Here is a 126,488-nt window from a genome sequence, read left to right on the forward strand (position 1 = left end):
AAGGATAAGGACAGTAACAGTAAAACTGTTCTTGATGTTGAAAGTGTTGTGATTATTTAATATACATTCTAAAAAATTTTACTTTGTCTTTTGGATGAAACCTTTGGTGAAGATGAAGCTCTATTCTTTATCTGAGATAATCTGTTCTCATTGGGTTTGGTAAAATGAGCATGGAAGTGTCAATTTTAGTTGTGCAAACTTTGCCAGTTCTCCTACCCAAAGCTTATATTAACCACACTTGTGCACTAAACAGACTTCAACTAAAAAAATTAATAAGGTGAACTGTGATTAATCAGATTTTCACCACGAAGAAATATGACATTGCGTCATGTTAATTGTTGCCACCAACTTTGGCACAAGCAGTCATTAGCTTTACTTTTTCAAATACAACCATGTTGTTTTGAATACGTTTTTTTTCCTTCTTGACAAATGAATTTGCAAACTGCATTTTGTATTACCTTAGCTCATCTTGAAATTTATTCTAACGTTTGTTTGACGATCTGAAACGTGCAAAAATGCTTTACAAGCAAAACAAGAATGAGAAATCTTTAAAAGAAGCAAAAGTCATTTTACAGCACTCTAGGCATAAAACGTTAGGGAACTAACTTGGGTGTTGGGTAAAACGTGAGATTTCTGCAAGAGATATACTTTAGGGCATGTTTGGTGACATGATTGAGATGAGTCAAGCTGAATGTTTTTTCTCATTGACTTTGCTTTCACTGTGCCTTCTTGATTTGTGGTACTTAAATCAATCTTTATTACTTAGACGAGCATGCAGCAGTGCTGACAGATGGAATGCCTCCAAACGCTCCAAAATACTAACTTCCAGACACGTCGGCTCTCCCTAAACAAACGTGAAGGCTTTTGCATTCGGGCGGCCTTGTGTCATGCACAGCTAGAACTCGTCAATGTCATGCCAAACCGCCTCTCCTCTCCTCCTCTCTCTTCTTGTCTCCTCTTAAGGACCTAATTACAAGCCACATATCAAGGCATAACTTTGATCCGGAGACACTTTCCATGCCAAACCGGCATATTGAGCCCACTAATCCCTGACATGCTAAATGAGTACCTGCTGTGCTAACCTTTGATCTGCTGGGGTCAGGACACGCACCGGTCCAATTACACTGAAACTTTTATGAGAGGGCAACAACGTGCTCTTTCAGAACCACTCGGACTTAAGCTTTTCTTATTACAATGTAAGACTTCTTTCTCAGACAGCTCACTAAAGTTTTGGGGATTAGGCTTTACAAGTGAAAATTGAGTCGCTCAGTTTTTATTAATGTAAAGACACATTTTGGCTTGTTACGGGGTTTAATTCTAACCCCTGGTCCTTGTGGACCCTGAAAAGAACTCACCACAGCCCTATGCTCATATTTCCGACATGCTGTTACAGTATTGCTTGAGAAGTTATTGAAGGTAATTTCCATATAGTGTCTGTAATACCTGGTGAGCTAAAAATCCTTGCCTATTTTTCATGTTACACTACTTAAATAATCAAAAGTTCAAAAGCTCTAGATTTTTTTTTTTATAAAGTAATGCTTTATGCCTTTCAAAAGTATTCACATTCCAGATGTTCCTCACATTACAGACACAAATCTCAATGCTTTTTGATGGGATATTATGTGAAAGACCAACATAAAGTGATGCATAAATGATCCCATAAGTCAAAACCGTAGTGGGAATAGACCGAAAACTGATAGAAGGTGTGTGTGTGTGTGTGGTAGTGGTGGTGGAAGGGAAGAGGAGGAATAAGGGCAGCATATGCATGATGGTTCATTATAGAATGTCAAAAATAGAGACAAACCAATTCTACAAAGAAATCTCCTCATCTTCTCTGTTCACTGAATTAAGCCACAACTGGCCAAACTAAAAGTGATAAAAAAGGAAGCTGAGAAGATCCAAGAAACCAATTTCATTTTAAAACTCAATCCAGCACTGTGTGGGATTTGCATAGCTAATTAGATGCTGTCTTGTCTTCTTTTTTTTTCCTTCCTCTTCTCCTCTGTCTCCTCCTCTGAGCTCATCTTTGTAATGACAGCACAGGGAGGCTGAGCCCCATCGCAAAGACCTCTGAACGGAGCTTTTCAGGCTAAATCAAACACCATGTTTCTAATGTAAACCATTTTGTAGCTCATCACCAAACCTCAGTGTCAGCTCAGGCTCTGGTGGTTTTATGTTTTTTACTTCAGAGCTGTCACAGCTGGCCTACTTTACAGCTAAGAGATGCTGTTGTCCTTTCGGTTGTATCCCACTTCTGCGTTGGCCGCCATAAGAATTAGTGGCATAAATTACTCTGGATTAAGCTATTTAATTTTCACTTCAGTTCCAGAGGACGACTGGAAAAACATCACAAATTGGATATTAGATTTCAATTGAACAAGGTGTGTTTCTAGAAGCATTTACTCTTGTTTTTTAAATGCCACTTTCAGTTTTATTATTTTGTGTTTTTCTTTTCATGTTTGTCTGTTTTACTCTGACGTGTTTTGTCTTCTAAATTTTTTCAAAACCATTGTTTTTTTTTATGTGTGTGTGTGTGTGCGTGTGCGTGTGTGTGTGTGTGTGACAAGCTTTCAAGATTGCAATGTTACAAAGATGTGGACCACAGAACCGTCCTGGGGGATCTGATCACACTAAGTACAGATATAAACACTTTCAGGATGATTTACTCAGACCAAGTTCAGAGGTGGTCTGGGATGCTTTTATCCACTTCTGTTTATTAGTCTCAATGCAAACTGTCCTGGGTTACTTTTAAAGAACACCTAATTACCCCACAGGTTTCCACATGTTCTAATAAGCTACTAATGAAAATCTTTGCCTACAAAAAACAACGTTTTTTTTGGGATTTACACGAATAAATCGTTTATTATTTTGTCTGGCAGAGTTTTTCTGCAGTGTATCCATTTTGATTATTTTGGTACTGACTGTATTTTCTGTGGTAGCGGCAACATAAAATATCTTGTTTTAATCACATAACAACAATTAACTTTTAATGGACAGCTAGAGGCAACCCACAGATCTTCAAGTAATCTTAAAGAGATACAATGTATGACCTGAAATGAGGGTAGAATTTGAACAGGGTAGAATTACAAAATATAGCCCATGCCTTCTAAATACCCGTCTTGAACTCCCACATTGCTATTTTGAGCACAAAGTAACCTGTAAGTTTAAGGAATGTCACCTGCAAATCCCAACAAAACATGCAAGTTCCTAAAAAAAATCACCAGTATGTTCTGGAAAGTAACTTTTTAAACTCAGAAAAACAAATCTGTTCATTCCAGAGGAGTAACCTGTAAGTCCTAGAAATGCAGTCTCTACATTTTTGGAACGTTACCTACACATTCTGGGTACGTTCCTGTTTCTAATCAGAGTGGCAACAGAAAAAAGGGCCAGGCAGCAGATGATAAAACCACACTGCCCTGCAATCATGTCTGAGACGGAGAAGTCAAATGGGCACCACTCCATGTCTGGCATTTTACTTCTGCAAAGCTTTACACCTAATTACCCCTAAATGCTCTTTGGAGCGACTCTCATAATCATAATAGAAATAATAACAGTCTGATGCATAATGTAAATGATGACAGGGAAAAAACAATATTTGGGACTGAGCAGAAACGGGTAATGGGAGTTCAGGAGTTCACTGGGAGCATTAGAAAATAAAAATGTCTGCGTGCTTACGCTGCAACTGCAACTGCCATTCCACATGAGCAATGGCTTCCCTATTGATTCCCAATACTGTATGCTGGTGTAATGATATTTTAATGATTCCCCAATCGGATAAAGACAAATGTTTACCCTAATCTGGCCCCCCATGTTCACTAAAGTCAAACTCATGGCTCCTTCGTCTGGAGTTAATGCAAACTGAATCTGAAATATTCTTTTCTTCCATTGCGGTGTGGCTTTGTTGTCTCCATGTCTGCCTCTGATCTCCATCTCCCAATCTATTTTCACTGCCAATCTTTCCCATGCTTTTTAACTCCCCCTATGATCCTCTTGTATCTCTCACACTTTGCACTGTGTGTTTTCTTAATTATCTGTAAATTAGTCCCCTGTCGGCGATAAAATCCTCAAATCCCTTCTGCTTCCATCGAATGGGGCCTGAGTAAGTGCCGCTGGAAAACTGGGACTTTGACACTGTAATTTATTTTCCCTGCGCGAGAGGAAAATATACTTGGTTTCTGTTTGTGGATGTGTTAAAGGCCTGCAATGCAGAGGTTGTAAACCCCCTGTTAATTTCAAGTTCAACAAGGCCTCTTGTAGCTGACTGCGTGTCTGTTTTGCTGCGTGCGCATGAACTTTGTGGAGTGGCTCCATGCTGCTCGCTCGTGTCTGTGTGGGCCTCCCTGGTTCTCACTCTCACATATCATCCACTGGTTGTTCCACAAGGCAGGAGTGAATCACTGGTGCTTTTAATCAGAGTGAAGCAGCACAGGCTAACCCTTATAAATGATGGCCCAAACTTTGCTCAACTCTTCTCACCTTTCCTCTCCATCTGTCTCCTTCCTCTGCTCTCTCACTCTCCTTTAAAAGACTCTTTATCTTCACTGCTTTCCCACTATCACTTTTCCTCCTCCTCCTCTGCTATCTTACTTTTTCTCACTTATTATCTCTCAGTGTCCTTGACTGCTGTAAACAAGTCAGGGAATCACATTTTGGCATTCTCGAAACAGCACTGGATTTGATTTTTACAACCCAATTAAAATGGAGCCAAAAATTTATGTGTCCGGAGAACATTTCTTCTTCTCCTTTTTACTCAGTGGGCACCTCTGACAAGGGTTAGCCCTCCCATGAGTCATGAACTAATACGAGAGTAGGGATGATTTAAAAGAAGTAAAGCTAAAAGCAAGAGACCTCTTTGGAGTGTTTATAGAGAGGAGACGCCACTCTGGGTGTCCTATCTCTGTTTGGAATGCCAGCACACACACACGCACGCACGCACCTACACCCCCCCAAGCACACGCACACACACACATGCTAATCATTCATCCCCACTGCAGCCGCTCTCCTGCTTTCACGCACACTAGCACACAAACACAAAAAATGACAGACCTGAGTGGATATTATGCTAAACCTGTCTCTAAATCGGCAATATTTGATTAATCAGGGAAAAGAATCAATAGTGGAATATTATCCATTCCACTGGTGTCCCATTAATCTGAAAGTAGATTAAAATGTCACACAAAGTGCCGGGCGGGAGGCTCGACGGAGCTGTTTTTCATTCATCTCGGACAGTAATTGCACATGCTAATCAATCAAAAGTACGTACACAAGTGTCATTTTTTCATTACAAAGACAACAGGCTGTTAGATTTACGGGGAAAATATGTGGTAATGACTTATCAATGACTGTATGCAGATGTTTGGAAGTGTTGGTAGTCAGTGTGTAGAAAGCTTTACATTTAACAAAACTGAATTTCATGGGGGCGGGGTTCACAAGCTCCACCTACAGTATTTCAAGCATATTTTGAAGTATCTGCATCCACCATGTTGGTAGATTTCAAATACAGTAAAAACATGCTATATATATATATATATATATATATATATAGATATATATATATATATATATATATTTATATTTATATATATATATATATATATATATATATATATAAGATGCATCACAAATGAAACATTAATCAACAATCTGGTGTGTAATGATGGCCTTTGACAAAATGTAATGCTTCAGTTCTTGACTGTGTGTTCTATGACTTTGTATTTTTGCGTTTTTATGATGTAAAGGATTTTGATCTACCTTGTTGCTGAAATGTGCTATAAAAATATACTTAATTGGTCAGTTGAAATACGGTGGGGATCCGCAGAGTACAGAGTTAAATGTCACTAGCCAGAACCAGGACTGCAGAATCAAGAAATCCCCCAAACAGAACCAGCTCGTCAATATCAAGTGGGCAAAAAGATATTAAAATTTGCTTAAAAATCTGACGCAAAAAGAGAAGGAATCTGTAAGAAGTGGAAGGCTTTTTTTTCACAGAACATTTAAAAGTAGGTGCAAACAAAGAAAAATAAATTTCTCTTTTATAACCACAGGGCCTCGGTTTTAAACACCGGCTGGCAATGTTTTCTACTGTTAGGAGTTTATATTGAAACGGGGATTTTTCATTGTGGTTTCACACAGGCTACATAAATGAATGTGATGGTGCTCATTCCCGCAGGCGGTCTGTTTCTGTACAGCAAAAACACACAACTGCTCCTAGTCTAAATAGTGCTAAAGTTCCCACATTGGAACATTTTTGGCTGTTTTATCGGTGATGGAGCAACAGTAAGTGAAAAACGCTGAATGTCAGTGCTGCTCTGGCCCCGGCCAATACTTTATGTCCATGATGTTCCATATATTTCAGCCTTTGCCTAACAAAGGCAGCATTATGGTGTGGTAAGACATTGTTCATCCACAAAGCTGCTTTCTATGATGGCTCCCATATATTATTAACCCTCTGGAAATGCCTGCAGTAAAGTTGAGGCCATCACACATACAGGTATAAACGAATCAAAATCCAACGCAGCTCATGGTGCCAAACGTCTGCCGTGGCTCCCTGACAAGTACGGGAGCCTGGAAAAGTCTGTGTGAGCAGCTGCAGTTTCTGTAGCCTTACTTCACCTGGTAAGAAAAATTAGAAACGACGATGAGCTAAATAGAGCAAACGTAGCTAGCCATTCATCATAGTTCCTAAAAATGACCTCAAATACCATATAATGTGTCTCACTAGGCAAAGAAATTCTCCACCAAGGTCAATTTTACATGCACATCAAAACCATTGTTCCCAGACGGACGGCTCTTCGCTGGCCGCCCTCTGTGGAGAGGATGATGGGGCTCAGGTCAAAAGGCAAGAGGCGCCAGAGAAGCTCATGATTACGCAGGTATCCCAACAATGTCCCGCTTTGTCTACAGCAACAGCAGTCAAAAGCAAGGAGTCAAAAAAAGGTCACTTCGCTGGCATAATTTATTTGATAGATGTCTGTCAAAGCAGGTTTGCTTTCTAAAACTGTCAGGGAATGCTTCTACTTTTCTTGATTACTCATAATATACAAGTCAAAAGGTATTTTGTGTGCTTTCCTAATCCGTTGCTGTCAAACATCAGTTAGGCACTCCATCGATCTGCTCTTTGATTTGTTTTTTCAGCTGCAGCTGCAGAAAATTAGCAGAACGTAAACTATGGGAGAAGAATCCCACCTGTGAGCCTGAGAGTGAGAGGATTATTGAATGGCTAACTTTAGAAAAAAAATGTTCAATGTAGGTATAGGTGCACCAGCTGTGTGAGAATGGGCGAAGATATGAGCAATAATTAATTTTAGACAGGAGATTATCTGATTTTTGGGGGATTTTACTGAACATCACCAAGCTTTGGATCACTGCTGAATAGTTAGAAAGTTGTATTTAGTTTAGCGAAAACCTAAAAAAAAAAATAATTTTTTGTTAATTTGATAAGTAGGGCTTGCAGTTTATTCAAACTAAATGAAATAAATTCTCAGAGATTTACAAGAGATAAATCAATGGTTTGTTTTTGTGTCATTCCCTGACTTTTTTTTTTTTAGGGGATCTTGTAGGTCAATATTTTTACACTTTTTGGGGCGTGCCTAAAATCTATATTTAACTACCATCATGTTAGGAACCTAACCAGAGCGAGTTAAGGCAGTACCTTGTTAAATCAATACTCCAGCCTCCGGTATTCTGTCTTTCATGGCTGGAAAGTGCAACATCCTCATACTCTACTCTGTGTTGGTTTTCACATACAATCTAAAAGAAATGCACTAAAATGTGAGGCTACAAGGTGACAACAGCAGAGAAGGTTTAAATGATTGTGTTAAGGTTCGTGTTCAGTAAAGGTCATGCATCGTTTTTAATTCTGCACATTTTGCATGTTTTTCTAGAGAGGACACACAACCCTTGCAAAACACATAGCCGCACTTAAAGTATGCCAAATCCTTCGGGTGTGGCAGTTCTTGATGAAAAAGAAGAAAAAAAAAGATGAAAAAAACCCTCTATTTTTAACACCACACCCCAGTGAGAACAATTTCCACATTGACATGTCCTCTACGAAGGCAAAAGAGAATTGATCTGCACTTCTTCTGCTCACTTCCTTCTGTCCCTTTTGTCGCAGCCCCTCCCTGTGCTGTTTTGCTCAGAAATGCAGCAAAATGATGATTAATGTCTTTACTCTAATTAATATACAGCTGTGGAGTGGAAACAACAGACTAATCCCTACAGAGGGATCTGAAAGTTAGGCTGCGTGTCCGTGCATGTGCGTGCGTGTGTGTGTGTGTGTGGACGTGGACGGGGCATTCGGGTGTAGTTGTGTGAGGCAGACAGGTGGTGCTGATAGGGCTTCGCGATTCACTTTGCTCCTTATTTGCATACATATGACAACCATCTGTGCTAATAGGCCTCTGTGATGTCTCTATTAGGCTCAATGCCACACCGTTTTGCCTGAGGACCAAAGCGTTTTACCAACGCTGTGCTCGTGTCCATCGGCTGGATGCAGCACAGCAGCTGATGCCATCTCATCAGTGGCAGTGGGCTGGGAATATTCTAATTAGGTACAACACAACTGTCCTTGTGGAAAGGAAATGAGAGAAATGGTTGCTTACAGCAAATTGCTAATAAAACAAAACAAAACAAAAAAAACAAAACAAGAAAATGTAGGCAAAGTTGTGAATACCTATTGAAATTGCTTTTCAACATAATATAATGTAATATAATATAATATAATTAATATAATATAATCATTGTATTATTAGCCCTTTAGCTCTTTATATTCTAAAGCTTTGAGTATTTTTGAGGTGAAGAATGCATTTTCTTACTTTAGGACAACAGGCATTTCATTATTTCATATTTTACTTTACAGAGAAAAATAAAATGAGTGACATGATGATTTTTTTTCATCCAACTCAATCTATCATATCAAATAAAGCAGAAGTTTAAAGTTTATTTTACATATTTGAGGTTGATTCCTCAATTAGATAACAATAGGAATCGTTTTTGCATTATGCTTAGGTTTTTGTTTGTTTGTTTTTTAATGTTAAACATCATTAAAACTATTCTGTTGTTGGTCAACAGCATATCTCTCCAGATCAAACCACATAGTTTTCAAACTTGACTGTATGAGGTTTACATTCTTGTCTGTGCTTTTCTTTGCTTGTAGGATTTTGTCCCTCTCCTTCCAATGTGGAGTCTCACTTTCACCCATTTTGAGTCTGAAATTTTTACCCTTTAATTCCTAAACTATGGCTCAAGTTAATTCAGATTAGATGCCATGTTCAGGGTAACTAAGTGTTATTAACAGAGTAATTCTAAAAAAATTTCAAAAGGGAAAATTTCATTCTTTCTGACTTTTATTTTAGTACAAGAAAACTTGCTATAAATCATAATTATCCACTACTTTCTGTTGTGATGAAAGAATTTCAATATTTTTGCAAGGCTCCATTGTTTCAAGCAACTGCTTTAGCATCTTTCAAATTTCTTCAAAAACATTTCTAGCTACTTAAATTCTTCATGAAACAAAACTTTTCAGAAAAACTTTTGGAGCAGTCAAACTGGTTTCTCTGCCTATTGTTGATACCATGAAATAATTTATTTTTGTTATTATTATTACTGAACGTCCCATGCAGAAAGCCTTCAATGGGGAAAAAAAATAAATCAATCAATTTGTGTAAGTTTAGAGAGGCGAATCAAAATGCTGCATGTGTTGTAGAATCCACAATATTCAAAACCATTACAGGCTGCATATTTGTAAAACCTTGAACTAGATGCATCCTATATGACAGACAAACTCTGACAGCAGTGGAAGGTATTTACCCACAGGAGAATGACCCAAACATACCATAAAGTTGAGGAAATAAACAGTGCCAAAGCTTTCAACCGAGTAGAAAGACCAGAGGAACAATTGGCCAAGTGATCCTCTTACAGGGAAACCTAATCAGGTTGACAGAAAACATATTACACACTGAACAAGATTAGTGGGGAAGGAGGACCAGCAGACCGGGAGAGAAAAAGAAGAACAGAGTGCCCCATAAGAGAAGAGTGCCAACATCAGCAATGTGTTTCAAAGAAGAATCTAAGCTATTTCTTCACTCAAGAAGCCTGCAAAGTGGAAATAACTGAGAGGTGAATCTGCTGGTTCCACAAAAACTTGCTTAAGTTTTTGAGCTGCAAAGTTTTTAAGTTTCACACTTTTCTTTGTCCTTGTATTTAACCCAAAGAAGAGGAAGAGAAGATAATTTCAAACATTTATGTCATATTAATTATTTATTGTTTATTTTTTATTCTTATTTAATTACTTTGTGATAGCATCTGCATCCAGGGACTGAAATAATGACAAATATCAGGTTTTGAAATAATCCCTCTTTTAAAACATAGACGTTAGCTGATATCTTTGACATATTTTTCTCATCTACGTGAGCCTGAGAAATTACTAACTCAAAATGTTCAAGTTTCACCAAAACATATAAAAGTTTTAGAGCTGTGTAATTATTGATGCAGACATGATTACACGAGTAAAACTGTTTTCCAATCCAATCCAGAGTTTTTCACACAGATTTTTATTTTCAATTTTACTTTTAGTTTCAGAGTGTTGTTTTGGTTTTAATTCATTTCGGCACTTGAAGGTGAAGTTTAGGTCAATGGAAGAATTACCCTCATTATTTTCTATTGTTTGATTAAAAGGCAGCTCCAGCTAATAGGAAGGTTAAATGGCTTCCAAAATCAGTTCATCAAAAACATCTAGTGGTTTTGGGTCTATTTCATATAATAGAGACACAACCTACGGTTTTGGAGTACAACCTGGACAGGTTGAAAGTTTATCCAAATGGAGAACTACACATCTATACACGCCTTCATTCGCACACACTGAGTTGCTAAAGAAAACTGACGAAGAAATTCACCTAACAAGCATATTTTTGACTTAGAGGATCTAAAATTAAACCACACATCCATACAGTGAAATGCTTGCATGTCACTGGTTTTTCAATTTATGAATCCTTGTTGCTGACTAGTTTACCAAAACATGCTAATCTTGGCCATACCCAGCAAATTTATTGGAGGTTCAGTATATGAGATTCAACATTTAGACTTCAAGTGATTTTTAAGAGTCTCAGTGATAACATAAAGGCGGGAAGCACTGTGATAAATACCAAAGACAATTTCCTTTTCTGCTTCTTTCTTTTTATCTCCTCTCCCCCTCTCCAGCTATTAAGCTCTTCCTCTTTTTGATTAGCAAAAGTCGGCGTGGGTGTGATGAGTTCAGCACAATGGAGCCGTTCCCTCTTGTAATGTTCTTTCTCACAGATTCTTCTTCTTCTTCTTACTTCCTCTGCTATTTGTTTTCCCACCCCGCTGCTTGACTCTGACACTTTCCTTTTACCTTCCTCCTCCTCTCTACCTGCTGGCATATTATGTGGGTGTGATTGGTTGGCGAATCTGTTTTCTGGATTCTGTTTGGCACTTTCGCTCTCCTTTTCTCCGCTCTTATTCCTTCTCCTCCTCCGGATTAAGGTGGTGGGATGAGCTTTGTCTGCAGCTGCTCCTTTAGCCCCCTCCGTTCGTAATTTTCTCCAGACAGCAGACTCCCAAGGCAGTAATGACCTCTGAACAGATGATGATAATAGCAGCCAGACTAAAGACATCTCATGGCTCATCCTCTTCTCATCATTTCCCTCCCCTCTCTTTCTACCCTCATGCAAAAAATCTAAAGTGTTTGAGACTCTCAGGTGCAAAGAGCAAACGCCGCTTCTCCTGGCACACATTCCTCTTGTAAAATATCAATACGTGACAAAAATAAAGCTAGAAAACCGTTCACCCACTTTTGCCTAGAAGTGTTTTAATCAAACGTTGGTCCAACTTCATCTGCAACTCCTCCTGAGTTCCTATTGTTTTAAACTTGTTGAATAATGTGTTCTGGACATTTTGTGCCCGACGTCAAATCAATTAGCGGCCGCCTGCAATCGCAGAATGCAGGCGGCTTCCTGGATACCATCCAAGTCTGTTAACATGCTCCTGAATAAATAAGAATTATGCTTTCTGCTTTTTGTCTATTGCACGGAGCCTTTATTCCCGGCATCATGCACTGAACAGATACAATTTTCATAGCAAATCATTTCACCAATCCTTATTTCACTGCATTCATTTATTGGCGGGTAATTCCACATAAATATTTGTTAATTAAATGAATTTAATTGCTTAATTTCTGGCACTGTTGTTCTCCTCTTATTAAGACGGTTCTGAGTTTGAATCTGGAGTCTCTCTGTCACCGTTTCATTTGCGTAAGTGGGGAATATCAGAGTAAATAACATATTTCTGTGATGGCAAGATTGAAAAGGCTTTTTGTTGACATACCTCAAACACAACTCACTGGTTTTTAGACATAGGATCTGAATGACTGCTATGGAGACTTGGGGTCCTTAAGATCTCACAACATGCTGCAGATTTCCAACAGCAAACTATTGAGATTTTATTTTATTTTTTTTTACTTTTCATGGTGGCAAGATAAACATAGGTCCTTGCTGCTTTGTCTGTCATATATCCAGCTTTGTTAGACTTTTAAATTCTTGTTGTGACTGCTGATATACGTACCTTTAGGTCAGTAGCTCTTTACTGTAGGTTTACTTATGTAGAGCTATGTTCTCTTTTTCAGTTTAAAGAGTGGCTAAGAACTGATAGATCACGGTTTTATACCATAGTGAACAAGGACACAGCAACGGGTGACCAATCGAGCGTTTATAAATGTACTTAATAGAAATTTGCGACTCCGATCTTTCAAATCTTCCACAAGTTGAAGTTGTCATCCGAGTGATTTTAAATCACAAAAAAGGTTTTAATTTTAAAGGTATTTCATCGCGAGATTATGCTTTTGGACAAAGATTATTTATTCTTTGCACATCTTTACTAATAATCATATATGGTGCTGTAAAAATAAGCTAGTGAGCATTGTGTATTCATTTTAAATAAGCTTTCTATAGACGGATGAACAAGCTCACACAGCTACACTCTTGTCGCTGGTAATATAAATGACCCCTCCTACGTGCTAAAGACTTCTCTTAGTAGCATCAGTACTATGAGAGTGAAGATGTGGCCCATAATAAACACAACTGCCTGTGTCTGGTAACACCCACGGCCAGCTCGGCAGAGCGAGGGCAGCCGGGTGCAGGAACTAACAGGGTCATCATCCTGCAGGAGGATGGCGGCCTCAAACAGCAGGCTAACGGCTGTAATAACGTCTGCTATCAGACGCACAACCAGCTGCTCAGTTTTCACAGCTGTTCTCTGACTCAGTCTCCACAGCAACAACATTTGCATCTAAGACCTGAGAACTGTTTGGTAATATGCTGCACAATCTGGACTGTATGCATTTGGTCACAAGAAATGTAGAGATGGTGTCAAACGTGGAAGACGTTTCTCAGATGACACTCGAATTTAACTTTTTGATCTGTGAGGGAAAAAAAATGTAGGTGGTAAATGTGCTTTTCAGCTTGGACAGAGAAGCTACGTGAAGTTTGAGCTTTTCGTGAGCTTTTTACTTGCAGAAACTTTCAAAAGTTCCACAATCGAATGTTTAATGCTTTAGTTCATCACACAAAATCCCAATAAAGTACAATGAAGACTGTGGCGCTCACAGAAATATCCAATTTGAGTCCTAAACAAAACAACATTATGGCTGGTTGGCAGAGTGAAGAAATAAAAAAAACAAAAAAGGAGCTTCTAAGACTGAAAAATTCTCAATGAGTCACTGGCTTTGTTTTAGTTTACACATGAGCTCCCAGAGTGAGTAGCGCCTTCACCAGAAAGAAAACAATTGTGTAGTTGTGGGGGAATAAAACCATCAAGAATACACATGTGGGAAGTAAAGGAGATTGGACAGAAGGAAACTCGGAGAGTTTTAATGGACACTTTGCAGGTTTTAACACTAGAATTACCAGACAAGGGTCATTTGACATTTCTACCATTGGAGCCCAGAGGAGGTCGAAATCCCAGGTAATGCTAGTGTTAAAGCTGTTGATGATTTTTTAGTTCCTGGCTGTTTGGTTTTCAGAAGACGAAAAAACTAACGCAGTACAGATTTTGGCTCTGTTGAGCTCAAGACCTCAAGCTCAAGAATGAGCTCAAGAAATTATCCTTCAGATCAAACATTCGATATTAACTTAACGTTTAGTTTCGCCTTAAAGTTTTATTGCTCCAACAGTATGCAAGTGAAAATGAGAAGGACTGACACATAGTTAGCACGTATTTAACTAATGTTTAGATTAATTAGGGAGTTTTACCCCCTGGAGTCATTCAGGGGGACATACTTTATCATTCCAGCCTGCGTCTGTTTACCGAAAGAGACCAAGCGGTCCAAGCTAAAAAAAAAAAAAATCTACTTCTTCCTTGGCTTTTCAGTAGAATAATTGAGCAATTACGCATGATTGATTGATACAGAGAGGGAGAAGAGGAAAACCTGGCCAGGGTACAATGAAGAAACCCATAAAGTAGCTTTAAATAAGGAGAGAAATGGTCAGAGTTACTGAGGCAGCCAGATGCCTGAATGAAGTGTGACTGGGGACAAGCAGCCGCTTCAGCTCCAAGGAGAGATAAGAAAAAAAAAAGCAAAGTCCATCAAAGACTGTGTGTGGAAGGTCTCTGTGTGTGAATCTGTGCATATAACTTTCCATAAGAGATATGGATGTGTGGGTTGGGAAAGAGAAAGCAAAGAGGAGAAGGAGGAGGAGGACGGGGAAGGGAATTGAAATTTTAATTAGCCTCTGAGTACTGGTAATAGCAAAGTGGTTTCCAGCAACTCCACTGTTTTCCCAGGAACACTACAAGTCCAGCGTGGAATCTTGGAAGCTGATTGTGACTTTACAATCTTAAAGTTATGTGAGATCAGATCAAAAAGACACACAAAAACACACTTTCAGTCCCAACTCCGACAGACTGTAAAGTCGTGTCGGGAAATCCCTCTGTATGGGCCTCAAATGTACACGAGATTATCGTTTAAGATCTCCCCGAACCCGTCCTGCATGCATCGCCCCTTCCTGTCCTTTCTGCAGCCAATTATAAATACATGTGGGTACTAAATGTGACACCTGTGTACAAGACAAATCCCCCACACCGGGTTTTGTCCATTGTTTAACCAGCGGCGGTTTATCTGCTGCTGGTGGCAGCTGCGCTGCGGAGATTTCCAGCAGATCCTCAGCCCACCCAAGCAGAATAATATCTATACACTGGCTGCATCTCCACGGCTGCAGGGTCTCTTGACACACATGTACAGTGACTTACCAGAGTAATCACATCGCTCCAACATCTTTCCGATTTTGTCTTGTTGCAGGCTCAGTGTTCTGTCGGTGTCATTGGGATTTTTTTGTAATAAGACGACAAAAAAACAGTCACTACCTTCGGAAGTCACCTCATTTGTAAACAACCGAGTCCATATCTGTATGACTTAATCTCGGTGTAAATACAGCTTTACTGTGAAAGGTCTCTGATTTGTTAGGAAACAAATCGGAGACGCCTGGAAGACCACGGAATGCAGCAGACAGCAAAGTAGAGGACGTTTTAGAGAAGCTTAAGGCCTGTTTAGGTTTTAAAACCAAAATCACAAGCTTTCCAAAAATGGACACTCAACTGCAGGGAAAGCATTAATCGGAAAAGAAGATGAGAGGCCTGGGCTGATCCTGGAGGAGTAGGGTACGACAAGTAGAACTTATTTATTCCTGTTAAAGATCTTACCTGTAAACCAACCATTGTTTTTTTTGTTTTGTTTTTTTTTTACTTTCAGAGGATTTTACTTACCAGAAACTCATAAAAAAAAAACAAATAAAAAAAAACATGCTTTCATTAAAAACTGGCACTAGCAATTAGTGCAGGTTGTATTAGGCAGTGCTGACAAAGATCTTTGTAAATAATTACACTCTGAGCATGCAGCAGCGCTTCTGCCGCTCTTAAACGAATGATAAAATAGCCAATAAAAGCGACAGGCTCTTGACATAAAGAATGTGTCAACAGCTTTTCTAAGCCTGAATTAAACATGAGAAGAAAGGCTGAGTAATTCATGAGTCGAATGGAACGGCCAGGATGAAACTCACCAGCATGGCGAGCGTTTAAAATCTAAGTGATTGCCTTCGAGGATGATCAATATCTGGCACAGCCACCACTGGGGCAGATGCACACAAAGAGGTTATTTTTTTTTTTTTTTTGTCTATTAACCATTTTCCTCATCTTAAAGAGAAATAATTTCAGTGTATATTTGTTTTCGGTAATGTCATGTTGAGCGATTGCTGCAAAAATATTTTCACATTCAGAATCAAGGTGTAGAGCAGTTGACTTTGTTTCATCTCAAGAAAGCAACGAAACAACAAATTACATAAACAGGTAGAACTTCATACAGGGAAACTATTTGATCTCATTTATACAAGAGCTAATCGTTAAACCTGTACAGTGGTTTGAGATCTAGATGAACTTTTCAAAAGAAAAAAAAAACATTTCTTATTACCGTAATAACCATCCTTCTATTGAATATCATACAGAAGGGTTTTTTTATTTCAAACTGAGTTCAATATTTTTATCAAGGACATTATTTAGCATATTCTGTGACCTAAGAGGTTCCAACTTCTTTATGTTGTGCCAACATAAAAATTTATAGATGAACGATGTGTATTCAAAGATACATATACATAATTGGTTTCTAAAGCAAACTTGATAGTCACACAACATAACTGACACACTTGCATCTTGTTTCTGTGGGGCAGCAAAGCCAATGGAGCCTCTACTCTTCAATTTCCATGACCAGAAAGGTTTTTAGCTCAAGCGCTGTAGCAGAAGATGATATGGAAAAAATAAATCTCACCAGAACATACATCCTCACTTGATATTGTGTATTTTATAAGGTATTTGTCATGTTGACGTCTAAATGACACTTCAGATCCTTGAGAACAAAGCAGGGTGGCATAAATTGTAAATTATACACTGCATTTTCACCCAGCCAAACAAGATAAATAAAATTTCCAAAGGATTTCTAGACACAGCAGGCGTCAGACGAAGGAAATGTTGAATTCAAGACCAAACAGGTGCATGTTTGAATTTTGCAGTTTCCCATTTTTATTGGGCAATGCACTCGTTGACTGTTAGTGGGATTCCAGCTTCTTGACTCGCCCGTCATTCGGTGTTGGAGGAAACTCAATGGTCTGGATCACTTTCAGATGGAGGAGTGGAAAGGTTTAGATGAGGACATGAAGAGCTTGGGAGACAATTCTGTCTTCGAGAGGAATGACAGTCCACTGAGACTTCATCCCACTCCGGTGTCTTGCTCGCATGAAGTCGTGTTGCCTTCAGGGAGGAAGACTACTCTAAAGTAAATTAACGGCTTTGCCAGAAGAGCTTTTAGGAATTCAAATGAACTGTTTACATGCTTCTCTCGTCTGGTTTTCTGCAAATAATTCAAAACTGGGATGATTATTTGGAATTTCTTTCAGTGGAAGAAATAAAAGCAACATAAACAACCAGTTTGACAAAGATCTGATATTTTAGAGAGATCTCCTGTGCTCCGGTGAAGCTGAAGTTGGAGTGTCTGAGAACAGAACTGTGATCGGAGGTGGCAGCATCATGTTGGAAGAAAATATATTTCTTATTTACATTCCTCACACTTAAGAAATATCTTAGAATATACCGACAAAATATTAATGATCAGCATTGGTTTGTTCTTCCATTCCCAAAAAGGATGATGTACCGCTAAAATATCCTAAAGATGAAATTACCCACATCTCGATGAAGCAGGAAAGGAATATGTACGAAACATTCATCTGTCTGTCTTGACAAGGACTTATCTAATTTATTTTGTTAAATGGCCATGGCAGAGTCCACATTTTTATCTGCAAATTTGATTTCGTAGAAGGAAATAAAGGTTTGAAATTAGAATTAAGTCGCTAAATGCAGGTGCTATCAGATTCAGAGGTAATATGTTTAGGCACATTGTAATTTCACAGTGGAGATTATGTTTTCTTAAAGTTATTAAGAAGGTGATGGGGGACTGCTGTGCAGGAGGAATCGCTGTAGATTCATGTCTCCAATTTTAGATAATAGAAGCACAACAGTGGCACTGTCTTTGAATAGTAATCAGCAGCTCATCATTCCTTATGTTTTCAGAGTAAAGATTAAGACAGATGTTTGAGATTATTCTTCTTTAAATCCAAAGGTTGAGATGGTAAAATAGGATTATTTCACCTAGAGGAAAAGGAGGGAGACGAAGCAGGAATCCATTATAAATCAAAGGTCCATTTTTATTCATTAAGATGGCAGCAATGCGACTCGCAGGTGTTCTTCACTGGATGGTAAACTGTTTTTAAACTCTTATTTAAACTCTAGTAACAAAAGCCTGCAGCCTTTAAAGTGTCTGTTTTCTGTTCAAATATGTCCAGCTGGAGTCATACTGTATTCTCAAACGAGAAGGATTTGCCTCTAACCTTTGTTTTTCATAGAGAGGATGAAACCTGCTTTCTATTTAACTTTCTGTCAAATTAGTCCTATAGTAAAAAAAAACAAAAAAAAAAACGCACAAGGTCCTAAAATCTGAATTTTGACATTTTTAATTAATATTTGGGGCTGCACATGCACGGCATATTTGTACTATGTTATCACTTTGCTGGAAATGCACACAGTGGCAATCTTATGCGGAGTCGCATACAGGAGAGGTAATGCAGTTCATTGTTCCTTAATTCTTCTTAATTCTTAACTCTGACCAATGATACTTTCAGCCAAAAAAAGTAGACCAGTGATTAATAGTATTTTCTCTGAACACAACAGACAACTTAATCAAGACGTAATTTCAAGCAAGATTGTCTATTATTAGAGTTGCACCAATCAGGCCTTAACTAGCCCTTACTGATTTTTTTAACCCTTTCACTTTTTTTAAAGGATTATAACAGAATTACTCATTTGTTTATACTATTTTAATAAAACAAAAATACATTGATCACAAAACTGGAAATAGCTTGCTGTGGATTTAATTTAGGGGTACCAAAGCAGGGGTTTTTAAAACAAATATAAGTCACACTTTTCAGATTTTTATTCGCAAAAAAAAGAAAGAAAGAAACCAACAAAAAACTGTAAACCAATTTACAATTTTGTACTACTTAGTTATTGTTTGTCACCTAACATTTCCAAAAAAATTTAAAATAAAATAAATCAAATCTGCTTCAGGTTGTGATTGTGATGTGAAAACGTTACAGGGATATGAAAGCGATGTAGATATACATGTTTTTGTTTTGTGTTTTGGATGCCTAAAGATTTATTAATATCACAACAACCCCTATGTCCTAAACCACTGCAGTAATCTTGAGCATGAAAAGCCTGTCTGCTCGTCCTGCAATCTTCCTATGAAAGTGATGCCAGATAATGACTATTCCACCAGGCACAAATGTTGGGAAAAAAGAAACAGAATGTTGTGCGGACTGAAAGAAATAAATCTATATAATTTGTTATGCAGAAGTTGATTTTGCATGAGCAGAGGGTATTTTCACCTAAAAGCTGCGACTGTTTGGCTGATATGCTTTAACGGACATTCTCCACATCGCTGGGGTTTTTCACTTCTTCACAGCGAGACCTGTTTAATATTCATATGAAGCAGAGTAAACATTTGGGCATAAGGAAACACTTGATTCAAGCAGGACGGTTCAAGTCAGACACCGGATGAGAAAGGGGACATAAAAGAGGCCCTTCATGAATCCAACAGGCCCCCTGGGTCAAGTTTCAAACAACCCTCCCTCATCTTCCTACACTCTCAAACACACATTCTTCACGTGTACTTTCACTCATAACACTTTGCAAGCACAAACAGGCACTTTCACACCAAACAAGTTGCTTTGAGAAACCACCAAAGTGTCTTTATTGTGGCGTTGGGGCCCTCATAATGTCAGGAATTCAACCTCTAAGGCTCAGTTAAAAACACCAGGAACATGACGAGGATAGAAACTTCATCTTTCGCTGAACATCTGCAAAATACAGTACTGCAAATGTCATTGTATTTTATTTGGATTTTATGTGATCAGCACTGCATAACTGCAAAGTAGATGGAACAAAGAGGATTTTACAATTATATATCTAGATAGAATGACATTAATTTATTTTGTGCCTCCTTTTCTGTGATACACCTAAATAAAATCTAGTGCAATTAACTGGCTTCAGTCATTCCCTAAGTGGTAAGTAAAGTCCACTTGTGTATAATTTCATAGCAGTATTATTTAATTCGGTATCCTTTTTTTGTGAAGGCCTCAGAGGTTTGTTAGAGAACGTTAGTGTACAAACAGATTCACGAAGAATGTATGAAGAACGTTAAGACTGTGGTAAGGTTACAAGATAATCTTCCAGAAAACCGTTCTATCCATTATCTGAAAAATAGAACAAATATGGCTGGAAATACATGGCCATCCACTTGAGGTGACAGAAAGAGAGCATTAGTCAATGAAGCAGTCCATGGTAACTCTGGAGGAGCTGTAGAGACCCAGAGCTTACATCCAGAGCTCAGAAAAACTATAGGTCTTTTTTTTTCTTTTTTTGGCAGAGCTGATGAAGTGTGTGAGCAGTGTGACCTACAAACCTGACTCAGTTACACCAGTTCTGCCAGGAGAATTGGGCCTAATTTCTGGCAAACTGTTGCGAAATGCTTTCAGAAGAATAACAGAAATTTTCAAAACAAGTCAAACAATTAAATTCAATTCTACCAAAAAAAAAAAAAAAGTTCATCCATATTTTTGCTGGAATAAAATCCATGTAAAGGCTGACGAGTTGTTAGAGATCTTGTGAGCAAACTTTAGTGCTGCTCTACCAGAACTTAAAGGAAGAGAACAAACAAAAAAGAGAGCATAAAAGCGGTGCAGGTTCTTCCTTGGTGGCCCACAGCCAGTAGATAATTCTATTTATGCAAATGTTTTTGGTTGAAAAGAAATTATTGATCATAGACCAGAAAGCTGTGCTGCCCGGAAATACAGGGGAGCAATGAGGAGGCGAGGGTTGCTATAAATGAGAGAAGCAAAATGAATTATGCAAGTCTCTTTTTCACATCCACCTTTTCCTCATTATGTGGAGCCATCTGAGTGGTAATTAAATTCATGCACTGATAAGATTCCCTAGTTTTCTGCCACCATGCTTTTCTTATATACTTTGTCATTCTGGCACTTTTGAAAAGAGGGAGGGAGAGTCATATTGGTGGGCTGTGGTACATCATATTTTATTTTCCTTTCCTCATTTAGTTTTAAAATGAAAAAAATATTAACAACAACCTTCTTGTTCTGGAGCAACCAGTGTTTTGATACTTCCTTTGCAAATTAGCGTTGTATTAAGATTGACGTCCAGATAAATAATCAATTATATAGCAAGCTGCCCAATTCCTACCTCAGTACAGGCCTGGTGTTGCGTCAGGGGTCAAAAGATAAACGAGGCGCCAAGAAATTGCTTCCATTAGGAAGAATATGCAGTCATTACTTGCTGCAAAAATAAGTGACTATCTTACGACGTAAAAATAAAAACTCAGAATTACAATACAGATTTCAAAAAGGAAATATTTTCTCCAAAAAGACACTTCTAGCATTGGTTAAAATCTCCTAAACACTATCAGAGAATGTTCTAAGATCTGATTAAACCAAAGTTGAATTTTAGGTTTGATACAAAAACAGTGTACCATGGTAACGGCAGTATGATGAGCTGAGGCCACAAAGTGTAGTTGGACCTGGGGTTTCTTTCAGGTTTGATAGTATAGCACTTTTTACCCAAAACTTCAGGGGTCTGATGGAAATTTTGCTTTTCTTAATTGGAAGAAAATTTAAAGTTTGAAATGCTCTAATCAAAATCCAGAACTTAGTCTAACAGAGCATTCTCACACTCCAAAGACAATTGTAGAATTTTTCTAGACAAAGTGGAAAAATGATACCAAGTCAACATTTTGGGTGCTAATAAATGTGTATGAGTACAGTACTAAAATGAAATCCAAAGTTGCTTCACAAATGTATTAGTTGAATGTTAGTGCACTTTCATTAACTTATCAATTTTTCTCCCTAGCAGGTTAGTTTCCTCTTCAGTTGAATTCTGCAGGAAATTTATCACATAGATTGAAAAAGTTTCAAAGATGTATAACATGCATGAACTCATTTCTTAGGTCAATGGCTGAGGTGCGTATGTTTGTGTAACCAATGCACACTGAAGTACACTGACAGATTGCAATTAGGTTATAGGCTTTAATTAACACTCATGTTGGACCAGAAGTAGTTTCCCTTTATAACCTGCTACAGGCAAGACTGTGTTTTCAACTTAAAATCTTTGCTTTTGCTTTAAGACCACAATTTGAAAATAAAATAAACTAAAATAATGCAAGCTCACTTGAACTACCTCCCTCCTGTACTTTCCAATCAGTTCTTATACACCAAGTAATAGAAAGCTGTTAATCTGCATCTGATAAAGAAAAATGCCTTGAAACCCGACATTATTTCTCCAGGGACGAAGAGGCAGTCCATCTTACAAATTGACTTCTTCAGAAGCTTCCTGCCTCTCCCCCTTATCCTCCTCCTCTGTTGGGAGCTACACACAAGGCAGGAAGCTGCCTCTATGAAGACTGTCGTGGATTTATGATGCGGAGGCAAGTGTGACTGAACAAGGTCTTTTTTCCCATCTGGGCTTCGGAGGGTGCTAAAATTTATGACGAGGATGACACAGCTGATTACTCTTAGTTACTGGAGAGAATTGGACGTAGACCAAGATGTTAAGTGTTTGTGTTTATGAAAAAGCAAATAGAGGCCCCATCGCCTGGAATTGACAGTAGTCCAACTTGATTTTCATCGAATTCCCAAGACCATCATCAGCTCTCGTGGACAGACTTGTGGGAAGTTGTTGTAGTAAATGAATAACCAAGACATGTTAGAGAAAAAGGAGTTAGGGAATAATAATAATAAAAAATGAATAAATAACACACCCAGACTGATGGAAAGAACACAAGGAGCATTCCTGCCTATGGATGTGAAGAAATGAGCGAGACTCTGCTCTGACCCCATAAACAGGATGCACTGTGGACTTCCACTTATTCCTCTTGACAAATTTGTGGTATCGGCATTAAATTGTGGACAAAATCCTGCCGGAGAATTGAGCCAAACCAAATAACAGCTACACAAAGGCTGAGGAGCTGTTCTAACCTCTCTGACCCTATCTGCACTGGCCTTCTGTGTTGTTAAGTTACCAAGATAAAGAACATTTCCATGAGTTGAGCCACCGTAAATGTTGTCGGAGTATTTATTTATTGTATTTATTTTTTTTTTTTTACATTCTCTGTATTAAAAAGCATCTTCAACTTAATTTGAAACTTGCCAGACACATCTAATTTTTTGTTAGTTTATTGTTAAGCGGTAGAAGTCCGTATTCATGTCAAGAGAGACAAAAGACAGACCCAGACATTGCTTGACATCAGCTTGAAATAAATGTGGTTTTTCACAAACCACAGGCCTCACCCAAAGCCTACTTTTAGACCTTTGGGAGGCTTAACGTCCATTCCATAGGCCTCAGCTTCCTCTGCTGTTTGGATGAGATTTTTTTTGATTGATGAGCCATGGCCAATTAGGAGCTTAGCCACTGAAGCCCGCAAAGACATGGGTGATCTCAGACATAAACATGGCTGGCTATAGGGGCTTGGCGATACCTGTTGTCTATTGAAATCTTTGTAGCAGCTGGGAGAGTCCAGGTCTTCCCCGGAGCTTTTGAATACATGGACCAACTCAGAATATCTTCAGAAAACAAGTCAGCTTATAGTCAAATACAGAGAAACAAACTATTCCCAGAGCAGAATATCCAAGGGGTGATGTCAGGTTTCCCACACGGTGCCATCCTAGTGGGGGTGGGGAGTGGTGAGCGTCTGCCCCGACTGACACTTTGTGGTTGATGAGCAACAGGGCGCCAGCCAGCAGGCTCGTTAGACGAACTGTGACAACAAGATGTTGGCCTTGAAAATCAATTATAAACAGAAGAGTGTCTTTGCATCTGTTTCTGCTTGGAGTTATGCAGCTCTGTCTGCCCTCGCTCTGTTTTTCCAAGGGTCTGACTCCGCTGCCACTTAGTGGGTCGTCCCTGTGGGATTAGTGATGGCACACAAACCTCTGGTACATGGCTTGTAAATCAGAGCAGATGAAGTGAGGTGATGACAGGTCTAGGAGGCCCCCGTAATTCGCTGACAACATTTATTGGAGATTCCTGAGAGAATATTGTTTTATTATAAGCTCTGAGCACACTCCCCTGTGTGCCAAACATAAAACAAGTTTTCTTTTTAAATAAAAGCTTAAGCTTTTCTTTAACTGATAAAAGAAAAAGAAAGACATATTACTGTCTGAAAAATTACCCCTTTTGCTTTAACAACCTGAGGTCTCTGATACTTTTAAACAAATAAAGGTTCCATCTCAAAATAGTAATTTATTTTGAGATGATACTGGGATTTTTTGTCAAAATGGATAAAGTTGAGTAAACCCTACCATTTCTCTTTTTTTATTTGCCAAGACACACAACATTTATATGTATATCCTATGTGCAGATAAGAAAATTATGACTCAAATGAAGAACTTATTTTACAATTGGTAAAATGTCTTCTGCAAATTATGTTTCACAAACTTTTCTTCAGAAAGACAAGTGTAAGTCAATGGGGCCAAAGTCCCCCCCAAAAAAAGACCTTAAACCATTCCAAAGATCTGAAATCTACTGTTCAAGAGAGTTGTAAGAGATTCCAAAAAAGCACAAGGCTCTGGCCATCTCTTCCTGATCCTGAACCAGAAACTCTCATGCATGTATTGAAAGTCTGAAATAAAGACTATACCAAATGCTCCACAGGACTCTGCTGCACCAAACCAATGTCCAACATCCCTGGCTTACAGTTATGGCAATGTGCTATGCCAGTACTCAACATCTTGAACTCTTTCGCGTTTAATCACTTTACAAACCAAAGCTGTAACTTTTTTTATTGTGACATGTTCTTGTACTCAGTCTCGTCACCCTAATACCATGAAATATGTGTATTTATTTATCAAAATAATTCTGAGAGAAATTGGTCCGAAATAGAAGTGGCATTGGACAAGATCGTGGCACATGAATACAAAATGGTAATGCAAATTTGCAAAAGAACCTAATTGATCCTCAACCTTTCCAAGCAGAAAACAACTTGCCAGTGGCCATAATGTTTTGGCTCATCGCTATTTTTATTTGCATACACTTAACCCCAAAAGCAAAAAAACATGGAGACTTTCTGGGTGTCAAAGAAGCAACATGAATGCTGCATAAGGAGGCAAAGTAGACTAAATGGTCTCCCTATAAAATGCTACTGTCCCCTGGCTGACATCAGCCGGCTTTTACCCAGATAAACTATGTCATCACGCAGACAATACAAGCCTTCATTCCTTTTGTTTCCTTGTTGCTCTCTAGAGAGACTGTTTACAGCCATTTCATTTTTCCTTCAAGATGCAGTGAAAGCAGTGATAAAAGGCCCTCATAGTGAGACCACCACCAGAGGTAGAATAACTATAAAGATCCTTTCAGAGACCCTTTGGGACTGAACAGACCCCCACAAACTTTTTCTTTTGCTTTAAGCTCTTCTAGCCCATCTGTTCTCCAGGTTTTGTCTTTTTACCGACCTTATGGTTGGAGGGCATTGAAGGCACGTTTGGCTTTGTGTTTTGTGCAATTATCAAAACAAGTCAAGCTTCCTGGCTTGACTTGGAAGCTTGAATCCTCTTCACCAGTCCAGTGAAGTGGTTTCATTGTCTTTTTTTTTTTTTCACCTGACGCTCTCAGCAACAAATTCTAAAACTCAAGGTACCGTGTAATTATGCAGTTTCAGGGTATTTGTCCAAAACAGCCAGACTAATAATCAAGCAGTCGGGATACAAGACGGTTTGGAGTTACTCACAGGCCAAAACCAATTCACTCTCCCTGGCAGGGATAAGCTTTTTCTTACAGCAACCAGTAAACATTATTCCACTCTGTTCCAGAGTAGCTTTCTTCTGAAAGTGTATGCTTATTAATGTTAGTCCCAGAAACCAAGCATGAGGTCAATCATCAACAGCAGTAGCCGACAAATTGCTACACAAAAGATTATGGTTTGACTCAGTGCCTTCAGAGCCATTAACTTGGCAGGTCTGACTATTCAGGAACGTCTATCCTGCTTCCATGGAAAATTAGTTGAACATGGAAAACTGTAGTAGTGTAACACTGCCCACAGATAAATAGTATGTTACAAAACCAAACAATAAACCCCCACTTTCAGCCATCAGTAGAAAACTGATGGCTGACCGGGTCAGTGCAGTACGAAATCTTGTAGAACAGAACATAATGGGTATCCCATGCAATAAAGGGCCTCGCTAATCCCAGATCTGGAATGGCCTTGTGTATTGTTGGCATTCATCAGCGACTTTATTCTATTAGTGCATGAGGATTACACTGTGTATTTGTAGCAGGGAAGCAAGGAGGCAAGTGAAAGAACTCAAATAAAACAGGAAAAGCAGCATTATATTGTGTTATTTAAAGAAAAAAAACTATGTTTTGACATGAGTCAAAATGAGAAAAAATATACATAAAATTACAGGCAATGTTGTGCAGTAATATAATTTACAGTCTTCAACTGAAATAAGTACAACTAGACTCCAATGCAGTCATGATGGGCAGTATATTCACTTCTGTTTTTTTGTTTTGTTTTTTTTTGTAATTTAGTTCTAGTAATTTCTAATTTATTCAATAGACTAGAGTAGATTATATGCGTATATATACTGCTACAGACTGGGCGTACCCTGCCTCTCGCCCGGAACGTAGTTGGAGATGGGTACCAGCCTTAGTCCCCATCTCCAGCTGTCTGCCCTCTCTCTCTCTCTCTCTGGAGAGAGAGAGATCCATCCATCCATTTTCTGTTCACCCTTGTCCCTAATGGGGTCGGGAGGGTTGCTGGTGCCTATCTCCAGCTACATTCTGGGTTAGAGGCAGGGTACACCCTGGACAGGTCACCAGTCTGTCGCAGGGCAACACAGAAACAGACATGACAAACAACCATGCACACACACACACTCACACCTAGGGACAATTTAGAGAAACAGTCATGTTTTTGGACTGTGGGAGTACCCAGAGAGAACCCATGCATGCACAGGGAGAACATGCAAACTCCAAGCAGAAAGACCCCAGGCCGGGAGTGGAACCCAGAACCTTCTTGCTGCAAGTGCTATAGTCCGACCACTGTCGGGCTGTATTTTATTTAAATGTGTAAGATCGAACAAGGCAGGCAGAGTCCACTCTTGTGGAAGGTTTTCTTTTTATAAAAACTTTGGAAACCACATTTTATTTTCCTTCAACATTATACAACAACTACATCTTGGCCATTGCAGGGATATAAGCAATGTAGACATACATTGCTTATATCCATATGAACCAAAAATCCAATATCAAAGTGGTCTCCGTTTCGATGACGTCGTAAGCCCGGCTAGCTCAGTCGGTAGAGCATGAGACTCTTAATCTCAGGGTCGTGGGTTCGAGCCCCACGTTGGGCGCAATCTTTTCTTATAGTCCTGGAACATCCCGTTTAAAAGCCTGACAGATTTGGTTAACGTGGTATACAGATTTCAGTGAGTAAACACATTTGTCTCTCCTCTCTTCTTTTGCCCTCGTCACTCATTTGCATCCCGGAAGTGCTTCTACTGCGTAACGGGGTCAAAATGGCGGCTCCCTGCTTGTGAAAGGGTCGAACCAGAAGGCAGCTTTATGATCCCACGACATGTATAAAACGCCATGCAGCAGGCTGACGGGTAAGGGCATGATACAAATGTAATATTCCGTCAACCAACTGTTTACCTTTATAGGCACATTTTCGTCTTGCAGGCTGTTAGCAGGCCGAAAGCTAATGCGGAAGCTAGTTCAGCATGTAGCTTACCGGTTGAGAGTTAACTTATATAGGAGACTACCAGTGACTTTGTCTGGCTGTCTATTATCGGTTTCTATGCAAAAATATGGCTTTCGCTAATGACCACCATTCTGCTTTGAACGACACTGTTGAATATCTAAATAGTTGCAGAAAGGGCGCGTACTGCTATTAGCTATAAGACGTGGCTGGGAGACAACAAACATACCTGCACAGTATAAAGAACTGGAAATCTATCCCCGTACTCATAAAGTCCTAGTAGATGACCAGAAATATGCTTGCTAAGCGTTTATTTACTCTTCCTGATATCACAAAAATGCAAAACTCGTAATATCTGAGTTCTAGATGCACGGCACATTGACACATTACGTCTGCCTAATGTGGTCGTTTTGGACAATTGATGTTTGTGACCGACCATCAATTCGTAATTTCTACGACTAAAATTAAATTGTACCGTATACTCATGGTCTACTATATGCTAATGTGCCAATATGGCGTCTAGAAATTAAATCTAGCAACAGGAGGTTTCTTTGAGATATTTTTAGTTCGCTTACCTGTCATCAAAATTTATCATATTTCATAAGACTTGGGTGGTCCAAACAGGGATAAGATTCCTATGGAACTAATGTGTTGTACAAACTCTCATGGGAATTAATATGCAGTGTTTAATTGTAGTAAAAGTTTGCTGTGCCTATTTCACTGAAAATTAAAAACACTTCAAATTTCTACTTTTGTAACAATTATTTTACTAGATGTGTAATCGCAAACAGTGCAAGTCAATTCCAGCGTGTCACTTAATATATGTTATTTTACTGTGTTTTGGTCATTTATCTATTTTACCGTATTAGTACATTGGTTGTTTCATATCCGGCTTCCAGAAAGGACTTTGAGTCATTTTTCCCACCTTGGAGACATTTTGTGTCTAATTTTGGTGTTGAGGATTTCAAATAATTAATTATAAAACCAGCTCATTCTTTACTGTAAGGAAATGTGTTTAATTTAGTCTGGGACATGTTATCTACCAGGATGCTAAGAGTTATTTTAGGGATGTATAGCTGTCATAATCTATCATATTTCAGAAGAGACAGCTGGACTTAATGACATTAGAACCATTACAAATGAAAGTAGGGTGTGATAATAAAGTGTATATATACAGTTTAACTGTGTTCTTCCTGGGATTTAAGTATTTCCATGATTACCTACAAAATACATCTAGAAAAATAAAAAAATACCAAAATACCCTGAGAAATAAATGTAAATATAGTGGATCAAATGTATGACTTTTGAAAGGTTTGCATGAAATGGAAGTAGGAAGGAAAAAATGTCAAAATGTGACTTCCAACAGGAAGAAGAGTGATAAAGCCAGAGTCTGTTGTTCTTAGTGGTATTTTTATAAGAAATGGAGATTAATTTGATCAAGTTGATTATATATTACATGCAATTTATTTTACGTAAGAGTTTCCTAAAATTTTCTCAATATATTCTATTTATCTTGTTTCTTATGCCTATTTAGGCCAGTTGGCTCTAATGAAATATGACTAATGATGACTTCTGATCAAACCAACCAAACGTCTGAGAGACCTCTTTCAGTTATTAGGTATTGGAGTCATATGACTGTACTTTCTTACATTAGACTATCAGTAGATAATATGAGAATTATTTTAGTTGTCTTAAGAGGCTCAAAACATTCCTCACTTAACAAAAATATATCTGTCAATTCAATGGAGAAAGTAATGAAACAAGTGTGCTGTGGGAATATTTCCTGTTACACTGTGTTAATTGTGTTAATTGTGTTTCCTTTTTTCCGCAGGTTTTCTAGGTGTAAGAATAAAACAGCAATTGGTTCAAATTGCTCCTCGATGTAACCAGACTTCTCGAAGTCTTATTTACCTCCACAAAAGAAATCCCTCAAACTCGCTGACGTATCAGCATCTTAACTTTCTGAAACGACAGGTATCTTCACTTGGGCATTACCCGTCCTATTTTTAACCCAATGTGTTGTGCTGAAATTTATCAACCCAACAATAAATCTGTAAACCATATTGTCCATTTTTGCTCCTGACTTTGTTTTCATAGTATGTAACCAAAACCAGCAGCGAACTTCAGCAGCGAGCGGTCCCCAAGCACGACCTGACCACTGTCGATGAAAGAGATGCCAGCGTTGAAAAACAGATGGAGAGAATACCAGCGATTAATGCTGAGCTCGAACAAGTTGCCACATTGTCGGAAGATGTAGCGCCTAAAACAGAACCTGAAAACTTCCCCGCAAAGCCTGCTACGCAAAGTGTGACAACTCCAAAAGGTTCTGCGTCCCATCTTGCTGCAACCACAGATGAGCCTCCGCACATTCAAGTGGAGACGGAAGAGGCGAGGCAGGCCCGTCTCGACAGACAGTGGAAGCCGCTGAAAGTTGATGTGGGTGACCTACCAGATGTCTACGCTCGACTTGCTAAAATCAAACTTACAGGTAGATTACCTTAAACATCACTGTGTTGATATACACATATACATAAATCTCTGGTTTCATTCAGTGTTATTAGCTGTTTTATAATGCATCAAAAATCTGTATGATTGACAAAATCTTTACTTTTCTCATGTAGTTAATGATGTTTACTGCTATCAACGTATACTGGGGTTTCAATTGGTTGCATTTTCACAACCTCAAAACATATCCTATGCTAGTATAATAAAAATGGTTGTTTTTCTCTGTGATGGAATTCTTATAAGTTTAATTAATTCTGCTCACAGAAAGATTACTCATGATGTTCCACTGGGCTGTGCACTGTGACCATTAAACATAGTGAACTGTAGTTGTCTGTCTGACTGAATCAGCTTGGATAGCTTAATATTTTTGCTTCTAAATTTATACTTGGCAGAAGTAAGCATAGGTCTGCTGTCAGTATCAAGATATAGAGAGTTTTAGAAATGCTAAAATATGTCGATACACTGTTTCCACGGTCTACAGTCCTTTATATGAAAGACCTGAGAAAGTGTGTAGTTATCCATCCTAACCAAATAAATATGCAAAATTAACTGGCTGAATATGTCAATTAAGAAACTGTATGTTCAACCCACACTGTTCCCATCAGAACTACTACTGAATACTTCATCTATGGATATGTAGTTTTTCCTAACAAACTGATTTGCAGTCAAAATTTTCACTCCCATTTTGCACAGCCAATTAATGAAGGTAAGATATAGTTGAATATGTTGGGAGTTTTCAACCTGAAATATAACCACTGTGCACAGTTTACATATTTAATTACTGATCACACTTTTACCATTTTATAATTATCATCGTAAAGTTTCCAACACTTAGCATTATGTCTAACAAATCAAACCTTCCATCTGGAAAAGTTTCCAGTTTTCCAGGTAAAACTGGAAACTGCCCCAATGGCTGCCCCATTTAGCAAATGTAGTAAAGGTTGCAGGTATGAAAAATGTATTGTTACATCTGGTGGTTTTTCTCATTAAATCTGTGGCACATTGATATTTCTGCATAGCCTTTATGGATCAAAGTTTTCATTTAGTGTCAGAAAACAAAATGGAAGTAAATAAATGATTAGCTTGTATTGCTAACAGGAACAGTATAAGTTGCTACAAGTATACTACTAGCGCATCTGGCAGCCCTCAATGAATTAAACTAAGGAATTATTATTAAGTTATTTTGCAGTTAGAATTTTAACTCAAAGGTGTTATTTCTTGTTTTGTCTGTTTTCAGCTCTGGTGGTAACAACTGCAGCAGCTGGTTTTGCAATGGCTCCCGTCCCTTTTGATCCCATCTTGTTTTTTGTGTCTTCTCTGGGAACAGGCCTGGCATCCTGTGCTGCCAATTCCATTAACCAGGTTAGTTGTTTTTATATTGCTACCCAACGTTAGAGCTTCTTATAGACTGTAAGCATCTTTTGAAAGTGGCAACTTTGAGGAAATCTTTTGTGGTCTTACCAACTTTTGTCAGGCGTAGATGGATATTTGTTGACCTCCAACGTTTTTGTGATACAAACACGAGCTAGCTGGACGACATGTTCCTACACACAGCTGTCTTAGATTAATCAATCCTTTTCCAGAAACATCTGAAAGAACAATCATCCTCATTTTTTGTTCTCATCGCTGCACATTTCTATTTAAGCTGCACATCTCAAAAATGCATGGAGTTGACTGATAGAGTTGTCATTATTTCTCTCCTGAAAGGTATTTTTCAGATCTGTAAACAACGGAGCTTTTTTTCTGTAGAGGCGCTTAGAATGCCCTGAGTGAGTAGAGCTTCCCTCCACTGTCTTGTGTTGACGTCTTACATCGGAATTTGCTCTGTGTTTTAAGAATTTTAGCATAATGGGTGAACTCTTTGCTAGCCCTTGATTGAACTGTGTTTAGTTGTGGTTTTAGCCTGTAATTTGGCAGAGACCTTGATTATACTGTGGGTTGGTGCCCTTAAGGCGAACCTCCACCTGAGCCTTCACCATATGTCTCATCTTCTGTTTAGTACCTAAATAGTTGAGTATCTATAGAAAATAATGTAAAGACCTTAGACGAGTCACCTATAATTTTTGGAAATGTTTTGACACAGAGCTGACTGCTTTGCTTTTTTACATATCACACGTAGCAGAAGTGTAAATATTTTTAAGATGTTGGAAAAATGTCCTTATCTTCCCATACTGAAAAGTTAAACCCTGGTAGACATTTGAACAACCCAAAATAAAAGAAAAAATGTAGGTTATGTTATTTAATTGAGATAGCTTCGCATTGAAGGAATTTGGTAAATATTCCCATTTATGCATCAAAGTGTTTCCGGAACCAATCAAACTCATAATCGTGCATCTAAATTCATCCTGGTGCATTTACAGAATTGTAGATGATGAGAGTTTGAGGTTTTTATGAGTTTATAGATGAGGAAAATAAAAATAGAAACTTGTTTTCTGCATTTAACCTGCAGATCATCCATCAGTTCTAATCCATGAAAATTTAGCTGATTCGTGCCGTGTTGATGCACATTTCCAATTTTTAACCAACAAATACCTTTCAAATGAGTACAAGCGTTCAATCTGGAAATGTAGCAATTAGTCATCCAGCTATTAGAATTGGACAATTTTCTAATAATTTACTGTAATAATGGGGATGTAAATAAATAATGAAAAATCAGTTTTTAATCATGATTTAGAATTCTTTAAATGCATCAGCAGCATGCATCTGTTTTGAGTTAAGTGAAATTAAGATAAAAAAAAATGGTACGCTTTTGATAGAGGTAAGAAAAAAACCTTGCAATTTCTATCTGAATTTTTCTAAATTTCTAAGCCTAAAAAGAGTAGAAATTGTGCAACATAGAACCTCCTGTGCATTTCTTTTTCCTGTTATTGTGTTGTAGTCCCGAATAAAGAATTGGAATGAAGTGAAATCATAATTTGCAGTGTATGCCTAAAGAAAAACTGCATTGGCCATAATTATTGTGAGTATTTTTAGGATTTCATGTTTAATTTTACTCTAAATGGTAATTATGGAATTCTCCATTGTTTCTGTGGATAAATATATACTGAAGTGAAAAGAGATTCTTGTGGAACCTTTGTTTAAAATTTCTCTCTTTTGTTTGACAATTGCCTTTTTGAGTCTTGCTTTAAATTCAGCTTATGGTGTGTGATGCCAAGAAGTCTTTTTATGTGGCATTGTTGCTGGTATGTGACCCTGAACCTCCACATGAGAGATAATCTCACAGCTCTTTTCTCCCTTGCTCTCTTTAAGTACAATGTCATCAGAGTCTCAATTGGAAATGGCTGGGGAAGGGATGGGGATCTTGCTTTCAGTCTAAATAGCCACCTGTCTTGACGTGGAGCTAACTTTGATGTTGTTTTTCTTCTGGAATCAGGCAAGACTGAACAATATCTTGTTGGCAGAAAAATGAAATTGCAGTGCCTTGCAAAAGTATTCATATCTCTTAATCATTTTCTCATGACCACCTCAAATTTTTCTCATTTGGATTTGACTTGGCCACTTAATCAGTTGAGTATGTTTTTATTGAAACCCATCTATTGAAACTCTGTCTCTGTCTCTGTCTCTGTTGACACTTTAAGTGTTAGTTTTTGTCAACATGTTATGTTTGTACTCTGACTGTATTGAAAAAAACAAAAAAACAACTAAGCTTGAATGTCTCAATTAAAAATATGTTTATAAAAAGAAAAGTGAGACCGATGTGTTCTTTTCTTTCCACTTTACTGTTATAAGCTACAGTGTGTTGGTTTGTTCCTTTGAAACCCTCTACAACAAATTGAAGGTTGTTGTTGTAATGTGATAATTGTGAAGAAGTCAAGGGGTGTGAATACTTTTGTAATGTGCTTGAAATAAAAAATTTTCTGCACATAGCTATGTATCTGCATAGAACAGTTTGTGTTGATTATCTGTTTTTGTCAGACGTCTCCTCAACTGTCCTCACATAATCTCAACATTGTGCATTTTTCTAAATTGGTAATCCTAAAAGTGTAGAAATTCTGCAACGCTAATTACAGAGCTGCTGCCTTAGGCTTTTTTCCTTTCTCACAAAATGTCAGCTTTTCAGTGTAAGTTTAGTTTGGGGTGATCAAAAGCCGTTTTTTTTTTTTTTTTTTTTTTTTTTTTTCTAATACACACAAAGTCAAACAAAAACCTGACAAATCAGTGCAAAGATCAAGCGAAGATGACTTCCTAAGGATTTGGTGCTCCACGCTAATCCCTTAATGTTCAGCATCCAAAAAGGGAGAGCAGTGTGCGATCTTGTGACCACACAACTGTCAGATTTCCTCGAGGAACAGAGCGAGAGAGAAATTCATAACGATTCTACTGTGGTAGTCAGAATTTGGGATTCGCTGTGAAAAGCTGAGGCTGCCACTTGTCCCACTGGGAAGCGCCCGTAGGCCAAAAGGAAATGTTGTGGTTTCTTTTCCAAACATTCATTTATTTTGGAAACTGACCCAAAGGAGCCAGAGCATAATAGCCATGGTATTTTAACCAGAATTCTTTGGGGTTACAGTCAAATTGATTAATAGTCAGAAAGAAAAGCCATATCCAGCAATAAAGCTCAACCTCAGAATTTATATTTTTGTGAAGAGTAGATATAGTAGGACTTCTAAATTATTTGAAAATAACTAACTGTAGTGTTTTTTTTAGTTTTTTTTTTTAAAGTTCTCTGTGATCCTAATGATTGTTAAAATGTTTTTGGCAAAATCCTCTGCAGGGGTCCCAGCCATTCTCACTTTCGGTCCTGACCTCGACTTCTTCTAACTGGATAATTGGGTCAGATGAAAGTTTGAGACAGGAGCCTGAAAGACCCCAGGGAGGTCTGAGGGTCCTTGGCACTGTAAACAGGACCTAATGAAGCTTTTGAATGCTGGGCAAGGGGGGAGGTGTGTCTTTAGTGTTTTGACAGCATCTGAAGCGTAAGTCACACCATGCTGCTTTGCGTGTTTGTTTAATGAAAATGCAAACAGGCTTGTTTTTGTCTCTGACTTGTGTCATTTCTGCTGTCGTGACGAAGGCAGCTCGTTTCTGTTGTGTCTTTGTCTCATTTGTGGTGAGCTGTCTGAGGCTGGCACGCACAAGCGAGCCCCCACACGACTCCCCCTCCTCCACCCCGCACCTTCAACCCCATCCACTGCTTACCACCTCAAGCTGCACCCTGCTGTCTTGTCCTGTGCAGACATGCATTATTTACCCTCTTGCGTGCTTTTGTGTCAGTGCATCTTGGTCGGTCCTTTTGATTGTGCGGGTGGATGATTGAACATGGACGCAGGTTTTACAGACAGCTGTGTGTTACCAGCATATAATGACGACATGCTTCTTTCACTAATCCTTTTTAAAATATGAAAGTTTGATTAATTTAAATACATTTTCATTTCATCCAGACCAACCTGGACTTATTTTTAGGGGACATTATTCGTATTACTTCTGTTGGAGCAACAGAGGAGCGACTTTTACAGAGAACTAAATTGATCTGTGCAAAATAATTGAGTAAACACCAGGAACCCAATGCTTTCGATTTAAACCCATCAAAGTCTGACAACAACACAGACTATTACTGAATAAACTTTCTACAATGTCAGTTTTTGTTTTCCTTATGGAACTCAAACTGAATATTTTTGTGTGAAAGGACATTAACTCATACGCAATTGTTAACAGAATATGTATTTTTAAACATGCATATAAACCAAGATGACTATTTGAAAAATCACAGATGCAAATTTATGGGACTGAAGATCTTTTTAAAGTCAATGGATACCAAAGCAATCCAAAATCCAATACCACGTTGAAGACAACACCTCTTGAGAATGTCATAAGTTGTAACAAGAGCCTGTAGCTGCTAAAATCCCACCAAATGTGACACTTTTTAAAGACTACACACTCAGCCACCAATAGATTCAGGACGTTTGACTGCTGAAAGGAACAAACAGATAAATACCCCGAAAGGAAAGTTATTTGTCGTCCATTGATGAGTTTTGTTGGATAGCGTCACAATATTTATGATAATTGTAGAATTACTTGGTATCTTAACTATTCTGAACTTCACCTTTTAGCATTTTCGGCACGATGAATGAATTAGAAACTATTCTCAGCCTTACCTTTTTAATTGTCTGCATTTGCACAGATATTCAACAATATTTCATATTAATGATAGATTGTTGCTGTAGTTTGCCTCGTAAAGGCCTTGGAGAATGACTGTGGGGGGGCTTTTTTGAGTTTAAAGGTCAGGCACATCAGAGTGTTCACCAAATGGCCGGTTTTACATGAAAGGAGATCCCTTCCTTGCTGCAGATGCTGCTCTTAAGATCTTGTTTTCCACCAGCTTAGTTAAGACAAAAGACTGAGTTGATCTTTGACTTTGAGGCTTTGTAGATTTCTGTTTAGATGGTCTCCAGCAAGCTGTTAATTCAGCCTGAGAGAAAAGATGGACATTTGTTTTTTAATTGCCCTGAAAACATGGCAAAATGACTCTGTGGGTATCACTCATTCGGATTAGGATTAATATTTAACCAGCCAGCCCTGTTTAATAGTTAATTTCTTCAAAGCCTTTTGTTTTTGACTGTGGGGTGCCGGTCCATTTCCAAATGTACAAATGAATTTCTTGTAGTCTCAGATGGTTGACAGATGGTTTCCTCTGATACTATCATAAAAGGAGTAATGCACCTAATATTGTCCCTAGCAGAACATCATAGAGTTACCCAGGGCAAATATTGCTAGGGAAGTGTTAGGTTTCACTGTAATAGTGTTGTTGACGTGCTAGCTTCTAGATATGTTTTTGTTTCTGGAAAACCAAGCTGAATTGTAGCAGGTTAATAGGCCCACTTCAGATAACAGTTTCAATCTGCAGTCATTACACGAAACATTGGATGAGGGGGTTGAAGTTGACCCACCCCCTGTTACACCTTTGATCATTTTCTGGAGGTAGTCACAGAGCAGTAGTGTCCTTGAGGGTAAGACGGGACTGTGTAACAAGTGTGATTTAGTGATGCAATACAAATCAAAACGAGATAGAAAACAGTGAATTTACTGACATTAATATTGCCAAATTGCAACTTTTAATTATAGCATTGTTTCTGTAGGATTTCCCTATATCACAGAGCCTTACTTTTAACAAGCTTTACCTGTGTTTGCCTTAATTTGTAGTTTATTCATTTTTTATTTTATTTTTACAGAATATTGCATTTAAGCATATTTAGGATAAATTTGTTAATTTAATCTAATAAATAACATATTTTTTAGGTTATGGATGGTTTAACCAAACGGAAAAATCCTGCTACTAAGGAAGACATTTTGTTAAGACATTTACTTGTTAGTGTTATTAGTGAGGTTATTGGTAAGATGTTGCTAAAGCATGTTGTTTTTACTTATAGTAGGTTTTAGGGCTACATGGTATTTTGAAATTGTTACATAGCTACATTTTTGTTGACAGTATTGATATCCTACAATATTTTATCACTCCATTTTTTTCCCATCATCAGGCTGTTCACAACAAACTTGTTGCGGTTTTAGCATCCTAGTAGCTAAAATCAAGACCAGGTGTATGAAAGTCCACCAAATAAGGCAGCCTTTCATAAACATTCACAACAGCAGCGTTACAATTTCTTTATTTTACATATTGTTGTAATAATAATGCTTGACATTCGGGTAACTCTAAGTTGAACCACGCAGCCTTCTTGCTGAGTTCGTTCGTTCTTGCTGACCACAGCGAAACTATGTGAAACAGAATTTATCAATGTTTCTCTACATTATTCTTCATTTTTGAAATCTTTTTTTTTGCCTTTTTAGTTTTCAGAACTTCATGTTAGAATAGTTTAAAACTGAAAGAAGAAAATCTGAGGAAAAGAAAATTAATATATAAAACTATGAAAACACAAGAAAAGCATTTAATTTCAACAGATTAGGGAAAATTTTATATACAATAAATCCAGTTCACATACAATAAACATTGCGATACTTGCATTGGATTCTTTTTATCAGTTGAATTCTTCAGTTGCATTCACAGTTTTTGCATTTATTCAGATGAAACTTCTGGCAGTCTCCTTGTCACATTGATTCTATCGAATTATATAGAATCAAGTGGCATCTTTGTAAGTCGTTATGTTTGTCATGTCAGTTGATTGGATGCAATTTTTTCAAGAATCTTTATTTCTTATTAAATATGATTATGCTGATAATAAATCAATAAACTGCATTAGGCTGTTGGAAGGAAATACATGGTGTATGCGCTTTGTGTTCCGACTTTTTCTCAAGTCTTGACAAATTAACGTAATGTGACCTTACTTCAAAGGAAGATTTGGGCAGAGAAGAAAACAGTAGTTTTCCTGCAGTTGCCAGCAGTATGTCATCATTCTTTTAAGATCGCGCCAAAACGTCCTGCAGTGCTGTCAGGGCCACATCTTGTTGATGCAAACGTACCTCACCACAACAGTCACAACATGAGAGTCATGAAATGGGACAGACTGGTGGAGAACCACATGGAGCAACCTCCCTGATTAACCCTTAGTTGCATGTGTTTTTTGTTTTTTTTGTTTGGTTTTTTTTTGTTTTTTTTTTACAAAACTGTGTGATTATGGGCTTCCTGGCCATGTAGGGAAGTTGCTGACAGCTTCTACAGTAGAGGCGAGTCAGAGAGAAGGAAACTACCCAGCAGAAAGCAGCCTGGCTCCGGTCCTGGTCTCCGGCCAAGTCTGTGTCTGTGTTTTAGTAATCGCTGATCTCCTTCAAACCGAGCAACAGCGAACCCACTCAATCAGACGGATTTCATTTTTCTGTCAACACTGCTGCTCCTGGCAGTATTTAGCAAGACAAAGCACCAAGTGGAAAATAAATCACTACTATAGTACATTTAATAACTTTTCTCTAGAGCTTTCTCATGATCTCAACTAGGTCAGATATTAATTATAAATTCTATCCTTTATTATCTGTTTGTAGACTTGTTTTCTATATATCTAAAAACTATATTTTTCTCCAAAAAAGACAAAAACATTTTCTTTATCTTACTGCTTTTATTTTGGTTTTTTTTTTATTATTATTTTTTACAATAAACTTACATTTTTATGGCATTCCTCAAAATAAAATGCAAGCAAAAATTTCCAAGTGCCTCTTTCATCAAGATAAAAATGAATAAAGTGAAGATGCAAGTTTTGTCAATGATAAAGTTTTCAAAAGTTCAAAAGTAATTCGAGTTAATTAGAAATATATTTTTTTAAGCCTTTAAGATGTGACTTGTATTTATTACCTGAATGTGTTATTCATCTATCTGTCAAGTGTAAACCGGATTTATTTAAATAATATATTTGTACAGTTAAATGCGATCAAATTAGGTCCGTTAAAGATTTATTTGGATAATTTGCATAATAACACATAGAAAGGTTGTAGGTTTAGTATTACAAGAGTTTTATATCTTAAATTAAATATGGTCATTTTGACCACCTAATGCAATGATAGTAATATATTCCACACAACCAGTCTTTAATATTTTCCTGGCACGGATGTGTTCACCCTAATGATCACAGAACCCCTATATTTAAACGAGGGTCCTTTGCCTGACATAAAATCTTTGTGTGGTTACATATTTTTGAAAAGTAGCAAAAGTTTCCTTTTTTTTCTGTCAGCTTTTGTCTGCAAGTATTCAAAATCTGAAGTTGTTTTTGTTTTCCGACAAAGCCCTGTTTCTCCAAATAGCCCATTATGGCATGAATATACTTCAACTATTCTGACAGTAAAATGAAAAGCTTCTGCTGTGATGCAGAAGATCTTTGCTAACGCTCATGTTAGTCAGATGAGTACACGCTGGGCTGTGATGCGTGGGACGGTTACTGCTGTGAAATCTTAGAGAGAAGTAAAGAGCAAATCTTCATGGAATGCCCTGCAGTTTTCTGTCGAACTGAGACGTAATGGTTTTTTTTTCCGTTTTTTTTTTTCTATTCCTGGTTTTCGTTTGTTAAATTTCTTTGGAAATGATCGCATGTGTAGATGTAATAACAGAGCACACACTTTGTATTTAAATCTCTGGTCCCTTCAAAATGATGAAAACAACCAAGTAATGTTGAATCGATTGGGTTTTAAAGAATGTATCTGTTTCCCTTAATGAGGCTTATTAAAGTAAGAGAAGAACATACTTGCAGCATTTTCTTGTGACAATTACAGATTTGTTTACATGGTGAGCTTTTTTTCATGAAGCTCAAGTTTTCACCCTCTATTTGAAGGTAACTTAGCCAGAGGAAAGTAGGAACACTCCTTTGTAATGCTGAGATCCGTGGATAATTAACAAAAGCAGGCCTGTTTATGGTGTGCCCATGAGCCAATACTGCATGCTAATTAAATTCAATCTGAGAAGCTTTTGGGGCAAGGGCATTGTCGCTGGAAAACAGAACAATTACCGCTAAGTCTTCTTTTTTTTTCAAGTTTTGGGTGCGTCATTTATTTTTGTTGTCTGGCTGTGCCTGTTTTTGCTCAAAATCACATTCGGTTGTTTCAAAGGGTTCGACTATTTGTGCAGCTTTAGAGGCATCATCCGAAAATTGAAGTCCAAGCTTTATGGTTTAGTTCCTTTTCCCCCCAGAGTCAATTTGTCGTATAGCCAAGCAGACAAATAAATGATGAAAAATAACACAGCAGTAATACGACACTTGATGTTCAGATGTGGAATTTTGCAGTTACTACTTGCGCAAATCAACCTTATCAAACTGTTGAGACTGATTTGCACCGCGGGGCATTGCAACTAAGAACAGGTAGCAGCAGGATTTCACTTCCATAAAAACATCTGCCTTGTAATTTCCTGAAAGCTGCACAGCATTATCTTACGTCTTTGGCTAATACAATCCACTTTAATTATTTAGATTGACAAGGCTGATGGTTAGATCCACTAATAAAACATAACACTGGGTTCAAAAGAGCAAGTTAACTGTGGCAATACTTTTGGAAGCCCTCTCTTTTTTTTCCGCATGAATAAACAGAGTAACAAGCCCCAAACTGTTCTTTATTCTGGTTTGACTGGTACATTTATTGCAATTTCCGTGTTTTTGTTGTTTTGTTTTGTACCGAAAAGCATTGAAAATGCTCCTTCTATGCGTTTTAACGAAAAGAGAAAAGCTTTTTGAAATCTTGAGATGCATTTTAAATAATCTGTTTTTGGTGTACACTTCTTTAGTTTTGGTTAACTAGTCTAAATAAGTTGTATAATACAAGACTTATTAAAACCGTGAAATAGCCGAGCTCCTTATTTTTGTTGCTTTGAGCTCGTCCAAAATGTAACAGCTTGTTTTCTAACTCTTATCAGGCCGTCAAGCATGCATTACTTCTCTTCTGGCTGCTTTGAATTGTTTGGGATTTTTCAGAAAGTAAAATTTTCTTGTTGAGTCTGCTCCACGTCACATGTTATAAATTGGAGGAATATTCCTTTTGTAAAATCTTCTGTATCAGCTCTGAATTGTGAAAAGATCACATTAACAGCCACGCGCCTCATATTTAGACCACCTCTCTCTGTTTCTGGTTGAGTAATTGTGTCTGTGCTCTCACCATCTGCACATAACTGAAATTTTAAAAGGTCTGGTCTCCAATGATGGTTATTCAGACTGTATTTTTTTTCTGCTCTTTCACCACCATCATTGTCCTCTGTCCTTCATTATGTAACCAACAAAGCCCATCCCGAACAACTGAAAAATGCCACGGCTGATATTTAGCATACGAAAAAGGTCGTGTTTTGTGTGACCACGGATGGCCTTTTAGTTTTACTCATAATGGTCTCACTAAACAGAGAAATATTCTTGAGGCTTCAGTTGTTGTGAGGCCTGTTGCCGTGCCAGACCTGATGAATAGAAAGAACTCAAAAATATGCTCTTGTTCTGAAATTGTTTTTTATTATTTTCAATTAGCACCTATGTTAATATATATTTCTTTAAGCACAAATATTGGGGAAAAGACAAAGCCCTCTGTATTTGAAATAATACAAAGAAATCCAAATTTCCTTAATATTATGTTCCTATTTTCTAATATTTCCATAGTATACATTTTTCTATATACAAACAATACCGGCGGTACTTCAGAGGAATAGATTACTTCATCTTCCGTTTGTTCTTCTCTCTTGGTGTCTCATTAGGCCTATCCTTTCCACGTGTTGATTCACCTGCTCGCGCTCCGCCTCTCATTCGACTTGCTTTAAGAAGGAGCACTGGTTTGCTGGATGAGGATCTCTGTCTGACCGAGATTCGCTGCAGACGCTGATGGTAGTTAAAAGGAGTCTGCCAGGCTCTGTCGTGTAGTAACTACTCATTAGTGCTCAGAGGACAGTTCAAAGTGTGTGTCTCTGGGTGTGTATAACAAGTGCATATATATTTACTCAGGCACTGTGGCCTTTTAACTTGCCCCTTTGTACTGTTTTTTTTTGTCTTTTGATCGACAGTGAAACATAGTTTCTGTGAAATTACAGCTATTTTTACTGTTTATGTCTAAAGCTCAACATTACCTTGCACCTAATAATGTAGTCCTGACTGCACTGGCAACCGCTAACGATATTTCTTTATTTCTTTGTTGTCAGATTTTTTATTCAGTTGTGCTAAGCGGCTTATTTTTCTCAATAAGATGAGAAACATTTAAATTTAAAATTTTTACATGACGTTTTGCATTTATTCCGAACCATGACATAAAGATGTTACCAAAGACTACACACACTTTAAAATATAAAATGCCGTCTCCAGTATGATAAAAAATTGAATCACTATTTAGATAGTAAAAGTAGTAAATAAATGACTATATATTTTGTTTAAAAAAAGATAATAAGGTGTGAATAATTAGTATGTTGTAAATATCAAATAAGATGAGACAGAAGTGGACTTATAAACAACTAGAACTTATTTCTGTTATCAATTGAGCTCCAAAATTAAAAAGATTTGTTTCTCTGAAACAAGTAACAATATGTAGGTTATTTCTTATATATATCAAAAATATACAATTAATCAGAGTTGCATTTCTTTTATATGAAAGGTTATTGGATGAAGTTAGAGATCCAGCAGAAGTTGAGAGAAGAGTCACGCTTGTTGACTTTATTGACCCACAGCAACAGGAGGAGTAGCCTAAGAAGTTAGTGTAATTCCTTGTTCAGCAATAAACTCTCTTATTGCCTCCTTTCAGTCTCAGTGATAACCAGTTGTTTTAAGATGTATAGAAAGGAATTGGACAGGGGATGAAAAATCCTCTGTCCAACTGCAGCCTGACACAATAAACTGAGCAAACTGCTATAAAAGCATTTTTTCTTTATAACTTCTGACAACAAGGTTGCCTACTTTCGAACAAATTTCCCAGTGGTTCTCTCCTGGTTCCTGTCACAATGGATACCGATGTAGTGCCATTTCCAAACAAGCACACGAGGAGATCAAAGAAAATGCCATGAGTTCAGTACATCCTTTTCTTTTGTTCCAGATTCTGTTCACACATGAGTTTCACAGCAGGAGACTCAATGCTGCTCTCACAGTGTGTAGTGGGAGAGACAGAGGAATCTTCTGTCTATTTCATTTAGGTGGTCAAACATGATGGACATGCTAGTGTTGAAATTGCTATTTTAGGTTAAAGCAAATAATGAACGCCTGTTAAGTTTCCCAATATGCGAGTCAGTAAAAACTTTCCTGTATGGATTGCTCCCCAATAAGATATTCCAAAAATATCCTACGATCCTATAATCCTATGATGTTACTGGCATTTCTCATTTTTATTGAACTGTACATACTGCATTTGGTCTGTGTCCACTTTTGTTTTAGTTGGAATTTTTCAGCAGTCCATTTTAACAGTACACTGTCCAGACACAAAGTAAACTAAATGTTTTGTGGCCCAACCTCTAAGAGTGCATCTTCATTATGGGTAAAGCAAGAAACAATATTTAGGGAGAGCAAACTAAACACTCAACTTTAAACAAACTATTCACCACCTGACCTTCCATCTGGATACTATTATATTTAGTTACTCACCCTCAAAAACAACTGGTTCTGTGTTTGGTTCATCAAATGAAGTAACTCAATATGAGCTAGTTCTCTATTTATTCATTTATTTATTTTTTGCTTATTTACATTACGCGTATTGACTGTTGTTGTGAAGTAATATACATCTTTACTCTTCTTTTTTCACACATTGCATGTTAACATGCCCAACTTCCCTAAAAAAGCTGCTCTACCATACACATGTCCCTGTAAAAACACACACACACAAAAAAAGGTTTTGAAAGTTTGACTGAAAGCTGTTTTTAATTCTGACCACCTTAAAGCACGATGAGGATTATTACTAACTAATTAATTAAGTTCAATAGTTAATAAAAATTTTCACTCGCATAAAATCAAGACATTTGATGTTTAGCGTGTTTAGGTAACTGTATTGCAAACTTTAAAAAAAATTAAATAAATGATCAAATGACAAAATTCTTTACCTCGACATTTATTTATTTTATTTTCCGTTTTATTAAAGAAGCATGTTAAAATTAACAGTGACAAATAAACTGCTCACAAAATCCAGATGTCTTTTATCCATAAGTGAAGTTTGCTGTTGAGGGTAAATGAGTGACACACAGACTTTAAGAAATCTGAACTTCTTCCTCTGAAGTCCTCGTCATTTTTGATTTGATTGGCTTGTTGAATGAGCTTGTCCAAACGAAGGAAAGATTTTATTCATGGGTCATTGCTTGGAATACAAATCTACCAGAGGTGCTGACGGCTGCTGTCATGTTTTAGTGAGCAGTGAAGGACTTCGTAGGCATCCTGTCTTTCTTCCAATGTTGAATTTCTTCCAGATCTTCCAGACCAGCCATATCGGAGCACTATTGAGGCTGACTCATACGCATTCCCCTCTGCTTCCAGGCTGCTTGTGGTCAGACACAGCTGCAGATTGAAAATATAAACACTCACATTCTCTCAAACATACACATGGTCATGCTCAGGCCTTTGTTTCAACTGTAGAGAGGCTTTCAAACTTCATGTCATGTCAGTCACACCTTCACAGTTATTTGCAAAATGACCCCCTCATGGCGGAAAGGACTGTTTATTTCTCTTTAAACAAGTGGCCACACACACAAAGAGGGTGCCTAATTCTACTTGCTCAGCTTTTGCAGATATGTTTTCCCTCAGCTTGTGTGATTGAATAGAAAGCGGTCAGCTGTGTGCACAACTAATGGCAATCATAAATGACTAAGAAGTAGCCTCATTAGGCCAGAAATTAACTTATCAGAGTCAGTCTGGAGATACGGAAGGTCATTCCATGGATATTAATGCTGTTTGCACACTTTATATGTTTAATAGAGTTAAAGTGATTATCTGAGCCAACATGATGTAGTGTCTCATTCTGTGGTAAACGATACCCAGTTTTTTCTGCAAACATTTACGTCTTTTTTTTTTTATTCAATTATTTTGAAAAGGAACAGTGTACAGTAATTAACCTACTTAGACCATGTTAATTTGACAGCTTTAGTCACCATGCTTTTAAGGTATTAAACCATAAAAGAATGAAATAAAAGATACGTTATACCAAGAAACCAGCAACCTTCATCCTACTAAAACTGAATCAATAAGAAAAGAAAAGTGCCAAACAAAAGTGAAAGAATATGAAGAACACTGTTAAAGCTGGCGCTAAACTGTAAAATGTAATAGTTTGGATCTGCCTTATGAACAATGAGGTTGAATTCGGAGTAATATCAACATACGAGAATCAGTTGGCTTGAGAACCGATGTGAGAATAAAGATGCTTGTTGGACAACTTTTGCACATGCATCATGAGCATACATTTTGTTTTTAACTTTTGTGCAGACGTCCGATAAAAAAGGTCCTAAAATTAGTGGTCTGGGAACAGAGCCTAGTGGGACCTCTACTGGGCAGTCAGTCGGGACAACCCGACCATGATGACAGTATCAAATGCCTCTCCGAGTCTAAAAAGACAGCACAGACACCACTACCCTTGTGGAGTAAGGTTTGAATTTTTCCCCACATCTTTACTACCTTAAATATAACCAGATGTACCCTCGTTGGTTAATGGCGTGACGTCTCACTTTTATCATTGCCTTCAATGACAGAACTTACTCCACTTCCCAGACAGATGCCTTAAAAGAAAATGTTAATTGAGTGTGATTATCTTAACTGTCAACCTATTTAGCTTTGTACCTTTTCAGTGAATCTATAATTTTGCGGTTTTAACAGAGCTTTTAGAAAAACCCCATCAGATTGTGTTAACGTTGCATCACCTCAATGCAGAGAACAAATGGCTTCAATATCTCGTCAAGCTTTTTTCTTTTGTTTGTAATCTGAGTCTTCCCTCACAGTAGGAGGCACTGTGGTCTTGTCATAGTAACACATAAAGAATAAAAAAAATGGAATTTAGCAGATCAGATCAAAACCATGACCTAAGCTTTGCCTCACGGCTTGAGACTGAGCTCCACATCAATTGGATACAAATTGCCATCATTTATCTATTGTTGAAGGTATTAATAGAGATAAAGCTCTTGCTGGCAATCTCTCCTTTGCTTGGGTCAAAGTGTTATGAGTCCTCTATCATCTTCTCCCTTTTAAGAATTTTTTTAATGTGGTTGTTTATTTTAAAACTGCTTTTCCTTTTCCTGTCCATATCTCCAAGGGAACAGATTGTCTTCAGGGCAGAGGCAACGTGGCTCTGCTGAGCATTAATTGGCTGATTAACATGAGGACAGTTTAGCACTTCACTGTCCCGCACTCAGCCCATTAATCAGGAGCGAGGCCGTGCCAGCTGAACCCCTGCCAACGCTTCCCGCACAGACCACTTTAAAGAGCGCTAGAAGAGGTTTAGGTTCAACACACAGCTGAAAGCGAGACGTGATCCACTCTTTGGCAAGACAAAGTACTGCACTGTGTAAAACGAGGCCTGTAAAGGAGGAATAAAATGAAAACAGTGTTGTAAAGCAGCGGGATTGTGGAGCTCAGGTGCTTACAAAAGTGACTTTTTGAGGTCGGAAGTTAAATGTCTTTTATTCTAACTCAAAAGGCATCCCCAATTGCGACTTTTAAGATGTTTTGATCACATGGTAGGCTATTTGGCTTTGTTTTTTACTAAACCTCTGTGATTTAGAGTCTTGAATTATACAGAGAATTTTTCAGCTTTTCATTACTAACCAGATGAAGTTCTCCCCTTTCATTTCATCACACCAGGAGATCACAGAGGGCAGCGAGTCCCAAACACATCTGCTGGTTGCCATATGTACCATTTCAGGCACAGATGGAGGACTTATCTTTCACCTCTGCTTGTAAATGGCGTGATCTAAATATTAAAATTTAGATCTGAAATCAGAAAGTCAGAAATGAAGTGATATAAATTTGATCAGGTCTGTTCCTGTTTTTGTCTCGTTCCACCCTAGTTATTCAAAAATCAAGGACAGCTCATTCCTGTGCTTCTGTAACCATAGTCTTTAGTCTATCTTGGGGGACTTTTGTATGATCAATCTTGCTGAAAAGCTATCGATGCAATGTTTTCAAAAGTGTCCTGTAGATTTGGATTTGTCCTTCTTTCCTCTGTTGTTACCTAAATAAAACCTGTTTCCATTTATCTATAAGTGTCGCACAAAATCCCAATGAAATACATTGCCATTTTGGGTGGCAAGATGGGGGGGGGTACTTATTGTACCTTTGAAAGGTACAATAAGTCAACATTCATCTGCTTTGAACTGTCCTCACATTTCCTGGCTTTCCTGTTTTTTAATAACTCTCATCACTCAGATATGCACTTCAGTTTGTGCTAACAGTTTAATAACTACCTTGAACATTGCAAACGTTTTTTTGGTGGCATGACTTGCAATCTTGACATTGTTCACATATTTCAATCTGGAGAGACTCACAAAGAGAAGAAAATAGCAGTTAAAAAGATTTAATGATACAATTCTTTGGCGCTCGGCCCCGGCAGAAGACCGTGAGCCGAGGATCGCCGTGAGCAGGCAGTCTGCTCGGCGAACTCGGGATAGTCTTCCCCCCGGGACCGAAACTGGTGGTGGAGCAGCCTGGAGAGGGAGACGACATTCATCCTGGAGGACTTCCTCATGGTGGAGGTGGCAATGGGGAGGAGGTGTTTTAAGCACGGCTGACGCAGGAAGTCCCCAGGGTAGCTTGAACTCTTGAAGGTGTCCTTGGATGACGATTGGCTGAGCTAGCTGCCCGGATTGGCTGAGGCCAGGCGTGGTGATTAGATGATGTGGTGAAGCTGGTCGAGTCTCCCAGTTTGAATTTTCGCCTAGGCTCCATGTCACAAATCTAGAACAGGTTTTCTTTCACTAACCGTTCAGCAGAACATAAATAGCATATGCCTGTTTAACATTGTGTACGTGCACTGACTTGCATGTATTATATTTTTGTATTTGTATTTTGTATATATAATAATATTACTATAATATTACAGGTATATATATATATCACCCATTTAGCCTTGAAGTGACGCCTTTCAGATCTGTTTCTCTTATCCAGTTTTTGTAGATTTGCCTCGCGTGCAGCAGAGCACCATTCGCCCCGGTGGATGTTTTGAGTGCGCAAACAGGTGACATCCTGACAGGTGATGACTTGTGGTTGTTGGTTTTAGCCCATGCACCTGGAGTTCCCTCAGGAGAGCCACAGAGAGGCAGACAGTGTTTAGGCCAGCTGATGTTTCTGTGAGTCAAAGGTTTACAGCTGCTTAGCTGGATCTGTTGCCTGGTTCCTGTGTTTGGCTGCACTCGTACCGCTCAAGTAAACAGTAAAAAGATTGTTGTTACTCAACTGCTCCTCTCTGGCCTCGCCTCACTTCCTCTTTTTCTTTAATGGTGGGCTTCTCATATTTTATTCAAATATAAATCACTTTGTAGATCCCCCATAAATTATCTCCTGATGCAGAGCTGCTTCATTGTGCATAAAAAAACTAGAAAGGCATCCTGCAGTCTGTTGTCAATTTAGACCTGGTGGTTGGCATTGAATCACGCTCCTTCTTTGATAACTAGGAGGATCTGGTAACAGAACACCCCCTCTACCTCACTCCTTGCTTTGGTCTCCTGTGTTTTCCATCCTTATCATCTGGCCAATAATTTTCCCTACAATTAGGGGTTTTGTGTGGTCGTTTGTGTTAATAATTAAAAACAGCAGTCGTCCCTCCTCAACTTCCGTTTTTTTTTTTTTTTTATGTAGATGTTTGACATTTCAAAAACAATAAGCTGGTACTGATTAATTGAGTTTTTAAGAGAATTATAGGGATAGTGTTCAGCATTATTTTTGGACTACCACAAAGTAAATGATTAATGAACACTGGTTGTCTTAAAACAAGCTGTAGCCAATATTCTCAATTAGGTTTGTAATTTAAGCCAAATGACGTCTGGATGAAACAACTAATCTAAACCTTAACCCAATTTTTAAGGTAATTTTTGGCTTTAACATGGGTGTGTTGCTTTACCTTTAATTAAGTCAAGATTTCTACATTATCCATCCATATGAAGCCCCTATTAAAATGAATCAAAATTTTCAAATCCCTGATGAAACTTCAAGTGTTTGTGATTTAAGAGATGCCATCTTTTAACGTACCATATCTTCATATGGATGGATAATTCAACTAAACAATAAACTTATTCATCAGAGGAAAATATGTTTATTAAAAGAAGAGCCTTTTTGGATAAGTGTGTAGATTCATGATAGTAACTCTTTTTAGTATCTCTTGGTTTAGTTACAGCCTTCAGAGTTAACATCTGTCTTTTAATTATAGGATATCGGCTGATGAAGCTGAAATAACGTTTAAGTGGTCTTGTAAAGATGTCTGAATCCTTTAGCTAAAGCAAAATTTTGCAGAGAGCTTACAAAGTAAAGTAGTGAACAAACACAGAAAAAGTTTGAAATGGAAAAAACTGAAACGGTTGAAGCTGACAAGAGGCAAACAGCAACACTGAGGCGGCTGCAGAAACGAGGAGTGGTTGTGTTCCACAGGGGACAATAATCTTCTGAATTCTCCACTTGTTTTAACCACATTCTAAAGTTCGAAGACAGAAGCCTTTTATTCCAAATAAAATATTCAGGCCTGACTAAAATCTCCTAAAACCGTGTGGGAGAATGTTCGGTAACACCAAATCTGCACTGGAAGATTGTAGTGGCAGCATCATGCTGTGGAGTTTTTTTCTTCTGGTGGAGCCGGGGACTTTGTCGTGATAAATGGAATATGAAGAACTCCAGATGTCAGTCAGTTTTAGTCCAGAACTGTCTACTAAAAAAACCTCTAAAGATTAGGAATGAAGCTTTTGCACTCCTGAACTAGATTATATTGTCTATAAGAGATTTTTACTTGATAAATTTGAAGAACATTTGCAAAGTACTAAGAGCAGATATGAACAGTGAGATTTTCCACCTTACAGATACGTATATATTTTTGTGCATTCGATGTAGATAAACTTTATTATCATTTTCTAATGCTCGTTTTTAAAATCAAAAAGACTTTCTAAAGGGGGCACAAATTGTGGGTCCTCTGTAGAGCTTCTACTAACTGCTTTTATTAAGAGGAAATCTTTTAAAGTATTAATGTCACCTCAGTAGGCATTAGATTAATGTCTTTCGGTAGCAATGTCATTGTAAATAAATGTTCTTCTGTGCTCTAACATTACAGAGCTAAGTCTTTTCCGTTGACCTCCATCAGTTAATTACAAAGTCAAGTTATCGCGACTTAAAGCGACTGAAGACCTGCAGCAACCTCTGGACTAGTAGCGCCTATGCATGCACACCAAACACAAGTGGGCCAATTATTTCATTGCCATCACTATAACACATGGCAGTACTCTGTGTGCGTGGGGGTGTGTGCGTGTGTGTGTGTTTCGGGATGGAGGCTAATCACACTGGTTTAGAGGGCCACTGATGTGAACCAGATGAGGAACTGTACGGCAACCGGCAGAGCTGCAGGACTGAACCAGAGCGGGGCTGGGCGTTCTGTGAAACGACAGCATGTTGCACCCAGAGTGACCCGCGCTCACGTCAAATTATCATCTGACAACAAGCATGACAGCCATCCAAATGATGGGATTTCCCCTGTTTTAAACAAGAAATATTTTTGCCATTTAAAAAAAAAGAAAGTTACAATAATGTTTTTGGAAAACCGTGGATCCGTTTTATGTGAGCCGGGCTGCAGCAGCAAGCTTGGCCCTAGGCCCTGTTTGAGGCCTGGCTCAGCTCTGTGTGGCTTTTCTCTCGCCTGGCCGCAAAGTGCATTTCTCTCTCATGCGGCCCCTGACCTCTTGACGCATTTCCTGACCCAGGAAATAGAATTAACACCTCAGTCTGGGCTCCGGGGTCCGACAGCCTCTCAGCCACAGCTGTGCGTCAGACCCTGTGGACTCATACAACGCAGGACCTTGAGGAAAAGAGCTTTTTTTGCACTTTCTATTTTTAAATCTGTGTGTACTGTCTTTCTGCTGCGCCACCTTCAGCCAAAAAAAGAATATTTGACCATTTTTGGTTCTATTTCAAAGTCCCACTTTTCTTAAATTTTTTTTCCCCAACACTTTTGTCATTTTGTCATACGTTTAAAGTCAGAAATGTGAATAAATATCTTCCCTAGTGTCATATTAAAACTGACAGAGTCATTGCCAGGATATATATTTAACAGGTTAGCTTAACCTCCACTAAACCTCTTCCAGGCATGTACTATTATCCATTTATTTTCTATTTTTTAATCTTATTTCGCCTTAAATGTTCTACAACGCTGTGAAAAATAATTTGTCCCCTTGCTGATTTGTTCTGTTTTTGCTTTTCTGCCACAATTAGACATCTAAGGTCATCAAAAATTCTATCCGAAAAAGATAACTTTGGAAAATACAAAATTAGCGTTTTATTTATTAAAGGAAAACTCTTTTAGAAGGTGTGCCTTCCACGACATGTGGCCTTAAAATAACTCATAATTTCAAATGAACATTCCCACCTCCGAGTGAACAAAAAAAAGAACAAATTGAGGGTTTTGGAGGGGCCGAGGCAAAGTTCAAACCTAAATTTTGGCTCTTTCCCAGTTATTTTTTCAGCACAGAAAGATATGTTATGCTTCATGTAAATACTACAGCCACAACATCGTAAAGTTCTTAAAAGCTAAACTGTGTGCCAATTGATGTGGATCCCACCAGGGCCTGAAGTACCATGTCATTTCTTATTTCGATGTTTTTAGAAGAGGAAGTCTGAGGACTCTTAAAGTAAAACAAGGGCAAATTGTCTGTTAAATATTTTAGTGAAACCATAAACAGAAGCGATGCATCCCGCAGTTCTGTACTGGCAGCTCTTTATCTGTTTTGTTCATTAGTCGAAGGCCTCAATCGAAGAAGGTGTGTTTCCACACATCCAAAGATTAGCCAGTTCCTGTCTTTAAGCACCCCATATGTTTGCGTTTTAGTCACACATTGCCAGTCTCATGGGAGCGCTTTGAAGCTCACTCCTCCAGAGCAGATCATAAAACAGGCGTATACGTAGTTTTTACAAAGTTGTATCCCAGAACAGTCCTACAACTCCCCGTCCCCCACCTCCACCACGGCCAACAGCTCACTGCTTCCACCTTGCACCTCAAGTTTATTTACTCACCAGGATGATCACTTGACTTTGACCATGTTTGACTTTTTAAAAAGCAGCCAATGTTTTTTTGTTTTTTTTCCTCTGCGTTTGTAATGTGTGGTACAGTAATTGTTGCCATACCAAATCACTGACTGACATTTCTGTACAAAGCACATATCTTTTGCATGCAGACAGAAGTAGAAAAAAGAAGCCCTGGCTGCTGAGATTTTTCATTCCTGACCTTTATTTGCATCTACATGAGGCAAAAAAAATGTTCTTTTCTAAGCTACATGTGTATCTCTGTAGGTGTCTTGTATGTAAAAATTCCTAAACAGCCAAAACTGATAAATGCTACAGCACAAAATTTACTTTAGTTGTCCCTCACATCTTGTACTTTAAGGAGAATAACATTTGTCTTCATCATTAACGTGCCTTTTTGTTCTGTCTGTCACAGTACTTTGAGGTGCCCTTTGACTCCAACATGAACCGAACAAAGAACCGTCCCCTCGTCAGAGGACAGATCAGGTACTTATTTCTCTATTTTTTTTTCCACATTGGACTTCTGCTCCTTTTTACCTTTAGTTCTTGTATTTTCTTAAAATGTACAGGTGTATCTCAATGCATCAAAATATCATTGGAAAGTTATTTTGTCTCAGTAACTTAACTCTATGAGTTAAACTCATAATGGAATCATTCCACACCTTTTCCCTGTACTCTGTTAATTTTACTTTTAGCACTTTAGCGCTTTTGCTAACTTTGAAAACATTTCATGCGCTTGGCTTCCCCTAATAATATGTTTTTCCAGATACATTCAAAAGTACAAATTTTCTTGGCTGTTTTGTAAGCTTTTAGTGGAAAAAGGTTTGTCATCTGCATTGAAGTTTTGGTTATCTATTGAAGTAGTTAGACGTTTATATTCAGGCTCTTATTTTGAAGTGGGTGAAGAATATTTACTTAGCAGCTCCTTTTTCTCTCATCATGTTCTCTGTTTTTTTTTCCCCCATTAACTTTATTTTAAACAAGAAACAAACAGAAACAAAATAAAACATTGACAGTAAAGACCCAAGATACAAACATCAATACATTATATAAAGCCGTTATATAACATGTCAAATATAATGTCAAAATTAAATTAGTGCTCAAGGGTTGTCTGCATTCAAAGGCAGAAATTGTTTGAATTTAGCGCTTTTAACTGTAGCTTCTGCTAAATACCGTGTTATTGTAGATCTTTAGCCTTTCGAGGAACTAATGTTTATTATCAGTCCTTTAGGATTTACACAACTAAATTTTATTTATTTTTTATTAGTTTAATTAGCTTACTGTTAATGGACATACTAAAATTCTGTACCTCAGACAATTAGAATAATGCATCAAACAAATAAAAACAATCCCAAAAATTGCATAGCCCACAGAAAAATATGCCCTTGTTCTATATTCACTCAATATTTGGTCGGGGCTCCTTTTGCATGAATTACTTCATCGATGCAGTTTGGCATGGAGGCCTGCGGTTGGTACGTATTAAGTCTTGTGTCTTTCGTCGTCATCAAGCAGTACATGGTCATTAAAGCAGATACTGGAACTTTTGGCAGTGTGGAATGGCACCAAGTCCTGCAAGAAAATCATTATTTTCATAAAGCTTGTTAGAGGGAAGCATAAAATGTTCTTCAGTTTCCTAGTAGACAGCTGTGCTGACTTTGAACTTGGTTTAAAAAAAAAAAAAAAATAAAAAAGTGGACCAACACCAGCAGATGACAAACTTTCTTAAATCATCATCATTGTGGCAACGTCACATTGGCCTAGGACTGCATAATATATTGCAAATTTACTGTTGTTGGATTAGTGCACAATATCCATATCTGGAAGAACTAAATCAAGTACAATAAAGGTTAGCTAGTTACTAATGTACAGTACAATGTATCATAAAAAGTGGTGGGAAAAGGTCCATTCATTAACAAACTCTGGGTGTCTTGTTCATTGTCAAAACAATAGATGGCGATCAGAAAACCTTGTTGTTCAGATAGAAATATTGATTATTTTTTTATTATTTCTTATTTATTTTCTGGTTTTTAGGAGTAGCTGTGCACAAGGAATGTGACAGTTGTTGTCCATGCCCCTGATGCTTTTTGTCTGTAGTGACTCTTGAATGGGATGTGCTCCACAATCCTCTTAAGGCTTGTGGACCTTTTTACTATCACACTTTTTCCCTCCACTTAACTTTTTATTTTTAAACTTAGGACTCAATGAAAAAAACACTTTATTTTACAGTCACATTGTCTTTTTCTCTCCTTATAGAGGGTGTCTACGACTGTCTGCTAGAAAACTGTCAAGATAACATGGGGGAAAAAAAGTAAATTACATTTTCGATGATATTCTCTTTTTATGGAGATGCATCTGTTTAATGGCACAGTGTGCAGGAGGCGTAACATGCAGCAGCCGAGGACCCTTGTTTTAACTAGGCCACCCAGGTTCTGTTTAGTGTTTGGTGGTGAATTGTGACCAAAATGCGTTTGGTCACAATTTGATGTCTATGTCTGGTGTGTTTGCAGTTAGATTTGCAATGATGACTGATGGATAGCTGTTTGCTGACTTATTAGGGTGTTGTAAGAGTAATAGACAGATGTGAGGAGTTAGCTGTGCCCTAACCCACAACTCTTGTTTAGATGTAAGATCACTTTTACAAACCTGTAGTGTTGCCTTTTACCAACAGATCTTTCCCAGGGACTGGATATGTATCAAGTTATATCTAAGCAGCTCATATTTATGTAATCTGCAGAAAAATCCTAATGGACAGTTGGTTTACAAGTGGATATTTTTAGTGCTTACGGGTGGTCATGTAAAATATTTTGTTTGTGTAAACATTACCTGTTTTTCTTTGAACTTTTCTCTAACAAGAGAAGTTATTTGTTTATCTGTCTGTGAATCTGAGCTTTCTGCCTTTTCTGTTTTGTGTCACACATACAATGATGTGTGAAGACAGAGAGCATGTGGGTCGGTTAACGTTCCTGTCAAACAAGCCATTCAATCACCACATTTTATGGGTTTAATTTCAAAGTCAGAACAAGTGTGGAAGTGGCTTCAATTATCTTGCACATTATTGGAACAGGCAAGGAAGAAGAATATTTGTGTTGCAGGACTGTAATTCTCTTTACCATTGTCTAAGTGATATAGATATGAATTACCGGTGCTAAAAATAATTTGGTGTAATCAGATTTCTTTCTAGTCTGTAAACAGACATCTGTCCAACAATCCATTCATCCAACCGTTTGTGCAAAACCAGCGGATCTGGCTTTCTGTCCATGTGTCCATTGATATGTTAATTTATTGATAAACATTCATTTATTTGTTAAGTTATTTCTTTCCATCCATCCATCAATTTCACTCTTCTGTATAAAACATAAACCCTTTTTGCTTTTCCTTAATGGCAGGACTATTTTTATCTTGAGTTTTTTCTCAAGCAGAGGAGTCTTAAAATCTTAGTCTGAAGAAACATCCCAGATTTGTTTTACTCTCCATCTTGACTTTAGGCTAACCATTGTTTGTCGGTTTGCTTCTAATCCATCTGTGCTTCTAAACTTAGCCTGCATAAAAATATGTTAGGATTTACGCCAGTTTATAATGACTAGTGTTTTCCCACCTTTTTAATTGCATTATATTTGCGAAAGTTTTATAAATGCTTCTCATGTAGCTTAAGAATAATTGGTAGCTTTTTGCCACGTAAACATCTTACAAGTTTTCCTGTTTCTGTATTCTTGCTTCATGTTCGACCTTAATTGGAGCCAAACCAGCTGGCGACCACTGCTTTAAACATTGCATCCCGATGCAATGTACAAATGATGATTTTTATTTTTTTTTTCTCTTCTTCTTCTTTTTGCTACACTGTCAGCAGCGGGCAGCAAACCCACCTCTGACCATGTGATGCACCTCCTTCCCCGACCCCCAGCTGAGCCCGCCTACAGGAGGGCTGTCAACAGCTCATAGGCAGCCTGAACGGCTCCACCTCAGGCCACATAAAACAGCCACAACACCACTGATTACATTAATGCTCTTATCTCACTGCGTGGCAACCACACCAAAATAAAGACCCTATTTGCTTTTTGAAGAAGAGGCCTGCGTTTGGTCAAGATTTTAATCTCCCCTCTCTGTAATTTACGGATCAGTTGGTGCTGAATTTGAACCAGGCCTTACCGTGGCTGCTGCTGATGAGGAGTAGGAGGAGGAGGAAGTTGTCTCCATCCAGCCAGCAGGCTGAGCTGCTGCGGTTTTTCTCAGCTCGTTTTGATCTCTGGCGTGCGCACACGCTCCTTCATCTCGCCGAGGCCACTTTTTTTTTTTTTTTTATCCCTGATGAGCTCTTATCAGATGAATTTCCTCCTAAGCTCCCATTTTGAGATGCAGCCATGCTGGCTCCTGGCCCCTGTGGGTCTGTTTGTGTCAGTGCTAAATTCGTGCAGCTCTCGTTGTCTTATCTTGTGTTTCCACAAGCTTGCGAAACTTTATCATCCTTTAGTGCCCAGGATAGCGATGGGCTCTTCCCTAAGCTCAAATATCTGTAATTTAACTGTTCTTTTTAAGCTTTTGTCTTGTACGTGTTTATCTTGTTGATTTAACTGATTTGTTTTTCTTTCTTTTCTTTTTTTTTGTGTGTGTGTTCTTATCAGCCCGCTGCATGCCGTGTCATTCGCTTTGGCCTGTGGCATTCCTGGAGTTGCTCTTCTCACGCTGGCAGTAAACCCCTTAACAGGGTTCCTAGGCGCCTTCAACATCTTTCTGTACACCTGCTGCTACACGCCGCTCAAGAGGCTCAGCATCATCAACACCTGGGTGGGAGCGGTGGTTGGAGCAATACCCCCTGTGATGGGTTGGTGCGCTGCCACAGGCAGTCTGGATCCAGGTACGACCAGCACAAGTGCACATGCACATCACCTCATGGCTTTTCGAGCAGCTTTTTCTTTTGACTTTGACTTGTTTTAAAGAAGCATTCTTCGGTGTTTCCTCAGTATTGCGAGAGTTCTCGTTTTCTATCATAATGCTTAACCAGGGGTTTATTGTGGTTTGCTAAATGAAAGAAATGTTTCTTCCAGCTAAGTAGCACTTAAGTGTGTCATTTAGAAGACGTACCAAATCTGTCACAGGGGGCGGGGGGAGACGCCACCTTAGAGGACAAAGCTCCGAACTTCAGTTTCCAAGCTTGTTTGATTGTGCAACAAAATGATACTATGTGACTGGAAAACACATAATACTGCCCCTTTAAAGCAAAGTAAAACATTTACGATTGATTCTTGATCTCGGTAAGTTCTGTTGCTCTGTTTGAACCCCCAACAGGATGTGAAACCAAGTGACTCAGTAGACGACACAAATGTTGACATGGTGGAGCGAGAGCATTGAAAGTTTTCTTAGTTGTACGTGCTTTTAATCTTCAGCTTTCAGTCAAAGTTAACAACATTTACTGTCAGCCAGTGGGTGTTTCCTAAAAAAAGCAAAGGGGAAGAGAAACCCAGCGGGGAATTTATATTTAATGTTTGAGTTTAAAAAGGTCATTGTACGATGATATTAGTCAAACATGTGTCTTCTAAAAGCCACGTGCATTTTGTCTTGATGCAACCTAAAATGATTGCATTGCGACACCTGGTATTCAAAGTTGGGACAGTTATAAAAAAAAAATCTCTGATATTTTATTTGATTTTGAATCATTTCATATCCCCCCACCAGGTGCTTTGGTATTGGGCGGTTTCCTCTACTGCTGGCAGTTCCCGCACTTCAACGCTCTCAGCTGGAACTTGAGGCAAGACTACTCGCGCGGCGGCTATCGCATGATGTCCGTCACCCACCCGGGCATGTGCAAGCGAGTGGCCCTGCGTCACAGCCTGGGCCTGATCCCGCTGACGACGCTAGCGCCCGCGCTGGGCGTCACCACCTGGAACTTCCCCGTCATCTCCTTACCCATCAACCTGTACATCAGCTACCTAGCCACCCGCTTCTACTACCAGGGGGACCGCAACAGCGCCCGCAAGCTCTTCTTCTGCAGCCTATGGCACTTGCCCATGCTGCTGCTGCTGGCGCTCACCTGTAAGAAGTACAGCCGGAGTCCAGAGGTAACGGCGGCGCCTTTGACACTCGAGCCGCCTGCGAAATAACTGGGACTCTTCTTTTAACCGTAGTACTTGTGGGTGGAGAGATGTTTGCTGACACACTGCTTTACAGAAAACACACCAAGTTGCAATCTTTTAATTGTGTGTTCTGTAGTTATGTATATTTATTTTTAAAGGTCCCACCAGTTCTTGTGTCTTATATCTGACTGAGAAATGACTTTGTACTGTTTACACCACTCTCATAGAAAGCCTTCACAGCTCAATAAGGTGGAAACCATGTTGTGGTAGAGTTTTTAGGACGTGGTAAAACAGGACAGGCGTGATGATGACATGTTACTTGACAGTAAATAAACCTCATTTTCCTTTGAAACAAAAAAATGTGTATGAGGTTTAATTTCATAAACCTTCTTTAAGGAATCATTTATCCCCTTTGGACAAAAGGGCAACTATTCTCCATCCATCCATCCATTTTCTAATCACCCTTCGTCCCTAATGGGATCAGGAGGGTTGCTGGTTCCTATCCCCAGCTACGTTCCGGGCGAGAGGCGGGGTTCACCCTGGACAGGTCGCCAGTCTGTCGCAGGCAACTATTCTCAACCAATAAATATATGATGATTGTAACTATGTGTTCTGTGTCATGTGTGATGAACTCCTTGACGTCAAGCATGTAGCACACTCTTATCAAGTGGAAAAACAAAGCAGCTCATTAGGTGACGCTGCCCTTTATATTTGGATTCAGGTTTCAGCTGTAAACCCAGGCGGATATGCTCACTTTAAGCTCAAATCGGCCGCTCTATTTAGCGGGCCACCCCTTACACCTGTCATTTAACATGTGCTCCATTTCCACCAAGTTTTGGGTGTTTGGTTACATTTCCATCGCTGCGCTCTGAGCCGCAGACAAGCGCCTCCTTCCCTCCCCGTCCCCCCCAGCGGTACCGCCACCCTCGCTCCATAAAAACCGGCAGGATTTAGTCAAGGCCGAGAGACGTGAAACGGCTCGATGTCCTCGTAAAGTGTCTGACCGGATGCGGAGTTTCATATCAGAGGGTGGGAGCGGAGCAGGCCCTAGCCAGCTGTTACAGCCGGATCAGAAGTACACGGAGAGGCAGAATATTTTAGGGCACCTCAAAGGCTCAACGTGATGAGTCCTGATGGGGTTTATAGCACGCAGGGTCTCTCCTTGTTTAGATCTGCATGTTGTGGCCTCGCTGCATATTTCTGGCTTGCACATGGAGCTCAGAGCCATTCCTTTTGAGAAGGGAAATGTCTCTTCTACCCTGGTGGTAAGGTAAGATCTTAAATGATCAGTAATTACAGGTCATTTTGAGAGCCTAAACTTCATCGAGACGAAAGGCTTAAAAAAGAGGCAACTTAAATGTATTTTAATCAGTTTTTATAATTGGCTAGCACGAAGAAGTGAATACGTATGGAATATGTAAAGGTGAGAAAAAAAGTGAGTTTAAATTAAAATGTTAAATTTGTGAAATACAGTCTCGATTATATGTGGAACATATGTGAGCACACTTAAGTCTTGAGACAGTTTCTCAGTTGAATTTAGGTCTGGACTTTGACTGGTCCATTCTTCCACTTATTATTTATTTTTATTTTTTTTACACCATTCAACTGTAGTTCTAGCTGCAATGATTGGAGTCATCATCCGCCTGGAAAGTGAATCTCTATTCACTTGATGGAGTGAATGGATATTGACTCTTTCAAGCGAATCTCTGTTCACTTTCTTAAGAGGAAAGATTAACAACTTTCCTGTTAATGTTGAACAAAAACATCCACATGACATGATGCTGCCACTACCATGTTCCACTATGAGGGTGACGTGCTCAGGATGATGTGCAGTGTATGTTAGCTACTAAACTGTTTTATCTAATATGCAAACTTTTACATTACACATGTTTTCGCATTCTTGTGAAAGCATGTGTAATGTAAAAGTTTGTGGAAAAATGTCCAACTGATGTGAATATTTTTTTTACAAGCTTCTCAAAGTGAGATAAAAAATTAAACGGTTTTGCATCCAGTGGCGGAAGCTGACATGCAACATGAAGAAATATAAACAGAAAATATTCATGTTTGTAATAAAAAGGTTTTTTTAATCATGTTGAAATTAAGAAAGATCAGATAAAGCCTTGGTAAAATCATTTGTTTTCATGTTAGGTTTAAAATCTTAAAGTTATCTTGAATTGTTTTTGAAGGGTTTCAAGATGGGATATGTAAGCTGTATAATTAAACAAAAAGCAAAATAAAATATATATTTTCATTAAATAAGACATTAAGTGTTTAACTTGTGTTAAATTTTCTGAATCCGTTACTCCAAAACGAGCATCATAGAACTTTCTGAATAAAATTTGCAACTCCAAAGTGACAAATCGGCAGATGTTTGGAAACATCAGCTCAGTTTCCAAACCGGATTGGAGCTTTAAGGAAATAAATAAAGGTGAAATGATGATGCCATGCTAAGGAAATGTTACATGGCCAAACCACAGAACATTTCCAGTTTGACTCTTAGATACAAATCTTTTACGGCGACATGATGATCAAACCTGATTTTAAAAGAAGTTCTGTTCTCACCAGGTTTAATCCCATTATTTCGTTTTAATTTTCCTGCAATTACTCAACATAGAAAATTTAACCAGAAAAAAAAATAATAATAAATTAGACAGTGAAAGAAAAACACATTCAAGCAATTACTTATTTTTAGTTTGGACATGGAGTAGAACTTTATTTTATTAAGGAGTGTTAAAATTGAGAGGTTAGGGGTAATTTCCTGCCACACTTTTTGGATTACATTGGTGCAAAAATGCTAAAAGCAATGTGTTCTTTTCCTTCTACTTCCCACAGTAACACACTATTAATGTGATGGACCAATACAACCTAGTTAAATGTCTTATCTTAATGTGTCATTCTTTTGACTCTTTTGAGAAAATACATCTAAAATAACAAAAGCAGTGAACCAGAATAGAAACATATCACACAATTATTCATGACCACAGTTTGAGATGATGCTCTTGCAGATTATTTTTTAAATTTAAAGTTGGATTTTAAATCAGCCACAGGAAACATTTGCAGCATTGCTGGGTCACTGCTGTTTAATGCACGTCTGTCATGGGAAGTGGTGGTTAGGAATGAGAGTGAGAGAAATAAAGTTTTTACTTTAATAAAGATGATGATAAATTAAAATTAAGTCAGCGCGCAAGGAAATGCAGAAAAGAGATTTTAACTTGAACTCTCAACAACTCTTTCTGCCTTCAGAAAAACAGAAACTGTGCAACAAATTTCCTGTCATATAAGCGGTGTATCGACGTTCTGAAATATAGACGTTTCGCTTATAAAAGTGAAGTTTGAATGATGGCATGACATGAACAAATAATAGATATTAATAAAATGATGTCTTTCGTTGCTTTAATCAGCTAATTTAATTTGTGTGTTAACTGGTAAATAAATACAATATAAAAAAGAATGGGGGTGTGAAATTTGAGCTGTTATTTTTACTTGTAAGAATATATATATATATATATATATATATATATATATATATATATATATATATATATATATATATATATATATATATATATATATATATATATATATATATATATATATATATGTATTGTTGTGACATTCAAAACTAATTAAATTTCAGCAATATTAAGTGTTCCTCTTAAATGTACCTCCAGACGTTGGTTCAGTTGATTTCTATGCATAGTGTGTGATGTCCAGCAGTAGGATGGTATGGCTCATATGCTCATATGGATTTTATTACGAATAAATGTAGCAAACGTCGACAATTGTCATCGCTGCCGAGAAGGTTTTTGCATTGGAAAGAGAGAAGTGCTTATCCAGCTTAAACTAATTTAGAGTCAGACTTTTTGAACTTGCTCATTATGAGGCAGTCATTTCAGAGAGCAGCACATCCTCTGGTTGTCAGGGGAAAAGATTTATATTCCAGTTTTGTTTTTTTAGATTTTAAACATTTATTGCTATTTCAGACAACTTAATTTGGCTGCTTTGGAGAAGTCCAGCTGAGGTGTGATACTAGCTCTGCATCCATAAAACAGGTCTTTTGAACAATTGAACATTTAGGTTTTGAGTTCACATTTAAAAAAAAAAGATGATTATGTATTTAGAAATGTCCTTTTCGTGTTAATATTCTGTGTATGAACCTCCTGGTGATCAAACACATATTTGTCTATTCATTCTCTTTTTCCTAAAGTTGAACTTCCTAAAGTTCAAGTGAACAAAAAGAGAACAGTTAGAATCAACTTTATTTTATTATTATTTTTAATGAATCATCAGCGACAATAACAATGCAATTTTACTAATTGTGTTGAGTAAGTACACTTAAAAATAATTAATTAATTTAAGATTATTTTAGTTGTTTATTAATTCTTACATCGTTATCTGGATTGATATCTAGATCAATAAGTGTTTGCAAAATGGCGAACCAGTTAATTGGTTAAATTCCAAATTATATTTTTATTAGTGTAGCTATAATTATCGACAGCTGTAGGTAGCGTTTAATTTGCATACTAAGCCTGCTTTTGTTGCTTAACAAAATAAATAAAAAATTTAAAAATCGGATTATTTTGTTGATAGCAAAGCAAAGTCAAACAACGTGTGTAGACAAGTCAAAATAAACTCTTAGGTTTCAGTTCGTCTGAACTCATCTGAACTGCGTGCCTGCGGGGAAACTCGTGAAAAACCTCAGTTTAATTGCCAAATAAGAAAGTTTTCCAAACTCCCTCTCAGCAGTAGCCCAACACACACACACATACACACCCCGACACGCACACACGCCTAATTTCCATACCTAGGATCCCACGGCTTAGAAACGCCCCCCTCCCGCCACCCGATTGGTCCTCTTCTGTAAACAAGCGGCTGCATATTTAGGCTCCTCGCTGCTGATTGGCTAAAGCCGCCGTCACTCCGGTTTGCGGCTCCTTATAAGGTGAGCGGCTCCGTCAGCTGCTGTCACAAAGCTGATGAGATGAGGCTGCAGCAGCAGCACAGAGGAGCGACGGGCGTAACTCCACAGTTTTAGCCGTAACTATGCTCTCATTCCCGGATGTCTCCATCTCTTCGATCCCGCTCACTTTAGTTGTTATGTGTTTTTCTTTGTAAGTTTTTTATTATTATTACTATTATTGTTGTTGTTATTATTATCATTTCAGTTAGTTTTTTTTATTTTTTTGAAGGGGGGGAGCATGTGTTTAATTTTGCGGGGATTGCAGAGGTGCCAGAGGGAGTGAGTTTGGGCACTATGCGCCGCTGGGATCTGATTTGCTCCAGGAAGGCTTATGGAATATTATAGCCCGGTTTTCCACAGCCTGCATGCCTTCTGGTCCAGCCCCGTAAAGAAGAAACTTCTCCTGATCAGCATCATGTTCGTAGTCTGGGTTTACATGCTCTACTCCTGCGTGGGCTACTGCTCCACCATGCCCGGCTTGGTGATGGTGGACACCCCTCGGGGCAAGGAGACCTCTCCGGCCACGGGCAGGAGGTCGGACCTGGTGTCCAGACTGCTGGCCAAGCCGCAGCCCTGGGAGGACGTGGAGAGCGACTACGAGGAGCCGTCCATCAGGACCGCGGCGTCCAGAGACCTGCTGGACGCGGATAGAGACAGAGTTCCGGATCCGAGCGCCATGTCCAGCTTCTCCAACGGCTCCGGGAGCAAGAAGCTGCCGCAGGCGATCATCATCGGGGTGAAGAAAGGAGGCACGCGGGCTCTGCTGGAGTTCCTGCGGGTACACCCGGACATCAGGGCCGTGGGAGCGGAGCCGCACTTCTTCGACCGCAACTACGAGAACGGACTGGAGTGGTACAGGTAATGATAATGATAATATATATATTTTTAAATTGTTATAAATTAAAAGATAAAATCTTAAATAGCTTTGTGCGCTTATAACACTATGGAAATTTAAAAGATGGAAGACTTTCACTGGAAAAAAAAGCTTGTCTGTTACTTTTTACGCACAACTGCATATTTACATCTAGTAAATTTGGCTTAAGAAGGCGCATATGTAATCTTTCTAATAAATAAAACGGAAAATTGAGCAAATGAAACTGGAATTTAATTCCGATCTAAGCATAATAAAACGAACAGACTTGCCTCAAATGTGATCTCTTTTCCTCTTTAATCACGTTTGGCCTCATTCATGAATTAACTCTTAATTTTTCAATCGATCGGTTATTGTAAGCATGTAGCTTAATTGTGTTTTTGAAACATATGTTGACGCTTATATGAAGCTGCTGCAGCCGTCTCTGACGCTAGTTCTGCGATGCGCACTGATGTCTGTTGGACGCGGCGCAACACTGCACCTCCACCCTCGAGGCGCTTCTGTGTCAACTTTTTACTAGTTGAAGGTGTCGCGGCCCAGTTCGCTGCACTTTCGCACACAAACACCGGGAGTTTGAATAAAAGCGAGTTTTTTGCTGACTAAAGTTTTGGTGTTGCAAAATCAGACCCTGATTCTGCGATAAGAAGCATAAACTCCGATTTTGCGTTGTGGATTGATTTTCAATTGGATTGGATCTATGTCTCCAAATCCTACCGACCTTTTACTATTATTGTTTTTTTTTTTTTTGTTTTTTTTTTGTTTTTGGAAATTTCATAAAGTAAATATCAGGCAGATCAGGGCTGATTGAAACTTGTATGAATTATTCATCATTCTAACATCCGTCGGGATCCTTCATTGTAAGAAACAAGCTGCTAACTGTGAATTTATCTCTTAATTTATATAATGAACTGGAGCAAAAAGTAATTACCGTTTGACATCGCTAGAACTAGAACTTTTGTGACAAAAAAAAAACAACAAAAAACCTCAAAAACAGGCATCATGACCTTCACAGATTTTATGTTTAAAGACATGCAGTGAATTTTCTTTTATTATAAATTTTTCTATAGAAACAATGAAATAATTAAGACAACTCTAGTACTTTAATAACACTTCATGACCTTTTTAAGCTCATGCAGACTTGAGTTCTGAATTATGATTTTAAGATGGCTATCACATGGCTTTGCCTTGTTGTAAAGAGCTATTATAATCAACTCTTCTATAAGAGTCTGAACTTTAAATCTTTTAATATTATGTGAGATTTGAATTACAGTGCTTCACAAGAAAAAAAAAAAAGAAATCCAGAACCCTGAGTTTTGTTTGTGCTCCACAAGGCTGTGTCAGGAGAAATGTATGATATGAACTGAGCTTCCATGTTGGAGTGAAAAATGTGAATTGCTTTGACTGCAGCAAATATAAGCTAATTACATGGGTGCCATGCAGTTCATACTCACAGAGCCAACAATTTGTTTTGTAGTATGAGGCAAATGCTCCAGGAAGGCTCTAGGCTGATCTGTTAGAAAGTCATCAAGAAACTATTGCAACTTGGTTTTCTGTTGCAAAACCAGCAGCTGTAGATAGATGCTAATTTTTCAATAATAATACTAAAAAAACAAAACAAAAAAAGTTGTAGATTTTCAGATGAAATCAGATTCATGTATAAAACCTGCTTTGTTATTGCAATTAGAATCTAAGTCACATTTTGGCTAACTTGTGTGTGCAATGTTTCTTGTACTGAACTTTTTCTAGTACATTTGTATTGGAGCATGCACTTATCGGTACAAACAGCCCCGTGCATGACATGAATCTTTAATCTTTCCTTTTTCCTTTCTCTTTCTCTTCCTGGAGCTTCTTGTAATCATTTTAAGTGAATCTTTGGGCTGATTGAAATTTGATAAGATAACTTTACTTGGGCAGATCCGTACTGGAACACCCGGGTAAAAAACGGGCCCGGCAACGCCTATGGTTGGGGGCGGCGGGGGGAATAAAAGAAAAGTTGGTCCGCTCTTTCATCCTTTTCTACCGTTAGTGTGTCAGTTGGTTCTAAACAGTGTAAAAAGGGGGATTTAGTGAACAAAAGTGAGGAGACTTTGTAGAATAAAACCCCTTAAACCAACTTTATCCTGTTCATTTACATCATAAAGTGTTTATGTGAGGAGCTGGAGCACTTTTGAGCTTAATTACTGCATTTGTTAGCGCTCAACACAATCAGACGCTATTTGTTTTTAGTAGATTTTACTTATTTGGTCTTTTTTTGTCTATTGTGCATAGGTTTTAAAGCCTAATTAAGGTTAAACTGCGGTTTTTAATCCTCATCAGTTGCTTTGACCTTTTGTAAATCAGCTACTGAAATTACTTGTACCTTAAAATCTCCTGCTTTTTTTTTTTTGTCTCCACCTAGTTAGTTTTTGCAGGGATAACGAGAACCACTTCGTGCGTTAATAATGAACAAATGGATGTTTAAATATACAGAGCATTATGCTTCAACAATGTAGAGAGGGTGGAAAAGTTTCCGAATTAGAACCAAATGTTGGGAGCATTTGAAATAGGGACACCAGTCCCTGGCTTGTGTGATACTTTGTGCGCCTGCTGTGATACAAACTTTGATTTACTGCCACCGGTTTGAAAGTTTTGGGGACTGTGCAGGCAGGCTGCTATTTTACTGTTTCCACCCACAGAGTTTGCAACTGCATGTGGAAAAGTGTCCCTGCAACGTCTCAGGCCGTGAAATCTAATACTGATCTTAAACTCTGGGAAGAAGTCAGGACTTTAGCCGTTTTGGGGTCCCACCCCCGTTTGCTGAGATTTGTGTTTTGGATTCTAAGTTTACTCTAAGAAAAGTTATTTGAAAAGCATTTGAGTTGAATTGGATGTTTAAGGAAGATTTTGTTCAAAGCTTCTTCAGTATAATTGAAAGTGAAATTTGTCATGTCGTGTTTTTTTTTTTTTTAGGTGGGATTTTAGATTTTTTTTTTTTTCTGGAGAGAAGATGGACAGTGAAATGATACTTTATTCATCACCAAGCCCTCCTGAGTGTACTATTAGGACCTGATACTGGAGATGACTTTGGGGAAAGAGATGGAATTTTCCAGACAAAAGGAAAACAGAACAAAATAAATAAATAAGAGCTGCATGGCATTGAAATGAAAGCTATGGCAATCTCATCTGATGATTTATGGGGACAGAGATTGGGACAGTTATTAGTGTATCAAGGGTTGTGCAGCTAACCTCTTCTTGTTTTGTTTGTTCATTTGCACAATCTCCCAGCCGTCCCCTCCCTCCTTTCCGGACACGCATTAAAAGCTGGAATTCCACAAAGCGAGTGCGAGAGAGGAGGAGGTGGAGATAACAACTCTTATTGTGGATTTCTGATGTCCTCTGACAGTTTTTATTTGTGCCGAAGACAAAAACATGCGATTCATGCGTTTGACCGAGGGGGTCCTCATATCAGGAGGTACACATTTTCACTGTGTGGTCAAGCATGAAGTGGCCTAAAGGAACACATATACATTCATAAAGAGGCAGTTGGAGCTCAAAGGGTCACAAGTGTGAACAGAAACATTGATTCATTAGTTTCTCTTTGCACCTGTTTCATTATGCAAGAAGTTTTCTTTAGCTAAAATCAATATACATTCTAAAAGTATTGACACATTCAAGAATTTATTATAAGAACTCTCAAAAAGTGTGTGCGATTCAGATTAAAGTTTCTTTTATTGAGTTTGTACAGTTAAAACTTCTTTTATGCAAAACACAGTCATAAAAAAATGATAATTATAAACATAATTATAAAGCCAAATAAAACATTGCATCAAAGAGTATACTCTTTGAAGTAATTCTTTTTAACTATAGTTAAAGAGAATGCTATCTTTTATTAAATGTTTAATAAATATATAGTACTTTGAAAACTGCCAGTTTGTAACCTAAATTACAAACTGGAATGTATGGAGAAATGTGAGGAAATTTTAATGTAAAGGAGATATTTAGTTGAAATAATACTAAGACTAGTGGAAATCTACGAATGTGCAAGAGAGCCTAAAAAGTGGAGATGTTCTGATTTGTGGTTATCTGTCTACACTAATAAAGATTCACTCATCTCTCTATACTGAAAACATATGAAGCTTCCAGTTTAGAACAGCTTGTTTCTCTCTCACTAATTCAGCTCATAATAATCTATTTGGGTGTGTGTATGGAACATTAACCTTTCCTCCTGAGATGGCCAGTTGCTGGTTGAATGTGGAGAGTGGAAGTGACACATCTGCAAAATCCACCATTCATCCCAATACACATGCGCTATTCAGAGTGGGAGCACATCCTTATGAGTACCAGTATTTCAACCATGACAGGATGCGTTCAGCTAAAGGTGTTTTTTTATTTTTTTGCTGCCAACATACTTTGCAAGATGCAGAAATATAATACCAAATATTATTAAGGGCTTTTATAAAAAATAAAATTCAGCAAATGTTAATGTTAAATGAAAAGACATGTTGCATGTTCTTTGAGAGACATGGAGTGGTTTTAAGTACAACAGGAGAAACTTACAGAATTAATTCTACCAATGAATCAATCTGCAAAATATTTTATTCAAATCAGAAGAACCACATTTTTATAAAACATTTAGTAAGACTGAAAATAGTGGGAGTTTTCAGATTTGATGCAGTAAATTGAAATGAACTAAACATATTTGTATACAGTATATCATTCCTACTTCTGGATGATAGAATATTAAAACTCTATACATCTTGTTTTTTTTTCAACAATAATGCCACTCTGAATAATCCTTCCATCACTTGAAAAAAAACAAACGAAAAAAAACAAAACAGCTGAAATATTTTTCCAAAGAGTTAATTTTATTTACTCTCACTGACTGCAGGCCCTTGTCTGTCAGCCTGTGGTCCGTGTTGCTCTTTTCATATTCCATTTAGCCATATTGGCTCAGATGGGGCTTTGATATATAACTGCTGCTTTGTGGTCTTGCTGTCGTGTCGTGGGCTCTGGTCTCAGCTCGCAGTCAGGGCCCAGGCTGACGCTCCTCCCTTTAGATTTAAACCAGAAGCCAAGCACATGTTGGGGAGGGAGTGTATGGTCGCATGGACTTGTTTTACACAGGCATTTGTGAAAGCATTCACACCGTATGAGCTTTTTTCTGTATTTGGTCATGTTAAAACCACAAACTGTGTTTGTTTTTATTGGGATTTTAAGTGACAGGCCAACGCAAAGTAGAGCATAATGAAGGTGAAGGACAAAAACTACATGGTTTTCAAAATTTTGAAATCTAAAATCGTTTGTCAGGCCCTTTCTATTCCAATCGCCCACAAATAAAATCCATTGTAACAAATTGCCCGGTAGTAGTCCACCTATTTATTTATTTAATGTCAGTATAAATTCAGCTGTTTGGTGAAAACCTCAGATGTTTGTTCGAGATCATTAGGGAACAAACAGCAACGTGGGAACCAATGAAAGCAGCAGACATGGCATGGAGGTTCATCTTACACACAGTGAGAGCTTAACTGGAATGGTTTGGATCAAAGCTTGCTCATTTGTTTGAATGGCCTAGTTAAAGTCCAGACCTAAAGCCAGTTGTCAAGACTTGGAAAACTATTTCTGGTGGGGGAAAAAAAAGAAAATAAAACTCACATATCCTTTTTTCTACTTTGTCAGTATGCATTACCTTGTGTTTAGATTTGACATAAATCTCAATTTGAAGTTGTGAAGAGACAAAACATCCGTATGCAGTGTTAGTGCTGCTGAGAAGTTTGTTTTTCACTGGAGCACCTAAGTGGTTTGTCAGTCATATGTTGGTTTCTGCTCTGAAATATTAAGAGTTAATGTTCATGTCTGAGCTGTGCAGCTTCTATTCTTTGCTTAATGCGGTTCGAGCTCCGGCTGTTGTCAGGAGTCTGCTGGGGCTGAATTGGCGCCGTGCTGAGCAGGATGTCTCTCGGGTCTCCCTTTTGTATCTTAGCTGTGATAAAAAACTCTGTGGAGGTAAACAGACCCACAAAGCAGCATCAGCAGAAGCTACTTAAGGTGCTACAAAGGGACAAGAGGAGCATTGTTGAAAAGGAGGGAGAGACAGGAAGAAAAAAAACACTTATTCCACTGTCAGACTCGTTCTGACTGCGGAAGTCTGCGCGGTTTGAAAGCCGCTATCTGTCTCCTCCCTATCTGATAGTTCTTAAACCGGAGTCAGGCCGCAGCTCCCGGCCGTGTCGGGTACAGTTCTGGATGGTTGCACGCCCTTTTATCAGCTCGCTGCAGGAGCTCTCCTGTTTCCACGTAGGTGACCCGTCCGCTGTTTTGTTGCCACGCTGACCTCGCCCTGCTTCCTTCCTCTGAATGGCCAAAGAGGCCACCTGGTTCTATAGAGTGTCAGTGAAAGGCATCAAGCCCTGAAGAAGAGAAAGGGGGACTGGGGGGGGAAACAAAAAGCGTGTATTGCTAGTGTTTTCATACATTGGGGAAATGTTGTGGGGTGGTTTGGACAGGCTCAGCTGTGGAGCCACAAATAATCTTCATCTTCAATCACAAAAGGCTGCAACAGTCAGACAGCGAACACAAATGTCACAGCGCCCCGGCTCCTCTGGGATGAGGAGTATTGATCGGTCAGGCCTGATTGGAGGTGATGTATAGAGATGGGTTAAAGGCTTCGGACTGGGGGTCAGACCCACGACTGCTCGCTGACAGAGGCGGCGTGTTGACCATCTGCAGAGATGCAGAAATCCCGCCATGGATTTTGGCAACGGGGTTTTAAAGCTTTACGAAGTTATGCAAAAAGTTTTAAACCACCGCTGTTGAGAGTCGGACTCAGTCAAATGTGGTCTCAATCAATGGTTCTCCAGAGGCTCTTTTAAGAGTCCTCAGAAACCCTGAAGGACTATTGATTAAAAACTACTAAGTGCTCAAAATAGGTTCACATTTTACCACATTCAAATCACAAACTTCAATGTTCATTCTGATTTAATATAGTCTAGCACAAAGTATCCCATAGTTGTGAAGCAAAAGAAAAGTAATTCATGGCTTTTGGATTTTGTGCATTTAAACTAGATATAGGTCTGGAGTTTGATGTGGCTTAATCATTTTATTGGAAGTATGGCTGAGTGTTTAGCATTCTTCTTCTGCTGGATGGGAAATCTTCACTCTAGATTCAATTATTTTGCGGCTACAAGTTTACTTTTTAACGCCTTGATTTGGCTCCATTCGTCAACTCTGACCAGTTTCCCAGTCACCACTAAAGATAAGCGTCATCAGTTCATGATGCAGCCACCGTGCTTCTTCGTGTGGTTTTGTTGTTGCCAATGCTATATTTATGAAATCCACGACAAATAGTTGTGCTGCTCAGATTCTTCCACCTGAGCTGTGGCTCTCTGCAGGTCCTCCAGAGGCACCCTGGGCCTCTTGGTTGTTTCTCTGATTAATGCTCTGCTTGTTTAGCTGGATGACTCTTGTTATTGACTCTTTATGGCCTTTTAATATTTGGATAAGAGATTGAACTGTTCCCTGTGTGCCTGGCCTGTTGGTTTAGGTGGGCAGTCATGTCTTGGTAATTTTGCGGTTGTGCCATACTCTTTCTATTTTCAGATGATGGATTAAACAGCACTCTACGAGATGTTGAAAGCTTGGGAAAATAGATTTGTAACCTAACCATGTTATAAACGTCCTTCCAAAAAGACCAACCCTGTCGTCTTCATAATAATTCCCTATTTTTTTCTCTAGTTCATTCACTATCATGCAGAATCCTGGTGAATATTTAAAAGAAGAATCTCTGCTAAGCACTGGAGCAGCAAGCATGTAGGTGCTTTGGGCAGTTGTGGAGAGAAAACCCTGAATTTGAATGATCAGATACTTTAGATCTCAGCTTGTTTCCTGATTCCTGGAACTCCCTCGGCTCCTCCAAGACTCAGCCAACCGTACAGCTGACAGCAGGTTCACATTCTCTGCTCAAACCCTCAATAATAACACACACACACACACACACAAAAGAAACGTCCAGCTCCCAGTTACTCCCTAAAAAAAAAAAGTCTCCCTTAAGCCATCCCCTTTATGAAAACTTGCTCTCCACTCTTCCAGCTGTGCACTTGTGCCACTGACGAGCAAGAATAGTGTCACATGTTGCGCTCGGTTTGTCCATTCCTGGGCGGGGCTCGTGGCAGGCCTCGCTGCTCTCACTCTCCTTTTCGGTCAGCGCGGAGGCCCTCTTTCCCCGCTGCCTAAGCTGGCATGGCCTATTTAAAAACACACACAGTGACCAGGGGGGTAGAGAAATGGAGAAAAGGTGCTTCTAAAGCCTAAATTACAACCAGTTAATAGTGAAAGGAGAGACCTGTGGAGAGAGGAGTGGCAGCACTGGGGTGTGTTGTTTCCTCTAAACCCCCTGCTCCTGGTGTTCAGTGAAGACAATATGGAAATTGGGGGTTGAGGGGTTGACAGGAAGTTTCACACCTTAAACCTTTCATCATGTTTAGATATTTCTCATATGACAACATGCTTTCCAAAAGCTTCATAAAAGGAGTTTTGTGTACAAGCAGTGAACAAGCCGTCCCTCTGTGAAATGTCTGAATCAGGCCCTTTTAATAAGGCGATAATTTGGATGTTGTTAAACATGTCAGAACAGAACCAGACGCCCTCCCTTTGGAGCTGTTGGTCATTCATGGCAGCCAAGTAAACACTCAGTGGCGCATTAGAGCGGCCCACCTGGAGGAGAAAAAGAAAAACTCGTGTTAAAGATAGCTCAGCAGAGGAAGTCCTCGCTCATGTTCTGGGAAGAGAACCTGCCTAGACGCCACACTTGTCCCAGGTATAAAGTCCCAGAGGTGCCCATTAGAGTGCTGCAGAGCAGGTCTGCCTGTGGGAGAGAGGACATACACACCGGGCTCAGACTGAGAGCGACCGAGGCCCCCTGAGGTTTCCATTAGCCTGGCAGTAAAAGAGCAGAGCTCATTAGAAGCCCCTGAGTCACCTCTCCCTGCCTGATTCACACTGTCGCTTTCTGCTTTTCCACACAAGAGTTGTTGGGCTCCTTCGTAAAAGCTGTAAAAACACATTGACTTCAGGTCAGACAAGCCAGTTATACGCTCCTCTTCACGCCAGTTATTGTGCTCCAAATCGCACACGTGGCACAAATAACTCGCAGACAGCATCATATTCAATAAATAGAATTAATAGTGTCATGTTATTCTATTCAGATGCCTCCGATTTCAAAGTCTCACGTTAACTGTCATATTTGTGACAATTAAGTCACCAGTTTTAATTTTTTTAAAATTTTCATTTCTTACCAAAATATTAAATATCTATATTAGATGGTTGCTGTACATGGATGGATGGGTAGCCAATTGACAAATTAATGAATGAGTCAGAATAATAATTTAATAACCCATTAATTTGTATGGATGGGTAGATGGACAAAGATTTATGTTTTTTTAAAAAACAACAACAAAAAACTGACCAAACAACAAACTGACCAAATATGGAACTGAGTTCAAAAACTGAAACACAAAAACATAACCTAATCAAAAATAAATAATAAAAAAGTACTAGAAGCAATATAGGAGTAAATTGGAAAAACTCAACACATTGTGTTTCAATGCAGCCAGAAGACATATTTTTAATGGCTATTGTCAATACAATACAACAGACACAACAGGTAGGCTGAAATGTGAAGGAAAGCAAAGGATTACCAAAGGAATGCTGATGTTTCCCATTTTCCTCTGAATGCATCAGGTTAATTGTCGAGACTGGTGCTTTCCGACTCCATGCAGTTAATTGCATGTTGGAACGTCAGTCTGTCTTTAGGAATTTGTGAAGCATTAACCTGCGACGGCAGCTGCAGTGTGAATGGAAGCAAAATAATAACCTTAACACACAGGGAGATGTGAGTGACATACTTTAAAGAGGAAATCCCCCTCTTCCTCGTGCACGCACACACACACACACACACACACACGCACACACACACACACACACACGCACAGTTTGTAGTTCACCTGTCTTCAAAAAGGTGTGCATGCCGTTACGGCTGACAGCCAATTCAAACAGGATGCAAAGCAGCTCCCTCACTGCTTCTGTCTCCGCACGTCTCGAGAGAACGGAGGGGGTGGCGACATGTATGTTCATCTCGAGTCTGTTTCATCTTTTATTCATCTTCACTGCAGAGAGATCAAGGAGTCATGTGCCTCCTGGTGCATGTCAAGTGTCAGGAAATCAGTCAGAATGCTTGATTCTGCCCACACACACAAATGCTACCACGCATAAGCCTTCACCTGGAGCTTCTCGTTCCTGTTTGCCCGTATTGTTTCCTTCTTTTTTCCCCATTCTTTCACGGCCCATCGGTTTTTTGCATCCGAGCTGTCAGCCACCCCAGTGCTGATGGAGAAGTGGAATCTGTCGGCCATAGAGTCTGGCAAAAGTATCCAGATGTACAGACTTCTTACACTTTGTCACGTCACAACCAAAAATGTTGTGATGTGATACTTTTATCAGGCTTTTATTTGTTACACCAACGCAAACTTTAAGTGTGAAGTGTAAGGAGAATGATTTGTGTGTTTGTGTGTTTTTATTTTTTATTTTACAACAAAAAAATGGAAAAGTGAATCCGGCATCTATATCCATTCCAGTTTAGTCTGACACCCATAAATAAAATCCAGTGGAATTGATTGCCTTCAAAAGTCAGATTTAATCCAGCTGTCCAGGGTTGGCTTCAAAGGTTTGTCAGATTAGCCTATGGAAGACCAAGGAACACAGTTTATGGAGTTTAGTGAAGGGATCAGTTACAAAAAAAAAGTCCCAAAACTTCTAAAAATAAAAAAAACAGCATGACACGACTTTAAACCTGCCAAGACATGGGCATTTCCTGCACTTTTCAGAGAAGATATCAAGATAATGCAGCTCAGGTGAAAGAATCAATTAACAGAAAAGCTGTTAGACAAACACTGAACAGATCTGGGTCTTGTGAAGGAGTGGGCAGATGGAAAGCATAAAAAAATTTCTTTTTTAGCTACGGTACATGTTATGTAGAGGGACATAGCAAATTGATACAAGAAAGAGCTGTGATCAGCAGACAGCTGGAGCTGCTATGGTATGAAATGTGTTCAAATGGAGAAAAATCCTTTCGCTTTGCAATTTTACCTGACTTTATGTTGCTCTATCTAGAAATACTTTTGATTGACGTTGTAGCTCCGATCCTTCAGCCAACACTGATCAGAGCAAATTGCCAGTGCTAAACAAATTGGGTGGTCGGTCTGAAAGTTTGCGTGTTCTCGTCTTGACAAACTGCAACTTCAGCAATGAAATGCACCCGTCATTTTTGTTTCAAACCAGCAAAGCTTTCTGGGCAACCTCTTTAAAAGGCAGAAGAGAAAAATGGACGGTACTTGTGAAGGAATTTTCCCCCCTCCCCAATTCCCCAGGGGACAGGAGGAGGTACTGCTATTTTCTGCTCGCTGCCATCCCTTTCACCAACTCCTCTGTTTTATTTATGCCACATGGTGGGCTGTCTTGCATCTCTGCAGAGTTATTAACGCTCTGTAATTCCACACAGGCCCGAAAGATCCTTTATGGCTCTGCACATTCTTGGTTTGCATCCCAAAAGGTGCCAAAGAGCAGCAGATATACTTAAAAACACATTTTGAGAGAGCTCGGTGCAAAATTGAATAATTTGTGCTTGCAGACCGCGATAGTGTCAGAGAGGAATGTCTCGAGCGGCAACAGTTTTCTGTTTATTTCTTTTACTTTGCTATGTCTGATGTTGCCTCCAGAAACCAAGCTTGTTTGATCCCAGAACCAGTCGGGTTGGTGTGTGACCGCAAGCCCTGACTCTCCTTCTCCTGTTGTTGATTCATGGAGCCTGTCACTCACTTTCCCTCCCCTGCTCATACACACACGCACGCACACACAGACTGTATGAAGCTCTGCTCTGAAGAATCAGACTGCAACTCCCTGATTTCAGTGAGACATGAAATGACGGAGGGACAATTTGCGTCTGTTTTGTTGACTCCGAGGGTCAGCGGATTCTCATGCCGCTCTGACTTCATGCAACTGCGGAACGAGGTTCAGGGGGTTTGTGGGAGCCGCATTCATCAACCCAGATCAGGACTCCAAATCTAAGCCTCGGAGTTTGAGTGTCAAAGTGTCAGCGAGTTTCTTTTTCTATTTTTTCTTTTCAGTCTGGGGCCACTTCCTTCAAACTCCCTTCCCCTTTCCCATCTGATAAAACTGTTATCCATTGAAATTATGCACACACTGTGAAACAAAAGCGTGAACACTACCTGTTCTAACTCCTCACTGCGAGCCAACCCATGTATCAGTGGCCACAGTTGAAAATAGTCAACGGTAGCTCCTGTCAGCCTGACAGGCACTTTTGACAACAAGTAATCGGAGGAGGAATTTAGCTGTCAGACGGCTCTTCTCACTGTGGCTGGATGATATTTTCTCTCCCATACACAGCGTCTTGAGTGTGTGATACTAGGCCAGCCTGAATTATTAATCCTTTTAGCAGACAGATGACTTGGATGGGGGCTTCTGCGCAGCCACTCTCTTGAGTTTCCAGTGACACCTTTACTCAGTGAAGCCTATAAATTTGAAACCTCAGGCTGATGCGTCTGTATCCTTGCTTGGAGGTGCCTAATGTCCATGCAAACACAGAGGACAGGCGTATTATATAGCAAGAGTAGAGGTAGGCATGCCTCTGTTTTTTGCATCTGCAAAACGCGGCGGAATGAAAGCACAGGCCCAGAGACCTCCTCCATCCATCTTCCTTGCTCAATGATGCAAGATGTGAGTTTTAAAGAAGGCAAGTCTGGTTCTCCTCAGCAAGGAAATGAAGTGTCAGGAAGCTCTCCGTGGCAACATGCTAACACCTGGGCTCAGCTTCAAGTGCTTGAAACAGAGCAACGATAAAGTGTCCTCATTATTCCTTTAATTTACAGCCAGAGTTGTGCTCTGCAGTTAGATGCGATGTCAGACGCAAAGCGCCGTGAGCCCATATTTCAAAATCCCTGGCTTCTGTGTGTGCTTTCCAAACATTTAGTGAGCCAACAGAATTGTGCGTGTTTTTTTTATCCGTACACATTCTTTTGTACACGAGGGCCCGTGTGTGGCGACAAACTAACATTTGACCAGGACCAAAAGTTAACCAACCTCACCAAAAAACATGGTGGTGGCTGTGTCATGCTTTGAGAATGAATTTCTTTAATAGACGCTGAAGAAGAATAGAAGATAGTCCTGAAATCTTTACTGGCAAGGAGAACGTTTTTATACACAAATGACTTTCTAAACCCCCCCCCAATATTAGTGTCATTATAAGAGAAGGCAAAGTGTTTTGTTTGTTCGTGCAATGTAGCTCAAATGTTCTCACGGGATTTGAAATTCAATATCAGGACACTTATATGTGACCGAGCAAGTTTTGCTCAAGCAGCTTGTCTGTCAGTGACGAGCAACTTTCATTTTTAGAAAATTCTGTATTTCCTAAAAATGCTTCATTGGTCAATGAGAAGGGCTGAGTTCGGAGAACTGTTGAAAAGAAAGAGCTCCTTTCAGAAATCCTATCCCGATTTCCACCCTCCTCTTCTTCCTGTTTGAGAAGTGCCCCTTTTCCATCGAACTTCAAACCCTGATTCCAAGAGGTCGAGGGAACCTTGTAGATCAATGAAAAGGGCAGAAGGGCGAAGAACATGAGGAAAGTTCAGGACTTTCAACAAAGAACATAGCAACTGTCTGATTTCTGTTAGGTTTTGTGTATTTTATCCTGAAAGGTTGATTGGGCTTATAGCTAATTTACGTACACGGTTGTTTTAAGCAACTATACCTCACACGAGAGTGAAACTCGCACTTCAGGGTTTTCCATCCATAGAAACATCTCCATGCAACCTTAAGAAGCCCACAACACTAAAACCACACCCTCTCTTTGCTCGCAGAAACAAAACACCCTCTGATTTGTCTGTATTTAAATAGACAGACCATAATTTGGGATTCAAATGCTATTTCAACTTCCCTGACATGTGAGATAATTGAAAACATTTTGTATTGACGAGAAAAATTCTCAAATGGCTTCCTTTTAGAGAGTGATGCTGTGACACAGGGAGCTCATTGGCAGCCTGTTATCGTCAAATCAAACATGACAAGAGGGAGGCAGAGGCATCAGACAGAAATAACCCGTTTCCTGCCTCCTGTTTGGCTCCAGCGAGATGACGACTCTTTAAAACACAAGGGGCCAAAGGGCCACGTTGCCGGCCCCGGTGTGAGGCCGTCATTTGACAAGGGCCTCTGTGGATTCTGTCTTATCATCATGTTCGGTCTGCCTTTCAACTTGGAAATACCCTGAGAAAGGCGGTTTAGAGAGGCACGGAGGGGCAAACAATGAGAGAGTTCATAGTGAAGCAAATGAATTGAAGAGGGTGATGGTTATTTACAGAACTACTCTTCCTCAAGCCAGACAGTTGGACCCAGAGGAGTTGTTGTTATCTTAGTGGAGCAGGGTGTTGCTTGCAGGGTGATTCTGGCACACGCTTCTCTTAAGAGCACTCCAAAAGGTTTCTCTCACTTGATTTTGAAGGATGGAGAAGTGCTCCACTCATCCTGCCATCAGCACCCGCAACCCTCCTCCTCCTCTTCTTCTTCTTCCTCCAACAACTCCTCTTCACCCTGCCCCCATCCCCGCCCCTCTGCCCCTGACCACTGCCCTGCTCACCCCTGCGCTCAGGAACAATGGTTCACTCTGAAAGAAAAGCAGGAAGAAAGAGGATCCCAGTGCCACAGAATTGCCTGTTTGGCGACAGAATCTTTAAGAGCAGCACCTCATAAATCAAAAAAGAACATAATGGTCATTGTTTCTCCAAGAGCTACTTGTTCCTCCGAAATTCCCCTCCTTTTTTTTTGGCAGAAGGAGTAAGCAAAGTCAGAGGTGGGCATCTTTTATTAGTGGGGGTCCTTTTCTTGTCGATTTGGCACTTTTAGGAGTTCCCTTACCACTTTTCTTTCTCTCTTGCTGTCAGACCATCCCCTTGCTTTGTGCTCCTTCAACCCCCCAACAACTAGATGTTTTTTTTTTTTTTCATCACAAAAAAAAGCATTCCCTGAGCTTGGATCAGCATAATCTGTCACTTTGCACATTGTAACGCAGGCCTCCTCCCTATCTCCACGCTGCATTGTCACGTTGAAATCGGATTAAATGGGAAGCCATTTGCCTTCTCTGGTTAGTCGTGGACTCTTTTTGTATGTTGGCATAGGGAATGACAAAAAGTTTGAAACCAGTATCGCCATTGTGCATCAAGAGAATGACAAACAGTCAGGCATGTTTGGGTCGTACTCCCTGATGTGCTGCATAAACAGTTTGAGTCTAGGTCCTGCAGCTTTTTAAAAGCATTTTTTTTATCTGCAAAAATGGGGTGCTCCTTCATGAAAAACATGATCTGTTTTGATTACAATGGGCTATTAATGAGCCTCTGCATTTGATTTATTCACCACTCTGACGTGTCAGTAATCAAGATGATGTTATCATAATTAGATCACTGGCGCTGCATTAGGATTACACAAATCTGCCAACACCATTTCCATAAAGCATTTTAATGGCTACCTAGCAATACCTTTGACACTTCTCTCCCCCCATCAACACAGAACCTTTTTCATTGAGATTGTTGCATGCAAATCTTTGCTTTGACAAATAGCTAATGCTGTATGAATTAGCCATTAGCTACCTGGACATGAACTAGATTTACTGAGCGTTTTCATGTGTATGTGGGAGCAGCGGCCCAAGCTCTGGGGACAGGTTGCAGGATAGTCTCCATTTTTCACTTTTCAGTCTGTCATCATATTGTTTAGGATTACAAAGGATTAATTGTATTTGTCTCTACAGTGGTGTCACAACAGTAGAATGAGTGTTAAAGCCTTGAAAACAGGATGGAGCAGCACTCTTTTCTGTGACAGTGTACAACCTGTTTTCGCTAACATCCCTTCTTTCTTTGTCCTGCTAATTTTTTCTTTTATTTTTTCTTGTTCTACTTTCTTTAGATTTTGGCAAAATTCTATTTTCTAATGTTATCCCTATTCCTACGGCCTTAATTAAAAGTCACAAGAAAGCACTTAAAGAACCTAATACGTTACTAGTTATCACCAGGATCAATAGGCCCACATATGAAGTGTAAAACGAATTATCTAATCAGCAGATTTAGTCTTCAACAATTGGTGCTAGCATTAGATAATAAAGTTTTCATTAGCAACTTTTACAAACATTTTCTGGGTTTTATGAGAAGGTTTTATTGAAATTAGAACCCTCTGTCTAAAGAGTCCCAAAGGATATTAGAGACTTTTTATGCAACACTCTAGGTACTTTAATGAACTTACCAGGTTCTTTCATGGAAATTATTGCTCACTCCTTCAGAGCTTACCAGGTAAATTTAGAGGTTACTGGAAACTGCCTGTCAATTTCCAGAAGAGTGCCTGGTATGATTAGGGAAAGTAATCAAAAAACATTGGCTGAGTAAGGTTATTAAAGTAACCTTTAAGCTTCCAGAAACTACTTTCTAAATAACTGTTAAATTTTCCTAAGAGAGTTTCTGCTTAGTTTATGGGAAAGTAGCCAGGATGTTCCACGCAATAAGCTCTAATTTTAACAAAAGTTCAGGCTTTATTATAGTAGTTCATCACAGTTTTTGTACATTTAGAAAAAAAAGTACCACAATACAAAACAAACTGCACGAGAATACACCAAACTAGAGCTCGAAAGAGTTTTGTTTTTATTTGTTTGGCATGTCTTAGAAAAATCAGAGAGCTCATATCTTGAACCATTTTCAAAAAAGTCATTCATGCAACATCAAAGTAGCTGATTTCCTTTCTGGTCCAGTGTGTCAAAATGGGAAAGGCAACTTCAGATATAGGACAGCTCTTAACACCACCATCATAATGAAGCCGCTGTCCTTAGTCATTACTTTTGGAATCCAGTGCTGGAAAAGAAAAAAAAGAAGCACATTCGCTTTTCCTTCAAGCATAGTGTCTTTCAAGTAACACTTCATTATTCCTGCACATTTCAAAGCTTTTCAATATCTCATATTATATAAAATTAAATCCTTTTTTTGCGTGTGTATGTGGCACACAAAAAAAAGAAAGTTGTCCTATCAACTTTCATGGGTGATTTTGTTTTCTTTAAGTTATATATTTTTTTTTATTCTTTGGTGAGGCACAATTGCCTGCAGGCAAGTCAGCGATGCAGATTATCTGGCATATAAAGTGGAACTAAGCACTTTTGGACATCCAGTAAACAGATTCCACAAAACCATAATAAGAAAAATATTGAAAATATCATCTGTCATTCTGATGCTTTTATTGGCTTAACAAAAATTATTAGGCACATATAATTAGACACATAAAGAAATGAATCTTAATTGTAATTCCTTGCTCATCTGTTGGTTTCAAAACTGTTAACTCTACCAAATGATCTGCAGTACACTTTACATATTCTTGTGCTTAGAATATGAATTGGAAATCGACCTAAAAAAAAATTGGTACGAATGAGTCAAAACATCTCTACTCTTTCTAAAAGAATTTAACTCAAGATTGGCCACGTTCAAAACCTTCCACAGCAGCTTCACTGTGGTTGGTTGTGCTGTAATAATGGGTTTCTGTCTCTTGTCAGAAGTTAGATATCTTATGAGTGACTAAGCTTGTTGCTGTTGGAGAGCTGCCTCCACTAATAGGTTTTTAAGCCCTGCAACAAGGCTAAACAGGCTCAGTGAGTCATTGATTACAGAACGCAGAGCCCTCCATCAAGTTGATTACATTATGCAAGATCTTTCTCAGATTTGTTTCCCCTCTCTAAACATTTTTGTATGCGTTTTCTTCTTTAGGGAGCTGATGCCGAAAACCCTGGAGGGCCAGATCACCATGGAGAAAACACCCAGCTACTTTGTGACCAGAGAGGCCCCAGCGAGGATTTCGGCCATGTCCAGAGACACCAAACTGATTGTGGTAGTGAGGGACCCCGTCACCAGAGCTATCTCTGACTACACGCAGACTCTGTCTAAGAAGCCCGATATTCCCTCTTTTGAGAGTCTCACCTTCAAAAACAGGACTACGGGGCTCATAGACACCTCATGGAGCGCCATCCAGATCGGCATCTACGCCAAGCACCTGGACAACTGGCTGCAGTACTTCCCCATGGACCAGATCCTCTTTGTGAGCGGCGAGCGTCTGATCAGCGACCCGGCCGGAGAGCTGGGCCGCGTGCAGGACTTCCTGGGCCTCAAGAGGATCATCACAGACAAACACTTTTACTTCAACCAGACCAAGGGATTCCCGTGCCTCAAGAAGGCAGAGGGCAGCAGTAAGCCCCACTGCCTGGGAAAAACCAAAGGGAGAACCCATCCGAACATTGATCCCGAGGTGGTGCAGAGGCTACGGGATTTCTACAGGCCCTTCAACATGAAGTTCTACCAGATGACAGGACATAACTTTGGTTGGGATTGAAGTCAAAAAAGACTTTCTTTTTTTTTTGTTCTTTTCTTATTGGAGTTTTTTTCTATGTAATTCATTGGCAAAAAAAAAAAAAGGTGGAGATATTGCTATATATATGTAAAATGTACAGAAATCTATTTTATAATAATTTATTTTTATTTCTAAGCAATTAATTCACTAAGCTGCCTAACCAGATTTGTACATAACATCTGACCCATGTGTTGTTTTAACATTCCTCATCTTAGGTTGGATTTCTCTGGCTCCCCACCTGTAGTCTGTAAATTCCTGGTGCTGCACAACGCAGATGATCAACAACGACTGTGGTCGAAACTGTTTTAGAATAACTACTAATGTAGAGATGCATCTATCATCCATCAGAATTGCCCGATCGATTCCCTTGATCATCTCTAATCTGTGATCGGCAGGTCAGATTCTAAATTTGATTTCTATTCCAACTATTAATTAAATGCATCATCACTAAGAATTCCCTCTTTTAAAACCCAAAATGCACAAGCAAACTGTGTGTATTTTGATGCAGTTACTTTTTTGTTGCTGTTTAAAGATAAAGATTGGAGATACATGGTTTTATGCATTAAATGGAATCATTTTATGATTCCTTCATTTTTTTTGTTGGATTCAAAACTGCTACCTCTGCTTTAGAACTTTTATGTGTTATAACCCCTTAGTAGAAAAATCAAGATCGGCATATCGGATTTCAGTAAATATCAGTATCGGCTTAGAAAAGCGCGATCGGTGCATCTCTATGTAAAAAGCGCCATATTACGGGTACAGAGTGCTCACAGAGAAGGGGAGAGCACCTATTTATGTGCATTTTTAGTTATAGTAGTCGTATAACTTCATCCTGTCACAATGCGCTTCAGTTCATTTATATTTTCAGGTTCCTGCATAGGCCTGAGCAGCAGAACCCGTCCTATTCCACCCAGTAACTGGTTGATCAATAGACCTAATTGATACTCATTGTGTCACTCGCGCTTAAAGTATACAGCTGCCCTTTTATTTTCAGCACTCCTGCTGTCCGCTCTAATGAGTGACCCATCCATCAAACAGTAAATCCCGTCTCTGACCACGTAAGGCTCCATGTTAACATTATGCTAATCGGGTAAAGGTAACTGGCAGATCGATCAGGCCTCCCCGTTCAGTGCTTCACTGGCTCAGAGCCAAGCTCCTGGCCTATCTGCTCACATCAAAGGTCACGCAAAGTCTCAATCAAATTTCCTTGAGAGGCATTTGATTTGTTGAGGAGATGGAAGCGGGTCAGAGGGAGTGCGTGCCTTTCTTTTCACTGTGAAATGGAAAACCTTTGCAGGTGGCTGGAGATGCATATCTGCAAGAGGTCTAGCATACAGATAGGAGAGATGAGAAATGCTAATGCCTCACTTAAATGCCACTTGTTCAAACAGAAGAAGTCCATGTGGCCCGGTTTGTGTTCACAGACTAACCAGTTCAAAGGAATAAAAGATTTGTTTTGTTGTTGTGAAGCACTCATGCCCCAACATGAAGAGTTGCGCAGAGTTTCAGTGTCTAGTCTGTGGCGTCATCACAAAATCCCATGTACTTTAGTTCATTTGTAGCTTACATCTTCTTGCAGAAGTATTCATACCAGCTATTTTTTTTTTTTAAGTTTTCACTTTGAAACCCCAAACTTTTGTGTGCTTTTTATGTGACAGACCAACATAAAGTAGTGGACAATTGTAAATTTCAGCGAAAGATGTGTGATTTTCAAAAGTTTTACAAGTGAAAGTTTTTGAAGTGTGACATGGATTTGTGCTCAGTCCCTTCTGAGTCAAAAACGTTGTGCAAAAATCTTTTGCTACACATCTAGAGAATGCCCACTTCTCGTAGCAAAATATCTAAAGTTGAGTCAAATTGGATGGAGAGCATCTAAGAGTTTTCAAGTTTTGCCACAGACTCTCAGTTGGATTTGAGTCTCTACTTTTTCAGCCTCTTCCAGGTTCCAGGTTTGCTCAACCCAGCTTCTGCAGAAAAAGAATCCCAACGTCATGATGCTGCCACCATCATGTTTCAATGTGGGTATAGTGTGTTCGGTTATGTGCATTGTTTTTTCTCAGCCTCATATAGCCGTCAGCATGTACGCACGCAGCACACTTTTCAGATATTTGTAAAATAAATTTTTTAAAAGTTATTTTTCCTTCCTTTTGCAATCATTCACTACCATTTGTTGGTCTCACACAGCAGAAAGTCACACTAATTATTTTAATGTAACACAATGTTCAAAGGGTACAAATACTTTTGCAAGGCACTAAATATACTTTATGCCTTATCTGTATGTTATATGTTCACCTTTCACCAATGCATCTCAAAGCTCAACTTGTTGCCAAAAAATATTTTGAGTTGCTGTCACGTTTTACACAATTTACTCACAATCCGCTTCATTTTTGTTTGTTTTTTTAAATCTTTTATTTCCCTTTAGTTTGAGTTTTTGTCTTTCTTCTTGAATTCTTGATATGCAAGATTGTGAGGATGTGAAGTTACCAGTCTTTGACATTCTGCAGCGGGGGAATGCTACTACAAAGGCACAGAGTGGCATTCATGTGACGTACTGTGCAAAACTATGCTATGCACGCCCTGTGCAGTAGTCGTCTTTGTAAATGCAGGAATTATAGGAAGGGATTGTCAGCATCCGGAGAGGGTTTTATGTGTTTACATAGAGCTCAGGCTGAATGTACACAAGCTACACTTACATTAACTTTAAAGGTAATATTGTCACTCCACAGCCCAGTTTATCCATTTAAAAAAACAAAACATTTTGTGCCTCTCTAACCAACACAATTAGCCTGTTTCATTTATTTAAGCAAATGGTCACTAAACTGGTTACTTCCCATTTTTTTCAGTTGAAACTAACTGCCTCCACCCAACAGCTGGTAGCAGGGGGGGGATTATCTTTTTCTTGTGCTTTCTTTTGAGTTCACTCTGAATGAGTATTGATGCTCCAAGTGAGAACTGGTCTCCATCAAGCCTTCACTAGTGCAATGTTTGAGCATTTATTGATGACTTCTCCTATCAAACTGTCCTGTTCTGGAAGGAAAAGCCAGATATTTTCCTTAAGACTTAAAGGTGTTCTGCAGTTAACTCTGGAGGATGAAACCAATGCAGTCATAGGTGACCTTCGGCTTGCTGCATTATTTATGGTTGAGTTTTATTCAACCTGTTCTAAGATCTAAAACTGTTAAAAATGTTTCTTATCTGCATATGATATGATTTAGACTAGCAGATCTGTATGTATAAAAAGAGGAAAAAGACATGAAATTCAAGTATTTTGTTGTATGTACATCAAAGGAATTAATTTTACACAATGAAAAAGCAAAATGGAACAGATGTTTCTAGATGAATCAATAATGAACATTCATAATATTTCTTTTTATGAAAAAATAAAGTATATATTTTACCAAACTATCATCAAAGTGACTTTTCTTTCCTTCATTTTCCTACAAAAGGCAAATATAAGTTGAGTGCTGATTTTTGCACAGCTTTACCAGAGGTGTCAGTGAATGTGAAAGGTGCCATTGATGCCAACTATCCCTGAAACTGAAACCGACAATTCTTTGACAACGTCTAAACTTTTCCTCAAAAAATAAGGGAGACATTTGCAGAATATATATTGGGGTTTTTTTTTACCTATGAGAGCCCACAGTGACAGAAGCACAATGAATTATAATGCTCTGGAAAAATTACAAAATTAGTTGACACCGACATTGAACTGCTAGGCTTGCATGCAACTCACTATAATTGGTTGAAAACTAACCCTGCACATCACTATGAACATTCCAGCCGTATAAATACTCTAAACATGAAGCCAGATGCCGCAGCTGCTATGAGGTTCATTTCCAGGAACCTTTCTTTTTACTTATACAATCCTTTGTTCTTGTACTAGAACACACACACACACACACACACACACACACACGCACAAATATGTATGTATAAAGTAGAGTCAAATAAATATATATATATATATATATATATATATATATATATATATATATATATATATATATATATATATATATATATATATATAGATATATATGCATGTGTGTGCATGCTTGCTCTTTCATATCAACAATAACAACAGCTCGCTGTGTTTTTACAGACTTCTTTTGCATTCTGCCCCTAAGGAGATCCGTACCAGAAGGCCACACCTGGGCATCACCTGTTGACTATTTTCCAGACAGTGGAATGACTTGCATCAAATTCCTTTGAGACCTCTTTAAATTTACTCATAAGCTGCAACCACCATCTTTCCAAACAGCTCAGACAGCTCTTTTGATCTTACCATGGTGTTTACTCTTTCAACAGTTGGAGGCATAAGAAGCTAAATGTTTGATATTTGAACAGGACGAACCTCCTTCAAAATGCTAACTAAAGATATTCTAGCTATGCGCATTGTGATTTAATGCTTAAATCCTGAATCTGTACTTGGTGTTTGTTGGTAGCTAAATCTGTCACCATAAAATAGACTTGTGTTACTTAATGGTGCATTTTCCCTTAAGAAACACAACTAAAATGAATAAATAACAAATATGATCTAGTTTGAACCCCACTGTACAAGTTTGAAGTTGAGAAACTATGTTTAATAAATAATAGGCCATTTAAATGATGCTCAACTGGCATGAAGTGGTCAAAAGGGTTCCAAAAAATCCTTCTGCCTCCACCACCAGCCAAACTGCAGATACAAGGCAGAAGCAGGCAATGTTTTTCCAGTCTGTTAGCCTGTTTTCTCAGCTCCCAGCAGTAGCAACTGGTGTGGTCATTCACATTTTCATCCGAGTGACTGATGCTTTCTGGCTTTTGCTCATGCAGGGCCGGTTTCAGTTAAATACTCAGAACAGCCTGTACCAAGAAACTTTCCACATTCATACACTAAAACGTCCTTCTTCCTATGATGCATGATATAAAGTGAAGCAATTCATCATCACTTCATAAATGCTAAGATGCATTTAACTCCTGTCCTGTCCCAAAAAAGCAATTGAAGAGGTGTACCTAATAAAGTGGCTGGTGTGTCTATTGTTAACTTCATTTCTTGCTGTTAGATATTTAATTCAGCAGCTCCTTTGTGAATTATTTTTGTATTGTACTGATTGCTGTCAAAGTCAAATCTTTTGTATTATGACTACAAAAGATTGTTTTTATTATCTATGCAACAAAAACTAAATTGCATTACCTTATCATTTTATTCATATCTGAAGCTGGACAAGATCCGTGACCATCAGCTCAATGATTTCAAATTTATTTAAAAAAAAAATATTTTTTAACTAAGAAATTTTAATATTGATTTACGTCTTGATATTTAAAATCATGGTTACTCATAAAACTGTAACATTCCTCCCTACACATGCTTGGTTTGATGGAATAAATGACTTGGGCTAACATTTTGCCTGGCTTCCAAAATGTTTTGGCAAAATGGTTTTGTTTTCCTGTTTACTGTTCAGTGTGGCAGTGTGGTCATGGAAGTGGGGGGTCTGTGTGGCTGACAGTGACCCAGAGCTGTGTGGGAGGTTTGGGCAGCCTGTAGTTGTGGGTCTGCCTGGATGTTGAAAGTGTATCTCTGGTGACCCACATCCTCCTCCCTTGTAAAACCTACCAGTGTTTTTCTTTTTAGTTTTTATGGCTCATAATGAAATACCATGGCTGTTTGTTTATGGGGCTCTGAAACACCTTTGTGTATTAACAGGTCTTTCATTCACAGTATCAGAGGTGAGGCTGTTACAAACCTGCTCATAAACAGAGATGTTAGTTTTGAATGTTCAGCAGTCTTCTTGGATCAAGCATAATTAAATGGATACTATATCATTTCACAGCCTTATCAGCTCAGATCAGTTGTTGCCCTATTAAATACTGAAGCATCAGTTTCAAACAGAGCTTGATCCTGTGTGAAAATATAACTTTTGTTCCAGAATTATTTTTGCGATTCCTGACCAGGGCTGGATAAAAAAGGTTCATAGTGGGGTTCGTGGGTGAAAAGTCCTGCTGAACAAATTAAACAAGCATTTCCCAGCTAGCATTTCCCTAAAAAACACGATTCCCCCCAAAAAAATATTCTGTGGATTAGCATTTCCAAAAGTGGAAACTTTTGGAAACTACATGTGCTATCACATCTGACATAAAACTAATGCAGCATTTCAGAAAAGAAAAAAAGAATAAACGAAACATACCAGCAGTGTAATGATTCAAGTACGAATTGAACCCAAAACGCAGACCACAACAGCTAAAAGATCTTTATTTATACTTTGGTAAATGTGTTAGGTGATCGGCTTCCTGATCAGACTCTATAGAGCAGGGGTGGGCACTCCTGGTCCTTCAGGGCCGGTGTCCTGCAACTTTTAGATGTACCTCTACTTCAACACACCTGAGTCAAATAATGAGGTCATTAGCAGGACTCTGGAGAACCTGACTGCACTTGGGAGGTGATTCAGCTGTTGGATTCAGGTGTGTTGGACCAGGGAGACATCTAAGAGTTTCAGGACACCAGCCCTCGAGTGCCCACCCCTGCTATAGAGCAAACAGAGTAGTGAGTGACAGGAATGAAATGTAATTTTGCCAAGGCAAGAATTAGTGGATTGACCATCGGAGGTGGTTTTAGAGGAACTCATCCATGGAGAATTAGACCAAAGTGAATTTCTATTCCTGGAACTATAGGTGTAGAGGAAAATAAGTTGTCTGTTTATTGGGGATTGGTTCACAATCAGGACTGTATGGAGGAGTTAACTCTATAAATTACAAACTGAATCACTTCTCAGGATCCAGTTCTCAGAGGCTGTACAGCAGAGCACGCTACAAGAAAACAAACAAAAACCTGAATGAAGCTTTTGTTTGTGGCTCGGTCAATATAATACAAATCAGACTGAGGTACTTTGGTAGCCCCTACAATGAGTGTTTATGCTCAATTGTCCAGTGGAGATAATGTCCATCAATTCAGCAAAAGTGGTTCAAACAACCTCTGCAGCAATACAAAGACAGATTGCCTGATAGTACAAATGATGGTAACTGCTCCTCCCTATAGTGGTAAGTATATTTATGTTACCTTTCCTCTTAGTGCCCCATTGGTTTGGAAAGCTTTTTCTTTCTTAAATAAATTATCATTTGTATACTTTCTTTTGCTTGTACACAGCTTTTCTTTAATATTCTGAAACTTGCAAGTGTGACAAAAAAAGCAGAAGATGTCTGTAAATTATTTTCCACAGTACTGTAGTTGCCTGAGATTTTTTTTTTTTATAAACAACTTTTTTGTGTTACCTCACAAAGCTACAAATAGATAGAAGTATAATTTCAGTTTTCAAAGACGTTCTGATCGGAAAGTTGCGTGATATTGAGTGATTGGCATGTGACTCCTAGCTTTGCCCTCATTAGCAACTTTAAAAAAATATTTTTAGGGGTGATCCAGATTTTTAAAGTTGCCTTTAAGTCATTGTTTTCTTTTTGAGGTCTCCGGGGTAAAGATGCTCTATATCTGTCTGCTGGATTGTGCTGATTGTTTGTGTGTTCCGGTGAGACTGACTAAAAAAACAAAACAACAAAGGACCCAGCAACAGCACACTTTTGAAAATGTAACTCATTCAAATATGGAGGAGTTAAATTGTTAAATCATATCAAATAATGAAGCTAAAATGAAACATAATAAGTTTTAAATTTACTGCAGCAGAAAAAAATCATCAGATGTAACTAGATCTGGCCCAAATTGCATTTACTGAACATGCTGCAAAGGCATGTTCCCACTTTCCAAGCCCCAAGGATGACATGGTCTGTAATGAGTGGAACATGGCAGAAATCCCCCTGTATGGATGCTGTTTTCTGTAAATAAACAGGTGGCTAAAATCGAGTTTCTCATCAGTCATATTTTAACCAAAGGGAATAACAAACATTAAAGCAGAGAAGGTTTTCAGGGAATTTCCACTTTATTTTTCTGTCTTCATCATTCTCATACTTTATAATGAAACAAAATTTTATGCATGCTGGACCAAAAACAGGAGGACATTACATGATTTTAGTCCTGTTGGGATGCCAATGTCTGAATAATGTCTGAACTAAGATACAGTTAGAAGCTGACTAAAACAAAAAATACTCATCGCTGCTAAATTGGAAGCTACACTTCTGAACAACTTAACCTCCATTGGAAAGAAAAAAATTAAATATCATTCTATATTACAGAGCAGCTTATCACAGTACAAACAGAGCTATCAGGGGATATTACAGAATAGTGTTAATGTGATATTGAAGCCCAACCGTTTTCTCGAATCCAAAACAGGTTCTGACATGCTGTGCTTCGCAGTTGATCGCCTAATGTGAACAATTCAGGAACGTCATAATTGCTCAGCTGGAGTGCTGACAGACATGCTGGAGAAGAACGCAAACAGGATGTGGTTGGGGCGATGAAAGCATTTTCAAATAACAAAAACGGCCCAACCCTGGCACGTTGGAGGGAAGCGTGTTCTCCTGGAGCGTATCCAGCTTGTCCCTGAATCAAAGCCACCTGAATTAACTCCTGACTAACCCGATTAACCTGTTCATGGATCCGACAGATGCAGATACAGAAATGACTTCTGGGCTTGTAGCCAAGCATGCCATCTTGAATGAAATGGTTTGTGTAATTAACAGAGAGGCTCGGCAGAATGACAGGAGGTAATTGTTGCGCCTGCAGATGATGTCTTATTGTCATTGAGAGTGCCTCCCGGGCTGTTGAGTACGGGCGGCTGCTGCTTTGGGGTTTGGGATGGGAAGAGACACCTGGCAGCTTTACACGCAAACCCCCTGTTGACTCTCCTCATTCTCTGCCCCCCTCCTTTCCCTCATCCAAACCCCAGCCCTTCCCATCCCTCTACATAACACCTCCAGTGAATTTTGCTGTGTGGAGTGTTTGATCACATTACCTTCAAGATGCTGCAAAGCAGTTGCACAATATCCTTGTCACATTGACTGGAAGCATGATGGAGAGGCTGCAAGGCAAGCTTTAAAATTTAACCTGATCTTAACAAGGATGAGCTGCAGAAAATGCAAACCGGGTGCATGTTGCCATGCACCTCATACTGTCCTGCATCTATGGTTGGACTGAACCATGAGTATCTTTGTGAAAACAAAACAAATCAGAAGTGACCTGCTTCTTTTAAATTTCCTAAAGTCTCTGAGACTTTCCGTATCAAGAAAGGACTTCCTTATCTTTTCTTGATAAGGAGGTTTCTCTTGGGCTTCCTTATCAACAAACCATGAAGTCAGAGTTGACCCTGGGACCTAATTGTCAATATGCTTTTTGTGGCAGAAAGTGTGAGTTGTAAAGGAGCAAGGACAGGCATTACTCATATTTTCTGAATGCACTGAGGGCTATTCACCTAAAACATACTGGTAGTTGTGTGAGTTGGGAAAATAAAAAACAACTATATATGCATTAACCCATTGACCAAAGGAAGGAATCCTTTAAGTCTGTGATGAAGAGCTGTTATGAACCTAGAATCCAACAACATTTGATTCACTTGTGTGGAGATGATTTAAAAATAAAGCTTGAATACTTGTGAATTGATGTCAAAATGGGGATAATTTATTTATTTTCAGATAGATTTAAAACTACTGCCTCTAACAGGGGATCTACAGCTCATATTTTTATTTTGTGTCAATTTGCTTAGAAGTAAACAGGACTATGGCATTGATGAGCAAAACCTGATTTATGCATCTCTATCTCTCACCTGAAGCTGTGCAATATTAGAAAATCATGTAATGGCATTATTTAAAAAAATTAGATGTTGCTAGCAAAAACAATAAAATCTGTTTTCCTTTTCAGTCCATGTCTCATCTGTGTTTCTAGCACTCTCTGACACCTTTAGCATTTTGGAAACATCTGTATATCTGTATGAGTTGTGAGCATCGACCCCTGTGATACTCCAACAAGCTATTTAACATGCAGTAATCTCAGGAAAATTGGATCAAATTACCCAACTATTATTACATTTCAAACAAGCCTTAATATGGATTAGAATGCTAAGGCACTTAATATTGCACACACTGATGTTATGATTCTAAATTTGTGACATATTGCGCAACCTTATATTTGATATTTTATCCCTCCCTGGCGTTCCTAGTTATTGTAACTCCAGTCCTGCAAAAACTACATAGGCCTATGTTAAAGTAAACAGCGGTGATGGTAACTGCGAGGAGTAAATCTACAGATGCATTTTCCAAACTGTCAGACAGGAAGGAAGGAAACATAAAAAGGAGACTTCACACTTCAGAAAGGGCTGTATAGTCCCAGTGGAATTTCCCACAATAAACAAAACCAGAGCAGTGATCTAAAAACGGACCTTCTGTTTCACTATGAATACATTTGAATGAGTGTTTTTGATTACAGAATACTGAGCCTCCAGATTTAGGTTTGACAGGCATATATATGTTATGTGCCATATTGGGTCGTATTTAGTTAGCTACTTGAGTAACTTTAAAAAAAAAAAACAAAAAAAAAATTTCTTTATAGGAGTTTACTTTTTCTTTAGTAATATTACTGTGAAGTATCAGTACTCTTACTTGAATACAATTTCTGGCTAATCTACTCATGACCGATTCCTCCACTGAATGAAGTACAAACATTTTTCTAACTAATAAACACGCTTACTGTTTACTAAAGTGAGACTGTTCTAATCTTTTTTTTTTTTTTTTTTTTTTTTTACAAAACTTTCTTTTTGAGCTTGCTGCGTCATTTGGAATTCAAGTTAGTTGTGCAAATTATGACTAGAATTACCTAACCCTTTTCTAACATTTTGCTCTATGTATTAGTCTCATAGATTTTATTTTAAAAACATCTGTTAGATTAATTTTTCTCCTGTCTGAATTTGTTGTTTTGAAAGCACCATTTATTAGTGTTTTGTCTTTAGAGTACCAAAATTTGCACATAATTTATATTTTTGCCTGACATTTTGAAATAATAAATCAGATGTTATGATCAGTTAATCAGTTCCTGAGTAACATTTTTACCAAATACTTTATTCTTAAGTATTATTTTTGGATGGCCACTTTTTACTTTGACTCGTGCAAAACGTATCTTTCTCAAGAAACAGACTTTTTACTGGTAGAGTATCCATTTCCTGGATACTCTACCAACTTGTGGCTATGTGCCAGAACCAACCTCCTTTCACTCAGTAGGTCTAAAACATGCTCCCCTTTGCTTCTCTCCCCTAATCTTCCTCTCCGTTCTGCCCCATCAACAGATTGGACAGAAGATAGGACATGCTCAAACAGGCTGCACCCTTAAGATGTTGCAGTGAGAGGAAACGAGGGGAGTGTGTCCTACACCACAGGTATGAAAACAGATTTGCTCCCTCACTGTCGCTGTATTATAGTACAGATCTGTACAGTGTTACAGTATAACAGAAATAGCACATGGAATACATGTGTAAAGCCTCCCTTCTCATCACATGAAGCGTATGATGTTTCTGTAATTTGCCTTAGATGTGACTGTCTGATAGAAAGGAAGGGGAAGCATGCAAGAGTAAAGGTAGAGCTGTAAACAGATGGGCTCCACTTATTAAAGGGAAAGAATAAAATGAGTATCTTGACGCATATCCAAGAGCTGCTTTAATTTATTTATTTATTGACCTTTATCTATGCAGGTCACTTAAGCCCCATCAGTGCACACAAATCATGCTGCATGAGATGACTTGACCTGTAAAGGTATAAATTGTTGCTGAAGCTTAATGACTATCATACATTAAACTTCAGCTCTCTGTCGCTGCATTCTAAATAAACATCCAACACACTTTAAGAAACATGTGGGGTGTTTTCTTTAATAGCTTCTTAAAGAGTTTATTTTTGCTTTGATTTTATATTTGAACACTTCACTGATGCTGATAATACTCAACTTTAAGCCTTTTTCCCTCTTATCCACACTGAAGAGTGTTATTATTGGAATCTGTGATTCCAATAATAATCCAATCCAGCTATGATGGGATTTTTTTTCCTGACCAATTGGTCACCAGTTTCTCAAAAAAAAAAAAAAAAAAAAAAAAGCTTACCATCTGATTTCTTATTCTTAACTCAAGTTGCAGTTGATTGTGTATATTTCAACTTTTATTAAAGACACTCATAAATGATTATTTTTCTTCAAAATGTGAATACATTCCTGGCAGCTGTCCTTGCATCGTGATCTTCATGCTTAAGTCTTCAAAGTAATTTTTTATTTATTTTTTGCTACTTTTTCTGTTGACATTGATAGTTGCCGTGACACCAGCCTGACTTCATATTTTCCCTTTGCAAGGTGACCAGGGCACAATATCACCTCACTCTGCTAATGATAGGCTTAACCTGATATTCTTGCCCTATCCACTGTCAACCCTGCTGTGTAATTCATAGGCCAATTGTGTAGCACTTTTCTCATTAATATTAAGTAGCATTCCCTGGCCACTATGCCTGAAGAAAAAAATCACATGTCCTGCGGTCTGTTAGTGAAGCATAAGATGTTACATGTGCTGACTTGATTGTTGGAACTTTAAGTCAAACATTGGTTTTCTAGGGGAGATGAATATGTTTTGGGAAATATTTGTTGCTGCTCTTAAATCTAATTGTTTCTTCGGCTAGAAAGTGAGAAGAAAAGAGTTAGAATATCCCACTGTAGAGAATTTAGTCTTGGAATATGTTTTCAAGTCAACTGGGATTTTACTTGACAAAAAGTTTTTGTTTGTGTTTTCAAAGACAAAATTATGGCAGAGTTCTCATTGTATACTGTCTTCGGTATTTACAAATTTTATATGCTGAAATTAAAGGAAGCAACTTAGCTGAATTAAATCCAGCCTTCCTGTTATCTCGTGACAGTCTGGCTCTCTTTCCTATTGCAGTCTCAGTGGACCATATTTAAGTAACTTCTTGCATGTATGCATTCTCTCTGACATTATTTTCCTTCTATATTATAAATTGTATACAAGCACCAGACGGTGTGTAGTTGTTTTTTTTTTTTGTTTTTTTTTTTAATACTGTCATTTAGTACCTCTGATACAAATAATACAAGTCAAATAAACATTCTGGTTGACAGCAATTTTCTGGTTGTGTGTCAATTTCACTTGCATCTTTATTATCAAAGCTGCTGTTTGAAAACACCTCAGGGAGCTCATGGATTAGATGAGACAAATTCATTAATTAGGAAGCTCTCAACATACTCTCTTAGAGGAGAGAGAAAGAAATGAAATGGGACAAGATATTAATTATTTAAACTCGTCACATTTACCAGCATTAACTCATGTGACAGGGGCTGACAAGGTTGTGCTGATTAGCTATTTACCTGCTGAACCTGCCTTTAAATTTGACTAAAAAACAATTACACAGCCCTACAAAGCAAGAGACGAGCAAATAGGCTGGAGTCCAGGTACAGTTCTGTTTAAACTTCTGAAATAAAAGCATGTTGGTTGTCTCTATGCGCATCAGATGCCATGTGAATATTTGTTTGCCTGAACACATCACTTGTGAGTGCCACTTTCAATGTGATGACGGAAGACATGAGAGGGTGCACTGAAGCAGCAGACAGTGCTGTTTGTGTGGCTGGAGTTTGATTACTGCTCCACCCCCGCTGAGACACTTAAATGCGGTCAGACACATACCGACTGATGGCCATCAATAATGTACACGATGGAGGATCCAGTAACCTGCGTTAACAAGGAACACTGCTGTGTCCCTGCTGGAAGATTCCTCAGATTGATGGCTTCAATTTTCTTTCTGATGAGGCAAGGAGAGAGAAAAAAAAAATCAGACTAGTCTGTGTGGGAATATTATAATTTGATCTAATGCTTGATTATTAACATTGGGTGGAAAATTAGTCTTTGTAATGGTTAAAGCATTGACTAACAAATGAGGCAATATCTCATAGTCTATCAGCAGGGGTCCTCCGCCAGCTGTTGGCATAATAACGTGTTGAAGAGAAAATATACTTGGGATGCCAGCTGAAGGGCCAGGGATAAAGGAAGTCAACTTGGAGAAAATCCCCTAAAATGCTGAGTGTCTGCACATTGTATCTTATAGTTACCATTCTGTCATCATTCATTAAAGCTTATCCAGATTCCCCCACAAACATGAAATCACTTAAAAGGAGATTTTAAAAGTCCAAACTGAGAATGTTTGGGAATTTGGGCCTATTCGTTTTTTTTAAGAAATTTATTGTCGTTGGCAAAACTAGCTGTTTCCATCTTACATGTGTGCCTAACATCTAAGAAACGCAGAGGGGGAGTGGGGGGAAAATGGCAGTGTGTGAGTGTACAAGTGTGCAATTGTGGGCCCATGCGTGCCTGTGCAGTCTGTGAGCAGACTGCTAGCTACGTTTCTTCTTTGTTTAGTCGATGTCTCATTCAAACCTCAGTGGTAAGACTTTGTGCTCTACACTCAATAACTACCACATCAGCCTGGAAACCATTGCCCAGCCACTTCCTTGTATTGGTCCATCACCAGCAGCCCACTCACAGCCTCAGTAAGGCCCTGATGCAATGGACCAGAACATTCCTGTATTGTGGAGTAGCCAAGGTGGTTTTCTGGGACAAAAGTGGTGGAAGCTTCATGCCTTCCCAGTGATTGCATAAAAAATCAAATAGAACCTAGCTGAAGCTTTTTCTCTGCAGACTCCTGAAAGCAATGGTTAGTTTGGGTTTGCAGGAAGCAAGATGGTCAGTTAGACGAATGAAAACATCTTTCACATTGGAGCAATTTCTTCTGCATAATTTCCCCCATTCCCTTATTGACTATTACATGAATTGCCTGCAACACTACAGGATTTCAACATCACTTACAGTTTTAGGGTCAATACATTAATGTAATGAATTTATTCATAGCTGTCTCTCAGTCTGGAGCTGGTGGGCATTCACTTTAATAGCGCTGACATCTGTGTGTGGACATTGCCCTCCGAGCATCGTTTCTCACAAATGGGGGCCGGGGATTGTTTGTGTGTGTGTGTGTGTGGGTGTGTGGGTGCGTGTGCGTGTGTGTGTGTTTGGTGTTTTAGTGGTAATGATAAACACAGTGTTGGTGGAATATTTGACTTTATACCATAATACATGAAGAGAGCAAGTCATTGAGCAGCCCAGCCGATCTGAGTCATACCTGTAGTGTGTTATTCACCATGTGACTTGAGATTCTCCACATGCCACCATCACTTACACATTTCATGCCCCATCAGAGAGCCGTGCAATCTGATGGGGTCAAGTAAATTGAAACATGCAGTGGATTGTATCAGTACGTTGTTTTTTTTCCCCCCACATCTTCCATCTTTTTCTTATTTCCATTCATTAGGAAACACAGGACATGGTGTTTCTAAAAAGAATGCTTGCAGGCTATATGTGAAGCACAGAGATAAAAAGCCATTTCTCCTTTCTCTGTCTTATGAGTTCACATTTTGATCAAAAGATTGGAGTTACTCATCGTTCATCTGACTGAAGCCATCCTCTCCACTTTAAACATTCATTTTCTTGTCTTCAGGGCAATGGCTTTCCTTGCACTTGTTCAAAGACAGAAAATCAAATGGGGATGTGCATTTAATAGTAACTGCATCTCAGAGAATAAAATTATGTGCATTTGACAGCTGAAGACATGAAGTAGAAGCAGAGTGAATAGAAAAAAATTTCATTTTTTTTTGTTTGTAGCAGGAAAACATTTTCCAGAAGTATTACATTCAGACATCTAACCTGGTGAAAAGTTAAGCTGTTAAAATACATTGGTGTGAAAAAGTATTTGCCTCCTTTCCTGATATTTTATTTTTCTTGCATGTTTCACACTTAAGTGTGTCAGAATATGAAACCAGATTAATTATTAGTAAAAGCAAAATACAGTTTTTAAATGAAGGTGTTTGTATTTTTAAATGCACTGCACTCTTGTATTCTGAGCATTGCAACCTGTGTTAGCGATTAAGAAAAAACGAGATAGGAGGAAGTTGATAAATCTACACTGGAGGAAAAATATAAACAATATATGCAGATTTGCCATAAAAATAAAAACCAGAAGTGAATGCCCAGGAGCAAACTAGCAAGGGCACTAAGGAGAGAGTCTGTAGGTTGTCGCAGCTGAACTCGGCGTCCTTCTTTTTAAGTGCCAATAAAAGTTGGCAGGCTTGTTGGTGATATAATGGCTTTCAAGGAGATGCCCTGCAGAAGTACTAAGACGTGAAGAGTCTATAGAAATAGAAAATGTGTTGGTAAACTTTTATTTAGTTGTCGATAGGTGTCTGACAGTAGAAATGAAATCTGCATTAAAAGAATGGAGAACAGCAAAATGTTGATATGCATATTTTACAGCAGCTGCAGAGTGCAGGAGGTGCAAGGGTGTGTAAGTGGTGGGAAGACATGTTAGATGTGCCTTTGATCCAGACTGAAAAGTAAAAAAAAGAAGAAAAAGCTTAACATTAAAAGTGCAGTGGGAAATGGGGCTGAGGCTCCAGAGGAGAGATCTTCCTTGCTACCATATTCTGTCCATTAGTGTGAGTGGAGCTTTTCAACACCGTGGTTACAGCTCTCTTCAAGCTGACTTAACCCTCTTGAATCACGCAAGAGTGGTCCGAAAGCCGCAGGTGGATTTTGAAGATGGAAGTAATGGAAGTAGCCAATGGTGCCTGGTAATGAGAATTATTACCATCACTGAAGGTGTTATCTGATTCTTATTCTCTACCAGGACAGTTTTCTGGGTTTTAAGGAGCCAAATTACCCTGGCAGCCAATTAAAGGGCTTTTTTACAATTCCCCCTGATAAGTGAGCGCTTACTATAGTGGCAATAGCAGCACTTAACCTTTAAGAATGGCTGTTGATGAGCTTTCTGTTCATCAATACATTCTTTGGCTGAACTTTCATCCGGGAAGAAAATAACTGATAGGAGCTGAAAGCATTAAATGATAGCCGAAGGTCCTGAACACCAGGCGTCTTATCAACTCACCATACCCATTGAAATCATTTAATGAAAAAAAGTGAAGAATCCTGCATAGAAATAATAATAAATAAATAATATAATAAGCCACATTTCAGTTCCACTATAAATTAAGCATTTAGTTTAATTCATCACACAGTTATTTTCCCCTTTGACACCAGTAAAAGAAATTGTCCACTATTTATTTTGCTCCTTAAAGTCAATTTAACATAAGTAATTGAGTACATGTAAAATACTAAACCTCAAAGTATTCCTTTCAACTTGTGCCAAAAATGTCTACATCTGCTTATTTAACTGCAGTCAAAGTTTGCAGGTTGTGTAACTGCAGTTATTTACTCAAGTGGAACATTAAACATATAAAGTGGGTGGAAAGCCAATAGCCCTCACAAGAGCAAGAAGTTTGTTCTAGATCTTTGGAGGTTTGCACAGTTCAGGAACATAGACGGACTTCCAGGCACTACTTGTTATTTTTTTAATTATCATTATTTGTAGGCACTTATTTGCGGAGACAATTACTGGTTAGTAAAGTTCAGTGTTATTTAGATGCCTTATATGTATTCTATTTCAAAACTATTTTCAATAAAATTAAAAGCCATGTTTTTATATAAATGTGTTTAGTGTGATAGATATGAACTGTTGGGTAGGTGGAGTGTATTTATTTTTTGTCTTTATTTGTTTGAAGTAGTTAAAGTTTTAATGTAGCCTGTATGTAAGGCCAGTTGACCCTAGCTGGCTGTTTTGTGCTGGCTTTATTTTGTAAAATTGTGAGTTTTTAACCATACTGCTTTGGGACTGATAGATTTAAGGGATTCACAGGAATTGTTGAAATTCAACTAATTTTCCCATTATTCCTGTGTTTGGTGTATATCTCCCAATAAGCTTTTCAATTACCTCTCAGTCACTGTGACAGAATAATTCGGTAACGCTGCTGAAATCACAGCTTTGAAGGCCGTGGTGTAAGTATCACTCCCACTGCTAGCGACAGGGAGGACGCTTGTTAGATAATGCTGCAGTGGGACGAGTTGCTGCTCAGCACCTGCTGAAAATGTGGCCCTGTTCCTCGGTTAAAAAACCGCCACATGAAAGCAGCAAATTTAAATAAAACTTCCAGCATCAAAGGTTTTGGTTCTTGTGTCAAAATGTGTTTGCATATTTGATGCTGGAGGAAAAAAACAAAAATATCAAATTAGGTTTCAAAAAGACAAAACGCATATATAAAGGAGAACCAGACTTGTTATTCATGAGTTAGCCAACACATGGTTGTACTTCATTGTCACTCACTGGCTGTTGGATTTCCACAGGGACCGTCACCCACTCCAGTCACTTTGTACCCGTGGGGTCCATTGCTGCTAAGCCCATATGGAACACAGTGGATCAATGTCAGTGATCTTTCTCTTTCCTGCTCCCCGTGTGTAAGAGTGTGTTATCTGCACAGTGTGCATACCTGTTTATTTCATGTTCATAGGTGTGTGCATGTGAGTGGAAAAAAAAATATGCTTGGCCTACAAACTGGGCAAGACAAAAAAAAAAATCAAAAAAAAAAAATCTCTCAGTGAAGACAGAGTGCCCCTTAGGAGAGAGGAGAAGGAAAGGGCTTGACTGTACATTTACAGATGAAAATTTTATGACACTAAATCTAGACAGACTTTTAGTGTCAGTCAGGATTACAGCAGCAGTCTGAATACTCATTAAATTTTAAACCGGGAGTGAGATCCCTGGTTCTTGGACCAGATAAGAGAAAGTGTGTGAGAAGAGGAATCAGGTTATAGGTAAATAAACAGATCAATACCTGTGAAAGAAAAGGAAATCAGAAGGCTGTAAATCTGACATCCAGTTCTGAAATTGAAACTAAATGCCTCGGCAGTGAGCATGAACCCTGGCTCCTGGATGTCAGTGTCTCTTTGTGTCTGCTCAGCTTTCAGCGTAAGAGCTCAGTATGACAAGACGAGGAACTTGGGAATGCTTGTGCTTATAAACTGGGGGTTGGGGCTGGCAGAGAAATGCACATCTAATACAGAAACCTTTGCCACAGAGTGCTACTGTGCCATGACAACCACTAACTTTACTGTTTCCTAACAACAAAAAATGGCTTAAATATTAGTCAGCAGCAGAGTTTCATTCACATACTTTAATAAGTGCAAGAAAAAAAGAATCACACTCTTCACATATTAAAAAAACAACACTCAATAAAAGGACAGCGTATTTTATTGTACAAAAAAAAAATATTTACAGAGAAGAGTATACACCAATTAGCAGCAGGGTCAATTTTCCCACATCAAAACTTTGTGTTTTGACATTTTTTAAATGTGGTTATAGGTTTCTCCCTCCAACATAGAAGTATTTTTGTCATGAAAATAACTCAAACTAATCCATGTGTGTAGCTTTTGTATAATTTGGTGAAAAACCCTGCATCTTGCAAAAGAATTCATAACCCCTGGACTTTTCCCCATTTTGTCTCATTATAATCGGTCTTTGCATCTTATTGGAATTCTATGTAATTAGTACATAAGTAGCTGTGCATAAGTAAAAAGTGGAAGTAAATCGATCCGTTTCGTTAAAATTATATACAAATTACAAGTCTAGAATGGTTTTGCATTTGTATTCAGCCCAGCCATGTCAATACTTAAAAGTATTGACATGTTTGCTGTACTTTCAGATTAAAAAAAAATGCCCCAAATTGCTAAATCTAAAGTCCAACTGGATGGATCAACTAAATTCTCAAGTGATATCTCAGATTTTTAGCAAGCTGGTTATAATTTTACCCAACTGTTCCATCTTATGTCTGCCTGTAGTTTATCATATTTGCCCTGCAAGAAGTTAAACCTCAGTCAGGGTCTCAGGTCTTTTGCAGCATCATCAGGTTTTTGCCCCATTAATTTTGATGCCATTTCCTCCTTCTATTGGAGAAAAATATCACCGCAGCATGACTGGGCCACCACTGAGTTTCATGGTGAGGAATCGTCATTTTAGACTTCTTATCCTGTAAAATTTTGTTGACACAACTTTTTGAATGTAGGACCTCATCTTTTCTGATAAGATCATGTTCAGTGTTTGCTGTATTCATTACAAGCTATGTGGCAATATGCCGGTAGTGTCAGGATCTGTGTTTTTCTATGTGTTTATTTTGAGTTTTCTGTGTCTCCGAGTCTCTGTGGCCGTCCTGTCTACCCCTTAATTATTCCCAGGTGTGTCTCGTTCCCTGATTACCTCCTGTGTATTTAATGTCATCTGTTTCTCTGTGTGTTTGTCGGGTCCTTGTCTAATGTGTTCGTTGCAATGTTGTGTCCATTTGTTTATCCTTGTTGCTACCTGTGACGAGCCCTGGTCTCTGCTCAGCAGTGCTACTTTGGATGTTGGTCTGTTTTTTCCTCATTAAATATCATAATTTTACTGCAACCTGGTTCCACCACATCTGCCTCCCCACTACATCCGCACTTTATGACAGGTGGGTGTTTTTTTGTTTTTTTTGACTTTCAATTTAACAACTGTGTTTTTGCCATTTGCCCATAATGTACAACTAGCAAACAAATGGTGTCTTATTAACATATTTTCCCAAGTGAGCTATTGCCTCCCAACACTTCCATTAAACACTTTAGCAATGGGCCGACTTTAAGATTGTAACCATTTGGGTCAATTAAAACAATACTAATACTGCAAACAGCTAAATAAACAGACACCAATCTGCTCTCCATCAGCTTTTGCTGTGGCAGCCGTCCAGAGCCAGGTGAGATGACACCGCCGTATCTGTCTCACTGTTGGAATGTCAGGGAGAGCACTGTTGACCCAGGCGGAGCTGCCAATCAGTATGCGCACACGTGTGTGAGTGTGTGTTATTGGAACAACAGGGGTGGGATTTTGGTGAGGATTTAGCAGGCTTTGCCCCCCATAAGGCTCCGTCTGCTGTTTCCTCGGTGGCAGATGAACTCCAGCAGAGTGTAGACAGGTGCAAGATCTGGATTACCGTTTTGGGTTGTCCACTGTCTTTACTGTATTTTATTCTCCCTTACAACTTCCTATATAAAGACTATTTTTCTCCTTTTATACCTGTTTAACTTGGGCTGCTTTTCAGCACAAACCATGTGTTCATACATCACTTGCTACGCATTACTTTCAGTGTGAGTTAATATAAAAATAATTTAGATTTATTAACCAAATTTTTTGTTTTCTATTTCACAACAAGGAAAGTAAAATACTGACTGAACTGGAACAGTACAGCACCGTACAATACTATTCACATGTTTTTTTTTCATCACATTCCAACCACAAACCTGAATTTATATTATTGGGATTTAATGTGGCAGCCAAACACAAAGGGACACATAATTGTAAAAGTAAAATACTGAAACGTATGTTGTGCAAATACATTGCACCTTCTTTATTTCCTAAATAACATCCATGCCTCCAGAATTCATCTGATTATAAGAGTCCAGTATAGGTGAGTATATTTAAAAGCTACTGTAGCTAATAGCTGAAACTCAATGTGAAAAAGAGCTACAGAGCAGCTAGCTTAACAAAACTACAAAATTGAAGGTCAGGGCACTTTTACTTTTGAACTGTGCTTTGGTTGTACATGTAAAGTCACTTTGTCACATTTATAAAATGGGCCGTATAGCTGCCTTGAGTTGTCCTTGCCCAAGAAACAACTGAAAGAGTCCAGTCAATGTTGTTATTGGTACACAGGACACTGAAGCACACTTCCCCTGCAGTATCAGTTTGTGCGATGTCAATATCACAAAGGATAACTGAAGATGTATGGCTGTGTACAATATTCCAAGAGCCGTGTGTTCGCTGTCTGCATACAAGCAACCTTGCTTAGCAAATTGGATGGACTCTCTTACTACCCACATCTGTTTTTAAAAATGGCATCCAAGAAAACTGTCACACATAAAGTGTTGGGAGCAACATATTGGCTAATGAATAGGGAAAGAGTGAAAGAAGTAAATATAGGGTTTCAAAACTGACATTATTGCAATTTTCAACATATATATCTCAATTTCACATATTCTGAAAACCAGTGTATCTATGATGATCATTACCAGGATTTAGCAATTATCACCTATTGGCTACAAACTCCACATTGACAAAGACTTCAAGTCTTTCTTTGCATAAATGGATGATGTTGTAGTTCCAACTGTTTAACCAAGAAGTTGCTCAAGGTCAAAGCGGGTTGAATGCTGGGGACTAATTTAGATCCCAAGCAACACAGCACCAGGTGACACAATTCTAAGATGGATGTGGCACATCTTTTGCCATCTGCCATGCTGATGTTTAGATAAACTGTCACTCTGGGTTGGGACTCATGTGCCCCTCTTTGTTTGCCCCTCCTCCTCAGGTATTTCTTTGTCTTTCCAGGATAGATATTAGATTAGATTTCAGGGTTTATTGTTTAGGTTTGGCACAAGAATCCCCAAATGATCAAGGTCGTGTCAAAAGACCTCAGGTCCTCGCCCCTTGTGGCTTGGCATGAAAGGTCAGATGATGCCCATCATTGTGTGTAGTTGCACATGCAACACACTCATATGTGCATATAAATTGCTCTTTGTTTTCATAGGATGTGTTGTCTTGTTGGATCATATGAATGTCTCTTGCACAGTTGGCGCCTCCATGTTGTCTCTTGTATGAGAACATTACCTTCTTTCTGACACGTGTTCTTGGATCTAGTCATCTTCACACAGAGCTGTAAGCGAGGCAACTCACATGTTCTACCCGTGTTTATGACGGACTGGGACATGTGCTGAAGAGGGAGCGTAAAATAATGCATAACAGCATGTAAATAGGACAGAAGATTTGAGATGTGGATGTAAAATATTAATTTATATAGATTTATCATAGTATTTCAATTTCCCTTGGTTCTATTTACATTGATTCACAGATGCACATGAAGCCAGTGCAAGAACATAAGTACCAGTTTTTAAAAGACCACAACAAAATTTGGTTCCTTATCATTCAACCCTCTCCTCTGTTGAAAAAAAAATCAAATGTGATCATTTCAGTATGTCTGTCCCTATATTTCTGTTTCCTTAGACTATGAGACAATTAAAGGTCAAGTGAAAGTACTTAGTCCACTCTGTCATCACCTCAATCTGTATTTTCAAAGCTCTGGGCCAGCATGATATTTGACAGCTGTAATTGTTGCACTAGTTGAAAAATTGGTCAAAATTTTGTCTCACACTTGACCAGGGTGAGAGCTAGCAACTACATACCATTTATGAGATAATATCTGATTTATAGCGAAGCGTATGCAATCGAAAATTATATGAAGAAATTGTAAACGCAGAGTTAACTTTATGATGCATTATGATCAATAGTTTGCATGGAATGGATGTGTAACATGCAGAATATTTCATTTTATTGCTTTTTATCAACATTTTTAATATTCTATTCTTTGTTGCTATCATTAATGGCACATCACCAGACCTGACTGAAAATATGTTATATGTACTTATAGAGGGGATTGCATCAAGTCAGCCCAGAAATGTCACTGCTCTTTCTTGATAGGTACACAGGACACTGAAGCACACTTGCCCTTGCAGTATCAGTAAGTGCAATGTCATTATCACAAAGGACAACTATAGCACATTCATTAGCATGCTGTTGTTTCCTCTTGCTGGTTAAAATGTTGTTATACACAATTTATAGCTTGAGTTAAGTTTCTTAGGATATTGGAGGTGATAGTCTTTTGGCACTGCTTGAAATGTTACAGAAACTCACATTGGTTTAGTAGCAGCATTGTTGGCTCTGCTGTTTAATCTATTTCTTATCCAGGACAGTTTTGCAGTTCTGCTTTAAAAATGAAATTAGCTTCTCCATAAAGTTCCATTTCAAGATGAGGTGCTTCATGGTAGACATCTTTATTTAATTGTATAAGCCATTAGATGGTCATACAGTAACATTTGTAGTAAAATACGTTTTGATTGGTCTTCTTCTCTGTCAAACTGCTTTTTCTGCCTCTGTTAGCCATAAACAATACAAAATTGTCAGGTTGAATTCCTTGATATATATCACAGTGTGTGAAATGAATCTATATATTTTTCTTGTTTTACAGAAATGAACTGACTATTTGAGAACTTTTTAATTTGTTGGCTTTCACATGTATACTTCATAGCTGTAGTAAAATGGTTTCTTTCACTTGGCAGAAAAGAAACAGGTTGGGGCCAGTGGAAAAGCTGTTTATTTTTTGAAGTGTGTTTTGATGGAGATGCCAGAATCTCTGAGAGAGTGTGAGAGTGTAATGTGGGCAGATTGAACTGGGAGAAGAGAAATGAGGGAGAAGTAAACTACAAGCTGGTTGACAGTCCCAGGGCTTCTCCGTCACTTTACAGCCATGTTCAGAGTTAGCTCAGCTGTGCAGCACCCTGCAGAGCCACGCCACTGATGGCAAGTGAGAGAGGTGTTGTCACCCCTTTAAACAGAGGGGGAGGCATTAGTGACTGTGGAGACGTGTGCTGACTGTTCTCTCCATGACAGGAAAAGGAGCAGATAAGAGGTGATGGGAGGTTTTCCTTAAGGACGTCCTCTGGTGGGAGTGAAAGGAGGAAGAGGTTTGGGAAATTACACATTACCCAAAGAAGCCCAAGAGTGGTTCACTTTGGGTAAAATGGTGCACAACAGCTTTCAGCATGGTGAAGCAATGTGAATAAAGTATTATGCAAAGTGCAAAGAGAATAGTGGGGGGAATTTGGGAATTCCACAAACTTGTAAAGAAGGTCCAAAAACTAAGAAAAGGAAAAAGAATAGAACTACAGGAGCAGTGGCTAGTGAATGATTAAAGTTTAGAGGAATGATGCAAGACATCGGTAAAATTTAGATGTTAGATGCTGAAAATAATATAAAGAACAATAAAGAATTGAAATGACATTTGAAGCACGAAGGCATCAAAAAGACGTCAAAATGATGAAAATGGCTTACAAAAAATAAAAAATGCAGTACAATGGATTGACATCATAAAAATAAATTAGTAACAAAAGACAAGAACATGAATGACATGAGCAAACAAAAGATCCAGAGTTACAGAATGTGTAATAGTTTATAGATTTTACTGGAGACTGAAATATTTAAAAGAACCACTCCAGAGTAACTGTAACTTCATGTTGACCACAGTCTTTGGGATGGGCCGCTGCCGAGGTCAGGTCAGCATCAATCACTGAAGGGTGACCACACAGATCGGGTCCCACTCTTTAGACCATTACAATGGGTCCACAAAAGGCTGTGGTCAACCTCTTCTGTCCTAAATGTGGGGGCTTGGGGTCAGACAGTCTGAATGACCACTGGTCAAAAGTGATCTCATCTTTATTGGTCTGCTGGATAATGGACAGTGGCCAGTGACGTTGGGGGTTGTGGGAACTGACTAAGCAGTTGAAGTGATGATGATCAGGATGGATTTATTGACAATGGGTGGAGTAATATATATAATCTGTATTCTAGGAGAACAAATATGCAGCTAAATGCATCACATATACAACAGTAGAACCATAACTATATTCAGACAGATTATCTATCGAACCTCACTAGTACTTTTCAGAACTGAGAACATTGAAGCGTTGTGCTGTGACTATATTTATTTATTTAACCTAGAATCCATAATGTTGTGAAACGGTCTATGAATCATGCTATTTTACCTTTCCAGTGTGTCGGCCCTAAGCAGAGCTTCTGATACACCTGATAGACGCCTTGCTTCCTCTCCGGGGCCTAGGCATTTTGGTTCTTCCTACAGGTGTTTATATTTTATGTTTTATCACACTTATCTTGCATATTCTGGTGACAAAAAATCATAAAAAAAGTGAACTCGAGGCATAAAGAATATATTTGTATCCTTAATTGAAAGTTTGATCTGAAAGAGGCCACTGAACATGTATTGTCATTGTTGCCTTGAAATGTACCAGTTAAAACGGAACCACATTGGCTTTGTTTGCACCGTTTCTACTAGGACAGTGGCTCTCTTCCACATAGCAATTACTGAAAGCTGCTGTCTTGACTTTGCATATTTGACATTTTTGATGAACCATTGTTATTGCAGTCCTAAAAACACAGACAATATGGCAGATATTTTACATTCTTCTTCTTAGGGAAACAAAGGACTTGGAGACTGAGAACAAGCCTCTCATCATTAAAAACGAGCCTCTCATCTACCAAATTAACTGTTTGATTTCCCTTAAAGAATACTTTTAGAATAGTTTTAGAAAATGAAAGAAAGTTTCATTTGTGTTTGTGTGAAATTAAATGTTATTTCTTTTTCTTTTGTTTTGGGAATAGCTAAGAGATTGTGGCCTGTACATATCTCACCCAGAGCACAGTTTTAAGCCTCTTAACTGCTTTCATAGAAGTCTTTGGGTTATTTATTTATAGCAAGTTAAATACTAGTTTTCATGTTATTGTGTGAACAAAATAGTTCATTCTCAATTAATGCATCACTTAATTGTTATTGGAGTATCTTTTAATAACGAGAACAGCACTGAGACATTTTCTGTAGCTGGGTTTTATACATTTCAGGAGGCTATTTTAACCCACTTCACTAAATAGAAACTGTCTAAATCCTTTTGGTTTCGTAGCTGCTGGCTGGCACTTGAAGCCTCAACTCCCACTAACTTAGTCTGTCAATGTGACGGACTAGGTTACACCATTACCTCATGTCTTTTTCTTTGGCTGCTTCATTCTTCTCTTACTAGTGTATCTTAAGTTAATTTCCTGCTGGGAGATTCGTCCATGATCAATCTTTAGTTTTAGTCCTGGATTTTACAGCAAATAACTGATTGTCCCTTCGGTGTGGTAAAATCACCCTGTACCTTAAGCAGGGAAAAAAAAACATCCACAAAGAATAATTCTTCCGTCATGTGCTGGACAGTGAAGGTTTTCCGGTAATAATCATCATTTGTCTTCTTCCTAGCACGGTGGGCTGATTTTGAGCTGCAAAATGGCTCAGTTTCAATCTCAGACCACAGCACTTTCTCCCATGCCTTTTCTTAATCATTTAGATATTAACCAGAAAACCCAAGCAGTTCCTGCCTATAAAAACAGTTGATCAAAAAAACTGATTCGCAGGAATGAATGTAATTTTTTTTTTTTTTGTCGCTCATTTAGGAATGCAAAGCTCAGTATATGAATTTATTAAACATATTAAAATATTTTTATGCCTTTATTTTTTTATAATTTTGATTACTTTGCTTAGATATAATGAAAACCCACAATCCAGTTTCATAAAACAAAATCATATTTTAAACAAAATGTCAAGCTTCTGAAAATTATGTTCATTTCTATGCGCTCAAAGCTTGGTTAGGTTCTCCTTTTGCTTGAATCGATGTATCATTAGCATGGAGGCAATTTGCCTGTGCTACTGCTAAATTGTAAATGAATCCCAGGTTACACTGATAACGACCTGCTGGTCGTCTTCAATGCTAGCTCTCAGCTTTCATGTTGAAAATTCAGTTTTTTGCCAACTTGAAATTCCCTTTCTGTCACCATTTCCAGTCAGGATCAACACCAGGATCAGAAATCACATCAACTTCAACTGCCTTTATGTAATTATGTTTGGATGAAAGACGAGTGCTAAATAAGTAAAGAAATGTATAGCGCCAACCCAGTAGATTGCTTTCTTCCTGAACATGCTTCAGATTTTCCACCTCATTTCACATAATACATCTGAAGGAGACTACTCCTTCAGATGTATTGGGATGCTGATAGATTGACCTTAATACAAATCTGGCCTTTACCTCAGATCCCATTGCTTCATAACCTCCATTATTTTGTCTCATGTTTTTGAATTTGTTACAAGAGAAAGTGGGACAGTTGGTGTGTAGTTGTGAGGTCCAAAGTCTCCGTTCTCTTGTTTACCTCTGACAAATATGACAGAGTTTAAACCTAGATACTCGCAAATGCTTTCCCTTGGTAAATAATGTCAAAGCATAAACCTATAATCAATACATCCATACACGGCAGCAAAAAGCATCTACATGAGGGGGCCATATGGAGTTGCTGGGCTCTATTACTGTACTTGCATATTAATGGTAATCTTCTCATTCAGGCAGCAAGCTAAAAATACAGGCTACAGCTTTAAGTTCAGCAGGAGTTCAGCTCAGAAGTTCATTCTGAGTGTTGCCTTTATCAAGAAGTTTAAATTTTCTTCGTTATTTACTTTGATGCATCATCAGCTTATCTGTAGTCAGGCCTGTCACTGCAAATTGTTTGCTTCTCTGTATGAATTCTGTGTGAGTTTCCAAACTTTAAGAGAAAGTGAGGCACACTGAAATATTTATACAGTGCATGCTGTTACTTCTGCATGAGCGGATGTTTCAAGATGAGATGCAGTTAATTTGAGCAGAAAATACATGGCCTATTAATATGTGTATAAGATGAATTTTTTAAGGCTCTGCTAACTTGCGTCTCACACAGGGGGTAGGTGATGTAAGCCTAACAGAATGCATGAGAGAGAGAATGAGAGAAGAATGAAGGACTCTTCCCTATGTTAGCCAGTTTCTCATCTTTTTTGGCTTTGACATTTAGCAGATACGCTGTGTGCTTTGTGTAGTCTGAGCGTAAATCTGCTGGGCATTTCACTGGCAGAAGGCATTTGATTTGGCTAATGTAAAACATACCAGCCGAGGCAAGGGGCCTCCCCAGTGAGATTAGGATACCTCACATATGCCTCCTAATCCTCCTGATTTATAGCCAAGTCAAACAATTGTTCATTAACCAGCCTCTATCTTTTTTTTCAACACTGTTGTTTATGAAAGTAATCCTAATTTGTTCACATCCATTACTTTAGATTTCTTATTCGAAACATCTCTTCTGGAAAAAAATAAACCAAAGTGGCTACCAAAAGGACCTTCTTAAATAATTCATAAAGAGTAACTTAAATACATTTTTAGCCGATTTTTTTTTTTTTCTGGGCTTTGACTGTACCGTTCTACCAAATTAATCTGTTTTGATCTAGATTATTTTTCTGTATTTCTAATTGTATGTCAAGACTGATTGTCCTTCTAGAAAAGAAACTTTGACTTTAGTCTCAAATAATTTTTGCAGCATTTACCAGCTAGTCTTTTTTTTTTCCTGCAGGACTATACTGTATTTAGTGTCACTGTTCTTCTCAGCTTCTCCAGCTTCACTGTCTTTTGTGAAAGGAAGAGTCCCTATATAATAAGGCTGCCTTCACAATTTTCAGTGAGTGTTCATGGGGATGTGCATTGTTTTATTCCTGCCACACGTTGCATTTTGCCTTTAGGCAAAAAAATAACAAATAAAAAATATCAGTTTTGGTCCCATCTGACCCCAGTGAATTCTTTTACAACAATGGCTTTTGTCGCTGTTCCTTAAAATCCAAATATCATAGATTTTGTGAAACTAAGTATACAATATGATATCCTTCCTTTCGTGATCTATCTTGGGTGACCAGGACCTTTTTAATGCGATTATTTGTGTCCATATTTGCAAACCCACAACTCGAACTCTATTAAACTGTCTCTGTTGTTGCTCTGGCTAGTAGTGTGTAATCTATCTTCAAGGAATTTTATGTCTTGTGACCTTTTTCACTACTTTGTCTGACTGTCTGACTTTTGGGCCAAATGCCTATAATACCGTTGACGAACTTGTAATGCCGTTACTTGTATCTTCCAAATAGGCCAGCTCCTTCCATATCAAAGCAAATCCACTGCTGGTCTGGATGTTTACCAAATCCTCTTTGAATTATTTCCTATGGTTTCTCCTCTTGTTTAGTCATGGAGTGTATATCACTCAGTTTTAATGGTCTTTACAGATGAGCAAAAAATTCCATGCTAAATGCATTAATGCAAGCCATTGAGCTGTGGACTGAAAAAAAAAATTGGAACAACTTTGAAAACATGTAAAAACAATTTTTTGTAATGACAAATAAATAAAAAATGAGAGTATAGAGGTGGTATCTTTTATACCATCTTTGAGACTTTAACACATGATAAACTTTTTGTAGTATGTTTTATACAAAAGGTTTACCTTTTTAGATGTTTCATGTGCCTTTGCTTTGCTGCTTAACAATACTTAAACCACATGTGTTTACAAGCTGTGATTATGTTGAGGAAAAATCCAGTACCTTTATGAAGAACAGTCTTCCAACAGCTCATATTTCAGAAATCTTATTTTGTGTGCAACGTTTTGACAAAAGGTAAATACTCAAAATACAAAATGATGCATTAGAATAGCCAAACAAATGTGCAATGCAACAAAGCAAAGAATTTCAATTTAGGACAAAAAAGCTGCTTCAATGTGAGTTAAATCCATCTGTCTTTTTCATTTCTAGCTTACAATATATTGTTAATTTTTTCTGTGACATGTAAACACACACTGTGTGTTTAACTTTGGCAAAACAAATCGATGCCGGTGATATTTTTTGTGTTGTTGTTTTTTACAAAATTTTATTATATGGCTTTTTCAATCCATCAATGCTTTCTATTGATATTTTTCTAAAAATCTGCATTAAGGCTATATTTATCTCTGAGGCAATGTAAAAAGAGGAAATAAAAATCTGTATTTACAACAGGTGGAAGATGTTTATTTCTTCAAATAATCACAATTTATTCTTTTTTGGACCAAGATAATAAGTACATGCGTTTTTTTTTAGAAACATGCAGTTTAAGAAAATAAGCATAAGTACAAGAAACTCGCTAAACTTGCTTTGCATTTCGACACTTATAAAGGTGCACAAACATGTTTTCTCTTCCTAATTCTTCCAGACTGTCCTTTAACGAACCCCTCAGTCTTTAGTCTGCACTTGATCATTAAAACCAGATTGTAAGACAAATAAAGTTATACTTCTCTGCACTGCTCCTATTTTTGCATGGTTTTTCTTTTTTTCTTGAGACCATATTTATTTTATCTTCCAAGAAGGTATCGGCGAACTTTGTTGTACTTCCATCTCAATTTTTTTCCCCCTTTTTCTTCCCCATCTCTTCTTTCTGCTGGAGTCTTTTGAAACTTAATCTAAGGTGCAGTTGTCACCTCCTTTTCTTGGTAACTAGTGCAGGCCACTGCATCCTGTCTGGCAGCCCTCCACTTCTTCGCCCAGCTGACCCATCTCAGTACTCCTCCAGACTCTTACCTCATCTTCCCTGCTTGGTCTGATTAGCCCCCAGCTGACGGGATCAGGGGTGTGGGGCTTATGGGGGCAGACTGTGTTGTGCCTTCTTGTCTTATTACAGAGTTACTGTATAGTGGAAAGGAAAAGGCCTTTGGATGTGGGTTGAGGGAGATTGCTGACCAGTTCATGTGAGAGCCGGAAACAAATCAAAGCATCATAAATATTTTCCATAGGAGTAAATGGGTTTCATATTGACCCTGCAGGACACGCGACCACAAGTACTTATTGTATAGCAGTTGCTCTAGCTATGATAATATAATGTGCTCTTTTTTTCTTTAGTGCATTGAAGCCAAATAATATAATTGTCTGACAATCAAGAAAAATTCAATTTGTGTCATATGGGAGAAAATATTGTACTTTTTTAAATTAAAATGTATATATTCATAATTATATTGTGTTTGACTTTTCATGTTTCAACTTTGTGTCATAGTAATTTTTTATTACTGTTTTATTTATATATATCTATATATACATATACTTCATTCTTACTGCTGAAATGATGGTTTGCTCTCTTTAAGAATTTGGGTTTGTGTCTGCTCATGTAGGTCTGTATATTAAGGAAAGCATTCCAATTAAATAGTTGGAACACCTGATTGAAGCTGGGGAGAGAACACATTAAAAAGCAATGTACTCTCTCCCCTGAAGGAATTATGATCGGATGTAAAGAGGAGGTTCTGGAAACACGGGGAAATCCCAGACTTTGTTCAGCAGGTCGAGCATCCTGAGGTTTTCCTCAGGGGATGTTGAGAACTAACACACCTGGGATGACGGGACTCATATTGACATGGAAATTTGTAAACCCAAGTGCATAAGTTTTAAAAGCAGCCATGAAAACGATTCAGTTATTTAAACTCAACAACTCTACAAACTCTACATGTTGCTTGATTGCATACTGTTGGATGTAAATCTGGGCCAGATTGCTCTGCGTTCATCAGGAAAATACTCCAGATGAATGACTCCCTGCAGATATTTTAAGTGCTTCACTGTGACCATGAATCAAATTAGCAGGTTTGGAGTATCGTATTAGGAAAAATGTATTCGTTCTGGGGAGCAATTATCTTCATATGTAACATGAAGTCATTTCACCAGCCTCTTGAAACACTTCTGTTTTTGTCATCTTACTAAACAAACCGGATTGAAGTTGGCTCTCCATGAAAATTCAACACGAGGACTTTGTTGGTTATAAAACATCTCCTTTCTTTTCATCTGCCAAAGGATCTCATCAATCATGCATCTTAAGCATGTTATTGGCTCATCCTGAGGGAAATTCCCAACATTTAAATGAAGTGGAGCAGTTTTTTTTCCCAGGCAAATGGGGAAACAACTCCAAAAAACGTCTTATGCTTCCTTTTCCTGTCACGTTGTTACATGTTTTTACTTGTCTTACTTGTGAGCTACAATTACTCAAGTTTTTTTTCTGACTTATGTACATTTTAAATACAAAACAAGTTGAGTAGATCCTTTAAAAGTGTGTGGTTTATTATCATGTTCATAGATTAAATCGCTTAATTATGTCTCGTCAAAGTCTTCCTTGAGAAGAATCAAAATTAAAGTTGAACTGAGAACTTGGCTGGTGACCTTCGCCAATGGCTAGTTGAAACCTCAGACATTTTTAGTGTTTTTCAATCAGTGAGATCACCATACCTAAAAGCAACCAGACTGCATAAAGCACTCTTCATGTGGAACTTGTTACTGCTGGAAGAAGAATCAAAGTTGGCCAATTTCAGTGCCAGTGTGACGTTTAAAGATGAAGTCAGAGGAAACACGGAAGGTGTTAAAAGCTTCTAGAAAGAAAAAGCCAGTCTATGAAGCCATGTTTTGGTTGTTAATCTGACGTATTGCAGAGGACTAGATCATGGTGGGTTCTGGTCATTTCATCTTTTCTCTCTTTTGTCATTTCATGCTTTTGCAGATGTTGCTTTATATTTGACTTTTTCAGGTACAGAAAGAAGCTGTGACCTATAAGATGTCAACGTGATGAGACATTATTAATTTCATTATTCCACTTGAGCAGAAAAAGTGCTAAATGTATTACAGCAAAGTTGCTTTGTTTCATCCTTTTAAACATTCAATGTCTGTCCTGCAACACACTTGATTTGGAAACAATAACTTCTCCATGGAAAGCTTAGATCAGTATATCTTTAATATGCTTCTTAGGCCATTCATACTATCCATAAATCAAAGCTCCCTTTGTATATTTTCATCACAGGAATTTAAAGTGCATGTCTAAAATTTAGTTTAAACTTCTTTGCTCCTTGGAATTGTTCATTTTTTGGTCACTGTGGGACTCGGCCTATCCATCACCCCTGTCAGTGGATAAACTGAATCTTTGCATGAGCTACCACAGACACATCTGCAGAGAATAAGCCGTGAAATTGTGTGGGGCCATCTGCTCCTTCCCAGCTTCTCTCCTGCTGTCCTCTGGGGCTCCTTGTCAGTGAGACAGTGGCATCCAGTAGGCAGCCACCTCCTTCTGTTGAACAGTTTTTTTGTTTTGTTTTTATATATCCTCGTAAGCTAATTTAAGTCAGAATATTTCCATAGCTAAGGCTTTTAGTCACTGTTTGTATTTTCAGAATTCAAATTGGATATTGCATAAGTAGAATACGATGGATGGATGGATGGATGTGCATTATTCCCAATAGGGTGAAGAAAAACTTGATCAATGAGATTATGCATAAAAGGGAGCAAAACCAAATATATATATATATATATGTTTTTCTTTGAGACTGTGTGTAAGAATGGATATCTAAAGGAAGTTACCATTCAAGATTTCCATATGTTTACTCTTTTTAATGTTGGCCAGTGACAAATCTGGAAATGTCAACATTGGAACCAAACCATGGCGCAATAGGATAAGGTGACTAAGACTGATGAATCACATTCTTCTACATCACATGGATGACTGGGTAACTGTGTGTCCATTTTCTAGGGAAGATGTAGTAACAGGGTGCATTATGGGAAGAAGATGACCCAGTGGAGGAAATGTGACATTTTTGGCAATTTGTAGCTTGAAAATTGTCCATGTGGATGTTACAGACTGTAGCAGATAGCATACATCATTTATTGGGAACTGTATACCCTGATGGCTGTGGCCTCTTTCAGCAGGATAATTCTGTCACCAAACAAACAAAATGTTTGGAGAGCATGACAGCGACCCAATCGAGCATTTGTTGAATGTCTTTGACAAGCAAGTGCAATCCATAGAAGCGTTGCCTCTTGGCTCACAGGAGTAAAAGTGTTCAGGGTTTATTTTATCCATTCATCAAGTCTTCTGTCCAGCCACTGTCCAGCTACCTGCTTGTTCTTAGATGCCAGCGCTCTCATTGCACTTATCTCCATTAGTCGTTGGGAGAGAGGCAGGGTACACCCTGGACATGTTTATTTTATCATTAGATTGATTTTTATACATATATATGTTTTGGAGTTGCACGAGTTTCCTTTTCCCCCTTTGAGTCTTTAGATTTAGTCATTTTCCAGGAATCAATCATTCATTGTTTTGCTTTGAGACCCACTTGATTCCCATAGTGTGACAAGTTGTGGTTTTTTCTCATTTGTAATTTCCTCAAACGTGGTGCTGCTGCAGCTTTTTTACTGCCAGTTCCTTTAAAATGTTACTGCATCTTGTAACAGACAATTGTTAACCTTTTGCCTATGGTCAAACCTCATTAGGTTATTATTATATGCCTTAATCTAGGGGTGCCCAAAGTGGGTCCTTGAGGGCCGGCATCCTGCATGTTTTAGTTCTCTCCCTGGTGGTAGTAACAACCCTTTCAGCATGTCAATGTTCTTCTTAGGCCTTGTAACGAGCCATCATTTTATCCAGGTGCGTTAAACCAGGGAGAGAACGAAAACATGCAGGATGTCGGCCCTCGAGGACCGACTTTGGGGACCCCTGCAAATCTGTTTTATATCCTTTATATCCTTGTTCTCATCTTTGTCTCAGCTTGAATTGTGGGCTGTTGTTAATGACTGATGTCCTAATAGAGTGTTCTTAATTGAATAATAACGGGTTATGAATTTGGCACATCTGGCCTGAGACTGCTGTGTTATCTGCTCTAAGATCCTGAGGCCAGAGTCAACTATGATACACAACCCAACTCTTCAAACCGACTGGAGGGATAAAAAAGGAAATAAACAACTGGAAGGCATTCTTACTGCCTGTCCATTTGTAAGTGTGTGAAAGACGGGAAGCTAGAAACACTGGAATTGAACAATTCTTCCTTTATGTCAAATCAGATTGAAACATTCTTGGCATTTCACACAGTCCAGTCTGTATTAATTTGGAAGTGTAGGAAAAGCAATCTCGTTTTGCTGCAGGGAATGATGGAAGTTTAACCCTAACCAGTTCAATGACTGGATTCCCCTGTGCCTATGTATGGGGGTGTTATGAGAATACTCACCCTTAAGCTTAACATGGTTAGGCATTTTTATTATTCCTTCTTAAAAAGTCTGTGTTTTAGCTGGAACCTGAGAGATCTCCAGGGCGCACGCCTCTTGTGCTTCGGTGTCTCACCTCTCTAGGGTTTGCCGGCTCCCCCCCTCCCACCACCAGTTCTCTCTTTCTCGCAGCACAGCGAGGTATGTGTGGTTTTGTAACAGGATCAAGACTCTGTGGCCAACCTAAACAATGGGGAAAACCTAAATCCAAGTTTACTGTCTGAACAGATAATTCAAATCCTGATTTCTCTCGAGTACCATTTGCTGTTTTTTTTTCCAGTCGGGGTGGACTACTGTTACCAAACTTTGTGGAGGGAGTTCCACTTGATAGCTTTCAGTATGCTGTAGTTTATGTCCTCTTCTTTCATCTTTTTGGCGACTGTCTACTGAGAAATTGGGTTCAACTAATTTGATTAACCTAGAGAGTGGCAACATTACACTAAGAGATCAGACTGTATTAAAGTTTGGAAATGAAAATCAAATGTGAACAATAAGTGTTTGTTTTGCAAATCACATTAGGTTTTTCCAAAGCCAAGAGAACATAGTTTTTCATCGAGTTTGTTTAATTAAAGTTTATTTTCAAATTAAATTACAGCTTCTCACATGTAAACAGAATCAAACTTAATTTTGTTACAAATTACAGACAATATTTTGCCAATAACAACCAATTAATGCCTTGACAGTAAATAATAAATAACTGTATCTGTTGCAACCAATGAGCAGAGCAGTGATTAAACTTACTGGTAGGAAAGTCCCTTACAAGATACTGTTGGCATTTTTGTTCAAGTGCAAGAAGTTGCTCTTACAAGTCATTGTTATGCAGCCTTTTATGAGCTATAGTGAAAACAAATATCAAAGTGTACTAAGGCTTTAAAAATACTGTTTACAAAATGTTTGTGGCCAGATAGTTCATGTGATTTAGTATTTTTCATAGGATGGCAGAGTGTCAGTAAAGTGTCATAAAGAGTAGATATTTTATCAAATATAATTTTACTTTTATTTTATTAGCTTTGTAAAAAGGGTCCCAAAAGTCTAATCATTTATCCTGAAACAGCACACCCCCTTCATTAAATAAAAGTTCTGGTTAAAAAGAAATTGTTTAAAGTTAAATGATCAAAGCTATTTTTCTCTCTGAATGCCCTGTTGATGAAATGGTATTTTACAAAGTTTTAACAGCATGGGTGCAAACAAGTGTGGAACACATTATTACAAACATCTTTTTTTTTTTCCACTGTGTAAATGTTCTTATTTGAAGCTTTAAGTATTCAGAGTGATATTGCTAAAAGACTAATTCATTGTAATTATTTTTTGGAGTCTGTTCCATTTTATATGTGTTGTGACTGTGGTCTATGAACCAAAACCACTGCTGTGTGTCAAATGTTGCTTATATAGACTACAACTGAAACATTGTTTGCCATTGCGCTTCCATTAATGATACCTGTAAATTTAAATAAGCAGCAAAGTCACCTTAAGTTATTTTAACATTTTTATACCCTAAAATAATTATGTAATTTTTGGATTTGTATATTCTGGTAAAGATTTTACATTAGGAAAAAAAAAGAGGAAAACCAATTTTTAAAAGATGAAAGTCTTTTGACCTTTGCTGTTTAAATTGTTGGAAATGAAACATGAGTTCAAGTAAAAGTGGAAGAAATTGATGCAGAGGTTTGCAGTTTTCGACTTCAAGCAGGAGACGTGATGATGTATTCCACTGCAAACTTGAACCAATTAGCGTTTCAGATTTATCTACCTCTATAAAGGTAGTCTTGTTCTATCATTAGAACAAGACTATTGTTGGTTCTAATGTTAGAAACCAAAATATTACGCCACAAAATGTAAAGGTTTTCTTATCAAAATCTGTAAACAATGAGCATACAACCTCTTCTCCACACCTTTCATGGGTTAATGCTTTTAACCTGTAAAGGTCCACAAATTTGTCACAGTTGGTCTTTTCTTTGTTGTCTTTTCCCTCCTGCCCCCATCTTCCCCGACCTTGCACGCTGCAGCTCTAGTAACTGCACTCTTCTTGTTGCTACAGTCCTGTCTGCACCTGTCAGTTAAATTCCCAGGGATGTCAAAGTCTCCCTCATCAAAGCCTTACCCTTTCCCTGCACCTCATGCATCATTCTGCTGCCCTTTTTTCCCACCTCCACTGGGCCTTCACACCTTCCCACTCTCTGACTTGGGGAATCCTCAGCCCTATGATGTGTGAGCCTGAAGGTTTTTGGAGCTTGCCAGTTTGTCAGTGCTTTATTCTTATAGATTCTCAGTGGTCCCTTTTTTAGTCCAGTGTTGTTGTTTTTCTTTCGTGCTGCTCTGTGGGCTTGTTGTAAAAATTCCATTGTATGCCACAGATTTTTTTTTTTGTGGCAAAACGACCCAAACCATAACAAATTTTTTTCTTTACTGCTAAGTGAACCAAGGTCACTGTGTCGATGCCTTTAAGAAACCCGACACTCACTGAGATAAACAAAAGAGACTGAGATCCACAGGAAAGAAATGAAGCATTCATTGTACGTTTACATGTGTGATTTCCAACGCAGCTCTCATAAACTTGGCAATGAGTGGATTTTGTGTACAACTTATAGTGAAAAATCCTGAACATCAGCCTTCTTGTTCTGCAGCTTTGGTATGTAAAGGATCCACCGTTGGTTTCTTTTGAACCAAATTTATTATATATTCACTTGTACCCTGTAGTGCACTTGGTGCACATTGCTAACCCTAAAAATGCAAACCAGAAAACCACTTGTGTTACGTCTCCTGTTTTAAGCAGCAGTCTGGAAATGTGATCGGCAGCAAAGTAAACATGAATTTAAAGTGGTGTCAGATGGCTTTCTGCTTGACTTCATTTTATGCATCGTGGTACAATGAAACCGTCTACCTACATGAGCTTGACTTTAAATAATATTTTACAGTACATGCACAGAACATAAGTCAGTTTGTTGGTCAAATGAAAAGAGAACTGTATGAGATAACAGTTATCATGTATGCAACAACAGGCTTATGTTGTGTTTTGTTACCTCACTAGAAACTATCACCCCTGCATTTCATGTTAATATATCAAAACAAATCATTATTTTTCTCTTTGTTTACCATGCTATGAAACTGTGCTCATTTCTTTTTTTTTTTTATAAGACTGGGTTGACATAGTAGAGGATATGCTCTTATGCTTCCAGTTTAAAATGTTGGGAACCCTTCCCACTGAAAGATAAAGGCACACCCTCAGTGGACTTAAGTTTTCAGCTTTTGCCACCAGAATTAGAAAAATGTATAAATCTGTTTAATATTCATTCTTTCCTTTGATATCGGAGATCTCAGCTTTTTCCTGAAAACTAAAAATATACATTTCATATTTTATGAATCCGCTCCCTATGGTTACCTTTCCCGATCTGCTGATTCGGCGCTCTTGCGAAGACATTTTTCACCCCAAAGATTAATAAGCTGGAAAAGATCGCTAATGAACCTCCTTCATACCTTTATGCACACATAATAACTTGAGGGGTCCAATCCATGTTAGTATACATGTAAATATTCCCAACACTCTGAAGTCAAACATTTATCTGAATATCTGATGTTACATATGCTTTCAGGGAAGTTTCTTGTAGATAGTTCCCTCAAAGGAAATACTTTCTGTCTTAAAATAGTTCAAAATAAACACTTTGCTCTTCAGTAGTCTTTCACATAACACCAACATTTGCTTCTCAGTGTCTGCTGACCCTGGCTGCCAAGCGCAGATAGTGATGGAGGGGAAATAGCCCAAGGCTACAAGACTAACGAGTGATAGCTGATGGAGTTGGCATGCAGCTGACGAGCTGCAGAGATGCCCACCTGGCTGGCCTTGGCTCCTGCTCTGGGTGAGGAAGAGATAAGCCCTGAGAGACGGCCTTTATCCTCTTCACAGCCCTCAGGGGCCCCGAGAGCGCCAAGGCTCCTTGGAAAGGAGGCAGAAGGTTTTATCAGCCTGATAAGCTCGCACAGGAACCACAACTGTAGAGGAAGAGAGAAGGTCACTTTGATTAGGGGGTCCGAGTCTGGTCTTGTTTATCCGAAATGGTACAACTATTGAAGCCTTTGCTCGGTAGAATGATAAGGGACATTATTTTTATGGGACATTCTGCTAAAGTGAAAAAAAAAATTAAATCACTTTTCCTATGGACTTGACAAAACACTGTACAAGTGCAGACTGCTTACATAGTGTGGTCTGGGAAAAAAAAGTACTTTATGCACTTTCTTATTTCCACTCAATTCCCATAAATATGCTACTGCTGTCTGTGAATGATCTTATGTCTGTGGTCTTGCCCATGGTTAAGTGGACAATAACATGGCCATAAGTTTTTTTTTTTTTATATTTTACTGGTCTTAGATAACAATTTAATTTGTTGACCGTTTTGGGATTTCCTGTGCTGAAAGCCATGACCATCAAAAAAAATCAGAAAAGGCTTTTACAAAAGTAAAATATGACAAAAAATATAGAATTCTGAAGTGATGTCCTTATTCATAGTTAATCAGATACTTATATAAATGTTAAATCTGTCACTTGATTTCAACTGTGCAGTTGCTTTTCTTCCTCATGATTTTAACATCAGTCTAAATCTTTTTTTATGGGCCATGTCAGACTTGATCAGAAACAAAACCAAACCTGAGTATATAATTAATTTGCAGCGGCTTATTTCCAATCCCACTTGCATTCTTTGCTTTTTAAAACGCCTAAACAAAACTGTGAACATTACTTGAAGAAATGACTAAAGATTTCAGGATATGTTTGATGTGACTACCAGAGCAGGCATAAATGTGTCCATCATTCCTGGGAAGAGCCAAACCATCACATATTTGAGGTTTTCCCACAAGTGATTGAGAGTGATTTTTTTTTTCTGCAGTTGTTGTGGATACTTTCAGACTAGGTATTTCCCACAGTACATGAGCACCATTAAATTCATTGCAGTTGATATTGAGGTATGTCTGTATTTTTGTCATGAAATAGATATAGTAAATGGAGCTGACATTAAAATCCAGGCCAGGCCACTAACGCATACCCACAGACCCGAGCACATATGTTTCCCTGTGATAAATCATCATCGAAAAACTTGTCATGGCATTGGCATCACTTTCTGAAAGCATTTATCCCCTTTTACTGCTCGAATTAAAGTCAGAAACCTTTGACGTTGCGCCAGACAAGTGAAACCAAAGAAAAAATTTTGATATTAGTGTCCAGAAACAGATGTGGAATAACAGTCGAACACGTGGATCATCCCATAAGCAAAGATAGATGAGAAATGTTTATTCCTTGAATGCGAAATCTAGAAAGTAATCAATTTTTTTCTTTTTACAGAACTTAAAAGTATGTGGGGGGGGGAAAAAAACAAGCATAAACATTTATTTTATTTCAATAAATGTATTGAAATAAAAGAAAAATCTATATATTTTTTTGTGTTTGACCTGCCAATTATCAATCAGACTGCATCAAGGAAGCTTGACAGATATAGATCTCTAGCGGCTTGACTCACTGGTTCCACAACCGATTTCAATTCTCTAAAATCGAGTAGAAACGGAGATAAAAAGAAGACTGGACTAAAAGAGAAATTAAATTATAATGCCCACTGCCAAGCCAAGAGTATTTTCCATCTTCTGTTCCTGAAGGAAGACACTGCAAATTTATTAATTACAGATCAGCCCCTGGAGCGAAGTTTCCAGTCTAGGAATTCTGCTGTGGATTTCCCTTTTATCCTGAGAAGCAAAAACTGGAAACAATTCTCTCAGGTCCTTTTTTTTTTTTTTTTTTTGCAGCTCGCTTTCTCTGTACTAAATTTCTCTTAACATTCTGTATACTTAGTTGTTTAGACATGTTGCAATTTTACAATAAAGAAGATTTTTTTTTTCCAAATGTTTTCTCATGATTAAACAGCACTCAGTAAAAATGATTGATCTTTTTGTGCAGATTAAAAAAAAAAAAAACAAAACAACTTTGTATAATGATTTGCATTATTTCTGTACTGGAAATATCATATTACGGGATATGGAATAAGAATCTCTTGATCATTTTCACTCTAGAATAATTCTAATATGAATACTAACCAAAGCTGTGGGATGTCTCTTTATATTATTCATTTGAAACTCCTTTTTAGAAATAGTTTTTTGTGTGTTTTCTGATTCTGGCTGGATTCTGAGAACTTCTCCCGTTACTGTACAGAAGAAGAAACTATCTCTGTGAGCATCATCATATCAACTATTGGCAGATGTTTCCTCTGCGACCCTGATCCAATAACTCAGTTTGTTTTGCAAGATCCATAATATAGATCTGATGTGAAGAGATCCAAGTAAAAGTAGACAGAGTGCTGAATTGCGTAAACCCTCCCATCGTAATTCTTGACATTCATATTGTTTTTGTCTTGCTAGTGCCCATTCTCGCTTTCTCACTTTGTATTAATGGCAGGTAAATTACAGCTCTTCTTATTGCTTAACTTTATTTATAATCAAACAAAATCCTGGCATTTAAACAAGAAACACACATATGTATTGTCGTTCCAGCAGCCGTGTCTGTCTACCATTTATTTTTATATGTTCCTCAAACGAAACAGGAATGTATCTGACGTACACTTGAAACTACCCACAACAGATCATCTGAGAACCTCGAAAATGTCTGGTTTTCTCACATTCCTACTCTTTGAAAATCATTTGTACTCGGTCTGTATTTAAAGTTTTCATGTAGAGACGGATGTAAACATTACTTGGAGAAACTGTGTATCTAAAATTTGAAATGGAGGATTTCTAGCACAAGCTTAGAAGCTAAATTACTTTGAGTAATGTTAGTAAATGTTAGTTTTCTGGGGGCATTGAGCTGCAGAGTAAAACACTACTTTGTATTTTTTTCAGTTGGATGAAGTTTGAAACGGGAACAGAAGTATTCGGATCTTATTTACAGAGCTGACATGAGTTGTGGGGTAAAATTATCTTAACCTGATCTGAGTAGATGTTTTTGGCTCTTTCAACTGTTTTCTGTACTTTTGGTGTTCTTTGCTTGATCTTGAAACTTATTAAACTAGCTTTTCCGAAGTCTGGGCTTCTTGGCCAAACAGCCAAACGTTTGGACACAGTCTGTGCTTTTATTACAGTATACCTTTCCTCCAATATTTGTTGACTTCAAGAGGAAACACAATCATAAAAGGTGACCTTTTCACATGAACTCTATAGGTTTTTTTTGTATTTTTATTTTTTTTTCAAAATCTCCACATACCATTCTACCTCAAATGTCATGCCATTTGGAACCATCTGAGGATCTGCTGTCTGTTCTCAGGTCTGGCTTAGTCATCAGAGGATGAGTATAAAAGCCTGATTGTAACCTAAGAATGCAGCTAAGTGAAGGTTTATGACAAGCAGCAGGATGATGAATGGAGTGACATCTTGGGTAGAGGATAAATGGTCTGACTGTAGATGTTCAAACTTGGGGAACTGATCTAGCCTGAGGAACCCTAAATTTTATTTTTTATTATTTCTGATTTGTGATGCGGAACTCAGCTCACCTCTGAAGCTGGTTTAAGCCTCTCAACTGTTTAAAGAAATTGAATCAATGATTTATCCTAATGTCAAATAGGTAAAAAATAAATAAATTTGTCTTTACACTTAAAACAGAAAAGTAATGAGAACATTGAGCCCCTTAGTTTTTCAGAGTGTCACAATGATTCTTTTCCACTCATTCTTCTACTTTCTGACTCATTAAAGATAATTCAAAAGGGGTTTTGAACACTTTTCTCCCTGAGATTTAAATTTGCCAGAAAAGAAATGACTGAG

At 38.4% G+C, this 126,488-nt stretch overlaps 2 protein-coding genes, 1 long non-coding RNA gene and 1 other non-coding gene across 5 annotated transcripts; all 4 read left to right on the forward strand.

Annotated features, from left to right (window-relative positions):
* Positions 1 to 27,451: 27,451 nt before the first annotated feature.
* Positions 27,452 to 27,524, forward strand: trnak-cuu. Its single transcript has one exon. It is a non-coding gene; the product is annotated as a tRNA-Lys (tRNA).
* A 74-nt stretch (positions 27,525 to 27,598) lies between these two features.
* On the forward strand, positions 27,599 to 61,165 carry LOC122823117 (protoheme IX farnesyltransferase, mitochondrial). The gene is made up of 7 exons (XM_044102396.1): positions 27,599 to 27,779; positions 29,703 to 29,845; positions 29,969 to 30,359; positions 31,614 to 31,738; positions 53,345 to 53,415; positions 57,549 to 57,781; positions 58,600 to 61,165. Exons 1-7 carry the CDS (start codon positions 27,749 to 27,751, stop codon positions 59,022 to 59,024), a joined length of 1,419 nt encoding a protein of 472 aa, XP_043958331.1. The 5' UTR covers positions 27,599 to 27,748; the 3' UTR covers positions 59,025 to 61,165.
* Positions 61,166 to 63,958: 2,793 nt separating this feature from the next.
* Positions 63,959 to 86,698, forward strand: hs3st3b1b (heparan sulfate (glucosamine) 3-O-sulfotransferase 3B1b). Its single transcript, XM_044102399.1, has 2 exons — positions 63,959 to 64,815; positions 82,657 to 86,698. The coding sequence occupies exons 1-2, from the start codon at positions 64,289 to 64,291 to the stop codon at positions 83,273 to 83,275; spliced, it is 1,146 nt and encodes a 381-aa protein (XP_043958334.1). The 5' UTR covers positions 63,959 to 64,288; the 3' UTR covers positions 83,276 to 86,698.
* A 3,050-nt stretch (positions 86,699 to 89,748) lies between these two features.
* Positions 89,749 to 95,157, forward strand: LOC122823122. 2 transcript variants are annotated; one of them, XR_006369286.1, is made up of 4 exons: positions 89,749 to 90,307; positions 94,489 to 94,578; positions 94,730 to 94,775; positions 94,891 to 95,157. It is a non-coding gene; the product is annotated as an uncharacterized LOC122823122 (long non-coding RNA). The 2 variants fall into 2 exon arrangements; XR_006369285.1 differs by lacking the exon at positions 94,730 to 94,775.
* The last annotated feature ends 31,331 nt before the right edge of the window (positions 95,158 to 126,488 follow it).

Source organism: Gambusia affinis, linkage group LG20 (assembly GCF_019740435.1).
Source record: "Gambusia affinis linkage group LG20, SWU_Gaff_1.0, whole genome shotgun sequence".
NCBI classification, from domain to species: Eukaryota; Metazoa; Chordata; class Actinopteri; order Cyprinodontiformes; family Poeciliidae; genus Gambusia; species Gambusia affinis.

What these genes read in the sequence shown, in the direction of transcription:
- LOC122823117 (XM_044102396.1), top strand. Translation starts at nt 27,749, where the DNA reads ATGTATAAAACGCCATGCAGCAGGCTGACGG. An exon ending in CTGCCAATTCCATTAACCAG is followed by an intron (nt 31,739 to 53,344) that starts GTTAGTTGTTTT and finishes TGTCTGTCACAG; the next exon opens with TACTTTGAGGTGCCCTTTGA. An exon ending in CACAGGCAGTCTGGATCCAG is followed by an intron (nt 57,782 to 58,599) that starts GTACGACCAGCA and finishes TCCCCCCACCAG; the next exon opens with GTGCTTTGGTATTGGGCGGT.
- hs3st3b1b (XM_044102399.1), top strand. Translation starts at nt 64,289, where the DNA reads ATGGAATATTATAGCCCGGTTTTCCACAGCCTGCATGCCTTCTGGTCC. An exon ending in AACGGACTGGAGTGGTACAG is followed by an intron (nt 64,816 to 82,656) that starts GTAATGATAATG and finishes TTTCTTCTTTAG; the next exon opens with GGAGCTGATGCCGAAAACCC.